Below are 144,179 nucleotides of genomic sequence, written 5' to 3' on the forward strand. Positions count from 1 at the left end.
CAGAATTCAATGTGTTTCTTCTTTGTAAGGATTCGTATTAATTTCTATTTCCAAGATATCTCTTTTCACTTTAAAGAGTTTGGCTACTGCAAAACTAAGTGCTCCATCAGTTACCACGTAGCTGTGATTCTGTATTGCCTGGAAAAAATGATCACATTCATAGAATCCTAGAATCAGAGACTGGTCTGAGTCAGAAGGGACTTATAAAGATCACTGAGTTCCAACTCTCCCTCCATTAGCAGGGACATCTTCCAAAACACCAAGTCATTCATATGCCCACCAAAACTGGGCTTGAATACTTCCATGTATGATGCATCCACAGCTTCCCTGGGCAACCTCTTCCTGTGCCTCACCACCACCACAATAAAGAATTTCTTCCTAATATGTAATCTAAACCTACACTCTTTCAGTTTAAAGCCGTTTCCCCATGTCCTATCACCACATGCCCTTGTAAACTATCTCTCTCCAGTTTCAGACTCTTCTCACCAATCAGGGAAGAAAGACATATTCTTCTTTTCATATTTCCCTTGAAAGCAGCTATTGCAAGTGATGTAATATTTCTACTATTGCTAGTGACGTAACATTTGCTCCAAAATATGTTTTCAAGTTCAAAACCATCATATGAATGCAATGGTTTGGTACGATTATACATCTACCAAGTATCAACCTTATTCACGATTTCCCCATACAGAAACCTTTGTATATGCATATTTATACAAAAACACACACAAACACATACAAACAGACACAAGCATAGTATGCATACTAATTAGAAATATTCAGTATAATTGGTGGGGAAAAAAGAATGAAAACCTCATAGACTAGGGCAGCTTCAATTATCAGTTCACAAAATGTGAAAAGCGCAGCTCTATCACCTAGTTGAGCAGGGTCTTAAAGATCCCAAGGGTCAGGTTTGTTCACTGGGTGTTTTCTAAGGTTTAGATTGTATTTGGCATTTTAGCAATCAGAAATTGATCCCTAACACACTTTCCAGCATGTTTTGGACCAGAAGATTCAAGCTGCTGCAAGTAATAGAGATGTATCGGCAAACCTACCTGGGAAAGTCTGTATAGCTTCTTTCTTCCCTGTACCTGGCCCAGCTAAGGCTATTACTGCCTATTGATTCCTTTCATAAGCAGTACATTTCATCAAAATCATCCCCACTCATGAAATTGGTACAACACATGAGGAACATTTATTGTGCAGTCTATTATTGTCCCAGCTCAGTGAACCATCAAGAATGAAGTGAATCACTGAAGCAAAGCGAGTTGAACTACAAAGTCCTGAAATTAGTAAAAAAATGAAAGTATGTTTAAGCTGAGGGATTTTTATTTAATTTTTAGGAAATAATTTTTCTGCATTTTCCTCACTTTTGCATTATCTTCATATTTCAACTTCTGCAGTGCTCACATATTTAGGACTCTCCCCAAATCCTGTTAGAGAGTGTCTGCCGGTTTTGATGCATCCAGTGTTGCAGAAGAGATTCTCTTGATTACCAAGAAGAGGTGGGATGGGCCAGGGCTTGGCTGTGCTCACTTTAGGGAGTTGGCTACCATGGAAGCGTGAAGGCTGGAGGCTCCAGGAGGAAGAGGGGTCCCTCCATGAGGTTTTCCAGGGGCAGGCACTGGCAGTCTGGGCTGTTCCATTGCCCCAGGCAGGTTCAAGGCGTCTGGGTAGTATGGGCAGCCCCAGTTCTGGAAACTGTGCACCTTCAAGAGGATGGTAACAGACTGAAGCCAGGCTGGGACATGGGCCTGCTGCTGGGGGGTCAGGCCAATGGCAGAGCAAAGCAATGGCTTTGAATGGCAGGGGTGGGAATTCAAGTGGACACCGTGCACAGAAGCTTCAGCTTGAAAGCATCTCTCACAGCTGGAGAGGGAGCCCCTCTGAGGCTCCCTAGCAGAGATATTTGGGAAAGTTAGTGAAGCACTTTCCATTGCTTTCTTTTGCAGTGACCAGCAACACTCGATCTAGCTTGGTGCTGAACCCAAAGAGCTGTACCCTGGGGAGGAGGGAACCCAGAGCCATGACACTGACCCACATTTCTAGCAAAATTAAACCATAATGATTTTACAAGTAGCCTGACCACAGAGCAGCTGAAATAAGAAATTTCACATGATCAAATGAGTTTAGAATGACTGCAGCCTCCAATGGCTGCATTAAAAAAGAAAACCTTCCAAATCAGTAAAAGCTTAAATAATATATTAAGTCCACAGCATCAAATATGTATATATATATATAACTCTATTTAACACTCACCATGAGCTAATTTAGTACGATTTACCATAAAGCTGATAAACAAGGTCAAAAGTAATTTACAAAGGACTTGAGTGTGAACTGCAAGCCATGTATATGGCTGGAAAGGTGAAGCAAACTGCCTGAGGTATTAGATGTGGCTGACAGATCAGAAAAGGATTCCGTGTGAAATGAGATAAACAAATAATCTCCAGCATGGTGAAAGAAGTGTTTAGAGAAGGCAGTAGGTGTGCTTGCTACACTTTGAACAAGGATGAGAAAGGCAGAAGGATTTTTCTAAGCAGACGCCCACTTTCTCACTTTCAGTGCTCAAAACAATGTGTGGATGCCAGGAATTTCTAATGCATTGTAAACAGGGAAAAGGTACTTATGTTACTTGCAAAAAGCTCTGAGGCAGAGTTTAAGTCCAGCATCCCAAAGGCTGTAAGTGTAGAAGAGTAGTACAGAAACAGTGAGTGTCACAAAGAGAAGCATGTTGGGAAAAAAATCTGAATTTAGGATATTTTGTCTAAGACAGGACAGATAGTAACATATATGCAATCTGGGGATGCCATAGATGAACTCAAAAACTGAAGCTGAACACAGGGCAAAAAGGCCATGCAGAACATTGTGAAAAAATCCTCCATCAGTAACATCAGGAAAAAAAAAACAGAAAAATCATCCTCTGTGTGGCAATCTGAATCAAAAGAAATCAGGAAATGCAAGCACTTGCCAATCAGTAAAGTGAGGTTGAACAGTGAAAAAGAACTTCTGACAGATAAATGCTTCAGCCTAATCTACAAGGACTTACTAACCTCACATCAAGCTCTTCCACCCTTCCTCAGTGCCGAGCATCATTCTCCACTACAAAAATAACATGGCTCTTTGTAGGTCAGAATGGCAGAATGGGAATCTGAATGATTTGTGACGCTGAAACAAAGAGCCCTTTATCCTAGTCACTGGTGGAAATACTGTTCAAGTAATCATGGTTTGTTACAAGAAAAATCAGGTGAGATGACACTGAGCAGATTTAAATGCAAGCTTTTCAAAGTTAGATGGCTATTGTTAGTGACTTACCGCAGGAGTCTTCACAGATGATAGAGAAAAGCAGGCATCTCCAGAGGGTGATTCTTTCACCTATTTTAGACGCTGATGTTGGAGTGGATTTATCACTCTGTGATAATGCCAATTCTTCTCCATTGACTCTAGAAAGAAACTGTGTGATGACTGTAGACTAAAATTAATGACTCTTAGATGCTCTAAACTTAGTGAGATGAATCCCTCATTAGATTAGCAAATTAAAAGTATAGGAATTTTGTCTTGCCCCTCTGCACATAAAGTGAGTTAATGGATTAGCCAGACAATCCCTAGGTGAAAACAACAAAATCTTCAGGAAAGGTCTTTGAAAAGAAATGTGCCACTTTTCTTAAAAAGTCCTGAAATTTTTTTTTTTCCACAAGCCCTTTCAAAGCTTTCTTCTTACTTTTTTTTTTTTTTTAGGGGGGGGGGGGGGCGGAGGAAGGACAAGAATCATATTTTCTCCCATGAATTTAAGATACTTTACATGTGACAACAACATTGTTACTAACAATATGGTCATTCAAGAATCATCTTTTGTTTAGCTTGCATAATTTAATGGTGGTACAACGTGTAGATGTTTACATATATTTCTGTATTTGTCTCCAAGTTATCTGTAGTAATGTTTCTAATCGGATTATCAATTTAGGGCAAATCTGACAACAGTTTTCTTTTTTATTTATATAGCTAAATAAATAAATAAATAAATAAAGCTAGAATTCAATTCTGTGCTGCAAGACAGGGTGGCCCTGACACATATATACAGTGTTAATAAAGAACCTTATCAAGAGCATATCTGTATAGCGGGGAAATCTAGCTGGAGCAATGAAAACCAGAGCCTTGGGAGAGCTAATATTTAACTAATCAGTGATCCAATACTAGAACTTATTCCCAGAAGCTTCTTTTAATTACAGGCATAGACCTGAAGTTCCTACTGGTTTTGTGAAAGGAAGCATCTGTAGGAGGAGAGACCTAAATAAGTGTTTTTAGTGACAGAAAACTTCTAATAGGAACTTTAAAAGCAGGAAAGTGACTGGATATAAGCCTTCAAATATTCTGTCTCCCATAGTAATGCTTGGTTTATTTGAAGACTGATCATGTTTTCTGCACACAGCTTAGACTTATTTGGCTTATTAGCCTTTCTCACATTCAGTGAAAGGCTAATAAAAAAATTCTCTGGTAGTAATGTTGTGTAACTTTTTTTGCATCTCACATTTTTGTTCACATTGAGATGTACTTTATCTGAATTGCCCTTAAGATTTCAAAAGGGACAAACTCTTTTGAAGTACCATAATTTTCATCCATGGATGTCAAAATACTTTTCAAGAGGTAAAATCATCAGTTTGGCTAAACTTTTCACACTTAGAGCTTATGGGACTTTTCCAGAGTCAGTAATACTATCAACAATGTCGATGGCCTCTCAGTAAAAGTTAACTGACTGGGAGAAACACACTGGAGTCCAGATGATCTATTCAGTGAGTGTCTCCTCTACATTAGAAATGCCAGGAGCAGCCTGCTATGTATGTGTCTAAGAATACATCTGTGAATGTTATGAATGCTGTATAGTACAGTAATAAATAAATATTATGCATGAATAACATTATTTATCATCTTGGAAGTAATTTCAGATAGACATACATTGAAGCCTTGTTGTGGATCTGAGTCTTTTTTTGTGGATTTTATTCAAAGCCTTAGAGGGTGCTGCATACAGGTTTGTTTTTTCTGTAGCTCAACATGCTAGTTTCTGCTACAGCTTCTTACAAAACAAAGAATCAAATCAGAAATGGCTAGGGAGAGGAACAACAGCTAGAAGGTGAGACAAAGACATAACAGGAGAAGTAATCTCAGTTGGCAGGTCCAGCCAGCGACAACAGAGTGATATTGTGGAAATTTGTTGAGAGATTTTCAGGACACTGCTGTCCACACACAAACCAGGGTACACATTATGCAGTTCATAGCACAGCCTTCTATGTTACTGTTACTCTCAAATGCCTGTGCATGGCAGAAATGGTTGCCCTCATATCATTTGTGGTTCTGTCTAAACAGTAGCCAGCCATTTTTATTCACTTAAAATTGGCTGAAAGGACTGTGATTTTAAAAGTTTTCAAAATGGTAAATAAATCTAACAATCTAGGTAGTGACAGAAGTTATCATCATTTGTCTGACCCGAACTTCCAAGAATGAGAGGTGAGGTGTTTTCACAGAAATATTTTCATTTTTCCTATCTTTGACTGTATAAAAAGAAAAGCAGAATGAGTGAGGAGTAACAGCTGATTTACAGAAGTGAATGTTCTGCATGTGTTATTGTTCAGAATTCCAGAAAGCTGCTTCTGAACAAAACTGGACTTGGATCTACTTCAGTTTGCAGAGGTTTATGTGTTTATTCTGTGTACTTTGCCCCACCTCCTAAAGGCAGTTTGGGGGCCTAAATTCATTGAAAGAAATCGAAGCTAGGTGCACAAATACCTTTGAGAACCCAGCCTTGTCTAATTATATCCTATGAAAACTCTGAGGTTATAACCATCCTAGAGCATTGAACAATGCCAGGCAGCACTCCCAGATACTGAAAGAGTTTTTACTGTTAAATTTTTAAGGTAGTCGCTGGCATGATTTTATCTTGTGCCAAAGGATTCTTGGCTGCGGCTCATTGGTTTGCATGGAAGTGGAATCATTCCCAGTATGTAGTTTGGATACATGCACCTTGTTCTGTTGTGTAAGAGTTCATTAGTGGGGACATGGGGTCTTTCAAGTCAATTGTCCACAGTGCCAGAAAGTAGTCCTGCACATATTTCATAGACACAATCTTAATGGCTCTGGGAGAGGTTCAGCAGAGCTGAAGGTTTAGGGCTGCCTTTGAAATAAAGTGAGAATTTCCTAAGGAATAGAAAATTCACAGAATCACTAAACAGGAAATCAAGAAAGACAGGAAAGCAAAATTGACAGACTGGGAAAAATCATGTGTGTTACAGCGGGGATTACTGTAACACGCATATACCAAACCAGGAGTGCCGTGGAAAAGAAGTATATATGGACAGATTCATGGTAGATGTTTCAGAGATGTTTATTTCTCCAGCCGCATGGCCGGGGCTGTGCTCAAGAACTCCCCCAGTCACGGGACCCGAGGGTCCTTGGCCACACAGGGGAGCACAAACCAACCAATGGGGAACGAGGCTGACCAGGGGCAGGGAAACCTCGTGTCTCCCCCCCAGGGCCCATCTCCCAGGGCTACATGGCAGGGGGGGAGACCCCAACATCTCACCCATTTTATTTTAATAAAAGGAGAATGAAAACAACTGGATAAACATAACAAGAACAGTTTCAAGACAAAACAAGCCACCCTCCTGAGCCTTTAAATGTCCAAACAGATTCTCTGGAACATCTTAGGGCTGACAGAAGGGAGACAAAACTCTCCGGGCATGCTTTGTGGGGAAACTGAGGCAGGAGAGGTTTTAATTTCATCCCTCCCCCTTTTCATCCCCCCCTCAGCATTGGAGAGGAATTGTAGGAAAATGGAATTGTATAGGGAAGCCATGGGCTGAAAAGCGGATTAGGAATAAACTGGGGATAGGATAAACTTAGGAAAGGGTTCATATTGGGTATAGGGTAAAAGGGGAAAGTAGGCTGTGGGTAGGGAAATTGCTGGGATGGATATTGTTTATCCCCTGTATCATCTCGTGTTATAAATCCATAGTTGTTTTTTACATTGTACCATTTCACAGTTCCTGTGACTTTCGTTGCTATAACTCCTCCTATCCCGTGCTTGTGTGTTCGTTGTGGCTGCTGGTCCCGCGTGGCCGCCGCCTCGCCGACCCCGATGTCTCGGTCAGGCCCCCGCGTTGCGGCTGCTCCGCACTCTCCGAGCGGCGCTGCTCCGGCGCGTGTCTGGGCTCTGTGCGGCCCCGCGTTGCCATCGCCGCTGGCCCTGTGCCCTGTGAGCGGTTCCGCTCCGCAAACTCCACGCTGCTTTGAGTGCGGCCCCGTTCCGGCTCGGCGCTGCACCGCACGGCTTCTCGTGTCGCTGTGGAAACCGCCGCTTCTCCCTCCGCAGGGCTCTCCGAGCCGTGTGCTCAGAGTGGGCTTCCACGCCGATGCCCGGTTCCTGGCTGCTCGTGGCCCACGGCACCCGCGGCGCCTGCGGCATCGCTCCCTCACTCGCAGTCGTGCGGCCGGGGACCCCGAGACAGGGATGGGGTCCGCGATAAGGCGCGCGCTCCCGAGGGGGCCGGGCGCATCCAGCGCAGGCACCTCCGCTGGCACAGCTGCAGTCTCGTGCTCCCGGGATGGCGGCCGCGCGGTCTCGGCCACGGGATAAGTATGATCTTCTGCTTTAGGAATAATGGGACCATACAAATGCTCCTCAAGAGCTTCACTGATTATAAGGGATGCACGGAAAGCTTCTCTCGCTAGTCCATGTTCTGTTTGATCCCTTACCTTATCCCCGATCTCATGCCAGAAACACCCCTGACAAGATCCAGGAGGTTCGATATCAAGAAGTAAGTCTCGAGAAATATAGGAGAACCTTTTGAAAAGCCAGATAAAAAAATGTTCTAGATCTCCCGGTTACTTCTAGATACATTTTTTTCGGTAGCTCGGAGAGCCCCATTTCCCATGATTCTTCCATAGTCCAGAGAGAATATCCAAACCAAGATGAGAAGAGAGAGGTCTAGAGTGGTATTCTGTGTATGAATATCGTGGTACACTATAGAAAAATGTTTAGTAATCATTAATATTTTCCACAACAAGAAAAAGCCCAAAAAATATAAAATACAGGTCCATGTTGGTTTGAATTTTTGCTCCTAGTATTTCAATTCTAGCATAGATTCCATTAAACTGTTCTTTACTCTTGAAATACTCTCAAGAATACACACCCTCTGTTATTTTTCTAGGGCTTTTATGGCACATGTTCTTTTGTATTGCTCTGATTATTTGCTGTAGGTTGAACAGAAAATTAGTTTTGGATGTATGTAATTGTTTTTACTGAGATTGTTTAACTGGCTTATCTTTTTGGGTTTTTTTTATAACATTGCAGATAGAATAAATATATAGTATGTTTATTGTCAGATTTACATATGTTCCTTTGTTTTGTTTTAGTTGTTTGGTTGGGGTTTTTTCCCATGATAATTTTTTTTTTTTTGAGTATACTAAAGAAATAGAGGATAAAGTCTTGTGTTGTATAGATTGGAATATTTTCCATTTTACATCCTTGGTACAGGTAGAAATTTCTAAACCAATAAATCTGGGAAATACTGACTTCTACTACAACATTCCCCCAATTTTATTTTCCTTTTTCTCAGAATTTGAGAAATTAAAGGCATGATCCTACTGAAATTAATACCATATATTTCATTTATGTTACACCCTTGTATACGCACAAGGGTGCATATTTTTCTGTAATAATCCATTAATAAGCGTAATTTCACAACAAAATATTTTACATGGACATTGTGTTTTTGTCCTGGGTTGCAATGTATTCTATTACCATCCCCATCAGCCGTTGAAATCAGGTGGGGCAGTGTTTCCTTGCCTCCTCCCCCCAGACTATCTTTCTGTTCATGGCCCTTCATTGTCCTGCCGCCTGACTCAGAGATAACTCCCTCCGGACTATCTTCTGTTAATGAGCCTAATCAACACTTGGCCTCATGACTCATTACCCCATTGTGAGATGCTCCACCCAGAGGGAGGAACCAAGCATCCCATCGTGGATATAATCTGAGGCTGAACACCAGAGACACGGGCTTCCCACTGGATTTCCAGAGGACAGGAGCTACACAGCCACCACTGGACATCCTGAGGAAGAGCAGACTGTTTTACTACAGGATCACTGCTTCAGAGGACTGCAGCCACCATTCTACCAGACTGCTTCCACCACCCTGCCTAACAGGGTGTCAGGTTGTACCTTGACTCTGTCAGTTTGACAGTGTTTTCTTTTACCTTTTTTTTTTCCCCTTTTCTTTAATTTCCATTAAATTGTTATTCTGACTGGGTGCCTCCCACTGGTTTGTTTTCAAACTAGCACAGTTTTAAAAACAGATTTTAATGCTCTTTGAAAAAAAAAAAAGACCATAGAAAGAAAATTAAAAAAACAAGTCTTTCTACTTTTTCATTCAGGAAAGTGCTTGCAAGACTAAGATCTCTGCCAAAGAACTTCTAGGATCCTCTAAAAGCTGTTTTAAGAAAATACATTTACCTGCTATGATTTCAAGAGTTCCAAGTACCATTCCAATATTCAAAATATCTATGTGGTTTTTTTATTAACTTCTTGAGAACATTTTGCCTTACAAGATTGTTTCAATGTGTTTTTTTAACTGAAAAACAGTCTTTTTAAATTCAAATAGTTCTGCTTACTTCTACAATAGTATTTTTTCAGTGCTTCGAGTGACATTTTCCCAAGACCAATACATTTTTTGGAAAGTTTGTTAAATCTGTTTCTTAAAGGTGTTAAAACATGAGAGGTATCATGGTTTTCCTTCTCCTTTAGTACGCTTTTCCTTTCTAAGATATTCACAGTATATATATTTTTCTTATAAAGGATTGCTTTTATTATGATTTAAAAGGAAAGGTCTCTCCCTAGCCATTCACTATGTTTTAAGACCATTTTGACAGAGTGCATAAAACACTACAACAGGTCAAAGATTTCCATGATACAGCCCCTCTTCCTTGCTCAGGTGGTTAATAAAGCCTATTTGCATGGTAAATATACAGCTAAAATTAGGTTGCACTGTGAACTGAATTGATGACACTTCTGCATGCTGATCTGCACCCTGTGATTTCTGTTCTTATTTGACTCCAGTCACTTTATCTTTTATATTTTTACAAAACATATTTATGAGGAAGGAGTTTATCCCTTCGTGGTAACTGGCTTTACACGCTATTTTCTCCATTTGCTGTTGTAGGAATCTATTAGCTGTTCCACCACTTATGTGGTATTGTCTGCTTGAAAATTTTTCCATTCTTTTCTATCTTTTGTCAAGAATATGAAACAATACAGGATACCAATGTTAAAAAAAAAAAAAAAAGAAGATACTTTTATGTCCAATTGCTATTCTCCAGATCCCAGGAAAAGTCATTTAACTTTCTGTGTTTATTGTGGTGATGACCCAGGAGCTTGGTGAGCCTGGCAGACTTGGCAGGCATTCTTGACAGCTTGTCAAGCCTGCGGCTACTGCATGTTGTCTTTTCTCTCAATTATTAATAATTAATTAGAATCCATGGTTTTTTAATGATGGACTGATTTAAATGGACTGGTTTTCGGGGGCTTCTGTTTTTTTAAAACATTCATTTTTTGAAAGCAAGAGAGACAAGTAAGAAGAATGATGTACAAGCCTTCAAACAAGTCAAGCAAAATCACTGGAGGAATAAAGGCTACACTACACATACATTTATTTGTGTATATAAGGATGCATTTGCACACAGTGCATTTAGTCCCTACTGGCCAAACACAAGTGACTAAACAACTTTTTGCAAGCCCAGAAAATCAAACACTGCCTGAAGCACCTCATTTATGGATTTACCATGCACACAAAGCACAAATCCCAAAGCTGTATTTTTTTTTGTCTTAATCAGTTGATATGCTCTGTGGAAATGTAGGAAAATTATGGCCCTAATTTTCAAAGACACTACAAGGAGCCACAGAACAGACAAGGGAGAAGAAAAGGATTCCACAGTTAATTGATGTGAATCCAGTTTTCTCTTGTTATACTTCATTTCCATGTATATTATATATTATATAATATACATTACCTATATTACACATTTTACACTATCTCCCGTATACTGCATATTGTATTTTGTATACTATATATTATCTCTATTTCTACTTTGTATAATTCCCCCCATCTCACCTTTTGTTTTCTTGCAGAGGCCCAAGGTCAGTGAAGGGTCCTGAAGGTGCTGAATGAGAGGAAGAAGTCCACAATTGCCCTCTGAAGTGCAATCTCCAGCCTTAAACTGGACATCCGTGTTCCACACCCAGTGCCTAAGGAACATGTTTCTGAACAAAAGGCAAGTCCAAATATTCCCAACAGGGTTGGAGTCCCTTCCTTTGTTGATATTAGATGCTTTGTTACCAAAACCTGTCTCCCTATACTCAGGACTTAGAAACTGATCCTACGCAGGGGTATCTGCATAAGACACAATGCCAGCTTGGTTTCCAGGAACAGTTCATCCACAGAGAAACAGAGGTTCTTCCGGGGTGCTGTTGTTCTCTTGTATGTAGGTGATAAAATACCAACAAAGAAGTGATTTCACACTACGCATGACAGCTCTATACTCAGCTGCAGCCCTTGTTATACGAAGCTTCCCTGAGTGAAATTCTATTTAGTCTAGTAAATGCAATGTGTTTTTACTATTCTTGGGAAAAATAAAAATCATCAGGATTCTTCCATGCATTTATTAACTTTTAGACACCAGTACTTTTTTTGTAACCATTTAACATTTGTGAAAGTTCTGTTTAACTGATATTAATAAATAGCACTATATATACACATCATCTTCCACGCCTTCAGACTTGACAGTAGTATCAGCAATATCCACCTGGGTGGATAATAAAGGGTGACCCAAAACCTAAAAAAGGCATTTCCACCTACTTACAGTCTGTAACTTGAGAATAACTGTATTAAACATAAGGGAATTATCTAACAGAACAGTTCAACATGGGAGTAGAAGTATCATCTTAGGTTACTTTTGGTTCTTCTCTTATTAGTGCTAGGTGAAAAACATCAGGAGATTATGATGGTGTGAAAGTTGTGCTCTCAGTTCTTTGGAGAGTCATCCTATTAGAAGGAAAATGTATCAACACAAAAGTATTATTTATATTTTCTGATTAACTGAATTAATTTGCTGAATCTGAATTCCATTTGAGGACAAACACTCAGTTGATGGATTGAGATTTCTGGGGCAAATTAATTACTGGTAGGACCAGTCTAACTTGTTTGCCATTTCATGTGGAAAGAAATCTCAAGATCTATCTGAACTCCAGTGTTGTTCCCCTTATAAGAATTAAAGGTTTCAGTTTCCAGTGTCTTCCTACAGTCACTATTTGGTGAAATGATGGTACAACAGCAAAGATCAGAGATACCATTTTCTGACAAAAAGATGGGAATAGGTCTTGACAGTTTGACTGCCTTATTTCTGTCTAAAGCCAGTAGCAACTGTGCCAATGTTGTTCTGGACAGTTGCTTTTATCAAACTGTTTACAAAACTTCCAGTGATGTGGATCAGACACTGACTCTAGATGATCTATTTGACTGCTTCACTATTCTTACTGCTAGAATAGATTTCTGTTTATGAGTGTGCAACCTAAATCTGCCTTTCATATAATTCCTTAAGTTGATGTCACAGTGGTGCAAAGAAATAGATCAAAACCTCTCAGAGAAAATGCTTTCTGTCATCTTTAGCCGATATTACCTAGAACTTCTTGAAAAATTGTGAGATATGATTTTTAAAATTGTAATGCCTGCATTTGTACATATGCTGGAAGCTGTAATACATGGATTATGTAACTGTTGACATGATGACCTTTTACAGGTCCTGTGTATTATACTGTATGCATATATACATTTCAATGCAAAATAATAATAAAATATACACAGTTTTTATAGCCCAGGGTGTATATGGCAGATTAATTAATTGAATAGTAATCCAGAAGGAAATGTATTCTAGTGGAGGCAGCGGAACACTCCCTTTCCAATTGATCATATTTAGTTAAGAGGATTGGCAGTAGTTTGTAATTCACTCAGGTGCTGCTTTGGGCAGGGTCTGTGTTACTTAATCTAATAGCTCTTTTTCAGCTTTGATGTTGATAAAGGCCCCTGAAACTCATCTTCCTTAATTGTATTATAATAGAAAGAGTGCCCTAGGGACAATAACAAGGAACAAACCCCAAAAGACTGAATTCATTTTCTACAATTGGAATGTGTTAGGCTATGTGATAAAAGCTCATCTGTACACCCACTAAGAGAGACATTATCAGGTGGAGACTTAAAAAATACCCTTCCATGTTACTCCCAGGTCTGTCACAGGAGCCATCAGCCTATCAAAAACCCCACAATTCTACATAGGATTCAGGGGTTCAATGGCAGATATGGGAAATCCAAATTAAGACTGAGAGGAACAGATAGTATGTCTGGGCTTTTCCCAGGGCTACCTCAGGAGAGCCTCAAACACAGTGTCCAGAGATGAAATCCATCAAGATGTGGGAACAGAGCACCTTTTGAACTGAGGGGAGTTACTGCTGAGAAGTATGGGACACCTTCTGGGATACAAGGGAAGAGCATTTTGGGATGGCACAGGACTTCTTATGGGAGGTTTAGAGGAGAAAACAAAGGCAGGAAAGGGGTGGATCTAGTTAAACTGAGGAGAAATGAGCACTGGAAAGTAGAGGGGTGAGGGAACGGAAATGGTTTGGTATGTTGTCATATGCAAATATTTTGCAGGTCAGTAAACATGTCTGCAAGGGATCAGTGCAATCTGCCCTATTTTCTCATTTAACTCCATTTCTAAATCATTTCCTGGATGAGGGACTCTCTGATGCACTTGTGTGTATGAGTTCTGAGTGTCAGCAGCTGAAGTAGGACCTCAGGTCACATGGTCACATGGATGCAGTAACTGGAGCAAGTATGGATGAGTGCTAGGATAGTGGGTTGAATCTGGCCACCAGCTGAACTTCCACCCTATCATCTCTCACTCGCCTCTCCCACAAGATGCGGAGAAAATGAAAGGAAGGCGAAAAGACTTGTGAACTGAGATAATGAAAATTTAACAAGGAAAGCAAAAGATGTATGTGGGAACAAAACTAGAGGAATTCATTCACTGATTCCCATATGCAGGCATGTGTCCAGCCAGTTCCTGGAAAGCAGGGCCTCAGAATTCCTAATTCCCCCAGAACTAGGAAGTGAAATGTACTCTCTTCTTCTTTCTTTGTGCTCTTTTATGCTGAACATGGTTTCATATGGTACAGAGTATCTGTCTGGTCAGTTCGGGCCAATAGTCCTAGTATTGTCCCTGTTAACATTTAACATTTTTGGTGTCTCTCCAACCAGTAGAAATCTACTTCTGTTCTTAAATATAGGTCTGGTTGTTCAGAGTTAATATAGGTAAAGTGGGAATAGACTTCTCATAGAGGACACTAGACCTAAATGTCCTCAGACTTATAATTTGTAGAAAAGCAAGAACAGAGAACATCTGATTCCTCATTTGGCTTTTTCACCTCTCCTCTTCTGAATATATGACTCCTGACTTCAGTAGGGGAAGCAAAGAAGAGAGTTCTGCTCCACCATTCTGAAACCTGAGGGGTTCCCATACTCTTGACCTTGCTAAAACAAAATTTCACTTGTTGACATAGTATGTCTGTAATTAATGTACAAATGAGATAAAACAAAAGTCTCATTAAAAAGGTGACAGGGCCTGTCTTTAAAACAAAGCAAAACCAAAAAAAAGAAAACAAAACAAGAAAGACATGAGGCTTTGGTGACAAGAGTGAACCAGCACTTGGAAGATCAGTCAGTGTGTCTGTAGCCACAAACTAGCGGGTGCAATATTAATAAAAGGCAGAAGAAGACCCAGAGCTCCGTGTGCCATGCCATCAATTCTCTGTATTGTCTGGATATTGATCATAAATAAATAATTTTTCCATTCTGCTGTTGATTAAAATGTTAGTAAAAATACAAAGTTACAGGAGCAGAATCTAAAACCATACCATAGCTATGAAAAATCCATAAAAGGGGTCAAAACATTTTTCCTCCTGCTTAGTCCTTCTTAGATTAATACAACCTTCTCGTCACATGGATTTTCAAAAGGATAACATGTCTGAAAGATGGTATTTTAAGTTTCCATCTGCAAGTGACAAATCATTTTTCTTGAGCATTTGTATTATATTGTATATACATTTGTTTTCACTTTCTGCGGTGTAAGAGCAAACATGTACAGCAAAGTTTATATAAATCATATATAAGCTTACTTATATAAAAATTTAAAGGAGGCAAAAATCAGTTTCTTCCTCAGTATTGAGTCTCTGGACCAGATTTAGTGTGCACTTTATTTCCTTTTCCAACTAACAAAAATTAGAAAGGTAAAGAAGATTTTTTTGTTCTACTGAAGCACTTTTTAGTTTTTCTCTCTCAAGATTTATAATATCTTCTCTACAATGTAAGTTCCTACAGCCTTTATTACAATGAGAAAAATGGTAGATTGCTCCTCTTAAAGTCTGTTCAGTGTCTTTACATGAAACTGTAGAACATTATACTGAGACCAGCTGGCTCTTATGTGAGGTGATAACATCCAGCTGAGAGGTGGCAATAAGTAGCTGGTAGGCAGTGGCATCTTAAAATGACAGCCCTTTCTGAAATAACACCAGAATAGTGGCTCACACTGCTGTCTTTCAGCATGATTTATTACCTTTCATTTAGAGATGCACCTTCATGGTTAAAAAAGTTTTGGATGAAAAATAACTTGTGCCTGTGCACTTGGCATGTCGCACTTTCAGTGTAGTTTTTCACAACGTAAAAATTAGCTATTGCAAAAACTATATTTGAAATTTCTGAGTAACTGTTCCTTCATACTGAGAATATTTCTAATTTGTTATGGAAAAAAACTATCCCTAATACAGCAATTAAATACATGAACTTAACTAAAATAAGCAAAGGAAGAAATTTGTAAAGAAATTAATACAAAATCGTTCTTATTTTGAAATAAAATATTGATAAGGAAATTAAATGGGGAAAAAAGGTTCTCTGGATAAGTATTAGTTATGTAGAGAGCCTGTGACCACAGTATCTGAGTGCTCATTTAATAAGAAAACAATAAAAAAGAAAATAATATGAATTCACGCTGTATTTAATATACAAATTGAACTGCATTCATTTTGAGATGGTATGGGGAACTCAGATCTTTTCCCAGTCAAAAAAGAAAGGCATTTTTGTGGTTTTTTGACTGAGGAAAAAGAAAACAAGCAAACAAGATCCCTCTAAATCTTTCTCAAATAGAGTAAAAGGTTGATAGTTTTCTGGAAAAAAACCCACCAATTTGAAGCTTTTTAGGGGCAGGAGGGGTTGTGTTTGTTTTTCTGAAACTTTTCAAAAAAATGATATATCATCAAAACCATGAAAAATTAAAGGATGCTGTAGAATGGAATACTAGAATTTATTTCCTTTAATAAAAATTGTTTTCTCTGTATCCAGTAGTGTTAGAAAAGGGGAAAGAGATGTTGCATTGCAACGCCTTCTTTATCTCACTTTTCTGTTCGTCTCTGTATACATGCTAACATTGCATCTACATCTCACCTCTCTAAGACTTTGAGCACTTGCCTCTGATTTTGGTACTCCTCAGCTGCTTCAGACCAAAAGGCCAAAGCTGTGGCTGGAGTTTGAGGTGATGAACAGTTGCTGTGGTCTAAGCCACAAGTTGCTTTGTCATATGAGGTAGCAGAGTGTGTTTCTGGTGCATGGTTACCCATTTTCTCTTTTGCCAAATGGGGTAGCTGGGATTTGAGATCCACCTAGCAGCAATCAATGAATTGCAAAACAGTGAGTGCAGCTTGCTGGGTGAGAAATAAAAGGAGCTTGGTTGTGAGCAGAGGAAAGAAAGGGAACAGTTACAAGCAGCCTTCAAGGAAATTGAGCTTTAAGAACACGAAAACACTAAATGAACCGCATAATTACCTGGGGAAAGAGGAAGCAAAAATCACAGAATAAATGGATGCAACAAAAAAGGAACATTTTAAATTTGTTTATTTATTTATGTACATGTGGTTTTTTTAGCATCTGTGAAAGGTCTCAGTAGGACATGGAAAGAGATAGGATAAGCTGAGATTCAGCTGAAATATTAACTGGAATTTAGAGAAAACACTAAGAGAAATGTAAGATATCATCGATTGTTCCTATGTTCCTTTATGGCTTTATTAGATTTTTAATTTGTATATTTTACAGTAGGAGATATGACAATTTTTTTAATGTCTTTCAGGGAAAGAGGAGTTTTTCTCCAGTAAGTGCTGACATCTCAGTTTATATATTTGACAATGCTGCACAAAACAAAACAAACCAACCAACCAAAAAAAAAATTAAATCTAATAACGCACCTTTAACAGAAATCTTTAAAATCAAAGTAGACTTGAGACAATCACGACTGACAAATTTACATGAAAGTCACCAAATTTCCATTCATTTACAGCATTTCTCCCCTACTACATCCATTTTAAACTTAAAACACATAACATTTGTTATGAACACATTCTTCTTATTCCATAATCTATTTTTGATAAGAAGAGTTTTTTAAGCTTCATAATACTTCAATCAGAAAATTAATTAATTAGGCTTTTGTAATGTATATCATCCTTAATTCAAAGCTTTATTTCTTGAATAGCACACTGAATTTACTCTAAAAGATATTATTTATATGTCTTGAAAATACTCTACCTTACAGAATAATTTTAATATGAATTTAATAAAAACTTCACCATTGTGTTGGGGGTTTTTGCACTTGAAGCAGCAATGTAAATTATGAAGTAAAAGACCTTAACAACAGTGAAATCAAATTGGTAAACCTGTGGGTCTTTTTCTCCGGAAAAGTTCATACTACGTCTCTATGATTGTCATTCACACAGTCCTTTGAGCAAATCTATAAAGCAGGGGGCAGAAATTCTGCTATGACAAAATATATGTTCTACAAAAATTGCAATTAATTCTATGTCATGGTTGATCAAATGCATTAATTAACATAACCAACCCCCCAATCAAGGGAAAACTCACATCAGCATAGAAGACATAAGGCAAAATTCCTCTTTCTAATTTTTCTGAATCATATTGAGATTATTCAGTACTAAATACAGTGTTTAAAAATCCAAACTGTAAAGAAGCATATTATCTTTGCTAATAAGGAAAATAAGAAATTTAGATTGTGTAAATAGGAAAAAGGAAGCCTTTTTGAGAATGATTTTCAAATTATCTCAGAAATCTGCCCACATTAAGTCATGCTCAGATCTGGCCATTTCTCTATAAACAAGATTTCTACAGGGAATGAAAAAGAGAAAAGAAAGCTTAGAGCATTATTATACTCATGTGACTGCCTGAATGGTATTCACATCTCATGAACAAGCATGAACATTTTCAGTCATAGAATTTGCCTAAGTGTCATTGTAGTTAGTGGTGATTTAATTTGTGTAACAAATTAGTTCTGAAGACTTGATTGTGTCCTCTCAACATAGGCATGCAGTGCTGTTTCAGGGTGACCTGTGACATCCTATCCAGTGTCCAGCTGATGCATTGGGACTTAAGCCTTCTTAAGCCTTCTGTATATTTTATGTCAACTCTGACAGCTATTATGATAGATCAAATCTGTGACAGCCTAGGGTAGTCAAATACCACTAGACAATTCATTTTATCTGGAGGTACCTATTGACTTGATCCAAATATCACTCTAAGATTTCAGGTTTCAAGGGAAATCCTAAAAATTGGGACCATATTGACAGATAATATGGCAACATGCCTCCTATGCATATGTCTCTTACAGATATGCCACCTTTCTGAGCTGGGGGAAGGGAGTCGGCATACACCTTTTAAGTATGTTACTTAAAATTATAGATAAACATTTAAAAAAATGCTGCTTAAAAAAGAAGTCCACGTATTATGTTTTCACTGATTTACCATTCTGAAAACACTTGTAGCAGATTTACAAATTTCATACGGATGTACAAAGCTTGTACTTTATTCTCCTGTGCTTCCTCAGCCAATACTGACATTCACAACAGAATAACAGCCTATTAAAAAAACCAAAGACTAGTAGAAGTCAGCAACTAAATTCTTATTTCTCAGTATTTTTGCAATAAGTAACATGTTCAGCTTACTCCCTAGTACCTATTGGGAAAGCAATCCAATGGTTGAAATACTCTTTTTTCCTCAGCTGGAAAAATTGCAACATATATTTTATAGATCCCTTTGGAAAACAGGATTCTAGCTGATATCTAGAAAAGATACCCCAATAATTAAATTATTAAATGATCCACCATTAAGTGTGCTCAGCTAATGATGACAGCGAGGATGTCATTTTAAGTGCTGCTGAGTGGGAAATACTACAAGACACTTGCCTACAAGTAAGGCCTGGGAGGCAAATCGTACTTGGGCAGATGAGCAATATAAGGAGAAAAATGTGAAAATATCTCTAAAGGGCAAGGCAAACTCACACTCTGCTGTTAGAAATATTCCTTATGCCACGTTTGCAAACAGCTATCAAATTACTAGGAACTGGGAAAACCTTTGAAATAACATAAAAGGGACAGGTGAGTTCCATCTAAAGAAAATAAAATTCAAATATAAAATAAAGTTTATGACCAAGTTTTAAACTTAAGACTGAGGAAAATCCAACAGGTGTACAAAGGTGAGATAATAAAATCTCTGCAGTATTACAAACCCTGACAGAAGTCAACAACATTGAGGAAGGTAATAGCAATATGAGCAATCTCTATGAATAAGACTCTATTGAAACAAAGCACATAAAAAATTTGATAACCAGAACAGCACCAAATATATGAGTGATTCTATGTGAATGACAGAAAAGTAAAGAATTTGGTAGCCAAGATCAAAGTCCCAACTTTAAATAAGAGAATTGTGATACTAGGGATGGAAGAATATGATGGAAGCCAGGTAACCAGAGCAGCACTGTACCTTGGATGTTAGCAGATGATTTACATTAGGAATGGCAGAAGCTGTATGTGTGGAAAAGTGGCACTGTATGTTAAAAGAAAGATTAGATTAAAATACAGAAATACACAGAGCAAAATAAACACTGACAAGGAACATAAAATTTATTTGTAGAAAAATCCTGCACCCAAGTAGTATAACCGTAAGGCTGTACTATCAACATATTGGAACACTTAGATATGAAATACTGGGGAAAAATATTTTTGCCGGTGTAATTAATGATTATTATAGCTATTAAATTTCCTTAATGAAGTCAAATAACATATGCCCTTTTGTTATCAGATTACTTTCTCTACATAGAATTCCAGGAAGCTTTCTGGAAAGATTCTCCAAAAAGTCACTATGGTGTTTCATAGCAACAAAAGGAAGTTGCACAGATGGATTAATTACTACATAAAAAAAAGGGCAAGAGAGGACTAGTTGTATCACCTAGTCTCCTGGATTCAAGTTTAGGAGAATAAACAAATTTCAGAGACATTTTCTCAAAGACTTCTGCTGGTCAATGTATTCAGTTGACGAATAGTTAGGTGATAAAGCTTACAGATAATGTGTGATTACTGAGAGAGTTGCAGAAGGATCTTGCACTTCTAAGTGTCTGCTAAATATAATGGCAGACAAAATTTGATGCTGAGGTGAGAAAAGTACACATGAAGAACACCAGAAATTTCATGTCTACAATTATTTGCAGTTATTTCATATAACTTTCTTAAAAAAAAAAACACAAAAAAACCCAAAACAACAAACCCTCAACCCAAAACATAGCCTGAAGCTGAGCAATGATTAAAAATACAATTAGAATCATTAGGAAAGGAACAAAACAGAAGTCATAATTACCTCACTGCATAAATCTAAGTGGATTCACATTTTGGCTTCCAGTTACAATAAAGACTTTCCTGCCTCAAAAAAAAGGATATAGAAGAACAAAAGTAGTTCAGGGAGAAAACACAAGATGTTCATATTTATGGAAAAGCTTACACGTGAAGAAGGATTGAATAAACTAGGATTCTCCAATAAGGAAAAAAAGAAGACAGATGGTATTATTACATGTATCTGTTAAAAAATTAAAGCCCTGGAGATTAAAGAGGTGTTTTAAAAGTAAGACAAAAAAGTCTTTGAACTTTTAAGTTAAAATAACCCACCCACACAATGAGAAAAAGAAAAGTTTTGATTTATTTTCTTTTTAAGAAAGGGACTTTATATTCACTTTTCATGCCTTCAGGACACCGGTAGACTTTTTAACCTCTTTCCCTGTCTAGAATTTTGTCAGTCTGTACTCCAGATCAGCTCCAATATGGTGCTGCTGTCACCTTAGGTCAGACTGCTGGGAAAAGAGCTGCATGAGAAGCATTAATTGCATTCCCCCATCCTTCATTTCAGAATAGGATTTAAGTTCACAGCCTTGCCCTTGCCTGATCTATATTGCAAGTGTACCTATGCTTGGCTGCGTGTCTTGCTAACACTGACCTGCTAACTTGACTGGCTGCCTTGATTATTGCCCTGCTTTGACCAAGTTTGGGCTTGCTCGTCGGTCTGGGCTTGTTGAAACTGGTTATTGCTGACTTTTCTGAGCAGCCTGTTCAGGATCACTGGGATAAGCCCTTTCATGGGGCCACCATCTCTGCTTGCTTTGCTGTCCCCCTCAGCTCTTCTCCCACACAGAGAAAAATGATGTCATTGGATACCGTGGAGGGCAGAAAAAGACCTATGCCTAGTTCCTCTGCTTATGATAGAGGATTAACTTTTATACTACTTTGTATAAACATTGGAATGCTTTCTGTAGAGGGTTAGGTCAAACCATTCTAATGGCCAGGGTCTACAAACCCTTGCCTAATAGGTAAATACTCTTTATTTATGTTTTCTGTTGGTATATTTGGTTCTGGTAAAAGGTGATTAGTTGATCGATCTATCTATCTATCTACATATATATATATATATATATACACATAAGTACAAATACAATACCAATTGTGGTTATTCTAAAGTGCAGTATTTCTTGATGCTATTTAGTGAAGTTCTAAAACTATAATGCTTTTTGCCATATGGTTTCACCCAGACTCTTCTATGTTCTAATGCAGTTTAATAAAACAGATCCTTTTTCTGACCAGGAAGATAACCATAAACTATTTTTAAATAGGTCTTCAGGAACAAAGAACTAGTAAAAAAAGAGGAGAAAAAACCCAACAGATAAAAGCACTATAAGTGATCATTTTGTTGGGGAAAAATAGTTGGGGTTTTTTGAGCAAAACTGTGAACTTTGGGGACAAAAGCAAAAAAGTTAGCGAAAAACACACATACACTTTGGTAACTGTAATCATAAGTTTGTTAACAGGGAATTCATATACTGTGATATTCAATGTCTTATACAGATTTGAACTCAATTCTATTGGATTTTATCTGAAATCCTTAAATTATACATTATAGGACATTCTGGAGAAAATTTCTGTCTTTCAACAAGTAGAAGTTTACATATGAAAACCTTTTTTTTCTGAAATTATTGCAATGCCAAAATTATTTTTAAATGTTTCAATTTTGTAATTCAATCTTTTCCAAAACAAGCAAACCAGCACTGCTCAAATGAGGTTTTTTGACTAGTTGTAGGGTGTTATAAAAAAAAAATAATATTGACCCTTAAAGTATAAATAAATAAATACAGAAATTTGAGATCAAGCAATAAACATTATAATCATACAGAATAACCACAGAGTTCTGCACTCACCATTAAAAATATTTCCCAACATATGATTTTTAATGACAGCAATAGTTAAAGAGCAAGCTTACATCTCTTCTAAATTTAGTTTTTTGAAAAACACAAATGACAGCAAATCCTATACTATTATTCTGTATCTAGCAGTAGTCCTTGTATTTTAAAAAAAGCCTGTTCCTTAATTTTTAAACAAATATCTGTCCAGAAGTCTGGACTAACATAGTACAATAACAATATCTCTGTGGAAAGCATGGCTTAGTAATCCTTTCCAAAAGATGAAAGTTTCTCATGTAAAGTGTCTCCATGGGAGAAAGTTGTTGAGTTGTTTAAAAAAAGTCTACCTACATGTTTTAACTTAAAATGACTGTTTCACATTACTGTTGATAGACTAACACAGAGGTTAATATTGAGAACTGCCTGCATACATGGCCTTCATTAACACCATATAATTATACTGAGATTTCTTGAGCTTGACTTGTCAGATAAGATCTTATCTAGATGAATGGTTTTTCTTGCTTTGAATGCTTGAATGAATCTGAGAGTCATTTGGCACTTGGCAGCCTACATTATGACATGTTATCAGCCAAATAGTGCAAAGAAAAAGTTAATTATTTCAAAGAAGAAATACACGATAGAAATATTTTAAAGTGTAACAATAGCTGTGTTGGCTCTAAGGAGAGAAAAAAAAAAATTACAAAGCGGAGACAAGTCCAGTGAAGAAGAACATCTTTCTTCAGAAACTTGCAACAAGGTTACCTATCAGTGAACACAGCTGTCAACTATCAATCCCCTGCTGAAACATTATTTGGAAAAATAAAGCAATTCATGAAATGTTTCATTGTCCTCATCCCCATAAATTAATGCAACCACTTTTGCTGTTACTGTCATTGTCTTCTGGGTGTTTCTTGACACACTTTCCTTCAAGGGTAGTCAGATGACAAACTGCATATTGAGATAAAATGCTGGATTTTTTTTTTTTTTCCTATTTCCCTTTAATTTCATCCTCATTATGTGGCTATGTCATTCACTTGGTTACCTGATTTTGGGCAGTCTTAGCGCAGCATAGAAATGCAGTTGTTGTTTCTTAAGAAAACTCGAAAACTTACAGAAGTTTGGCCAGTGTTTATAGAATAATTATATTTAAATTTAGTTCATCAATAGTGGGATAAGTTGCTGCCCTAATGTATAAAGACACATAACAGAAATTTGAAGGATTCATGTGGTGATTTGCTGTAGGCACCTTTTAAAAATACTACCTTGTCCACTCTTTATATTGTCCTGAATATAAACCACATAAAGCATAGTATTTGTTAGGTTTTTTTAGTAAGTGTACTTATCTCAGGGAATCATGGACTCACAGAATAGATGGGGTTGGGAAGGGACCTCCAGAGATCATCTAGTCCAGCCCCCCTACTGAAGCAGGTTCACCCAGAGTAAGTTGCACAGGATTGCAACCAGGTGGGTTTTGAGCATTTCTAGAGAAGACTACTTATTATACATGCAGTCACATCTCTCCACGTTTTTATACCAACGTAACTTACGATTTTTCTCTGCTTGACATTAATACGGATTAAAATATAATGTTAATTAAAAACACAATAATTTCTCCTAAATAGCTCTATCTGGGCACTCTGATTACCTCTAAAACAAGAAAATATCATGATTCATAACTTTTCTTTGTCTGTGAGTACAGACTATTTGGTCTCTGAATCTAAATTTTAAAGAACATGCATACTACAGTGAACAGTCAGATTTCTTACAGGATTGTGATCCACTTTGAACTACTGGGATCCTGTATATGGTTGTGATCCCTAATTTTGCAATCTGTGGGCTAGACAAAATCAGAGTAGACTCTTCTGGGAAAAAAAAAAAAACAACTACACCACGCAAACCACACAAAACTGAAAAAAAAACCAAAACCACAAAAAAAAACCCCAAACAACAAAACCACAACAACTATATGCATTTCCATAACGAATTGATGGGGAGCAATTCTATGCTGCCAGACACTGTTTCTTTAGATACCAGGATCACAGCAAGCTAAAATAAATAGTTCTACCATCTGATATTGGTGCTTGTTTTAAATCTTTAGAAACAGTTAAAGCAGACAATTTTAAAGTATGGACAATCTCAATTTTCCCATTTATTCTATGTACAAAGAATGTAATGAAATATCTTTCTCTATGTCCTCTCTCACTATTCATTGAATGTCATCTTTTTAGGACATGGACTAAGTTATATCCTGTCTTACCGAGGAGTCTAGCTCAAAAAGAGAAAAAAACATCTTTTGAGAATTCATTGCTACAACAATGTAAATTATGCAAATATTTTATGGCATTAAAGCCTCAAATAATAAAAAGATATATTTTCAGTGCTAGCATGTTGTAATATGTGTCCAATAAAGACTTGCCCATATAAAACTCTTATCTCCAAACTTATTACTGCAGTAAAAATAATCACAAATGCAATTTGATAATCTGTCATTGTACAGTTATTTTGAAATTGAAAATAACATAAATGCTTCCTATCATTATTATTTAGCCCCTAGGTTAATTGCTTATGAATGATAGACTAGGCCTCTAGACTTTATCCTCTTGAGAAGATACTAATGCCCTTTTGTCCTTTAATTTAATGCTGTGTTTCTTTTGGTTTTAAAGAAACAAATACTACAACAAAAAAAAATCTATTAATTTGTGTGCCCCTTAAAATTGTGTTAATGCTCACAACCGTGGAAATCCTCAATCCTATGGAAAGTTAGATTAATTATCAAAGAAAAACAGTGAAGATATTCATTGGACCTTCTCTCTCTGTTTCCATAACCACAAAAAGCAATGTCTGCCCACTATAATTGTTTTTCTATCTCTCTTTTCATCTCTTCAGACCTTTCAACCTAGATCAAATAACTAGACTTTAAGTATTTTCCTCATTTTTCAGGCATTTTCCAGAGTGACTTTAAAATATTGTTGAAAAATTTTTCTGTCGTTATAAAGTGTGCTTACACTACAGCAAGTGATCTAGATTATGCACCAAACTGTTGGAGGAGGTGACAGATATTTTTGAATCTTAAACTGAATATTGTAGCAATGCAGTGTGAGACTCCTAACAGAATCACGGACCTATAGCAAAGCCACTGTAAGCAATTACCATTTTCCATTATGTGTGATAAATACTATTTTTATACTCTTATCAATATTGCTTTCAAGTCATTGCTGTCTCTTGTTTTCACTGATTGCTGTGTTAGCAGACTGGTGACGGGCTGTGAATGACTGCAGTCAGCATTGGCAACCAGCAAAGATCTTTGTAGAGGGATAATATCCAGTGTGGGGATAAACTAGAATAAAATGCTGGAAACAGGACCTTGCACCAGCAAATAGATTATTTTCCTACACTATAATCCACTCGGGGCATTTTATCAGATTATTTCTGTATTATACCTAGATTAGCTAAATCTGGATAGCTAGGTTTTTGAAGATTTGGACAACTTCCAGACATTAAATGCAAATTTCCCTAATTTCTCAATATGATAAAAAGTCTATTCAGTTTGGGAATCTACTCTCTAAACACACTTTTTGATGCATGGTTAAGACAGTTTTATGATTCCGTAACACTGAAACAGGTAAATTAATAGGACCTTTAGAGATTTGTTAATCAAACTTTGAATTGTGGATAGTTTATAGTCCTTAGCAATACTTGACATTTGAAGTATATAACACTTTACAAACATTGAATAATTACAGTCTCAGCTTCTTCAGGTGCTAGGAAAATCATTTTAGCATTAATGTGCAGACAAGGTAACTGAGGCAAAGGCAGCTTTGCAGTTTTGGAATATCCTGCTGATTGCAAAGAGGTAATATCACTATCCACACCACATTGATCTGGGAATTTACAAAAAATGCTAAGGAAGCACTGGGCAAGGTGATACTATGCTACTATTTTTCACAGTATGCAGTGTAATGGTGTAATATCTGTTACTGAGAAGTCTGTATATTAGTTGTAAGAATAAATTGCCCAACAATAGTTTCCTCTACCAGTGAAGACGTACAGGCTCAAAGGGAAATCCCATTCATCTGCTTTGGATGGGAAGGTAAAGAGGGATTTTGGAGTATACATTGTAAAACTAGAAAGTCAATATTAAACAAACAGGCGAAAATAAGATCAGTAGGAATTTTATATAAATGGTAAAGAACTAATAGCTCTGGTAGTCTATGTCATTGCTAAGGCAAGTTTTATTGGTTCATTTGTTATTTGTGGTTTTTTAAGAGTCTTTTGAAAAGAGAAAATAATGTGTACATATTATTGGCTAAAGCCAACATTTAGAGAACTATTACAGTAAAGCTCTTTGTACATATTAATAACTCCACTGATATTGACTAGATCACTCATGTAAGCAATGGTAATCTAAGTATGTAAATTTTCAGGGCTAGTGTATGGGTTTAAGACATCCTGAAGTTTATAAGAAAAATATTCTGTTGGTTACATCAGGTTTTTTTTTTGGTTTGGTTTGTTTTTTTTTTTTTTTTTAATTTTTATTTTCTTAGTGTTCCATTATCTTGCTTTAGATGCAAATTATTGTACTGGAAGGAAATTTCCAAGAATTAATTATGGAATTACAAAAAACATGATTTTAATATCATTCATTTTTACAATGAACTTATCCTGAAAAACTCACTCTGATTGAGCCGATAAGATAAAATAATAAAACTGAAGTATTGTGAAGTCATCTAAAGAAACATTATTCACATTATGAAAATTAACTTCAGTTATAATTCAGAATCAAATATAAAATTTGCTTTCTATTGAACTGCATCTATTTTAACAGCTACTGAATAGAACTTCAGATTTTATTTTGTAATTTCTAATACATTTTGAGATTTTTCTATATATGCTAGTTACTTCTTGAACAGCCAGCTGCATTCAAAATGAGAGACAATGATATACTCTCTGAGGTTGCAAAAAGCCCACCTGTTTAGGACGTCCTATCCTTTAGGATAATTCATACTCCACTTTCTTGAAGACCTATTTCACAAGAGGTTTCCCATAACTAAACAGCATTTAATCTCTCAAGATAAAATTAAATTCTTGATAAACTTAATCAGATAAAACCAATAAATTTTCCTGCTAGGACAGACAGAGATGTATGTTTTTTTCCGGTAGAAATTACCTAAAAAACCCCAACCCTCATCACTTTTACATAGTGTTGAAAATTTTGCTTTGATTGTTCTTACATCCATTGGCTTATTTGAGTGAACTATTCATAGTAAACAATTTACAGAGTGAATTTCAGTTTGATTTTTCACTCATTTATTCAGGTTTTGGTTTTTTTCCCTTATTCTGGAAATACTTGGCAAACTACCTTTTATTACATTGCTGCATAGTTTATTTAAAAACAATCTGATAGGTCAATTTCATAGAATCATCATAAATGTTAGAAAAACCTCCAAGAACAGTAATTCCAACCTTTGACCAACCACCATGTCAACAAAAACATAGCACTGAGTACCTCATCCAGTCATTTCTTGAACACTTCCAGGAATGGTGACTCTACCACCCCCATGGGCCTTCCATTTGAATAACTGACCACCCTCTCAGGGGAGAAATTATTCTTGATATCCAACCTGAGATTGCCCTGGTGTAGCTTGAGGATGTTTTCTCTTGTCCTCGTGATGGTTGCCTGTCAGAAGAAGTCAACAGTCACCTGGCTACAACCTCTTTTCGGGTAGCTGTAGAAAGTGAGAAGATCTCCCCTGAGCCACCTCTTCACCAGGCAAAACAACTCCAGCTCCCTCAGCTACTCCTTACAGGACATTTTAGACCTTTCTTTGGACACACTCCAGCACCTCAATGTCTGTCTTGTAGTGAAGTTTCCAGCAGACACACGGCAATTTAAGGTCTCTCATAAGAAAAAGAGCAAGTGATCATGAAATATCAGCCAGCTGCTTATGAAGTACTTCATCCACTTTCTGTGAAAGTATTGTAGTTGGCCTGTTTTCTTTGGATATGCCTTAATTTTTATCTCATAATTAAATATTCATGCCTCACAGTGTGTGATATCAGTATGATACTGATTCTGATTTTGGAGATGAAATTGAAAAATGTTAGAACAAGATGAGAGAACAAAGGAGTTTGCAAAACAACTCTGTGAATAAATAGAGAAAAAGAAAAGTTTTACAACATTGTTCTTGACATTCAAAGAACATCTCTAGATACATTAAAAAATTCTTGACACGCTTCTTGAATATTGTTTTATTTTGCAGCATGCACAGCCTGCAGTTACTGTATATACATGTATATATATGTACATGACAACATAATTCGGGTTGGTAAGTAAATATTAAAGACATACATTGATCAAATGAACATGGAATCTTGAATTATCTCAGCAAAATAAGAGAAGGATAAATAATTAGCTCAGTTGGTTCAAGCAGGGTGCTAATAATGCCAAGGTCATGGGTTCAACCTTATGGGCCATTCACTTAAGAGCTGGACTTGATGATCCTTATGGGTCCCTTCCAACTCAGACTATTCTGTGATTCTGTGAATTAATGCAATTCAGAATTAAATACTGATGCTTGATTCATACTTCTTGAGAAATAGCATGTCTCTAATGCTGACCAGAAATTGCCTAATAATATAGATATCCTTTTGTTTGATAATGAAAAACCAACTGTAACAGACATATTTTCAGTACTGAAAAAGATCGTCTGGGTTGTCTAAAATTTATGTCTGATTAAAAAAGCCCAACTACATAAATTATGTAAATTATATTAAATAGCTAATAAAGTAAAATGACAATAACATATTCTGTGGCATGATCCAAAATGAAATGGGGTCCTTTTATTTTTATTTTGTGCTTGGCCATCTTTACTCAATAGCTCTCATTAGTTTCCCTCTTCTTTGTGCGAAAGGGAAGAGGACAGAAAAACAGTGAAACAGTATATTAGTTAGGGAAAGTCAGGGAAACAGTATATTCTTTCTGGTCATTTAAAGGGTTAAGAAACTTATGGTAAAATGTTACTTATTTGTAACTCTGAAAAAAAAAAAAAGAACATGAAGAAACAGAAAGAATACTTCATCTTATATTTTTGAGGCAGAGTCCAGGGTAATATAAATGACTTGCTGAGCATCTGTTTGGGGTGAACAAAACAGCATAAACATATTGACAGAGGAAAAGCTCAGAAGACGTATTTTGACGGTACAGTACAAACTCCTGAACTGAGTTCAAGGCTGCAATACTTGTTTTTATTTTCATCCTTCCTTTTGCATAGGCAATTTTCAGAGATTTTTGCTATTTTACACAGTTTTATGTTAAGACCATTTCCTTATGGATGAAAATGAACTGAAAGAAAAACATACAAATGCATGAAAATTGTGCTTTGGTGGGTTCAGTTTTACTTATCCTTTTCTTTCCACTCTTTATTCTGTTCAGTCCTCCTTTGTTCACCATATGTAAGAGCAAATATTACAGCCTAACTCTTCTAGGTTACATAGGTGCTACTCATCAAAATTTTCTAAAAACCCTAATATTTGCTTTATTGCTCTATCAAGTGGAAAACAAATTTCTAGATCCCAGAAAATAATTACTAAAAACCAGTTTCTTTATTCAAGCAGTCCATTTATTATTTTCTGCAGAAAATTTCAGATAATAATTTCCTACGATGTAACACCTGTAAAAATATTTTTTTGTCATTTAATACAATGATATTTATCTGATTGTTTTACAGCTGACTGGATGTTGGGATATACTTAAAGAACAGGACCCCACATAGCTCCATAGTGCTCTGGAGATATACTCCATAACTCCCACATCTGCTCATAATTCAAAACCAGAATTACAACCTAAATCCAGAAACTTCTGATTTTATTTAATGAATGAGTGAGAAAACCTGATGTCCTGGTTTCAGGTAGGGTAGAGTAATTTCTTCTCAGTAGCTGTTACAGTGCTATATTTTGGATTCAGAATGAAAACGGTGTTGATAACATGCTGATGTTTTGGCTGTTTGTTGTCACGTTTATCCTAAGTCAAGGACTTTTTTCTTTGTCTCATGCTCTGCCAGCGAGGAGGGACACAAAAGAAACTGGGAGGGAGCACAGCTGGGACAGGTGACCCAAACTGACCAAAGGGATTTCTACACCTAAGAATGTCCTGCCCAGTATATAAACTGGGGGCAGTTACCCAGGAGGGAAGATGGTCTGGGTTCAGGAAGCAGGGTTTGACATCCGTCAATGTCTGCTGAGAAAGTTTATTGTACATCTGTCCTTTTTCCATTATTATTATTATTACTATTAATCATCATCATTACTGTATTTTACTTTCTTTTCAATTATTAACCTGTTCTTGTCTCAACCTGCAACTTTTACTTTGATTTTTCTCCCCATTTCACGGGTGAGAAAAGCGGTTTGTGGGAGCAGCTGAGCGGTGCTTAATTTCCAGCTGAGTTTAAACCACAACACATGGTTCAGCTATCACTATATCTAACTCTAAAATGTCACTCACTTAAAAATGTCCCTGCTTCTTATAAGTTTACAAATGCTTTATGAATGTGTCTAGCTCCTACAAGGCTGAATGACTGGCTTAGGGATGGCCAGTATAATCTTTCATATTTATCAAGTTCTTCAAAACAGGAGGGAGGTATTGAACAATTACCATGGTTACAAGTTCAAATATTACCACCCAAAACAAGAATTCAAGCTAAAAATTTAATTATTCCTGAATTATTAATAATTACATGCAGCTTGCAGGCTAATAATAATAACAACAACAACATCAAAATCTAAGTTCTTATTTTAAATGTCTTGAAATCCCACATGCCCCATGAGGAAGGCAGAAGAATCAAATTCTCAATTAGAAAAGGCTTAAAAATAGATTGAAAGTTGACATTAAGTTGAAAATGTCATGAGTTATCATCCATTCCCCTGCTCTACTTCTTGAAACACAAAAATTAAATCAAGCAATCCCCCCACTCCTCCAACACCACAAAAATAAAAGCCACCTCAAAGCCCAAAATATACTGCTACTAGTCTCTTTAATTATCTTCTAGCAATATAAAAACATCCTGAGTTTCATAAAACAACAAACAGTATAAAAGTTAAAAAGGCATTTTCATATTAACATTTGCAGGAAATAAATTACTCTGATCTTATACTGATATTTACATGAAGCATAATTAATACTTTTAGAGAACTAGTAAAGAGTCTTATGGAAACTTGCTTGGTAACTCTATTAATGTATTTAATTGGGTGCTTCATTGTTAAAATGAAGAAGCATTAATTAGACATGAGCGATCTGAAACTGGACAAAAGATGTGTTTGGATTCCCAGAATAGTTTATGAGACTTCTAGAGTCAGAAAAGTGAAGTAGAGCTTACTAGAGTATGCAGAAAATTAAGAATTACCAGATGGTTTTACACAAAAGCTAGGACACCATTTCTCAGCAGCATAGAGAGATGCAGGCAATGAGACACATAGAATTTAGACTTGGCCAAATAAACTGTATTTTAAAAATTTTATTTGACTAATTATATCAGATACCTGTGTCAATTAAACTCTGATTGTTTGGGTTTTTTTAAATTGCTATTATAACTGTTAAAAGATGGAAATCCTGAGAGGTTTGGATTTTACAGGGCATTGAGACACTGGAATGAAATAGCTATGGAATTTGTAACCCAGAGTTATGGAATCAGTCCACTGTGAAAAAGATGTGAAAGACTGGAACTAAGGTAGTCAACAGATTATGTTAAGAAGACAGCAAGAATTAAGTTCTGCTCTAGAGGAAATTTTTCTCTCCCCTATCATGAGCACTCAGGTAACCTGAGCATTTCATTATTCTAGGACTAGCTGGAGGTTCTTCCTTCTTATATGCAGTAGACAAGTGATTAAAGCACTCAGTGATGATGTGTACATGCAAATTAAGTATTTAATAGGATAAAGAGATGGATGGTAACTATCTTCAGTGGCTGTTCATGAGCACACTTGCACATAGTATGTGACAATTTTCTGTCAAAGCCACAGGTTTTTAAACAAACCTGAACATTTTTCAAAGGTTTAGCACCGATCAATCCATATTAAATCACAAACTATCTGGTGAGCTAGGTGGCCCCTTTAGAAAGAGCAGAAGCAGAGAAAGATCCCAGCTCACAAAGATGAATGAAAGGGATTGGAAGTGGACAGCCTCCTTCACAAATAAGTAGGTGCTTGGTAGAATTCCTTTAAAAGCAGCTCTGAAGTTTCAGACACGGTAAAATGGAAACCGATAGCATTTTTGGACCGTCGACATGTTATTTTTTTAGAATATATTATTAATTTGGTGCTTTAAACAGAATATATGATGAACACCTAGAAATCATAGTTGCTATTTTTTTCAGAATGATTTGTTTTGATGGCATATTCTGCCAAGAGTAACCTTTCCTTCACACCAATAAAACCAGTCAATATTTCCCTTAAATTGTGTGTTTGAGCTCCATGAGAGCTCGCTCAGTAAGCAGTTTAGAATTATCTTTCTGAATAGTCTGCTGTTAGTCTCCATTATGTCAAGTTTGAGGGTATTACAAAAAGAGAGAAAGATAGATAAGAGAAACAGATATATTTCATTCGTTTTGAATCTTCTTATGTTGTTTACATATTCTGATAGTGCAGAATGACTCCTGCAGTATGTGCAGGAATCAGCTGTGGATACATCTAGCAGCAAATGCTCCTGGTCATCAGTTTCCATATCAATCCCACAGCATCGTGAAGACATTAACTGGAAGAAATTTGAGGGGGGATGGTTTGCCAGAAATCTGAAAGCATTAGTGTTTTTATACTTTTGCGTCAGGAATTACCTTTGTGGGCAGCACTTCACTGCTACAGCAATCAGTTCCAAAGGATACAACTACTTTTCTGCTCCAAGTTAACAAAGAAACAGTAAAGCATGAGACAGCTTTGGCTTCATCCAGGGACGTATGAATTAGTATTGATATAGGACATATTTTCTACCCTTGAAGAATAGAGAAACTGAAGAATAGATTCTGATTATTGGCTTCACTTTGATGTTTAGCTCTGCTTTTGGATCTACAGAGATACACACTATACCTGAATATGTGTTAATTACCGTGTCCTGCTCTCAATGTGAGTTTTCTCTGTCCTAATAAATTGAGAAGGATGTATCTGTCCTCTGTGTCCTGAGAATATTTTGCCAAGATTTTTCCTTATGGTTCAGTATTGCAACTTATAAATGCTGAAAAAGAGTTTTTCTCAGTACAACTGTTGAAAGAATTGTAAGAAAATTTTTATATAATATTTTGATAAGTCCCTGACCTCCAACTGGAGGCTAAAATTTACCAGGTAACCTAAATGTATTTCTTTTAAAGTTCTGACTTTGTGTATACACATAATTTTCTAAAAATTAATGTTATTGGAATGCTACCTCTGAATGGTAAATAAATCTGAATATTTTTTTGCAATGTAAATTTTTTCCTGATCTGATTCCATAGACTATCTGAATAGGCTAATCCTACTCCTCTCAAGAAGAAGAATATTTTATTTTGTAGATTTTTGTCCACCCAACCTGGGACCATAAGTTGCTATACTGGGATAATTAGAAGGGGGATTGAATCAATAGGAAAAAGCCAAGGTATGTTTTCAGCTGGAATTGCTATCAGAGAAATAGTGCTGTGAGTCTGTACCTGAAGTTTTTAATGTTAATTATTTTTTTAGAATAATATTCTTAGAAAATAATCTAATGGAGCGCCAGCAGTTCTGTAGTGCTTTTCCAAATATAGTTTTGACTTCTTTTAAAGGGAGAGGGAATGAGAGGTCTAATCTGAATCAAATGGTTAGCCTTCTTCTAGAAAATATCAGTTGACTGGACCATAATAGCTCTTTTCAATCTATATTCAATTATCTGTTAAAACCAGCTTATACATGGCCTGTCTAGCATAGTAATGTGGTGATCACAGACCTAAAATTACTACTCTAAATAGGCCTCTTACAAGACAATATACATGGTTATCTCTTTTCCAAAAATAAATACGTGGTAGAGCCATCCCACAGCAAGATCTACTGATGGTTGCAGGTAACAAATTATAATTCTTATATGAATTATTTTGTTGCTTGTAACCTAACTACAATTACCTGAAATGGCATAAATGACACAGAAAAGTCAGAAATATTTACTCAGATGATAGAGAACTTAAATATTCTTACAACTAAAATTGTAAGAATATTTTGGATTCAGAAATGTTTTCCTGCAGCGGAGATTTAAATGTCAACGTGTGGCAAAATAAGTGAAGATTTTTTTGCCACATGCAAGTGCAGTAGTTGTCCACCACTTGCTTTCAGCATGGTCATAAGCTGGTAAACAAGAGGAAAGGGGTGGTTATATTCAGAGGATTATGCATGTGTATGTGTATCATCTACATCAATAGAATCAATATTGTGAATGTCCCCTGCTGAGAAAATCGTCTGCATTAAAAAGCCGAGAGGTAAAGAAATCAAATATAAACAAAACGGAAGTTTTTGGAAAGAGAAAGCTTATTGCTGGAAGCAAAAATGTTAAAGTACATGATGGTCTCTAGATCATAAGTAATGGAAGTTCTTCTTTTCTAATGAACTATTCAAATCTTTAAGGAGCAATTGAGACCACCAATCATAATGTTGTTTCAGTGTTATTACTGTCAGTGTTATTACATCCCCATGTTGTGGGCATGGTGTTCAAGGATCCTGTTTCTCTTTTATAAAACATAACACTCTTGGGTAACTGGTCTCATTTAAATTCAGGTATGATGAGAAACATTGTATATTGTATAATAGTGCCTTACTTTTTTTCTAGCTTGATTTATTACTTTCACAGGGAAATGAAAAGTAGGCTCTTTTTTTTCCCCCATGCTAACGAGCCATGTAAGCTAAAGTGAGCAGGGGAATGTGGTAGTCTGTGCTATGATTTGTCTGCTCTGTTCTTTCGTGGCTACAGTCCTTGCCTTGCAGCAGACTTTGCTCTTCCTGGGAGACCATATATGAGGCGGCGTGCTTTCGGGCTGCCTACACAGTGGCTACGACTGGGGGTTGTGACTGCTAATAAAATGCTCACTCTAGTCTTACCTCTCAGTTTCTTGGTAGCAAACATAAATGGGTTGAAGTAGTCCTATATAGGAAGTCAGGGGTTTTATTTAATGGAAAAAAGAGGAAATTTCTTGTTTCAACTGAAACAGAATGAATGTGGTATTTTTAAACAGTGTCTATATCAGCAAGCAAATGAAAGATTTTGGTAGGGAAAAAAAACCCACAGTAATTTCTAGCAATTCAAGGCCAAGGAAGAAGAAAATGAAAGTGTGACGTTGAAAATATTAGTTTGGATGTAATTAAAATGACCCTACTACTTTGAGAAGACTGAAAATTATAAACAATGGGAGTTAAGTGATGAAAAAGTGAACATGCTATAAATATTAGGGGGTGTTTATACTTTTAATCATAACACTGCATAGGTCCTTTCTCTCATATTTTTTAACATGAGACATTGATAATCAATGACAAGGTCTTCAGAGAAGTAACCTTAAAAAAGGACGAAGAGCTTCCCTGTCACTGCAAATATTTAGACAGTATCTTTGCACTTGAGGTATTTCAGAGATGGCTCAATGCCAACATGTTTTGAAAAATCTCATTCCATGACTGTTGTAGTAGGAACTTCTTTTTAGCATTTCTGAGGTTGTTTCCCTGTGTTTATTTCCCTAGGTGCCTCTTTCCATTCTCTGTTTTTTCCCCCTCTTCTCCATTCACTTTCTCTCTTGGCTTCTGACCTAAGACTGAAATCAATTGTTTCCTACAGCATATGGCACAGACAGACTGAGATGAAACAGTTTATCCACCCCTGACCAAACTCAAGAGAACCAGGAAGAGAAAGTCACCTGCCAAATTCATCCAGATGGTATCCCAGACCAGAGAAGCAGGCCAGGGCCCAGAGCTGCACCTATTATGCCAACCTGCCTGCTCAAGACCTGCAGATATACCTGACCTGCAGTGACCCCAGCAGAGAGTAAGCAGAAAGTGTATTTTCTGAATCTTCTCATTCTGTTTTTCTATTGTTTCATTTTGTAAACAAAAATAGCTCTCAGAATAACATGGCTATAATCAATGGAGAAATTTTATCTTATTAGTGGAAAAAAAGTTTAATGAAGTAAGAGAAACCAAGGTCCATTCTCTGAAAGAAATGCAGTGTTCCCTACAACCATGGTATATATGCATTTTTTCAATATCTACTCGAGTTTAAATACTTTTATTTATTTTTTAAAATTTAATTTAATTTAATTTAATTCATTTCAATTCAATTTTATTTTATTTTATTTTAGTTTAGTTTTTTTGTTTTGTTTAATTTTCTGAAAAACAGAATTAGATGATGCTTTTACTATATTGGGTCCACTGGGCTCATCAAATAACAGTATACTCAGCAACTACCTCCTTTCCTTTTTTTTTTCTGGTTGGTAGGGATGAGTGGGACGTGAAGATGATGAAAACCAAGTGTCATTTTTTAGTGTACATGTTAAGAAATTATCTGAAAGTTAATGGATCTGGAGAGCTTGAGGGTTCACATTTGACCTGCTTATAGTTATTGGTTCAGGCCTTTCGCAGTCATGTAGCTGTTGAAATTCAACAGTTATTCTCAGTTTCTAGTAGAGTCAGCATCTATTTTTTCACCTACCAATTTAATCATAGGTTTTTGGGAGTCTGGATCCATAAAGAGACTTAAGTATCACAATGCTGACTGTTGCGGAAAACCTAACTTTTAGCCTTCCTGCTGAACAGGGGAATCCACAGCCCCAAGTCAGTTTTAAAGGTTCTCTAAGCAATACATAGAGAGAATTAGGCACATAAAAACTGGCTTTAAAGAATCAGAATTTTCAGTAGGAGACTGTTTAATCCACCTTTTGTGAAACATGAAGGTCAACATATTGTGTATATGTGTCCTTATTCCTTTCAGGCTTTGGCATCTTCCTTTACTCAGATATTTATCTGTGAATTTTATCTTACATTAGTTCATGCACAACTGGTCTTAGCTATATCTGACCTCAGATCTGAGAAAGAGGAAGATTTGGATGAGTAGAAAAGTGAATCTTTTTGGCAGCTAGAAAAATGTAGTGGCCAAGTGTTTACAGACTGTTGCAAGGTATGTAGTCTAAATCAGTTTCTTATTTTCTTCATTCCAAGACTCATCCCTTACTCAAAGGACCAGTTATGAAAGTATTATGTGATAACATTCTATCATGCAGAAGTTTTGCCAATGCATGAAATATTTTATCATGCCACTGTGAAAATAGCAAGGCTCTCATATGTTGACGAAGTCATTATCTTCTGAATCCCGAGTTCTATTACTTGCTCCAGTAAACAGTTGTTAATTTTATGCACTATAGCATGACTTCAAAAGGACATTTCCAAAAGAGGACTGAAGTTCAAATAAACTTAGTTCTTCAAATGAAGTGAAAATCCTGGGATATCCAAGAAAAATAAAAGGAAATGTGAGAGTTATGAACTATGAACTGTATTAACTATGGAAATTTTAAAATTGTTACAGTAAACAGTTTTTTAAACCCTCTTTGCACAGGGATAAGTAAGATTAAGAGGTCGGAGCACTTAAGTACCTTTTACAGAACAGACATAGAAGAAGATAATTGCAGTGGAAGCAGAAGATAGACATAATTGTTACTACAGATGTGTGTCTATTAATGAGAAAGTGTACAAAGAAACAAGGCACAGAGCAGGCACCTCATTCAATCATTAAAAGAAAACAGGCAGCCATTGATGGGTCTTAAGTAAGTATAAACAGTTTGATAAGAGATTAATTAAAGAAACAGAACAGTCAACAATTAAATAATTCTCACATTTGAATGTTTTAGGGGTTCTGAGGAGGGAAAAAAGGGATATTAATAAAAGGACAAACTCTTTAGTTATCAAGCCCTGAATAAGAGACAATGTCTAGCAGCAAACATGAAGGAGCCAGTTTGTGACTCAGAGAGCTAAAATTTGCTTTATTGTATCTTGTTTGTTCCAAAAGAATCTCGGTACCTCTAAATTGTCATTTTAGAGGTTAAGTTGCGTAGGAGTGAGGATGAACAGCAATATTTGTCTGACAGTTTAGTTAGCATTACTGCAATGAGGGAGTCAAGTGTCATCCTTAAAAGGACCACACAAAATATTGATCTAAACCCAGCCATTGTTATGGGCCACAGTGAGGGCACTCATGATGACAGCTTGAGGCACATTAGCCAGCAAAAGTATATCCATAGTAATTCAAGTACAAGGCACTGTTCCTGGGCTGATCCGGTGTACCTGTAACCTTCACTAGGTTGAATGTCTTCCACTTGCCCGGGGCAAAGTACTTACTTTCTGTAATTTTATATGTATACCTTCTGTCTCTACTTATAAACCCAAGCAAAGACACAGCTCATCTCTAAACAAAAAGTTTACTTTTTGTTGAAGAAAGGACTACATCTACTTAACTCTTCTCAAGGATGTCTTTCAATTTTAATAAGCTAGAAGATGGCCAGAATAGGCAATATCTATCAACATTTTAGTATGAGATAACCTAGAGAGGTTTTTCAGTCTTCCAACAAATTTTTCTACATTCTGCTGAAGAAGTCTGGCAGCTACACTGGAGGCCTGACATTCAAACTTACCTGAAATGTAATGAGATGACTCCATTTTTCTCCTATACAAAACCTCCGTATACTTTCCATGTCTGCTGAGACAACCCAGCCCATCCTCAGTCTCATAATTTCTTCTAATTTTTCTTTGGTTTTCCAGATCTCCTAATGTTTTTCCACCATCAGTATACTTCACTTTGAAAATCAGGTGTATGCCATCCAGTTTTGTTATTTGTTTCTTGTGTTCTAGAAGGATAATTAAAACAAGCAAGAAAACAGAAACAAGGATATCAACTTTTTTTTTTTTTTTTTTTTAATTTCTGCTGGAAAGATAAACCAGATTACTTCTCTTCCACATAGCGTACAAGACATGAGAGGAGATGGGACCTTTCCTAATGAAGACACATCTGCTTCACCACTGATTGAATAGCCTAACAAGATTACTGCTGGAGCCTTGTCTTTCCTTAAAAGTTAGTTCACCCAGACAGATAAAAGTATAGACCAGCTTTCCAGCTCTGTAATATAGTGCAGATGTCTCAGTGTTCCCTATGGACAAAACACAGACACGAGTCTGCGTAGTGTTACTGTGATTCAGTGTCATTCATGCAATAATGTTCTAAGAGAACATCTACAGCTACACATAGATGTACACTCCTTTATATCTATGCCTCTCAGGTTCTTGTATATGAAACCAAGCAGGAGTAATTTTTAAACCATAGAGGAATGATTTTAGGCAATTACATAATGTCTATAGCTTTCCAGTAAAAATATTAAAAAAAAAAAATTAAAGCAATTATTTTGTATGTTACAGCTGCCAGTCTTAAAGAACAAAGTATTTCTAAGTTGTCTGAATAATTATTTAATATCTGTTTCTGTTGTCTGGACCACCTGCACAGCCACATGACCTCTTTTAAAAAAGGATTTGTGAGAACTTGAGCTTTGCTCAAAACAAAAATAAACAATTTGCCATTGCTGCTCTAAAGCTGTTAAGAACTTTACAACCTGAAATGCTTTGTAAAGCCAGAGAGTACCCTATCTTCTTTCATTATTCTTCATCCTCTGAGGCTGGTACAGAACAAAGATGAGTCTTGAACATATGACTATTTTTATATCCAGAACCATCTCCAGCAAATAAGTTGTATATCTCACTTGCTAACAAAGGTTAATAAAACATGCCAACAAAAGTTGAATGAAGTTGTCTGAAGACCAAAATTTTTCAATATAGCTCACTTAACTTCCACTATACTTAATGTACAGGACACAAAGTGCTTCAGATTCTTTGTGCAGTGGATGTAAAAATATCCATCTTATGGTCCTTATGGTTTTGTTTGATTGTTATTATTGCAAATAGACACACACCAATTCATAAAGGAACATTTTAATGTAACAAGTAAATTACAATTGAAGAACAATCAGAATCAAGATTTCTTGGTTGAATGTTGAACCTCTGAGTGCTGCTTTGGCCAATAAGCCTTACCTAAGCAATTTTTTGGAGGACTGGGGAGCAAATATGGTCCACCTATCATACCACCTTACTGCTGAATTTTTATATAAGTGATGGCGACTGAAGCTTAGGCCTTGTGTGTCCGACAGAAAGTGCAGAGGTTACTAGGTAGCAGAAAACAGAATGGGTCTTATTCCTGAGAACAGAGTTGTCCTGAATTAAATGTAACTCAGGAGTGCCTCTGTGCTTCAGTTTAGTCAGAAGGGAAGATGGTGCCTGAGTTTCACTGGGATGGTGCACTGAGACTTTTCAGCTTTAAAGCTGTCATGCTGTGAGAGCCTGCAGAGGCCCTACAGATAAAGCTGTGTAAGGCTGACATTTGCTGAATACAGTCCTTAATGATCACACTAGAACTCTCTGAAGCCATTTGTGATCTGAAAGCTGGAAAAAACACCCTTTTAAGGGAAAAGGTAAAAAGCTGTAATGAAGATAAGAGGAATCCAACAATTCACATTCTTCATTTTTTGGAAGAAAGTTGTTGCCTGTGATCCCAAAGAACTGAGTGTTATGTCAGCTTATCTGAATAATTTTACCAACAAAATAACAGAGCTAGTTTTGCCAATTTAAATTCCATCTCACATTCCATTATGTTCTCAATATATAGTCAAACACAAAGATGAAGGCCAGTTATTTTGTGAGTCATCTTTTGTGAATACACTGCTTGGACTGCAGCTGCCTGTATCTTGGAAAAAAAGCAAAGAAAGGAGAGCAGGAGAAATGGAAAAGTAATGCTTACATCTCCATTTCTAAAGCATTTATAAAAGACAGAATTGGGGCAAAGACATGGGTAAAAAGTATTTATTCTCACTGTAGCTAAGGTACAAGAGAATAGTTCTTTGGATATCCAAATGAAATGAAAAAAGAATTTGAGGAAGTAATGGGGGGATGTCAGTGTGTTTTTTTAAAGAGCTGAAAAAAGAATATGGGAGTAGCAGGTCTTAACTAAATGATTCATAGTGAACATTGAACTCTCAATCCAGACTTTATTAGCTGGTGAATCATTTGTGGCAGATTTTTGCAGATACATTGTTTCTTTCAACAATAAAACCTATTATGTCAGGAAAAGCATCCAAATAGTATTACTTGTGATTTTATTTGCTTGTCTTTGGTTTATGTATTTCTTATTGTTTTCTTACCCTATGCCTTTTCAGCATGTTGTGCTGAGACAAATGGGTACATTTCCTTTAAGTATGTTTTTCATCCTCAAAGACTTGTTTTGTTTTGTTTTGTCTGCCTGAGAGCTGCAAAAGAAACAAGTTGTTGTTTGGGCACAGAGCAATAATAAAACCATTGTACTGTTAGATGTAGTAGTATTAAAGGACAGGATGCTATTGCATGTTTGTGATATTTGGAAACAGTCTAGAAAAGGCAATTCTGAATTTTTAGCTCAGAATAACATTGCAAAAATTAAAATTGAAAAAAGGGGATCATCTGACACAAAGATGTATTAAAATTATGCATGCCATATGTCTTAATGACACTAAAAGTAAAACATTTCAAAGAAATTTTAATATGCCAATATATCTTTCAACGTCATGTCACCATCTCAGCAGCAGCATCAGTGAAGTTTAGTTCATATCAGCTCTTTTAGACATCAGCTCTAAAGTTTTATCTTCACTCCTCAGTAAAGGGGTAAACTGTCTTTTCCATCCCACCTCTCCATAAACACCTGCAATTCTCTGGCCTTCCTTCTATATTGTAACTACTGAAAATGCCACTTCACTGCCTGCTGATTTCTATACAGGATATTTGGCAGATTTAAACAGAATATCAACATTTTGGTTCAGATCATCCTAATACTTCTGAAGTGAATTCCCAAGTCTTACCACAAAAGGTGTATTTGTTTGAAACATACTGAGAATATTAGCAAGTGCAGACAAGAGTCCTTTTGGAGGGAAGTAAACTGAGTTCTCCATTCCAGTCAGTTACCAAATGTGCAGCAGTGATTTATAAGGATCTGAGCCAGCTGCTCCACACTATCATGAGTTTCTTCAACACAAATATGTCCTATTAGAAGTATAAGTACTGTCACATGTACTATTGCCCACTACCTCTCAACCCTTTAACTAATGAACCTTATTCATTCATTCACACTTCCTTTCACTCAAATTAATTTCTGTCTTTTTCATGCATTTGTAGTTCAGTGATATCTTACATATTTTGTCTCACTCGATTTTATTATTACCCCTTTATTATTGCTGTCTTGTGCAAAGATTCGACAAGATCCCAGATGGGTTCCTGAGGAGATGACAGAGCTCATTCCTAAGGAAATGACAGCACCAAAATTTATGCATCAGTATAATAACCTTTTGGAAATATCTAACTGCCTGTGGGCAACAAGAGTAGGCAAACAATGCCTCAATTCATCTCAGAAGATGAAGACCCTGTTTATGAAGGCTCAGTAGCACCACCACAATTTGGGTGAAATGCAGAAGACGTTCATTGATTACAAGCTCTTGAACTGAACTTCGTGGTGGAGGGCCCCACCACCACTGCTGTCTGACTGCATGCTCACACCTGAGACCTTCGGATTTCCATCTGGGGAAGTTTAGGAGCCTATCTGGCACTGCTTTGTTCTTCTCATTTCTCACTGCAGACAAAAGCACATCAACCTTTCCTACTTGCTCCCTGCCACAGATTGTATCAGGAACCCCCTGTGTGAGGATTCTAGTTTTCAGCCTGAAAAGAAATTGTGGTGTTCTTCTGTACCTGTCATTGTTACATGTGCAGTGGGAGGGAGGAATGACAGCCCTAGTGTCAGAATTGCAGAGAGATGACACATAGCACTGAATCATAAAGGCTGTTTTGTCTTTAAAAGCTGTTCTGAGGCTCTGAGCTGTGAGGGAGTCTTCTGCCTGGCATTTAGGTGTGTCAAAAAACACCTGCCCAGCCTATGTCCTGTGTGAATCTAATTCAGCCCCGGTACTAAGCAAGCCATAGAACTGCACTCACCAGAGTCCTCTAAAGACCTATGCATACGGTTCCATGTCTTTTTCAAAAGCAGTGGGTTATGAGCTGATGATATGATCAAAGGGCCACAAATGGGATGCTTTTCTGTCATTTGGCCTTTTGATTCTCAGCCTACATACTAGAATGACAAGCAGGAGAGAGGATATTTTGATTCAGGGTACAGAGCAATTAGTGGTAGAGCTAATGTTTGCTGTTTGTAATGCTCCCCTTCCTCCTCCCTTGTTCTTTTTTCATCATTCACAGGATACTTCAGCCCTTGGTGGGCTATTGAGAGCAAGCAGTGCCAGAGAAAACCTGCTCCTGGGACTTGACTGGGTCATGGATTTCTCTTCATGAAATTTTAAGCAGCCACTTCAGGCTCAGGTGGCTAATGGCTTGCAGGAAAGACAGCAGGTGAAGGTTTTCATCTCTTGCTTTAGTAGACAGTCTGCAGGCAAAGGCTCGGCTGTGAGTTGTGAAATTCTTTGTGATCAGGTGAGGAGGGAGAGGAGGGAGGAATGTTTTGCCATATTTGCAGACACACTATGATTTCTAATGATACATTGTTTCATAGAATGATCTATTTTCACTTGGTTTGAAATCAGAGTTACCCTGCTAACTTCTAAGACCTCAAGCACTTTACCTGAGAATGCTCGGAACAAGAGATTTTTATTTCTTTAATTTTTTTTTTTTTTTTTTAGGATTTGTGTGTATGTACTCTTATGGAAGAAACCAAACAAAAATTAAGAGATTACCATTAGTGTGGGAATTGTATTTCTTATAGAAAGCACAATATTCTTGAAGGCACTTGGAGTATCCTGCTCCACCCTCATATCCCCACCCCTGCCCCTAAATTTGTCATATAGTCCTAACTACCTTATATTTAGACAACCAAAGGTACACACCACTCTATTAAGGTTTATCTTTTTCTTGCTCAGATACAACATCTGTGAGTGATGTGAGTAGGCAACATTTCCCAGTGAACCAGCCAGAACCAAATATGGTGAATTATTGTCACGATCTTTTCAGAGAAAGTAGTAAAATCCCCACAAAATTGAGATAGGAATGTGTAATTAACCACATTGACATTATCCACAAATTTATCAGTAGATAATTCAATAGATGGGTACCACATTGTTTAAAAGCCTGTCAGTAAAAGCCTGTAATTTTTTCTTGGTGTAATCTATGTTATCCAAACAAGAAGTTTTGAAGAATGGCATCCAAAGTCTTGACCATTATGTTGCTCAAGATAGTGGATTTGGTGATCATAAAATTGTCAGGCCACTGATCTGTACTAGTTCAGTCTTGCAAGACTTCACAAGAGCAAGGCAGAGAGAGGCACTTCCTTTTTAACACAGGTGTGATTTTTCGAAATGTTAAGCCATGATAATGAAGTAGTAGTAGCTCACAGTGCCATGAACTGAAAGAAGAAAGCCTACAACAGTGACTGCAAAAAGGGTATTACACTCATTGCTGCTATTCATTCCATATTCCCAAGACAACTTCATGCTGGTGTGTAAATTGGACACAGAATAGAAACAGGCAAAAACACAAGCAGGAACTAACTCCATTTCCACTTACGAGATTTTTCTTTGTGCCATGTTGGTGTGGGCTATGATATGCTTCTACCATTTGCCTGACACAGAAAAAGGTCAGTATGACAGCTGATAATGTGGTCAGGGCTGCAGAATTCCTTTACTTTTTATGGCTTTGTATCACATGTAAAACAGAAATATTAAGTAGGAGACAGAACTAAACTATCCTGAAGTAAAACACAAGACCACACAGACTGTGCTGTAAGGACAGAGTTTCAGTTTATTCACTCCTGTTGTAACATTAGGAGGTAATTACCTGCTAATGTAGAACTAGCCAATGAATCCTGAAGGCTGTGTTAAATTTTCACTTTGGAAAATTTAAATCTAAATTTTCTCTCCATAGCCCTGTCTTCAAAGCATCTAATTTCATATGGTTCCTTGGACATGAAGAATGATTCCTGTAACGCTAGAAAGACTTAGCAGTGATAATGCAGACAAAAGCATGTCAGATCAGTTTTATTCATGGAGAGGGCCACTCTCTGAAGAACAGTGAGAGTAACCAGCAGGGGAAAATATAATTAAAGAAATCCTTCCATAGTCCCCTTCAATTTTCTCTTTAGTCAATGGAATGGAAAATACATAATACTTATATTCTTAGCCACACCACCAGACCAATCCCTAATATTGATAAAAATTATTTACCTTTGCCTAACTGTAGCTTTGATTTTGTATCATCATCATAGTGTTCAAACACTGTACAGTTCAATCAGAGCTTTGCAATGAGGAATAGAACTATAGAGAAAAACTCTGTATTTCCTATTATTTCTTGATAGGTAACAAAACCCCAGAACAAGCAAAAAAAAAAAAATGTTAGGAGACAAATTCTCTTATCCAGCAAACTTGCAGGTCTATCACTGAAGCTAAGAATCACAGCTGCACTTAGGACATTAAAGAGATGAGATCCAGTCTATATATAGCCCTTCTCTAATAAAACTGCTGTTAGGAATTTAAGGTGTTCTCTTTCCAATGATTATTCAGAATGTATTTTTGGTGCAGCTGGAAATATTTTATTAACAAATAAGCAAACCTGAGGAATGAGAATGTAGCACAGCTGATAACCTTAAAGGTAAATATAAGAATTTGTTATTACTTCTAGTGCAAATGCAGATGCAGCCCTCAACACTAATGTGTGATCAGTGACTAATGTCAGATCAACATGAAAGACTTCAAAGGCAAGAGAAGTTCTCTGATCATGAATCCTCACAGGGTACCATACGATTACATAAAAGTATTAGAGTTTCTGCATAGAAGATGACTGGTTAAAGGTCATAAAAATAGATTTATTTATTGACAACCATTATGATGATTTCAAAGCAAAGCTATAGAAAATATTTTTCTAATAGTGCTATTTTCTGTCCATCAAGTGACAACTTAATAACAGTTGTTTTATAAACAGAAATGTGTATCCTACCAGTAGGGGTTGGGAAGGCTCACGTCATATTCAAGACATGAAGTAAGTTTGCTCAGACTTTGAAATACTAATGTTAAGAAGAAAGTGGTTAAACAACATGCAGAAAATAGGGTCAAATTCTACCAATTGTTTTGATGTGAATCTGGGGTATTTTCACCTACTCTGTTTAGAATATTATGGAATTAAACATAAAAGGAGAGGAAAAAAGGGGATTATGTCTAATCGCTGGTCCATGTAGTAGTAAGACCAAGTCTGGTACCAGGTTGATATTGGTATAAACCTCAGAATTATTCCAGTGAAAATCAAGAAAAAAAATCTGCAACTGGGTACATCAATACCTCAGGGGTTTAAAGTTCTGATCTCAAGTTTAAATTAATTTTTCACTTGGACAGCACAAATGTACTGGGAATAAAGACACAGTAAAATACTCACTAAATATCCCAAAAGGCAACAGTTCTTGATCTGAATATGTCAGTTCAAATCTATTATATTCATCCCATTAACTCATATTGAGTACACAGAGAAACAGAGTGGAGGAATGAGAAGAGATCAGGCTGTATGGTTTTCTTCATAAACCTGCATGCTGGAGCTAATAAGGAAATAGTAGCAACCATGAGGTAGGCTAGAACAGAAATAACTTCTTTCCTTGGAGGAAGAAGAGAGTAGAAAAAAATTTACTCTGTCACAGTTTTGGTCAGGGCTGAGAGACAGTCTGCACATCCAGAAAATGGAAAGATTTCAACACTCATAATGAGTTTGTTATCATCTATAATTTTCTAGACATTGTTCTGGTCCCTGTGTCCATTTTAATTAATGTCGAAATTCTCATTTGCACTGAGAGTATGGTTATTTTATGTCTATGTGTTCTCTTATACATTTTTTGTTTGTTTCAAGATTCCTTTCACACCAAAATATGATAGTTACTTCAGTTTGTTTCATACAAATATTCTTAAATTAAAAGAAATTTGCTCATCTAGGCAGATTTGTAGGAATTTTCAAAACTTTAGCATATTCCAAATACCCAAATGGATTTTGTGGCTTTGACAACAAAATTCTTTGTGCATAGAGCTATGAATACAGTTATATTTTTTAATGATACATAGCAAATCAACAAATACTTTTACAATATGGGATGATGACATGTTTCTCAATTTGTAATTCATTATACCATGAAAATGAAGCTTTATGGTGTCATTAAAATGTATATAACGTAATAAGAAATCAACATTTATTATAAAAATAATTATTTGAAAACAGCCTGGCAATATGACAAATAAATAAACCTATCATTTTTATATTATTACAGTAACAATAAAATGCAATGTCTGAGAAAAACATAACAACTCAATGAAAAGAATAAAGCCCTATAATCATGTCCTTAATTATAGAATTGTAACAGCTCCAATTTTCCTAAACTCATTTTAAAATCTACTTTTGGTTTTTAATTCACACAAAGTGATTTGATACTTGAAGTGTATATCGTATATGTTGGTATTTGCTTGCCATTCAGTGTTGCATTTAAATACTATTCTATAAAAAAGAACTGAGGATAAATTCAAGCTGATAATTTGGTGTGTGTCAGGTTTTGTGAATATTATCTATCTAAACATTTTGAACGGAGTACTGAGAAAATAATACACAATTCTGTGATGCTTCCTCGTACATGGAAACAACCTGTTCCTCTGTAAGTTCTACGAGCTCAGAGGGGCTTTTCATGAAATGTGTATTTGAGATTGGGAAAAAAACGCCAAAAAACCAGAGCTATTGAGTACCCTAAGTGCAGATTAAAAGGTGCAGTTCCAAAGAACTGAACAAATATGTGTGCTTGTATAAGCATTTAGAGAAATTCTGAAAAATTGGAACACCTTTTTTTTTTTTGTCTTCTTTTTTTTCTTCCTACCCCAAATATACCCTATCAGGGACTTATATGTCGTATGACTAATTATATAGTGTAGATAAGACTTTCAAATTAAACTGAAATTTTCATTAATCATCAATATAAAATAGATATCATTTTTTCCTCTTTAAAATCTTGAAGATTAACAGAGGGATCACTTTCCAGAACTACGTAACAAAATTTGGGTGTCTTACACAGATATCTGTATGAAAGGTAATTATCTAATTCTTTAAACAGGACAGACAGTGATGTCTGCAGGGCAATTTATCTAACCAGTTGCCTATTTGGGAGGAGATATAAAACTTCTTACACTTCATTAATTGTGTGGACTGGATCTTCCAGTGGGGATTAAGTTTCTTATAAACAGGAATTTTGGGTTTCATCTCATCTTACTTCAACCCTTTACATTTTTTTTTGTATAAATAGGTTCCTTTTATACAGAAACTAAAATTTTTAAATAAGAGTATCAGTAAAACAAAACATTATTTTTGTCTTTCCCTGCCCTCCCCCACCAAATCCAGATTGGCCAGATATTGCTAGTGAGATCCCTGAACTGGGATGCTGTCACTGAGCATCACGAGCAGAATCATTTCATGCGGCTCTCACGTAATACTGTTCTCAGGTGACTGCTTTGCATACAATAAAAGAGTAGGCAGTTATTGTATCCTATTATTATGAGCCATTAATCAGACATTTCTGACAGTTAAAAGTATTAGTCTTCATATCTCAGCAAATAGTTGGAATCTAAGCCTCTTGTTGGAATTCTGTCTCACTATGTGAATCAGAGGATTTTGGGCTGCATGTTGGGGTGAGTAAAGACAAATATTGCATAGAAGAATAAGATGGAGAAACCTACGTAATGTACCTAGGATACAATAATTAATGTTTTATTATACTGAGATAAGCATGAATAAATGATAAGCTTTTCTTAACACAGTGAGCTGAGAAAAGGGTCAGGAGTCTGAGGAAAAATATCAGGACTCTAAAGAAGAGTAGGAGAATTGATGAATAATCAAAGTAGTCTCTGAGAAGAGATATGTGGTGAGTAATCTTGCATTTCAATTTTTCTGCCGTGCTAGGATATTAGGTCTGTCTTTCAGGCCCAGAAAAATTTTCCCCAATGGTAGTGGAAAAGATAATGTAAAATATATATAAATATTAGAGCAATAATAAAAAACCGTACAGTTTTATGAACATTTCAAGGTCAGAGAATGAACAAAGGAAGAGGCTAATTTTTTTTACTGCCTCTTTCTTCTCTCTAATGCATAGACAACAATGTGCAGAGTACTCTAAGCACACTACTTCAAACTCTGCTTTACAGATGGCGGGGCAGTGAATGGTATCAAAATAGATCACTGCATCATGAAATGGTACCCCAGTGAAATGATGAGAAGTTGTGCATTAATTACAGTTCTGGTGGGGTGGGTAACTCAACCAATTAAGATACGAGCTCAGTTTTAATGCATGTTTTATATTCAGAAAGAAAAAGGTACCAAAAAACCCCCTCAAAAAGCATGCCTCTCAGCTAAATAAGATGAAGCTTTGAGGGAAGGCAAAGTCTGTGTAGTGACACAAAGGAAGGATAAAGCTTTTCCATAGTACTATTTATTTGTATGTCTAAAAGACAATGTGTGGCTGATAAAACATTCAGGAGGAATCATACTATAAAGCAATGAAACAGTACATCTTTGTCTTCTGGGACATCAGCCATAGACAGCGATGTGCACTGTGCATCCACTCAAGCAAGTTTGTTTTCCTTTCTGATTGAGTTTGCGTGCTGAACGCTGATAGCCCAAGCAGGTAATTAGTGTCAAGCAAGGAGTTTGAAATGACTTTTTTTTCTACAATGAGTATGAAATTTGATCTATATTGCTGGTTTATCTGCAATATTATAAAGAATTTAGACCTTATGCCTTTTTAATCATCTTTTAATAATCTATATTTTTTTTAAAAATCAGTTCCTTATGTTCTCTGGAACAGCTTTATGTTAGCTTAGAGTAAAAAGATAACTCAGAATATTTCAAAACACCACATGAGATGATTACTTTTTTTTTTACCAACAGTGATTATGTCAAAGAAATTACTGAACTCTAAATAATTGTACACTTGTTTTGTGCCTATTTTCACAGTATGTGTTTCCAAAGCTTTAGTTAAATCCTGCTAGCACATGGCACTAACAAGAGGAAAGATTTGGGTTAGCACCTCAGGCTCACTAGCAGAATCTAAAAGCTAAACTTTAGGGACAAGGGGATCATACCATGAGCATGACTTAATTGAAAGAAGATAAGTAACATTGCAACAAAACTTTTGTCCAAAAATGAAGAGCTCAACAAAAATTCAACAGTCCCAGGGACCCTAGAATGTTACTTTTCAGCTAATTTAGACTTTCATTGGTGTAATGCAAAGCATTAAATTTTTCCACGGTTTCTTACCAAAACAGTAAATCTTGCCACTCTGACTTGCCAAGCTGAGGACCAGCCAAAATTAAAATGGTCCTTTCCATGGCAAAGGGAGGGGGAAAAGAAAAAGGTGGAATATGTAGGAAAAATAGAGAAGAATAAGGGACAGCAAAGAGTGCTAAAAGCTGTCATACTCTTCTCACTATTGCCATGGTGGGATAAAGACAACAAATGATGCTCTAAACCACATAGCATCTGCCACCTTCTGTTTCCCTACCACATCTTTGGTAGCAGCAACTGGCTTGACCTTCTAGGGCTCTGGCATGGGCAAAGGAGGTAAATTACTTGTTTGTCCATCTCCAGTGATGTGGTCACCTAACCAGCTGGCAACTGCAGTGGTGCCTAAGGGTTTCATTGTCAAGGTGTGTATCATAAAAGGAGTGAAAATGTCCTTCCCATCACTTGACAAACAGGAGGGGCATAAAAATACGTGAAACAAAACCCCATTGCTGTCATATATTACAGTTTCACGTAGTTGTTGGGATCTTCTTCCTGTAGTGAAACTGAGATAGTAGAAATTACATGCCAGATGAAAGATCTGATTTCATATCTCAGTATTTCTGACTGAACCCTGTGCCACATGATACCCATTAGCTTTGGCTAACTTTTAATGTAAACGACCACAGAAAAGAGTTCTGTGTAGAAAAAGACAAAGACTGTTTTGAACACAGCACAGAGATCTCTTGCTTTTACTAAGTAAGCATGTAAGTAATTTCTTATGAAGTTTGGATTTCCAGAAGTAAAAAAAAATCAGCCCTCTTTCTCGTCTTTCTCTTGCCTTCCTCTTACTTTATAATACTCTCTGGAAGTGTTGTGGCTTAACCACAGACGGTAGCTAAGCCCCACACAGCTGCTTGCACACTCTCTCCCAGTGGGATAGGGGAGAGAATTGGAAGGGTAAAAGTGAGAAAACACATGGGTTGACATAAAGACAGTTAAAAGGTAAAGCAAAAGCTGCACATGCAAGCAAAGCAAGATGAGGAATTCATTCACCACTTCCCACAGGCAGCCAAGTTCCGGAAAGCAGGCTCTGCCACGTGTAACAGTGACTTGGGAAAACAAACACCATCACACTGAATGTTCTCACCTTCCTTCTTCTCCCAGCTTTATATGCTCAGCATGACACCATATGATCTGGGATATCCCTTTGGTCAGTTGGGGTCAGCTGTCCTGGCTGTGCCCTCACCCAACATCTTATGCACTCCCCTACTCCTTTCTGATGGGGTGGTGTCAGCGGCAGAAAATGTCTTGATGTTGTGTCAGCACTGCTCAGCAATAACAAAAAACATCTCCATATTATCAACTCTGTTTCCAGCACAAATTCAAAACACAGCCCCATACCAGATACTGTGAAGAAATTTAACTCTACTCTGGACAAACCCAGCATAGTCAGTTATATAAAACTTCAGGACTAATACAAAAAGACAAATAGAATAGAAATACATTATGAAAGGAATTAATTACTTTCATCCATAGCTTCACTAGAGAATTTCCTTAAAAATCTAAGAGATCCACTGGGTTATTAGAACATCTAAGGTAACAACCTGGAGAAAACTTTTGTTTTCCCTTTTTTATTGTTTTCTGTTTTTCCAAAGTTCTTTGTCCTCTTTTTGCCTTTATACCTGTTTAGTGGTCAGAATACCTTAATTCAATGTCAATATTATATTGCTATGTGGTTTTTTGTATACTACAAACTCTTCATTCATATTTCTATTTCTAAAATGTTTTGAGATATTAAATTAGACATTTTGAGATTTTAGAGGGGATTTGATTATTTGTTTATATCTCTATTTTAAAGAAATTCTCTTATCTTTAAGAACACCTCAATCAGTGATGAAAGATTGTCTTTGACTCTCAGTGAGCTGTTTAAAGCCTACTCAGTTCTGGTGATAATGTGGCTTGAATTCCTGAAGTGCTGACTTACTCAGCTTCTCTTATTCCATGAGGTGCTACCAAAGAAACATGGGGAGTTGATACATCCATGGATGAGGAATTTAATGTTTAGAGGTAAGTAAATATTGTTGAATTTTCTGTAGCAGTTACATATTTTTGTGGATTTTTTCTATTATTTTTATTTTTGATTTCCATTCAGAGTTTTAGATATTAAAATTAAACATTAATCAATTAAGTTCCAAAGTATGAATTAATAAAATATTGTTTTCATAAAATCCAGATAATGCATTTATCCTTCCCTCCCTAATTATGTTGATTCCCTGGTATGAAACCTAGTATTTTCAGATGGATATGACAGGAAAAGCAAGAAGCTGATCTGTTGGGAGGACATAATTTGAAAACTGTATCTACAAAATACACAGGAGAAAAGTGAGTAGACAATGATGAACAAATTGTTTGAGTCAAAGCTAGCAATACTTCAGGACTAGGCTGGCAAAAACCCATAAACAGGGATATGAATGAAGATGAACAGGATTCTTTGGCAAATGACTGTAAATATTTAGCTGGTAGCTGTCATTTTATCATTCTGGAGCACTGTGACGTTATGGTGTGTTACACAATACAACGACCTTGAGGTTTGACATAATGAATTGTTCACTTCCTGGAGAAAGAGGAACAGATTTTGGGTTGCTCCAATTGTACCTCTGTTTGCTCTGTACGTAGGGATTGTACTGCTACCCATAAAATGTGCTGTTTAAGCCTCTTCGTGCATCTGGCTAGTCCTGCTTCTGAGCTTTAATAACAACCTTATAATTCAAGCATCAGGAGTGCATATGCAGTTCAAAGCAGGCTTATCTTCAGACATAAGACTATAAGATCTGCTCTTCCAGCCACTGCTTTTGTGGGGTAATTCTATTAAAGAGTATGGAAATACAGAATATTTTTACGGAATTTGACTTTAAGATGCTAACTTCCCAAACTGTCATTCAAAAAATAAATAAATTTGAAGGAGATAAATTATATTGATGCATGTATTTTCTAAAACTCCTCTTAAGAGATTGTGAAAAAGCAATATGATTTTAATCTGTGGCCTTCATACAAACCAGGAATTCAACATCGGATTAGAAGGAAAAAAAAAGATATTAAACATAAAGTGCTTGATCTAAACCCATAGAAGACAACAGGCATTTTCATCTGGCTTTGACTCAAGTTCATGTTTTCTAGTGAACGATACTTAGCTGATGGATTTTATATTACTGGTAATAGAGCAAACTTATCTGTGACCTGTAGAAATGCAGTAAAACCTTTTAAACTGTTAGTGTAGCCTCTCCTAGTCTTCACGATGTTCTCTGCTGTAGCAAGATCATGGAGCAAGCCAACGTCTGCAAATGCATCTAAGCCTATAAGTGTAAATATTTTTGTGCATCTCTGTTACTATTGTTCATAATGCATAAAACAAAACAGCCTAAATAGTGAATTAATTTTGATTTTTCTGTTTAGTTTCTTAACCTAAGGATAATTTTTACTTCTTCGCTGTGTGCTTCCCATCACAAAAAGATTCATATTGCAGTATCCTGGATCTGCTCTTTTACTAGAGTGCTGATCAGTATTGATACCAAATCTATGGTCTGTAAGAGAATCACAGAATCACAGAATGTGAAAGGTTAGAAGGTACCACAGGGAGTCATCTGGTCCAACCTCTCTGTTCAAGCAGGGTCATCCTAGAGCACATGGCACAGGATTGCATCCAGATGGTTCTTGAATCTCTGCAGTGAGGGAGACTCCACAACCTCTCTGGAAAATCTGTTCCAGTGTGTGGTCACCTGCACAATAAAGAAGTTCTTCCTCATATTCATGTGGGAATTTCTGCACCACTTTCTGCCCATTGTCCTATTGCTTGGCAGAACCACCAAGATCCTGGCTCCATCCTCTGGACACCCTCCTTTCCGATGTTTATAGACATTGATGAGGTCCCCTTGTCTCTTTCTAGCCTGAACAGGCCCACATCCCTTAGCCTATGCTCTCAAGAGAGATATTCCAGTCGCTTAAATGTGTAAATACTCTTGGGAACAGCCACATGCTAAAGGAAAAAGGAAAAATTCTACAATTTATTTTTCATAGTGTAAGGACAGAAAGCTATTGGGAGTCTTCAGCTTTTCCATTATATTAAAACTAATTCTTACTCTTTGATGACCGGTAAGGTCTCTTCCAAACCAGGCCAAATTTTGGCTATCATCAAAATTTGCCCAAAAAAGGGAGTTTCCCCACACCATACATTTTAAATTATTCAAGCAATTTTTTTTTTTTTAAACATTAAATGTAACTTGAATAATCTTGCCTTTTTTTGTCACATATTATCAGGGGGAAAATCAAACCAAATTAAAAATCTACTTGTTTTAAAAAACGAGTAACTGTAGTCTACTTTTGTCACTTACATTTATATTTCTACACCCAGATCAAGGAACAACACACCACAGTGCTTATTGCATTAGCTACTGTAATATAACATGGGCTAACTGGTCTGCATAACTTTGGAGTAAGCACGATATCTGTTCTGATTTTTAACATTTCTCTGCCACTGATTTAGTCACTGACTAAACAGACAACATCTTGTCTTGATCTCCTTTTCCTTACAGCAATAAAAACTGCAATGCTTTACAGCTTGTGGAGATCCCACATTCTGTACAGGCGAAGGTATAGCATCCTTCCCATCCCTGTGCTCATGTCTGTCTCGTGTGTGACAGTGTTTGGCTTTGTGCTTTCATGTGCACTGTCTGCGCTTGGCACTGGAGGGAAGAAAAGCTCACAAAGATTTGTACTGAGAGCTACAAAATTCTGGTGGGAATGGATCCTAGCACCCCTAAGGCAAGAGCTGCCCTTGCTTTTGAATAAGAATTATAAATGTCTTCCAGTGGAGTTAAAGTCTGCATTTGGAAACAGGTAAGGTGTTGTGCATTCTCCTCTCTTGTTTGTATCAGTGAAAACTTTCCTATCAGTCTCTAAAGCACAAAAATCTGGATGATCAGTTCTATTTACAAAGGCATACTAATTAAAGCTTGTGTTTAAACAGTATCAAGTCTTCAAGGATTTTTCTTTCCTGTTAGTATTTATTTCATGATCTATGTGTTTTTTTCTCCCTGAGGCAATAATGATCAGTGATTTTTTGGTAGGAATTCTGGAATTATTTATTTGTCATCTTTAAAAATCTGGTGTCATACTTGGCTTTTTTCTAGCGTTTCCTCTCCCCACCTCCAGCCAAATGCCCATGACTTCTCAGAATACTTGTTAATGGTGGCTCAGTAAGCTAATTAGCTGATTTCCTTGGGGAACTCTGAAGAAGGCCAAAAGATTCAAATGATGGTTACCTAGAAACAAGAAAAGTGTATTAAATTAAATTTTGTAGATCTGTATGAGCTTTCTGATGACAGAATTTGTGTGCTTTTAGAGAAAAAAATTCCAGTCTTAGGTTTTAATTATGATCATCTTTTTGCGTATCTCCGTACTTCTTACAGTCATCATTTTGACAAGCATAAACATACATTTTCTTGATGAAAATAATTTTCCTTTCATGATTACACTTGCTGACTCCTCATTACTTAAACTGCTAGAAAAAGATCTCAAGGGAGTGGCTTAGTCTATTCCCTTAAGGTCAAGAGCTTCACAAGTGGATGTAAGTAATTGAGTTATAGGGCAAAGATGAGTAAAGCTTTTAGGAAGTTAGGAATAAAAATCCTCTTGATAAAGAAATGGATCTAATTTACTGTTAGTGTTATTTTAGTACATAAATTGTCTAATTATATTGTATCTCACAGGCAAATTTCATATTAATTGCTAAAAATGAGGGACCAATTCTGACCCAGTTCCCATAATCCTTTTTTCACAGAGTGGAGGAATTAGGGGTTCGATAAAACTGATTCTGCCCCAAAAATGAATTTTGAATTCTGTATGTGCTTGATTGGTGATGTTTTGTCACGTAAGTATAGATAAGTAGTTGGGATGGCAGAGCACTATAGTTTTTTAGGGAGGAACTTTCAGCATCTTGGGTTGCAATTCTTCTGAACAGGTATAGAAATCTGTTTACATGTACAACTCAGTCACAGGAAAATCAGTGTAGGAAAATTGGCACTTTTAGGTCACCACTTATTCCACCATAAAATACTTGTGTAAAACAGACTAGATGAATCTTGCCCTAGAGCTTCTTCTGGCTATAAAGGAAGCTCTTAACAACCTAGCCAGTCATGGTGATATTTGTGTGAGACCTTCACAGTGAGGGTTTAATTTAGTTATATTGAACTATATTGAGCACGGGTATGTAATGCTGTACAGGTTCACCAAGAGAATCCTGCATGGGAAAGAGTATGAGTCCACACTGTGTATGTTCTCTAGACAATCATTTGGATGTCAGATGGTACACCTATGGTATCTCTAATGAGACTATGTATGGGTGACTATATTGATCTGATAACGTTATGTGACTACAAACACTCTCTCCGTACACTGTTATTCACTGAGTATCATTACTTTGCTTCCTAGCACAATTGCACCATATCTTTTACTGTCTTTTAGTCCTCTGATTCAAACTTCTTGGAAACCCTTACAATTCTGTCCCATCTGTAATCCTGCTGCTTGACATGGGTGGAAAGTTTGTGCTTTTACTCCCAGATCACAATGCAGTCATTGAATAGCGTTGCACTGCTACATCAAGGATAACCTGAAAGGAGAGCATTAGAAGAAAAGAATTTTTATGGAAATTAACCAAAATAATTGCACTGTTAAAAAAGTCAGCTTCCTGGGTATTAATCGCTAAGCTTACTCACAGAATCACAGAATACTCTGAGTTGAAGAGACCCACAAGAATCATCCAATCTAACTCCTAAGGGAATGGCCCATATATGGATTGAATCCACAACCTTGGTGTTGGCAGGACCATCCTCTATCCAGCTGAGTTAAAATGCAATCTTTGTCACTGGCTACTGTGCCAGTCACTGCAGAACTAAAGAGCCTGCCCAGGACTGATCTGGGAGCTAGCCCTTTGACACTAATGCCTGGGTCATTGCTTTTGACTCTCTCCAATTCAAGAGTGGAAGATGACTGATACTTTGTTATTACTGCAAATTATAGTGTTAATGAGCCACCATCTTGAAAAAGGTTTCCACAGACACGGATGACAAAAGTATCCACAATGAAAACCAATATTTATTACAGAAAACATAGGTTTTACTTGTTACTTATACTATTTCCACCAAAGATTTAAAATAAATGAGATCTTAGTGAATATTTGCCAAGATAGGGACTTCTACCACTGGAGACAGTCTAAGTGTATTTATCCAGTTAGAGGTCCTCATGCTAGCCATACAAGTTGTAGGCTAGCCATACAAGTTGTACCTGAGTTACTGTTTCAATTTTTGACCCTTATGAATATTTTTGTGTACCCACTGCAAATGTATTGCTCTCAATTATATATAAATTTCTAAAAAGTTATCATTAAAAAAATATTGCACTTTAGAAAAAACAATCAGAGTTATTTGCTAAAGAACAGAAAGGAAATATTTATGAAAACTTGCAATTTTAGTCAGAGAAGTCAGTGGGACTACAAAAAAAATTGAGTCGGTTTCATAAATAGTCAATATTTCCGCATAAGTGGGATCATTTCGGAATATTAACAAATATTTCAACTCCAGAGGTGCTAAGAAGAGACAAGAATATGGAGGAGTGGCAGACAAAGGTGTGATAAGCCATATCTCACTACAAGAGAAGTTAGAAACAATAAAGTGTTAAAAAAATTCAGAGCCTATTGATTTAGGCCAAAGAATGATTCCATAGTTTTTTACCATGACACGGAAAGAAAACAAAGAAAAGGAATGTAGGTGTTAAGGAGATTGAGAAATTTATTTTTAATGAGTTCTGTCTGATCCTTTCCCTTCCATCATAAATCTAGACAAGAAGTAGTAAATAGCTTTAGTTTGCTGGCCACGCAGCTTGACTTGAATATATAAAATTCATTGTACATTATTCAGAAACTCAGAAAAGCAAGGCCAGAATGGATCATTGGAGATCATCTTGTCTGACCTGTGCTATAACCCCACAGAATTTTACCCAGATGAGACCTATAATTTATGCTTGAATAATACATACAATAACATTTCTCCTACATCTTTTCTTCCCAAATCTTCTGAGAAACAGCTAGCTTCATTAAAGAATTTTCTGAACTCCTGAGATAACTGGAAGACCCAAACTGCCAAGACCTGAAGACAGAATGGTACCTCACCCTCGGTCCTGAATAACTTTGGCTAAGTGAAGGTGAAAATTATTTTGATATCATTATTCATGTGTGCAGCATTCAGAGGGTTATCTCTTTGCTTAGTAAAATGTGATCTGACCTTGTAGTGAGCCAGTGCAGCAGATCATAATGATGAGACAGTAATTTCAAGCAGAATTTAGGCAGAGTTTAACCAGAGGTTTTATTTGTAGAGACCTGTATGTTACCAGGAGTGTCTGCTGTTTAACCCATGTGTGTACCGTGGCTGTCTTTAACAGTATCACCTCTATTTCATAGAATAATACAATAGTTCTGGTCAGAAGGGACTTTTAAAGGTCCAACCACCCTTAAATGAGCAGAGATATCTTCAACTAGATGAGGTTGCTCAGAGCCCCATCCAACCTGACCCTGTGTGTTCCCAGGCATATGGAATCCACCACTTCTCCATGCATCCTGTTCTGGTCTTCCATCATCCCCATTATGAAAACTTTTTTCTTATATCTAATCTAAACTGACCCTCTTTTAGGTTAAAATCATTACCCCTTGTCATATCACAGCAGGCCCCGCTATAAAGTTTCTGTCCATCTTTCTCATAAGCCCTTTTTTAAGTACTGGAAGGCGCTAAAAGATTTCCCTGGAGCCTTCTCCAGGCTGAACAGCCCCAGCTTGCTCAACCTGTCAATACAGGAGAGGTGCTCCCACCCTCTGATCATTTTTGTGGAGTTCTTCTGGACCTGGGAGCCACTTCTAAGTGCTCATTTCTATGGAGATGGGTAAGAGTGTATCATTCTTACTGAATCTGAGTGTGTCACCTAGAAAGGTTGGTATCAAACAGGTAAAAGACTGATAACTGTTCACTTGCAAGAATATTCTAGAAATGTGAAGAATAGTGAGAATTTGAACTTCAGACCATGCCATGGTCAGCAAGCAGAGGCTTGTCATATGCAACAGGAGCATCAGAAGATATATATGTTATTTTCCTACCAGTTCTGGGTTTTACATCATAAATCATTAACTACCCTTGCATGTCTCTACTTTTCTTACTGAGATTCCCAAATGAATTTGTACCATTGTGGTGTATATAAAAAGAAACAGGAAACATACACTGTTCCTTAAAGTTCATTCAAAATGTTATTAGAAACTTCACATAACCATTATGCTGCGGATCTTCCCACTTCATCTTTCTCTGTCCTTACTTTACTAGTCATGGAATTATTGCTTGTTGTGCATATAATTTTTGTTTGTCTATGAAGAACTTTTTATCTTTCCACAGTTCCTGTCAAAAAACTGTCTTTTTTTCAAGCCTTTATTGATGGTCATTTCTTCTCAAACTGGCAATATGAATTTCAAGAACACTGGAAATTTTTGATAAATTAAAAGCAGCAATATTTTTACACCATTACATATAAATCTGAAAACATGTAAATTAAGAGAAAATGAAGTTTGGTTTTGCACCAAAATTTAATTTTTTTTCTACATTTACTCATTTGACTATGGTTAACAGATTGGAACTGAAAAGGAATTTTCTTATCCATGTACAAATTAAAATTGTCTATTCTTTTTTTCCCCTCAGATTACAAAAGGAGTACTCTATACGGGAATTGAGCAAGCAAACAAAGAAATGATCCACAAGTATTTTACATGAAATGACCATAATGATAGCTAATTCATATTATAAAACATGCCATTTTTCCAGACTGGGTAAAAACTGAAAAATGAAATCTCCTTTCTGTCTTACGAAGTTCATTGAATTAAACCTTTTCCTTAAAGGAAACCACATTATGTAACAGTTTTCTAATGTAAAAAATTTAACAGGCAAGTATTGGTGAAGAGTGTGCTTGATAAATCTTGCTATACAACGGAACAACCCTACTGTCTTCTGTAACATTACCTTTTGAGAAATGTCAGTTATGCATGAGAGTATCCTACAAATTTTGAGATGAAACTAAGCCAGAATCCTGTTCACATTATTCATACATGACTTGTGGTTCACTGAACTGTAACAATGCAAGCCATTTCACAAAGTCTTTTAATGCTAAACTGGCAGGGCCACTTTTGCAAGGCTTTTCTATGCCAGCTCAATCCTTGATCTCTTTTGTGTAGAAATGCCAAGAATATCAACTTTTGTTTATGAGTTCTAATAGACATTATTTTTCATTTGAGAGCAAGTCTGAAAAGAGCATGTACCCTCCAATTCTTTGTCTCTTTTAGCTCTTAGCATGATACTGAAATATCAGAAGTAATTAAAGAAAATTATATCGTAAATCCCAAGATAAAAGTGTGACTAATGATTAATTCTCTGGTATTTTGTCAAAACCCTTCTCATAATTCCAAAGCTCTAGTCAATATTCACATAACTAATTCTCCCTAAGTAAATTTTTCTTTCCACTAGGAAAATGTTTGTGTGCTGCTTAATAAATAATTTCTTAAAGTTCCAAGTATATAGTTTGTGTAGTTGTTTTTCTTTACTATTTTGATCAAAACTTTGATTTTCAAAAGAGTGTGTATTTTGAGAGTCACACTAAGGGATTTAATTTTTACATATATATGTATTTCATTCTGGCATCAAGAAGATGAAGAAGACTTATTTTCCATAAAGGTATAAAAATCTAATGGTACCTTTTATCTGATTTACACTTCAGTTAAAAGACTGAAGGCTTTTTCCAAAGAAAGAACTTTCAGAATTATGCTTCTTACACCATAAGTGCACAAAGAAAACAGATACAGTAAATTCAATTTTCAAGTCTCCTTTTCTGATATATACTTACTACACATTAGTTATTAAACTATTACCTTGCTGTCTTTCTTTCAAATCCCCAGCTATTCTTACATCTCATTCTGTTGCCCATGTTATCTGTTGCTCTGTACATCTTTGAATTCAAACTACAAAACTAAGCCAATAAATTCAACTAATTTATTGAACTACAATGCTTTCATCTAAGCAGGGCTTTTAATGGTCCATGTAGGAACAAATTTCACTGGTTATTCTAATGGAAATTTTTTGTCTGTTGAATTTTTTCCCCTCTGTTAGTTTTAACTGACTGTATTTGATGCTCAAGTTTTGACGCAGTCTGCTTTTTATATTTTTAATATTGATTAGAATTTTCAATCTGAATGAGTTTTCAAAGACACAAATTAATCAGCCTTTCAACAACAATTATCAAAAACTATATTAAACATTTCATTTTTCACACTGCAATATGAAATCAGGAGAATTTCAGTTTATTCCTTTGGCTACATTAATTTATTTATTTTGGCTCTATTTTGTTATCTTAGATATGCATTTATTTATTTTCTAGACATAGAAATAAAAATGTGAAACAATTTACAGTACTCAGAGACTACTGTGAAAAAGAAAATGTTTACCTTTTTTCTTTTTTTTTTTTTTTTTTTACTATAAAGGTCATTGAAAAGTGGAACAGGTTGGGCAGAGCATTGTGGAGTTTCCATCTGTGGAGATTTTCAAAATAGTCTGACTGGACACATTCCTGAGCAACGTCCTTGTGCAGGGAAGTTTGGCCTAAATGATCTCAAGGATCCCTTACAGCTTCAGCTATTCTATATGTCTCTGTTATTTTGCACGCCATTTAAGATGTTAAAATATACTCTTATTGTTCTACTGAGATTGAGACAGAGATGAGACCACAAAAAGAGCAATCTATTTCCAACTTGTTTAGACTTCAATCAAAATTTTATAATAACGAATCATATTTTAAGGGATGAGGGAGTTTTAAGTTGTCAAGAGGAACAAATGTGAAATGAATTGTATTATGGCAATATGATGTTTCAAATGAGTTCACATGAGAAACCTGCAGACTACCTGTTGCTTGAAAAAGAGTGTGAATGTCTACATTTAAGAGGAAAAAGTCAGTGTAGAATTCTCATTCAGCCTTAGAGACCTACCATACAGATATACTTGACTGAATTTCTCTCCATAAGTTCCTTTCCTAATTAGAAAAGGAGGGGAATAGACCTTTCTACAGGCAAAAAATTGGATTCTGTTTCAGACATTGGCATTAAATTAAGATATGCTGTGTCTTTGAAACTCACGGTTTTGGTTTTGATTATAAATGAAATCTAGGGTGAAAGCTCAGATTTAAATAACAGACATCTCTCTTCCAAGGCCCAGAGACCTTAGAGAAGGTCAACCTTTCAGAAAGTTGTTATTAATCTGGGCATATAGCTAATTGTTCCTTTACCACATTTACTCATTTGGAATTTTCCTGTAATGCTGGTCTGAGTTTGCTTTTGATGTATACCACAGAAATTACTCTGGTGAGCTATGACACAGCTCACTTTAACTCAGGAATGGCAAATAGAAATAAACTAAACAACATAAACCCCAGAAATACCTAAATTTTGATTAACTTTTAGAGACACGGGGATACAAAAAAGAGCTGGAACATGTCCTATGTGTTGCATGTAGATACAGTCTAGAAGGAATTAGCCCTACTTGAAAGTCAATCTATATCTGGAGGCCAGGAATGATCCTGGTATTTAATGCCTTAGGTGGTACAGAGGTCACCAGATTAGTACATAAATTTTAGGAATAGATGGGTACCTAGAGAGAAATTATATCTGACTATGTTTAGACACCTATCAGAACAACAGATCTGTACAGCTCAGCAACAAATGATCTCTATTTATGGACTTTATAGATACCTTCTGGAAAAAAAGTGATTCAGACAAAGATTTAGGTGCATGTTGTGAAGGTACACATCTATATACTTACATAGCCCTGCTACACACCTTGCAGTGTCTACTAATAGAAGTTTCCATCTCTTACAACACTTTTAGTATCTAGGCCAAAAATAAATGATCTTTTAAATTTTAATTAATGGGAATTTCTAAACTATATGTTCTTCTTCAAACCTCACATCCATTTACTGTGACTGGTTGCCATTTATCCCATTTGTCACAGTTCTACAAAATATGTAAATATTTAATTATACAGCCAGATGTCTGTAGGTACTTATAGAATTTCCAGGACATTTAATTTCTATTGAATTCATTGAGAATCAGGTATTTTGAAAAGGATGTCAAACATCTCCCTAAACCTTGGTAGGAATAATAGTTCATGATCAACAGTGTTGATCTGTAGCTAGACAACATCCTGCTGCAAAACGTTATCAAATTCTTCAAAAATGTCCACAGAAATAAGACCTGACTATGAACTGCATCCCACTCTAGAGAGAAACATCTTCAAAGGAACTCCTTGTTTCTAAATCCAGTTCCAGTCCTGAAACCAATATTAAGTATATGCATAGAGAGCAACCTGGGAATACCCTAGAACAGAATTACGACTGTCACAAAATTTCAAGACTTCAAGATCTATGTAAATGTCAAATATAAAAGAATTTTGCTTCTTCACTTTTCTTCCTTAAAAAAGAAATAAAAATCAGACTGGAAAATTATCCCAAGAGCTAAGAAATTTGGGGACAATTTCACAGGACCAGTCTTGCAGCATTTACACAAGCAACAGTTTCTCTTCCTTCACTGGTCTTCGTTCAGTTACTCATCACTGTTGTGCATGCTAAAGAGCAGGAGCAGAGGAATTTTCCAGCTGCTGAAGCATTTTGTGAAGTTTTCCCTTCTCATGCTTTAGCTGAGAAACAGTGGAAGATGGTTCTGTAAACAAACTATCTCACACCTGCTTGGACTTGTTTTGGTTCACTGCAAAAAATACTGTGGAAATGGGTGTTATGCTGTTCAGCCAATCCCTCTGGGAGGCAGATGGTCAAGCATCCAATGGTTTTATGCCACCCTTGCAAACAAAGCTATATAAGCTGAATTATATAATTAAATATAGCCATTTCTGGCCTTTGAACCCCATCCTGGACTTGTGTCATTTCTCGCCATCCCTAGGGACAGCAGCAACACACTGTCTTTCGCAAGCATGCTCTTCTAATGGTGTTTCATTTTTAATTATTATTAGTAGTAGTTTCAGCAGTATTAGTGTCAGGAATGCAGGTTTCATCATGAAGTTAATTGAAACAAAACTCTAACTCCAAATAACTCAAAGCTTTGTTGAAGCCTACATTCAAACTCACAGTTACATTACATAGACTGTGCTTTTTATCTGAAAAAAGTGACATAATTTACCTACACCTTTTGCCTTTTCCATTAAGAATAATGAGTATATACATATTTACCATGATAAGACAGAACAAATACTTATTTTTTTCCCCCTGTAGTACCTGTTAAACCCATAGAGAAACTGTGGAACTTCAGGAATTTCAGGAATTATCCTGGGGCTCTTTATCACCTCTTATTTCCATTGAATGATCTAAAAATTGATTATACTATCTAGAGTATGTGTATGCTTATCCTCATTTCTAATGAATATTTCAAGTAGTAAACAACTTATAAATATCAATATTGAACACTTATGTTTAAAGTTAACACAGAATAACACTCTTTTACAGAGAAACTTTCTCAAATTTATTCTCAATTTCTAACTCAGGTTTTCTTGAAAGAAGTCTGCAGTTTTATTTTTTTTCCACACCTTCTTCTTGAGATTTTAAGTCTGTAACATCATACGGGAGAAAAGAAGATGGGATTTTATTGACACCAAAATGTCTCTCCCAATGCAAAAGGCATAATCTGTTCCCCTGTAAAAGGAAAATATATGGTAATGATGCCATGCTTATAACAACCTCTTGTTTTATAATTCATTTCCTCAAGAATGGGCACAGAAATATTTGAGAGATTAGTTACAAAATATATTCTGTTCCTTATGAAATCTGTTCAGTTTTATAGGTATAAAAGAGACATCAGACATAAATAATGCCAGGATTGAACAGTTTTGCAAATGCTGCATATAAGATACAATAGCAATATTCTATTTGTCCTCAAATGCAACTTCTTTGTTGAAGCTCTAGACTCCAACTCAATATAAGACTATCTGATAAGAAACATGGATAGAGGCAAGGGAAATTAGGCTTTTGGTGGTTCCAAAACAGCATTTTCTTTTTTTTTTTTTTGTAACCTCCAAAGAGTGTAAATCATTTTAACTGCTAACCCATCACCAGAAAGAAAACCAGAAACATGCCACTTGTCTTTAGACTCTCCTAAATTAGGAATCAAACTTTAGAGTAGAAAGTTACACTCCCTGTATAGTCAAGAGGGAGGCAGAATCTTTCAGCTAATGATTAACACTACAAAAAAATCTCAGTCATAATTTAAGGCGCTAGACTAGTTTAATGCTCTGAAAGTAGGAATGCCATTTATACTGGTAGTCTGGTAGTAAAAAAGCTGTTCCTCAAAGAGGTTCTTTTTAGTAGCTAAGGATGAAATCCAAAGAGCTAATGAGGCTTCTATATAACTCAGCTGAGATCTGAAATACAAACTGAGCAATCTAGTGAGCAGTCAGCTAGCCGCTCAGAAGTCTGCAATCTGTTGTCACCACAGAATCTACTTAGAACATTACATTTATAAACTTGTCAAAATCCTGAGATACCTGAATATGTAAGCACTATCTTGTGCATGTGAACTTGCATAAGTAGAATTGTATGTACCTTATTCAACCCTGATTAAGATTTCCTGAATTAGGAAAAAAAAAATATTTTGCAGCTCAGTGATGGGTGGACTCTTATGAGGGCACATTTCCACTCCACCATTTCTTATTGGATAACTGAGGTCATTTCCTGCTAGAAAGTCAGCTCACAGGGTCTCTTTACAAAAGAGATCTGAGGCTGTGTTTTCCCTACATAATATCATAGGAGCCAAATCTTTTCCATTCTCCTCCAATAGCAGCATTCCAGTCACATGACAGTGCAATAATGTAAAGAGATGCCATTGCATTATTCGAGATGATACAAGTCTGCGTACTCTACTTGGCATTGATTATTAACTTGAATATTTCACTGCAGTCTTGATAAGCAGATAGTGACTCAGGTTCTAGAATTTATCTGGGCAACAGCGGATTAGAACTGCTTGTCTGTATTGCACTGCATGATGGAGAAAGGCACTGACGTGCAATTTTTGAAGGTGGTTTAATTCTCAAAGCTCTGGAACTTAATTTAGCTTTCTTTTTTAGAATCTGGCTTGTATTATTTAGCAGGCTGAACAGTTAGCAACCTTCTATCTTTTAGTACACAGACCATGAAAAGAAATAATGTGTTATTACTGGGACAAGCCACAGAAGACAGACAGTATGAAATTAGAAATAATTCCTTAGAAATTAAAGGATATAAGAATAAAATCAGACAGACTAGTACTGTTTTGGATAGTATGCTGTATGCTATCTAATATTCAGTACTTAGAGACATCGTGTGGTTGAGATGGACACACAAAGTAGTCTGAATAGTATGTCTTTTTTCTCCTCCTTTTATGTTTTGGTGACTAAGCAGACAACACATAATATCTGTAGATTATAAAAGTCCTACAATTTAAATAGTAAACATTCTTTTGCATGTTAATAAAATATCACCCAGTATTAAATTGGTATTTAATTAGCAGAAAAAATATATGTCAAGTTATAATTTAAAACAAACCAACTAAAACTATTTTTTAAATCATGTGATGTGTTGCCAACTTTACGTGCAGATTGAAAAAAGTTTTCACAGATTTCATTTGCTGCTCACTAGTCAGATATATATTTTTCTGTTGTTTTAACAGTATATTTAATGAAAAAGAAAAGCAAAACATCTCCAAGTAAATAATTGAAGTACTGTGTGTGAAGCAAGAGTGTTGCTGATCGTATATTACTGTGCCAAATTCTGTTTAAATACATTGAGGAAGAAAATGCTACTACTTATGAAATGCTACTACTTATTTGCTACCTATTACTACTGAGGTAAAGTTCCTCCAGATGTTTAGGTTTTTTTTAAGCGCATCATTATTTGCTTTGTGATAAGGTAGGGGTTTTTTAAATTTTGTTTTGAAAGATGAGTATGAGAAGATAACACCTCTTTCCTTAAAATTTATTCTTTTACTTGAGCAAGCTCTCAAGTTATATCCTGTAGTTGTTGTGTTTCTTATTTTGGAAAAGGAACATCTTTAAGGGATGAATTGTCTGAATTATTTGTTTGAAACATTGTCAAAAGACTTTTTAGTAGAGATTTAAATATATTTATATGCATATATATATATATATATATATATATATATATATATACCAACCAGAACCAGTAAGGTTATTGAAGTACCTTGAGCAGGATAATCTGCGGACCTCTGCTGACAATATAGACTTCTTCTCTGACAGTATGTGAATCTTACTGTTGGTCTGTAGGTCTTTCTTAGTTTGGAAATGATCCTGTGCCTATTTAAAATCTGTGTTCAAATAAAAGGTTTAAGTATTTTCATCCATTTGATTAGGGGAATTTAGGACACTGTGGAAATTGTTCTCCTGAATAATTGTTACCTGACATCATACAAAAACTCTGGTCTCAGGTATTTTTTTTTCCAACCTTGGTTACACTCAAAATGCCTACATGCGCTTCAGGAGCTAAACTTCTGAATGCAGTGCGCCATTTTTACTTTGTTTTGTTATCTAGGAAACAAGTTACCCAATGTCTTAATTGCTTAAAATAAACAGTTCTTTGCTTAAAATAACCCCAAGAACCCAATAGATCCAGCTCTATAGAACAGTCTTGGAAGTTCCAGCATTTTCCCTATGATCACCTGACATATTTTGCTGTAGATAAATCCTCCCTCACATCTTGGGAAAATAGAAAAAGAGGAAATGTTCAGATACAAGTGTAACAAAGCACCTGGATATTACTTGCTTTTATTCTACTTCTTTACTAAGAAAGAAGTTAAAGTGACAGCCATTTCAAAGGGGCAGATCACAGGCAAGCACAGATTTGATTTTGAATGGATGTCACTCCCATCTGAAAGTCTGGGACTAATACCATGTATTGGGAACTTAAATACCATGCTGTTTATAAGAAGCAAGGATCAAAGCACATAACCCATCCTAATGGAATTTAGCTGCCATTAAAAAGGATGCTTTCAACGGTCAGTAGCTTCTGTTCCTTTAACAATTTGCACAGTTCCTTAAAAATCTACAAGCCAGCAACCATGGAAATTTATAGCTTTTTCTCCCACAATAAGCCAATCTTTTTTTCATCTGTTTGTTCCATGGAAATGTAAATGAAAATAACCTTCTTAGTTATTATCTTCATCTCATTCTTTTTAATAAAGAGTGTTAGGTGTGTCTTGAAGATTTGTTTTGAATGCCACCAACAACTATCTCACCATACAACAGATCTGAAATGATTAAGCAAAGCTGTGAACACACATCAATATTTATTTCCTTTGTTTCAACTTATTTTATTTTTCATGAAAATAATATATTTTTCATATTTTTTCTAAATTGATTAGTAAATATTTATTCTATATTGTTTTCTGAAGTCAAGAGATCAAAAATGATAATCTATTAAATATTTCCTTTAAAAATAGTTTTTAAAATAATTCTCAAATTCTCCTATGAGTTAAAATGTAGCAATTTGTCTTCTTTTCAATTCTCTTCTTCATCACAACAACTCAAATTGAGGTACATTCCTGACTGAAATCACCTAGCATCTCTTATTCATAATGACAGAACTTCATTGAAATCCACAAAAGAAACACTTGGGCTTTCAGGAGCATATAAAACTGAATTGATTTCCTGATTATCTCTTGTAGTTATAAATCTCTTTTTACCTACAGTCAAGAAGGATCTCAAAAACCAAGAGAATCTCACAGAGAATTCTTTGAAAAACTTGAGTTAGTCTTGCTCTTTGATATACCATGACTCATCTTCAGGTAAGTAACAGGCTTTCCAGTGCTGTGGACTCTTTGATTCTATTATTTAAATGTGGGATGATTTTCTGGTGGTATATATTCAATAAAACACTTCCTGTCAAACCTCAACTGCTAAAGCAGGACAGTGGGGAGAGGAAGCTGCCCTTTTGTGAGAAAAAAACTGTGCGTACATGAAGCTCTGTCTAGGAACAGGTGTTGAGCAGGCTGAGAGATAATGGGTTGGGATTAGAGACCAGATCAATGTGGGCATTATCATTGTAGATGTCTTCCAACTAATGAAGTTGCATTATATTTGCAGGATATGCTCCTCATGGTAGACCGTAATCATCCTAATATCCACTGGGAGGGAAGCATCACAGAGCAGAATCCACCAAGATAGTTTCATGGAGTGCATTGATAACAACTTCCTGGCAGAGGCAATTGAAGAAGCAAAAAGGGGAGATTCTTTGCTGGAATTCCAGATAAGGAAGGAATAAGTCCAGCTCTTAAGTGAATGGCCCTTCCAGGGATAGAGCCCACAACCTTGGCATTATTAGCACCATGGTCTAACCAACTTCTTCCCCTATATTCTGTACTCGTGAAACATAATGGAAGTCCTGGGTCTAGTTCTGTGCTCTGAAGTGTCTCACTGTGGGGTATGCCCAGCCCCTGCCCTGGAGGGATCTCTGCTGAGATAAGAGATTTCGCAATCGCCCAGCAGGACTCCCTGGAAAGGCAACCACTTTGGTCACAGCGAGAAAAGACAGACCCACAATCCTTTAGGAGACCCTATGCAGATCCTTCATAACCCATTGGTCCTCACCCATCCCCTGTATCCCTATAAAAGCAAGCCCTCTGCCCCTGTGCAGAGGGAGTTCTCGTCCCTGGCTCTTCCCTTTGCCGGAGGGGACCCACAATAAAGCTTCCTTCGTGCGGAACCAGCCACACGAGCCTCTCGTCTCTCTCTCTGGTCTGGCTTGGCCTGGAGGCTGCCCTGCAGAGCTGAGCTGGAATCACGAGCTGATAATCACTAAAGAGCTGACAGCCTCTGCAAGGGCCCTCCTGCCAGCAGCTGAGGGAAGACACGGGGCCTCAGGAAGGCGATTCCTTTTGGGACCATCTCCCTGGACCGGTCACCTCTTCCTTGGTCAGAGCCACTGACCCCACCACCAGTTGTAATATCTCACCACTCTCATCATAAATAATTTATTTTCACCAAGAAGAAGCAAATTCTTTTTTAGAAAAAGTAGCGCCTAATACAGAACAAAAATATCCAAACTTGTCTGTATAGTCAATATTTTTTATTTTATTCCGGTTTGACCCTCAGTCCATTACTAAGAGCTTCATGAGCAACATAACTAGGAGCAACCATATTGACTTCTGGTTTTGCTTTTGGTTATTGAATTTCATCTTTCCAGAACTTTATGAAACATTACATCTGTAGTTGTAGTATTCTAAGAATAACTATTTGGTTTTAACAGCAAAATTGCTGAGTGAGTGAGTTATATAAAAATCCACTTATTTCCACTCACTAAACTATTTTTAAAAATTCAGTACAAGGTAAGTACTTCATTATAGTAAATTTAGATTTAATAACAATTTCAAATGTAATATTTTTTATAAGAGAGACCTCAACAAATATACAACATGAAATAAACACTTTGTAGAAATAATCAAAGCAAAATGTAAAATGATCTTCATACCCATTGACAAGTAAATCTCTCATCTGTAAACCTCATAAAATCTTTTTGTTTCAATATTGTTAGCAATTTCCTCATATGACTATCAGCATAACAGCACAGTAAGCAATCTTGGGAGCCCTTTTGCAAATATTTATGAGTGATCATGTTAGTTTTGTCCGTGGATAAATTCACTTGACTTTCTGTTTACCTTTTCACAAAGATGCCTCCTGGCTGGAAGAAACGTAATGTCACCTTAATTATGTTCTTGCTTTGGTAGCATAAATTATTTATGCTTTAACATATTTATATTTAGCCTTTTCTAGCTTTCATTTCTGACCTCCAGTGTGTGAGCTCTGAGGAAGCACAGTGGTTAAGGCATATGACCTAGCAATGTTTACTGGTTTTTTACCTTGTCATATCTCTTTGCAACATAGATCATTGAGACTGAGCAGCTTTGCTAGCCAGCCCATGAAGTTGTAAAGGTGAGACTGTTCTTAGTTGCTTAAAGTGGATTAAGATTTTATGCATATCAAGAAGGTCATTCCAGCTGCTACACCTACTTCATGATAAGTGTACAGCTCTGGGGATTGCAAACGGGCACAATGTAGATTGTCAAAGCTAGATCATTAAATCAAAAATTGTCATCATGGGACTGAGTGTCTTAGGAGTACTAACAGTTATAGTGCACCTTTTCCCATTAGCTGTAGGAACTAGGAACAGCCAGTACTTGAAGGAATTACAAGACTGGATTTCAAACTGATGACCCAGTATCTGAAAAAAAAAAACATTTCTTCTTCTGTGCCCTTTTCCTAGAGTCAGTATTAACAGCATCAGCTTCTCAACTAACTGTAGTTCTTGAGTTAGGAATCAGAAAGTTACAGAACTCAAATGCTTCTGGAGCCATGGAAAAGATCACTGCCAGCAGCAAATCCAGCAGATCCAAAATGCAGTTGAGCAATTTGTTTAGAGTACCTGTAAAATAATTTTGACCAATCTGATACAGCATACAAAACAAACTATTCAGTTGAAAGATTGCCTTGTATACAAATATTATATATAATTGCTTCTGCAAATGGATTTGGGAGGTGGGAATAACTCTAAAAAAAGTCCAAACCCCCAAACTACATTCATATTCCCATTTGATATCTCTGCAATGCATATTGTGTTTAATAATAGTAAATGTACAAACAGTGGTTTGTACTAACCCAGTCATATTCTGATTCTCAACATGAGTTGGGAAATCAGTGATTTCAACATTTTTCAGGACAATGGTTGAAATTAGTGAACTAGGCTCAGGCTCCTCATTATTCATGATAATTTCAGGCCTATCTTACTCAGAGTTCCTAAACAATACTTACAGAAGTTTAGGAGAGCTACACGCACTAGCCAGTAAGACTGTTTTGATTATCACATCTAATCAGGACTTACCTGGAAACAGTTTCAGCTTCTAACATTCTTGACATTCCAAACTAAAATAATTATGAAATATGAATGAATTTTACTGTAGAATCCATTTCTAATCTTTTAAGAGAGACATTGTTTGGATAAACCTATAAAATTATTCTGTCTTCCATTTGTCGAAGGAGAAATGAAGAGCAAATGAGAAGAGACGGAAAGGTGAAAAAAAGGTATGCATATATAGCATTTTCCCCAAGATGATGCCTGAGTGGGACATAATGAAATGACATTTAGCTTGAACCTTTTGAAGAATCAAGCAATCTTCTTAGCTTGAACATAGATGTAGAGCTGGTTTTCTCTCTTTTGCCACTGTAGATTTCCCTTCACCACAAAAAATGCCCAAACAAATGAAAAAATAAGACTACCTATAACATCACTCTCTCAAGCCATAACAAAGAGTTCTGGACTTAAGGTGGAGGAGAGCAATGTCTAAAGTTATTCTATTACAGGAATAAGATTCATAGCTATGGGCCATTTCTGAGATGATGCCTCCCACGCTTCTGAGTCACGCTGTTGCAGTTGACATTTGCATTATTTCTCAAAGAATACTTCTATGACAGGAATAAGCAGAGCTATTTCTGTTGATTAGAACAAATTTGAGTAACTAAGGGACAAAAATGAGATTCTGCAAATCTTGGAGATTACACTTACGGGACTCATTAAAAAAAATTCTAATTTTTTTTTTGGCGGATGCATGCTAAGTTTCACATATACAGAATGTTAAAGGCAAGCTATTTTCTCATTACAGAGTTAATAACACATCAGATATATCTGAAAAGTGAGAAGCAAAATTATTTCCCTGATCAGGTGAGTATCATTCCGATTACTCACTGATGGTTGAAAATTCAGAAGATGAAGACCTCTAGGAGCAAGAACAAAAATATATTCTAACTAGAAATGAGAATCTGTAATAATAGCCTTGGATAATTCCATTCTGGTGCGATTTCTTCAGACTTTCAGTTCTTGAGGATAGTTCATGAGTATACTACTCATGGCTGAATTATTCATATTTAGTCACAAATTGTAGAGGCTCTGGAGGTGATAAACTGTTCTGTATGAGGTTCTGCTCCTGTCAGGATGTATGCAACATATGGAAACTAAACTGGGTGATGTTTTGGCTCTCTGACAGGTCCTGACTGATATACTGTTGTAGAAACTTGATATATTCACTCAATCAGGCCTCTCACAATAAAATGGTGATCTAATTTTTTAAGTACAGCCAACAGTACTGCTTACATTTTATATGTGGTGTCATACACAACAGTAATCTAGAGCATGTCCTTTTACCATTTCTTGATTCAGTGCAACTGTTTTATTGTGATTTGCTCTTCTACTGACCATACTCTAATAATCACACTTGATGAAAATATTAAACATTCAAACTCTGCATCTACATCTTAGGTCTTTGAGGAGAAATTTAATAGCAATTTCCCACTTCAGCATGACAATAGTTTGGAAGTGACTGACCTTGACCCTTGGTTCTTCTATGTGTAACCTAACAGCAAAAGACTTAGCAGGACAGTTATGAGTATGCATAACATTAAATATAATCTAAAGATATTTCAAAGGGAGACATACAGGTATAATTCATCCTATCAGTTCTGTTCTGGATGAGACAAGATATACATGTACATGAATGTCTTCTCCTAAGTCACCTGCCTTACAGGACAGAATCAATATGTTGGTTATACAGTGTTTATGCAGTGCAGATGCACACAGAAGCCTGTAGGCTATAACCATGTGATGCTACTGGGTGTACTCCACATCTATACCCAGGTTAGCTCTCAGTAAGAGGTTTTCCTGGAATCAGTTGTACCTATTTAAGATGGTCAGCAATGTAGTGCTGGCTAACAGTGACTACAACAGCCAACTCCTGAGAGAAGGTCATATTTCCCTGCCAAGATAAATTGTGAATTTTGTCTACTTACCTGAGGAAAGTGCTAAAGACATTTGCATTATAATATATTGTAATAAAATATGTTGCTGCAAAAACAGATGGAATAAATGGTCTTAGAAAGTACACTGCTGAGGTGTCTTCCCCTGAGCAACTGTGAGAGCAGAGCTATACAAATAAGGGCTAGGAAGCAGGAACACAGCCAGAAATGTGTGCACCACTGACTCCTTTACAGGATGAAAAATCTAATAATCTGATGACTCTTCAAAAAGCCCCTGAGTCTACTGCCCATCTGTTTTACTTGTGTGCACTTAATGATGAGGGAATTGTCCCATTCGTTCTTACAACTGCTTCTGGGGTTATATTCAGACTCTTTTGAAAACCATCATGTTACTCAGTAAGGGCAGAATCTTAACAGCATGTACAGTCTGCTGCAAGGAAAGACCACTGGTGGTCAGAGCCTGACCACTCATTGCCCCAAAGACCACTGATAGCTACACGACTTTTAAGGTCTGTGTGTCCAGGTTGAAAATAGCAGCCAGCTGCCACTGTGCACCAAATCTGACAGAATGGCCTTATCACACATGCACAGGGAACTCTGCATTGAACAGACTTGGGCTCATTGTGCACAGAGGCATAAAGCTACCTTACTTTCTTCCCAGGGGAAGTCAGAACTTCAGGCATAGTTATTTGCTAACTTTAGTGGTGTAACTGTGTAGCTCGGTGATAGTATATTGTCTTTGCTAGTAATAGACCGTAAGCTCTGTACTGAGTTTGCCTGGCTTCAGGGCTGAGGCTTGTCAGGTCTGCTCTGCCTGAAGTTGTCTTGATCTGCCTGCAGCTTTGTTTGACTTGGTTTATCTGTAACAACAATTTCTCTTACAGACCAGGTATTTATGTCTAATTTATTTTACTTTTGTTGTTGTTGTAAGGTAAAAACAATTTTATATATAGAGGAGTTATTAGTTCTTCTATGTAGAATGAGAGGCTTATGACTCTAAAATAATGATGTAGAGCAGAGGAATAGAGGTCTGGTACAATAATATTCTTGAGAGGTGGGAACTGGGGATGTATCAGAGAGAAGTACAGCAATGGGACTTTAAGGGATAGGGCACAGGGCGGCACTGGAGACTCCACAACGGTGAACAATTTAGTGATGGACATTTAAAGAAATACAGACCTGGAGTGAAACTGATCTTGTCAACAGAAAGAAAATAAATACATATTTTTATGACGTATATAAAGGGCAACATATATAGTAATTTATAGTAATTTTGATACAACATGAAACTGTAAGTTCTTGAAGAAAGAGAAAAAGCATAAAAGTGTGTCAATAAACAGATAGAAAGGACCACAAGTGGGTCCTAGACAGAGGAAGAAGCCATTAACATGAGCATCACTTTCCTCACAGCAAAGGACTCCAGCTACAGATGACTCACCAGAGCATCCCCACAACTTCTGCTATTATAGAACCACCAAGTAACAGGAAGAGGGAGAACCTGACACCAGGAAAAGGAGTAGACTGTAAGGAATGTGTACACAACCATTTTAACTGCATTGCAATTAATTTTTTCCTTGTAATAATCAGATCTAGCCTAATAATGACTTTTGAGTAGCACTGTTAAGATTTCGGTGACATAAACGGCATTATTTGTAATGGGTTTCTTTTTTTTGTCCATTCACAAGATTTTGAACATAACAAGAAGACATAAGAAAACAGTCTGTTCAGATTGACTGCTATCTACCTCAGAGTGCCCAAATTATTCAATAAATTCTAGTGAATTAAGTAATAATAATGTTATTAACCTTTAACAGAGGTGATATTACTCTTTGAATAATAGAAAGATAGATAAAGCTGTGTTAGTAATTACCACAGTATATTTCCCATGAAATAAAATTTAATAAAACATGGGCCCTGATTCTACCCATAGTGTTTTGTAATAATTAAATTGCCACCACACTTACTGCTTTTAATGATATTTTATGAACTTTAATATGTATGTAGAAATTGAATATTTTCTTCTCTCAAGGATTAAAAGCAAAAGAAGTTGTTTTTCTGTTTTAAGTCTTACAGTGTACTTAATGAAGGTTGGAATCAAAGAGATTTGCTAAAAATACATTGCCTAAATAAAAAAACCCCACACTATGTACTATACATAGAATCTTGTGTGCTTTAAAATTTCTTTTCTACATAATGAAGTACATGTACAGAATGTGGAAACCTTGTGCTGAAACAAGTATTACATGTGCCCATAAATTAATGTGTCCCCTTAGGAAAATGAAATTTCACAATGTAATTACCCCATTTCTTCACTGAAGACATAAAGGAATTTATAGAACTAATTACCCTGATAATGGAGAGGGATTTTTCTTCTCCTCTTTCATTGCAATCCCACCTAGAAGCATGATATAGGAAGATGTAATTCATTGAACTCCTCAGTGGCTCTGCTATTATATATTTATTAGAAGAAACTGAGGCATTTTAATAGTTTCTCTTGAATTTATTCATAAATATTCCCATATAGCAATAAATACAACATTCCAATATAGTACTGGAGATGTTGAAATAAAGTTTTCCTGCTTCAAGTTTTCTTCTGCTAATTTTCCAGGTAAAAGTGCTATTAAATGAAAAAAACTACTTTGGTTAAATTACTGCTTTTTCAAGTCTTCTCTTCCACAACTGTTTGTAACAGTGTATGAAGTGCTACATTAATCCTATTCTTTAGCTTAGGAAAGCTTTCGCTGAAAATTTTTATGGTTATCCTAAGAAATATCCTTAAAGGTAGTAGCTATATGCAAATAGTTAAATATTGATTTTTTTCATAGTAATAATTAGAGAACATCTTTCCTTTCATGATCTCAAACCTCTTTGCAAATTGGAACTATTAATGGTTTAGAGGCAGTATTTGCTCTTTAAGACAGTACATATGGGATGGCTAACTAGACAAGAAAGACAACCTTATACCTAAGGAATGCTATTCCCTTATACCTAAGGAATGCTATAATAAATCTTGTCAACTAAAATAAACCAATGAACAAATGAACAAAATTTTAAAAAATAATAAAAGATTAAAGAAAGTAATTAAATAAAAGTCTAGAAGTGCTATCTGTCCTCTGAAAGGTTCCCAAGCCGATATTTGGAGTGGGGAGGGTATCTCATTTGTGAGTATGTGGGTGTGTATGTGAGATTTTTAGTTTTGTTTTTTAAAAACACAGTTTATAAAACACAACAAGAATAGAAAAGTTAATAAAGAACCCCATATAGAATCAAAGAATCATTTTGGTTGGAAAATATCTTTAAGATCATTGAGTCCAACCATAAAACTATCAAGTGTACCACTAAACCCTGTCCTTAAGCACAACACCTGCACATGTTTTAAATATCTCCAGACCTGGTGACTCAGACACTTTCCTGGACAGCCTGTGTCAATGCTTGATAGCTTTTCCAGGGAAGAAATGTTTTCTAATATCCAATCTATATCTCCCCTAGCACAACTTTTGTTCACAAACAACAGGTCCAGTGAAATACCTTCCATAGTTGTCGGCCTCACCAGCTGTCTCAGGAAGTGACCTTCCACACATTGCGAGAACCTCCCAGACTCTTTCCTCTCCACTGTACTGTTTTTACAGCAGAAATCTGGTAAGTTGAAGCCCACCACGGGGAAAAGGGCTGGCTTTTGTGAGACTTCTTACAAAATATTATTTTATATTTTATAACTATAAAAAGTATGTCGTCTTTTGCCTTTTCGTCTGGGTTGGTTAACTCCTACCAGGTTATCTGCCTTGTTGGCCTTTCCCCAATTCTTACCCATAAAGACTCAACCTTATCATTACCACCATCATTCAAAACACTCCATAACATGCACAATTACCCCACCACCTCTCCTTCCTTGCCTATCCCTTCTGAAAATTTTCTAGCCATCCATTGTGGCACTCCAGTTGCGGAAGTCAATCCGTTTCCATGATTGCAACTATATTTCTGCACCATTTAAAAATTTTATTTATTTCTAAAAATGGCAAATCTAAAGCAACCAGAAGAGTTAGACTTCAAAGACATTTAACATCCCCTACTCTTGCTGAATTGTAAGGACTAGTTATTATATCAAAGTGCAGACAGTCATAAAAGAAATGTCAGGGAGGACTGGTTTGCCTGAACATCAGTGCTTTAAAATTCAATGGTTAGAGCTGTACTAGTCATCTTGGGCCTGTGTTATCGTCAATGAAAAGAAGCAGGCATCTCCAGAGAGAGATTAATCTCACCCTATGAAAGGCAAGCAAATTAGATCAAAGCAGTCACCCTCTGGAAGTGCATATTTATCTTCAACAACCATAAATGAAGCCTGAGGTGAACTGCTCAGACTTAGATGTCTAACACATAAATGTTAGGTGAAATGAGCCTCTAAAATTTACCACTGAAAGCTCTATACAATATTAACTCCATATCTTTCTCAACTTTTCTTATTTAGCATACAGCACAAGTCCCACAAAAGAATGTATGAACTTGAGACCTCTAGAACAACAGCTGAAAAAGTTTTGCAGCCAGAGATGAAGTCACACATTCTACTGGGCATTGACAGTGTTCTGAGGCATGAATTCCCACAGCAGGGAGCTTGAGTGAAAACGTCCAAATAATCCTGAGAAGCAGATTGCAGTTCCCAAAGGAAGAAGTAAAGACTTAAAAATAAGATGTTGCTACCAATCTCCCCAGAAGAAAAAAACCTTTTTTTGACCTAGAATCTGGTGTTAAAATGAATGTTTGACTAATAGTGTCTAGTCCTGAGATCAGAAGACCAGGTGCTGAAATTTTCAGAATTTACAAGGGAAGCAAAGAAACAAGAAGCAAGAAACAAGAAAGGAAAACTGACCAAAAGTAAGCCTTTCTTCTCATTTCTTACAAATGCATCCAGAAACAGTGAAAATATGGTACAGAAAGAAAGATGATCATCAAGATCACTTTAACTGCCTGGCACAGAAAGAGCTAAAATTTTAAAATTTACATTTATGAAAGTCACAGAGGAATGTTATTTTAAAGTTAACACCAAGTCTCATCATTGAACACATGATTAAAAGTGTTTGCTGATATCCTATTGACAGTGTTGGTAAAGGCAGCTTTTGCAAAAAGATGATCTACATCTCTCAAGCAACGGTCAAGCAACTGAAAAAAATATACAAAATTAGGCAAACAAACATACAAACAAAACAACAACAACAAAAAAGAAACTAAGAAGAAAACATCCCAAACTACTAAATATTTATAAAAATTTCTGGGAATATTTCTGACCTATAATAGAATAAGTTGAAACAGAAATGGAAAATAGATTGAAGCAAGTAAAAAGAAAAAGAAGAAACTTTAGGAACATATTCCTTCATTTTTGATAATGGAAACACTCATTATGCTTTTATATAATAAATGATGTGTTTATATAAATACTGAATCTCTGACATCAATCCAAAACAATTAAAGTCTATATCAATCACAAATTATATTTTAATTTGTTCAGATGTTTGACATCTTTCAAATTTCCTTGAGTATGACTTCTCTTGAAAACCACATTTAGATGGAAGAAGAAAACTTTGGAACATCTAAAAGCTGTTGAGTTCCAGAGATGGTGTTTTCATGTAAAACAAGCAAAAATCTTTGAGTTTATTTGGTCAGGGAGAAAAATGTCTGCTTTGTGCTGTTTTTCTTTCTGTAGAGCTAATAGTTTAGGAGAGAGAGGTAAAAAAAAGTATAAAAAATTAAATGGGAAACAAGAGTCTGTTTCTAAACTCCAAAAGGAAACAAGAGTTGAGACTATGATTTTCCATAGTAAAAACATTTACAAAGGAAATGATGTGGCCTCAAAATAAGAAAAAGTAGTTCTTAAAAATCTATAGAGGAAGAAAATATCAATAAGATCAGAGACAAGTACAAAATCCTGTTTATGGACAGGAACTAATTTTAGTGGTTTTAGATTACTCATTCAGAATATTCAAAGGAAAAGAAAAAAATGGGTGGTGGTGATATTTTTAAATTACAGAGTAAAGGAAATCTTGCTTTATTTAAGGGTAAATTATCATAGACGTAAGAAATTGCAAACCCAGATTTAGCTGGCTTTGTAACTCTGAAAGTTTAAAATTTTCAGATAGTATTTTATAGCAGTGACTTTGAAGCAAATCAAATCCTAATCCCCTAAAATTCCCAAAAGGAAAAGAAATAAAAATATTTGTTGCATAAACTGTTGACTTTCAGTAGTTTGTCCAGCTTTGTTATTTAATAGATGTGGCCTTTACAACTGCTCTAATATTATACCTAAATTTACTTCTATTTTCTAAATTTTGTGCCCCTTGGCCTTCATTTATATGATCCATAATATTTAGAACATTTGGTGGAAGGGTGTAATACTATCCTATCTATATTCTATCTCACACCAAATCTAATTAAAAAGAAAATCTTGTTCTCATTTGCCTCTCTTAATTCCTTCACCCTCCCACCATCTCCATTACTGACTTTGTGACTGAACACTCTAATTTAACTTGTATTCATCATCTGCTTTTTTCACCAGTATAGGCACAATTTATTTCATATATTGTTTTTATCTTGCATTATTTGATTCTCCTTTGTCTATTTGGGAATAATATATTTTCTCAAAATTAGTTGTGTCATAATGGTTGCAGAAAAACCTGCTGTATACGCTGACTTAAGCCATAAGTGCTAAAGAATTCTTGTCTTTCTGAGAAGAAAAATAACTTTCCAAATTTTTATGGAAAGAGCATTGATGTATACTTCCACTCACTATTTGACATAATGATCATTTGTGTATTATTGTGTGATTACAACGAATCATGATCAGTTGTGTGAAAAACTCACAGTAAACAGTAGTCATAGTAAATACAGATTAGAGATGTAGTCTAACTGATAGATTTTGTTCAGAAAATTCTCCTTTAGCCTTGCTTGGGTACTACAGTGGAAGTTTCAATGTATCAGCAGACAGATGAATATATAGACTGAAAAAAATTCGATATTAATTTTTATAGTGTGGGATAGAAAGTCACATCCAGGGAGCAGGAGTCAAACATGCTGATACGTGAACTAAAAGGAAAAGAAAACTAGTGGAAGGAGAATGAAAACCTTAAAGTGTTAAAGAATATCTGCCTGTGGCAGACTTGAGGAAGCAAATAAATGACAGGCAATTGGGACTGAAACAGAAACTTTAAGGGAGAAAAGATGGGGCACAGTAGGCAAAAAAAAAAAAAAGACAGAAGAGCACATGTAAGCTGAAAATAAGTAAAGAGCAAGATAAAGAGCAATGCACAGAAAAATGTGAAAAATTGCAGGCATGCAGAGACCAGAGCAATATACGGGAGATCATGGAATGTAACAAAGATGAACTGGTACCCCGATAGCTCTGGCAGGAAAAGGCAGAGGCAGCAGGAACTATAAGATATTTACATTATATTGTCTTCATAGGGCAGATTATATTAAAAAATATAATTTCAATAGGGAATTGCATTGCTTTCAAGATGCTGCTACCAAAAAGCCCTAGAAAGAACATTATAAAAATTCATTGAAGTAAAGTTCCAGAGCTAATGGATCAACAGTTTTCAATACAAAAAAATATCCTGCAGAAAAATGTAAATCTAGGTCTACCAACTAAGAATTATTAATGTGTATTTTACTTCCTTTAAGAGAGATTATTTTTAAACGGTCCTAATCAGTTGTTAAAGATATTATTATTATTATTATTGTTATTGTTATTGCTATTATTATTACTTTACCTTAGTTATAAGTTCATAGCTTTTTGACTTATTTCCCACCCCCAATCTCTATGAACTGTTAATGGAAATAACACCTGTTTAAATCATGCAATATTTTTCACAACAACTTGTTCTCTTGCCATTACATAAATGACAAGCAGTGATGATGCAGTTGTATAAAACAGATACAATGAAAAAAATTGAATACTTTCATGATTATCCAGGCATATTTTATCTCCTTTGGTTTACTCTGGAGAGCAGCCAACAATCTTCTAACTTGTGGTAGTATGTAGGTACAAAAATGCTATTAGTGAGGATCTTCTTGTTATTTTTCTAAGTCCGTGAGAGACTTTTCTCTCTCACAGAAGAGGTAGCAGGGAATGTAAACAACCAAGCCACCTGCAACCTTGGAAAGTCTTGTTTATGGTATAGTAGAAAATATTTTGATAATGGGTGTTTTAGGATTTTGGCCAATCACCCCCAAGGGGTGGCTGGTCCTTTGTCCAATTAGACTATGAAGAAAAAAGTCTATAAAAGAGTTTGTAAAATAATTAAATCAATCAATCTTGCTGCACAATTCCTGCCTGCTGGATCTTCTTCTCCTCCTCCCTATGGCTGCGGGACACAGTGATATACCGTAGGAACCAGGCCTGCGGTAATATTTGGTGACCCCGACGTGATTTGCACTCTCTGACGTGTCCTGCTGCTGCGAGCCAAGCCGAATTCCTGTAGAGGTGCGCTGTTCCTTTTACCCCCCGGGACCGGGAGGTCCGACAGAACTGAGAAATGGCGAACAGCGGTTCACAGAACGACGCTGTCGTACTGGTCTGGAAAGGTGTGTTTAGCATATTGCAAACCTCCATTCCTGAAAACTCAGTTCGGGAATTATTAGACTGGGCTACTTTAAAAGGGATTTCCATGGACAGAGATACTGCCCTGGACTTTGCCTTATGGCAGGAACTCGGCTCTGCTGTCCGACACGAGCTCCCGACTGGGGAGCCGGCAGCGTTAGGATTATACAAAACCTGGCGTTCATTATTTTTTCTGCTGACAGCCCTTGACTGTGATAGCAGGGCTGGATCGCCTGTCTCGGTGATAAGTGACGGAGGAATGTCCGAGGGGGGCCCCGCTGACTGGGCTTCTGGGGCAAGTGATGGTGGATTCGGAATAACCCCCCCGGCTCCACAGGCAGAGCCTGCGCCGGCTCACCCTGCACAGTCTCAGGACTCCGCAGCCCCCAGGGACCCCGCGCCGCCAGAGGCGGGGGGGTCAGGGCAGAGGCAGGGCGCACAGCCTGCCTTGCCGTTCGGCTGGACGGCAGCCACGGCTTATCCAGGGCCGCAGATCAGCGGCTTAGCCAACTGGACGCCCAGAGAGCGTCCTAGTTCGGCTCCGTATGCACCTGGATCTAACTTAGCGGGCGTAGCGCCGGGCGTGCCCCCCCCCGGAACTGCCTGGCTATGGCCCGCTGCCCTCCCTGGCGCTGGACTGTTCTGCGCAGTCACAGAACCGAGCCATGGACCCTTTTATGCAGCATTTGCCCTTTCTGGCAGAGCTGCGAAACCTGTCCCGAAGGATGGAGGACTTGCTCAGCCTGTTAGAGCGGCGAATGCCCGAGCCCGCACCGCAAGCGGCGCCAGCGCCGGCCGTGCCGTCCGCGCCGCCCGCACCCCCCCGCCAGAAGCGGGAGACGCAGCTCCGAGCCGAGAAACGGCGCAGCCGGCGGCGAAACCGGGAACAGTGCTGCCGCGGGAAAACCCGGAAGCAGCAGTGGCTGCTGAGCGGCGGGCAGAGGCGGCGGCACCGGGAGCGCCCGCAGAGAACGGACCGGCAGCGGTGCCGGGCGCGTCCGCAGAGCGCCGGCCAGAGACGGCGGCGCTGAGCGCGCCCGGGGAGCGCGAAACAGTGGCGGAAGCGGCGGCCGCGCAGAAAGCGGCTGCTGTGCGGGAGACGAGCGCGGCGCCGACCGCGGCGCCGGGCGCAGTCGTAGCTCCAGAGTCGGCTGCAGCTTCAGTACCGGCTCGGTCGGAACTGGCCGAGACGGCCTCCCGTAAAGAGACTGCTGTACAAACTGCCGCGCAGCCAGCTGCAGTCTGTCCTGTCTGTTCTGGCCCTGGCAAACTTAGCCAAAGTGCCTCCCCTCCCCGTACATTTCTGTTCCCTCCCAGCACCCCAAAGTTGCCTTTGCCTGATGATTCCTCGTCAGGCAGTGAGGCAGATGAGGTTCTGGCCCCAGGTCGTCAGGCGGCTGTAGCCGCGTGGCGAAGAAAAAGGCTGCGCCGGTCTCGCCCCTGGACCTTTCCGGACTGCACGGTAACAGTGCGTCCGATGCATCGTAATCGCTTCCTAGAGTCTCTTAAGGTGCAAGCATTGGGGGAGGGTGACTGGAGGTTATTAGAAATCCTTGGACTGCCAAATAGATCTGGGGATTCTGGGGGTAACCGGGGAGCTGTTACACTCCATCCGCAGGCTGTGCCCGACGTTCAGGGTGGTACTGGTTCCCCAAAAGAGATCCGAGCTTTCCCAGTGTATAAGGCTCTCCCAGATTCAGGAGAGCATGATAGGCATGAGGTAATTGCTTGGAAAGTTGCCCAGGACCTCCAATCCAAGGTGGCACAATATGGGCTAGGTTCTGCTGAGGTTATGCAAATAATAAGGGTGATAAATACAGATTTGCTTTCTCCATTTGATATCAGACACTTAGGTCAAATTCTATTTCAACCTGTACAATTTACAGTTTTTGAGACAACCTGGAGAAAGCTGGCCAAGAAGACTGCATTAGCAAATTTGCAGCTCCCTGCTGCTGATCTTAGACAGACAGCAGGAGTGGATGCTTTGATGGGGACTGGTCCCTTCTCTGATCCCAGTCTACAGGGTAACTTGCCCTCTAGCATCCTGCAGCAAGCACAACAGGTCGGCATGGCTGCCCTGTTGAAAACCATAGAGTTGTCAGCACCCAGAAAGCGATATACTGAAATAGTTCAAGGAAAATCAGAGTCATTCCTTTCTTTTGTAGAGAAAGTTGCTGCTTCTCTCGAGAAGCAGGTTGAAGATGACGGGTTAAGACAGTTGTTGTTAAGGCAGTTAGTGAGAGATAACGCAAACGAGGAGTGCAGAAAAATCATAGATGCCTTACCAGGGGATCCTGAGGTAACAGACATGGTCGAAGCCTGCGCTAAGGTGGGATCTGGGAACCAGAGAAGGTCTGCTTTGGCTGCGTTCCTGCAGCCTGTTCGCGCATCTTCTGGTCGTGAACCAAAGCAACCAAAACAGGTGAAGAAACGGAAGCGGCCTAAGCCTAGCCAAAAAGAGAACACACCGATCCCCCAGTGCAAAAGGTGTGGCAGGCCAGGGCATTGCACGGGCTACTGTAGATCCCGGACTCATGCCAATGGTCAGCCTTTGTCGGGAAACTTCCGCCGGGGTGCAAGGAGGGGGAATTGCTCTCCGATGCAGTCGCTCCCCCAGAGAGTGGCACAGGTACAGGCACAGGCCTACCCAGCCACCCTAGAGACGGCACCCAGGGATCAGACGGCACCCAGGGATCAGACGGGTTTGACGTCCACACCGCAGCCGCAGTCGTCTTAGACTCTAGCGGTATTTATAAGGTTCCCTTGGATGCATATGGACCCTTATCCCAGGGATCCAGTGCGATGCTGGTGGGAAAACCTGATGTTGCCCATCAAGGAATCTTAGTGCACTCAGGAGTTATTGATGCTGACTTTAAAGGTCAGATTTGCGCTATGGTCTCCACGCAAAAACCCCCTGTAACTATTCCTGAAAAGACCTGCCTTGCTAAATTGGTGCCTTTTAAGTCTTGTGTCCCCAGGATAGAGCAACAAACTCACGAAGATAACGGCAGTGGATCTACGGGACTTCCGCAGGCCTTCTGGACTGCAGACATCTCTGACCAAAGGCCACAGATGACATGTACCCTGATCCTGCCGAACGCCCGTCTGCCCCGGATTCAGCTTCGAGGTTTGATTGATACGGGTGCTGATGTAACTATCATCTCCTTCTCTGCATGGCCTCCCTCATGGCCTTTAGCCCCGGTGGGATCGGCCATCGCAGGATTAGGAGGATCCACACAGAGCTATCTAAGCGAACGGCCTGTGATGGTGAAGGACTCAGAGGGGCACACAGCTACAATCAGGCCTTATGTTGCTACCACTTCCCTTAACCTTTGGGGGCGGGATGTGTTGGCAGCTTGGGGTGTACAGATTGGGACAAATTTTTAGCAGGGGTCACTGTGTGTAAGGGCGCACAGCATCCTACACTGCCTTTGCGGTGGTTGACTGACACACCAGTCTTTGAGCCGCAGTGGCCCCTACCAAAAGAGAAGTTAGACGCCCTTCATCAGCTGGTTCAGGAACAGTTGCAACAGGGGCACCTTGAACCTTCTACTAGCCCCTGGAACACTCCTGTTTTCGTAATTAAGAAGAAATCAGGGAAATGGAGGTTATTGCAGGACCTCCGGAAAGTTAATGCAGTAATGGAAGGTATGGGGGCATTGCAACCTGGCATGCCCTCTCCCACCATGATTCCTACGGGGTGGGACATCCTGATCATTGATTTAAAGGATTGTTTTTTCACAATTCCTTTGCATCCTGATGACAAACCAAAATTTGCCTTTACTGTGCCTGCCATTAACAATGCTGAACCTGCTAAGAGATACCAATGGAAGGTCCTCCCTCAAGGGATGAGGAACAGCCCAATTATCTGTCAGTGGTATGTTGCCCAAGCGTTAGCCGGAGTTCGCAAGCAGTTTCCTGATGCACGCTGCTACCACTACATGGATGATATCCTGGTGGCAGCGTCCACTCGGGACGAGCTGCTGAGAATACAGCCTCAGCTGCTCACTGCTCTGCATGCCTATGGATTAGAGGTAGCTCCGGAGAAAGTTCAACAGCATCCTCCTTGGAAATATTTAGGAGTGAAAATTTTGGACCAAATTATCCAATGCCAAGAGGTGCAATTCCCGGATTCGATTAAAACCTTGAATGATGCTCAAAAGCTGTTGGGTGTCATCAATTGGTTACGACCTTATTTAGGTCTAACTGCAGAGCAGCTTTCCCCTCTTTTTAATTTATTAAAAGGGGACCCTGGTCTGAATTCACCTCGGGAGTTGACTCCGGAAGCGCGGCAAGCGCTGCAGGAGGTCCAACGGGCTGTTTCCGCTCGTCAGGTTTATCGAGTGGATCCCTCCATTGCTATCACTGTTTACATTACTATTCCAGACCTCCATCCTACAGGTATCATTGGCCAGTGGAATGCACAATGGCCTGATCCTTTGCATATCCTAGAATGGGTCTTTTTGCCTCACCAGCCAAAAAGGACGGTGACCACAGTGTTTGAATTGGTCGCTTCTCTGATAATCAAATGCCGTCAACGGTGTTTGCAACTGATGGCTGCGGATCCTGCAGTAATTGTCATTCCGATCTCAAAGGAATACTTTGAGTGGAGCCTCATCCATAGTGCTCCTTTGCAAAGCGCGCTGCAAAACTTTTCAGGGCAGATCACCTACCATTCGCCCAGCCATAAATTACTGCAGCTGGCAAAATCGACCGTACTTTCCTTGCAGCCGAGAAATAGCCGAGTGCCGGTGCAAGGACCCACCGTCTTTACGGATGGTTCAGGGAAAAACTGGGAAAGCCATTGTTACCTGGAAGGAGGGATCGGAATGGCAGGTGCTGAAGGAACACGAGTCAGGCTCTGCTCAGTTAGTTGAATTAAGGGCTGTTACCATGGCTTTTCAGCGATTCTCACAGGAACCTTTGAATTTGGTTACTGACTCTGCTTATGTAGCAGATATAACCCAACGCTTAGATTGTTCACTTCTGAAGGAGGTGAACAATGCGGCTCTGTTTTCACTGTTGCAAACCTTGTGGTCTGCGATTCAGGCTCGAGTGCATCCGTATTACATTCTGCACATTCGAAGCCACACCAATTTACCAGGTTTTCTAACAGAAGGCAATGCCAGGGCTGACATGCTGGCCAACCCTGCGTGGGTAGGGCCTCAGCCTGACAAAATTGCACAAGCCAAGGCATCGCACGGTTTCTTCCATCAAAGTGCACATACCCTGCAGAAGCAGTTCCATTTAACGCCAACCGAGGCGCGCGACATTGTCAGCGCTTGTGCTGACTGTCACGGACTCGCTGCGCCTTTGCCAGCGGGGGTAAACCCCAGAGGGCTAAAAGCCTTGCAGATTTGGCAAACGGATGTAACTCACATCCCAGAATTTGGTCGGCTGAAATATGTGCACGTGTCTATTGACACTTTCTCCTCGGCTATGTGGGCTACTGCTCACACTGGAAAGAAGGGCCGTGATGTCATTGCCCATTGGAAATTGGCTTTCTCAGTCCTGGGCGTGCCAGCTTCTGTGAAAACCGATAATGGTCCTGCCTACGCCTCGGAGAAGACGCGGCAGTTTTTACACCTATGGGGTGTAGACCATACCTTTGGTATCCCACATTCTCCTACTGGCCAAGCCATTGTTGAACACGCTCATGGTACCTTGAAGCGTGTTTTGGACAAACAGAAAAGGGGAATGCATGGAGAAACCCCACAGAGCCGACTAGCAAAAGCTTTGTATACAATTAATCACCTTACAGTACCACAAAATTCAAATAATCCTGTTATTCTGAATCATTTTCTCTCATTGCAGTCTGCAGGCAACAGACAGCTGCCCCGGGCAAAAGTCTGGGTACGGAATTTACTCACTAACCAATGGGAAGGCCCACATGAGCTTATCGTTTGGGGTCGTGGGTATGCTTGCGTTTCCACAGATACTGGAGTACAGTGGCTACCTTCAAAATGCGTTCGCCCTGACCTGCGGCACCAGAGGCAGAACAGGCAACCTCCAAACGATGACCAGAACGCCAACCATCCAAATGGCGACCAGAATGTAGATCATCAGCCCAATGACTCTTCTGATGATGACCAGGATGTCGACCATCAGGCAGATGGTCCTTCCACAAGCAGAGACTGAATTTTGAATTTCTTGTTATGGAGTCAGATAGTTAAAGCCTTAAGGACATTTTTAGAATTAATAACTGATGTAGATTTCTATTTAGGATTAATAGTAGGGTTGTTATCTTATAAAACAAAAAGGGGGAATTGTAGGTACAAAAATGCTGTTAGTGAGGATCTTCTTGTTATTTTTCTAAGTCCGTGAGAGACTTTTCTCTCTCACAGAAGAGGTAGCAGGGAATGTAAACAACCAAGCCACCTGCAACCTTGGAAAGTCTTGTTTATGGTATAGTAGAAAATATTTTGATAATGGATGTTTTAGGATTTTGGCCAATCACCCCCAAGGGGTGGCTGGTCCTTTGTCCAATTAGACTATGAAGAAAAAAGTCTATAAAAGAGTTTGTAAAATAATTAAATCAATCAATCTTGCTGCACAATTCCTGCCTGCTGGATCTTCTTCTCCTCCTCCCTATGGCTGCGGGACACAGTGATATACCGTAGGAACCAGGCCTGCGGTAATAGTAGTATAAGAAGCAGAGAGGTGTATCTTGGATAGTACTCTTCAGAGATAAGCTGCCTTGAGGTAACTGAAATACTGGGGAACTTGCGGAAACTGTAAGACTATATGGTAGGAAGGGAGATTAAAGGAAATTTACTCATGCTCCTTGTACTCAGAAAAACAGTGATTCAGCAAAACACCTTCTGAAGGTACAGTTTTCCATTTGACTTCCATATTCTCAGAATCACAGAATGGATAAGGTTGGGAAGACCTACGGTGGCTGACCTGGTCCAACCTCCCTGCTCAAGTAGGGTCATCCTGGAGCACATGGCACAGGATTGTGTGCAGGCAGTTTAATCAAAACTGTGGGTTGAAAAAGAAACTTTTTGCATTGTGGCAATATTTCACAGGACTATGAGTATGGTAAGTCGTTGATTAAGCTAAGCCTTTTGTGTGTTTTAAGGAACAGAACTATTGGCCTGCACTTTATGTAGCTCCTAAAACTACTAGAATTAAAGTTTTTTTTCTTAAAACTTCTGGATTAGCTGAAATATCTTATTCTTTTCTTTTCCATTCTATTCAGTGAATGATCATTTGCCAGCCAATAATGCATCCCTTTACAGGGAGGTTTAACAGCTGCCTGCCTTGCTGAAGTTCTGTGAGAATTAAGCATCTAATGCTGTTAGTAAGTGCTTTGCAGATGAAAATTGCAAAGTAAGTGCTAAATATAATTACTGTTATTAGATACACATTCCAATCCAAATGTTTCTTTGATTTTGTAGCTGACATAGATTCCATTTGGTATAATATGCAAAAATGGCCTTTATAAGAGTGGTCAGGTAATGAAAGTTCCTGTGATGTTTCTTGCTGAGCAGCCCATAACAATTTGTAAGCTAAGAATCAAATGCATTTTTAAACAAACAAGTAGTCTTTCTGCTTTTAATAAAAATGCTTTCTAAGTAAAGTAATATTTTCCATCAGTCAAAATGACATGAAAAGGCTAGGAGATTTGATAAGAATCCCAACAGGAACCAGATCCTGACTGGTAGGTTTGTAAAGATACAGGTCTTTTCCTTTGCACAACCACATAGGCACCAGAAATGCAAGCAGAAAAAGGTTTAGGTGTGTGTCTAAATGCACCATCAGGTAGTGAATTTCAATGGTTGGTGCACTACTCTGATTCACATAATTTACCAATCTGTTTTTTTATCTTTACGAATATGTAACTTCATATTTGGAGAATCCTTAAGCAACAATGTGTCTTCCTGTGTGCACTCCTTCTAAATTCACGAGTGCTTAAAGGACACCTGGAAATGAAACGATGAGAGCTAGAGATGAGAAAAAGCTATCCAGGCATTGATGAGAGCTCCACTCCACACTTGACTTAAGCATTATTTATGACACTACCAGGATACAGGTTTCTTTGGCTTACTTTTTCAGTAGACATCCATGTTTATTTCCCAGAATCATGGAATTGTTAGGGTTGAAAAGCATCTCTGAAGATCATCCAGCCCCCCAAGGCAGGGCCACCTAGAGTGGTTTACACAGGAACAGGTCCAGGTGGGTTTTGAATGTCTCCAGAGAGGGAGAGCCCATGACCTCCCTGGTCAGCCTGTTCCACTACTAAAATATTTACAGTGCTAAAGGTCATAACTGCAGTATAAGCAATCCCTGTCTCTATTACCCTTGTTTTACCAACAGTAAGCAAAGTTTCTGTTTGCTAACAAAATTACGTGGTCATTTTTTTTTTTACAGACTAGCTGCATTTGCATCACATTAACATAAATATGTAGGTTTAGCTGGCAAAAAAAAAAAAGGAGGGATAGTGCACATGAAGTGGTTTTATTTACTGTTTGGGAAACAAGATGTGGCTATTTGCTTGTATAGAAGTAACAGGTATTGTAAGGTTTCTGCCACACTACTGGGAAGGATGGTGTTTGTGGTGCTGCAGATTGTAGTAGTCTAAAAATAAAGCATTCTAATACTGAGTACTGAGACAATTAGGACCTGTTGTGGAAATAATTATGCGTGAAAATCTTGTTGTTATGCATCCTGGGGGCATGAAATACACCCTATCAAATAGGGAGAACCACAAAAATCCATGAGATATCACTTTGAGTCTTTCATGGCTGATGCCAGTCAGACTGCGCTTCTTTAGTTCTATTCATAAGACCCTATGGGAAATCTAAAAAAAGTGGAGTATCCAGACAAGAAATTTATCGTTATCTTTTTATTCAAGCAACAGTCTAGCAATATCCAAGGCAAGATACAACAAGAAAAATAAAAGCCACTCTTCCACTAGCCACTAAAATTTTCTAAAATGTAATGGAACTGATCTAAAATGTTTACCAGAATTAACATTCCTGTTAACAATGCATTAATAGTGTTACAATTACTCCTCCAAACAGTAAGGCTACTGTTAAAGATATTTAATTCTTAAATTGTAGTAGGAATCATTGATTTCTATAATTTCTTCTAATAATAAAGAATGGCTCCAAAGCATAAAAAGATTAGGTGAAAGGCTTTGAAAGGACAAAAATGAGATGAATTAGACTGATCTTCTGAGATATCACTGTCTTCTATGGACACAGGGTATCCAGAGGGCACATGGAAAGACTTTCACTCTTCCTGCTGCCATGCAGATTCACACAAACATGCACAGTGGATGCATCAGCATGATTTGCTCAGAAGAAATCTATTTAGCAGAAAAATGATTCCTCGTGGGAGTTACAGCTGTCCCTCAGCATTCACTGATGACATCAAGGTCACAGTCTAATATGAAACTAAGCACTTTTTTTGACTCTTCATTCTAATGATTCAGTGGGCAATCAATATCATCTCTTATTTCCTGGTCAGGCAACAAACATTTTTAAGGAGGTTTAGGTTTACACACAATTTAAAATCAGAAGCAGAAAAATAATCTGTCTTTTGTTAGTTTTTATTATGAACACATTTCTGTTACTTTTACAGTCACCATTTTTTCCTCTTTACTTTCTTCCTTTTTTCACCCAAGGATGTGTCTTGTAGCCGTCCCTGGATTTTGCATAAAAATACCAACTTCAACATGAGCCTAAATAAAGTTATGCAAATTTCCACAGAGACCAAAGGAGAATTTTGATAGACAATGCTACAAGGTCTGAGCCACAAACTGAAATTCACATACACATTCAATTGTGTCTGTTTCCTTCTTTTATCATGCAAGATATAATTACATTTTTATTAATGGTTACTTATTCATATTGTCATGATGATTTCAAACATAAATGTTCTTTTGTGTGGAAGAATACAGCCTAGATGTTTATTAGATTCCAATTTAATGTCACAAGCTACAACTCTATTCATCTTCTTGTATTCAATTATATGTATTCTTATGTTCCCTCCAGGGATCATCTTATTAAAACTATTAATTGTAATATCAACCTTCAGTAGAATTGAAGCAAAAGTATAATGGAAAATAGAAACAAATCTCCAAATTGAGAACCATCTTGGAGTTTTTTGCCATGTTTATATATAAAAAATGTAAATAGATACATATTAAGGAAATACATATTAAAAAAAGGTGTAGCATTTTTTGTATGCAAATTTGATAGCAGTTTTCATTTGGCTACTGCTTCAGTAAGTCTAACAAAGTAGATAAATACCTTTTCTTTATTGAGAAAAAACACAATGCCTTAATAAAATAAGTGCTCTGAACAACACTCATTCAAAGTCATTTCAGTCTCAGAAATGTGATTGGATTGCTACGATTCAAAGTGCAACAGACTACAGCAACTGGCAATGTTGATCTCAGCTAACAACTAAAGTAGTTGTACTTTACAGTTTGCCAAGTTACTGTTATTTCACATGTGAAGTCCCAGTCAGGTTCTAATTCTGATCTGGCTATCACACGGGAAAATATAAATCTTCATGGCCATGATCATAGTAAGTATTGTAAATAAGCATTTTGACATACTCACATGTTAAATTCACATCTGTGTAAATATTCACATTTTATTTAGAAGTCTTCAGATGTGTCTTTAAAAAAACCCCATGTAACTGGATATCTCTGTATAGTGCTTTCTTTAGCATGCTTGCCATTTGTACAATACAGTATATTACTATGGCTTCAAATGGGACATCATGGTCTCTTAGACATGTGTATCTAAAACCAAACCAAACCAGAAACAAAAGAAAAGTTAAACATCTGGTTTTGATCATAGACTTCAATGGTCTAAAGGCCACCTAAAATTTATAGATATATTTAACTATTATTGCTAAAACCCTAGAAAAATAGAACTTGAGAAATTAAATTTAACAAAAATACCCCAAACATCCTGTTTTATCTTCTCTGACATCTCAAAGACTTCTAGCAAACTAATTTTTATTTATCACAGTAAATACATGTGAAATTATTCTATGATTAAAATTTTATACCAGTTACTCAAACAGGTGCCTACATACTCAGGGCTGTCTAAATACTCACGTATGAATCTTTGAATAAATATTCATCTTCTGCAATTTCTACCTGACTTGAAATTAAATTATGAAAAAGTTTATAATAGAGCAACTTAAATACTGAAAAATATATTCTAAAACTTCATTGTTTATAAACAATTTATGGGTCTATTTATTTCATTCCTACCTTGTTTTTTGCCCTTTGCCATTTGGGAAAATAGGTCTCCAGAGTTTATTTTTGTTTCGCCTTCACATAACACAAACCAAGACTGTTCTGACTGGGTTATTATAGTCTAATTGGTCTGCAAATTGCTGGTGGGCCACACTGTTAAGGGAAGTGGTTTGCAGTTCATCCATAATCCACAGTATGTTGTGATTTCAGTAGAGATTCCCATTAAATGTTCAGTGATGGGAATGTGTGATTTGATAGTGAATTGCCATAAATGTTTTTTTGTGTTTACTTGGCAACAGGCAGTGTTTGAGATTCTACTGTGTGTGTACAAACTTGTACTCAGCCAGGACTTCGTACTGTTGAAAGAGCAGATGAAGGTATATGAAAGTAGACCTCAGCAGTGATGACAAATCAATGTCAGGCATACTCAGATCAGACTTCCCCTATTAATAGGAACAGCTCTCAATAAGCTTCCTCCTGTCCTGTGCTAAATTTACCCTTGAAATGCTCAGTTCTGCATAAACACCACAGCTCTAAATAAAAGACACCACTAGGAAGTCTCATATTAATGATATTTCAGACGTTAGCTCTGTATTTCACTGAACATATCCTTTTGCTTTTGGCTAATTGGTATCATTATCACAAATGTCACAGTTGCTTAATTTAATTAGTTCTTACTCATACATAATAATAATTTTCTCTTTCAGAAAGCCAAATGAAGAAATGCAAGTGAAAACAGTGTTTTGGTTTGGTTTGCCTTTTCTGTTCTGTAAGACTTCTACATAGCTGATTTTAAGGAAATACTTCTCAGAAAAACTATTTCTTTACAAGTAATATCTTTACTTTCCTACGATATTCACAGTTTTTGATCTAAAACCCATCTGTACTAATCAGACATCAATTCACTTCAGTGCTGAATCGTACATTTATATTTGAATGTCTGAATCTTTTCATGACTATTAATCAAATGAATTGATTTTCTGGCTTGCTGTCTTAGGATATTTATGATTTTACTGCATATCCTTATATAATGTAGAAATCTTTGCTTGAAAGTATTTACCATGGAATGAAAACTAGATCATAGTAGTCACATCCTCAATTTTAACTAGATATGGAAGCTGCAAAAAGCTTTCCCTATACTCTGCATTTTTTGTTTTCAATTAAATAGTAAGTGCAGTTTTAATTCTATGATAGCAACTCCTTATAGCAAATAGAGAGCTAAGTACCATTTTACCTATTACAATAACTTCTTAAAGTAAAAAAAAACAAACCAAACCCAAAAAAATCACAAACAAACAAACAAACAAACAAACACGCCTTTAAGTGGCTCCAGAGCCCTCTGATAAGAATAGAGCTGAAGACAGTGACTTGCTTTCTAAGTCCTAAAGATGTGACAAGCAAACCAAAATATACTGAGGAAAACAGAATTTCTTAAGGTCACATAGGTAATAAATGACCAAGACAAATAAAGAATTGAGGGACTTTTCTTACAGTTATCAGCACTTGCAGCTATTTTGTACTGCCCCAAACCTAAACCTTTTTTTCTCTGCCAGGGATTATAGCATACTTCCCATCAGTCTCTCTTGTGTCTTCCACTGATGTCTGAGCATTTTCTAAATCACGGCTACATGTGTCAACTACCACACTTTATACACAGGCCTAGAGTTATGTTGGAAAAAATAACTAAAAAACACTACATGTTTTCCTGGGAAAAAAAATTCGGTGGGAACCCTACAAAGGTTTGCACTGGTGAATTATTTTCCATACTGTGTGCAGTGGAATTCAATAGACCCCAATGAGAAGTCATGAAATGAAATAATTGTAGCACTTATATCACTCTCTATAGCAAGATTATTGATTCAAACAATATTCAACATTTATATTATGGTAAATAAAATGTGGTACTGCAGTATTCATGATGCTACAGATTAAACATGGGAAGAGATCAACTTTAATGAGAAGGAAGTTAAACAAATGTTTCTAGTTATTTGAACACAATTGGCTGTGGAGAAGGAGATATAGTAGCCTTTCTGAATGCACAACTCTCATCTGATAGCTTACAGGTATTTCGAAGATTCATACATATTGGCAAAATTTAATTGACTATATAAATTAAATTGAATCTTCAGTTTTGGTAATTTTCATAGCAAGAAAAGAGATCCAAGAAAAATCAAGCAAGCTTCTTATGATGTGAGACTAGAGAATTTTTATTTACCCTGCAGTCTTTTTAAAAAACAGTACATTTATAATGTGATATTCAAAGTAATAGAATAATTTCTCTCTCCCTCACTCTTCCACCTCTCCCCACCCCTTATATATTTTTGTGAAAAGAGAGATTTGTGCATCTGCCCAGCTGGTCAACTACAGTGAAGGAAAAGCTTCAGAACTTCAGTAGGTTTATGTTTGGATACAAAGTGGATGTTCTTATATTAAGAAAAAAAAACACAAAATGCATAGATAGGCTATTTTGGTACATGATTTGAACACTCTGGATAAAAGCTTAGTCAAGAAAGGTAGATGTGTTTATACTTTTTTTTTTTTTTGTAATTTTGTGGTTTTTTCCCTAATTTTGTTGGTTTTTTTCCTTTATGCTCTGTTTTATAACAGAAGAGCTTTAATACTGTATATTAATTATTTAGCGTATGACTCCCATAAAGTCATGTACAGTTTTCACTACAGAATTTGTAACTAACAGGGAAACTTAGAATCACAGAATCCTAGAATGGTTTGAGTTGGAAGAGACTCTAAAGATCACTTAGTTCCAACTTCCCCTGCCACAGGCAGGGACGCCTTCCACTAGACCAGGCTGCTCATCTACCCTGGCCTTGAACACTGCCAGGGATGGGGCAACCACAACTTCCCTAGGCAACCTGTTCCAATGACTCACCACCCTCATAGTAAAGAATTTCTTCCAAATATCTAATCAAATCTACTCTCTCAGTTAAAACCATTCCCCCCTGTCCTGTCACTACATGCTGCTGTAAAAAGTCTCTCCATCTTTCTTGTAGGTTCCCTTCAGGTACTGGAAGGCAACAATCAGATCACAGAGAAGTCTTCTCCAGGCTGAACAACCCAAGCTCTCCCAGCCTTTCCTCATAGGAGAGGTGCCCCATCCTTCTACTCATCTTGGTGGCTTACTCTGGACTTGCCACACAGGTCCATGTCCTTCCTATGTTGAGATCCCCAGAGCTGGAGGCAGCATTGCAGGTGGGGTCTCACCAGAGCAGAGCAGAGGAGCAGAATCCCCTCCCTTGCCCTGCTGTCCACGCTGCTTTTGCTGCAGCCCAGGACACATTTGGCTCTCTGGGCTGGGAGTGCACATGGCTGGGTCCAGCCCCTCACTCAGCAGCATCCCCAAGCTGTTCTCAGCAGGGCTGCTCTTGATCCGTTCATCTGCCCAGCCTGTGTTGATACTGGGGGTTGCCCCAACCCAGGTGCAGCACTTTGCACTTGGCCTTGTGAAATATCACAAGATTCCCATGGGCCCACTATTCAAGCTTGTCCTGATCCCTCTGGATGGCATCCTGTCCTTCACATGTGCCAATCATGAAACTTAGAGACTGGAGCACTTTAAACAAATTTTACAATATGTTGGTAAGAAGTTAATTTTAAAAACTAAATGTGTAATGATAGTAAAATTTGATCTTCACCTTCTCTTGAAACAGAAAATATATCAAAAACTTTTCATTTTGTCCTTCTGTGAGGATTTATACAAAAGGAAATTGCTTTTCAAATGACATTATCATTATCATAAACATTATTATTTTATTTAATTATTTATTTGTGTTCTGCAAATTGCATGTTTCTGTGGGTTTTTTGGTTTCTTGCAGGGGAGACGTTTGTATTTCTACTTCATAAAGAGATCTTTCTGGAGAAAGTTTTAGAAAAAAAATAAAATTCTAAGTTCCCTAGAGAGACAAAGGTAAACCAAAAGCCAAGTCCATAAAACAAATATGCAGAGAACTCAGCTGCAAAGGCAAGTGAAAATCTCAGCACCAATTCTGCTATAATAATTCATTTATTATAGGCTTTGCAAAGGAAAAGGGTGTTAAATTGGTAGAAAAAGATAGAGGTTACAACATAATCTGGATCCTTCAGCTTCATAAATGAGTTTTAGCATAAAAAAATAAAGATATACTTGATTCTCAAAAATTCAATGTTTTATATGTACAAAGGTTAAAGACACCATTTTCTTTTAAGCAGCAGAGACAATTTTGTTTTGAAATGCATGAGTAGTAACATACCTTGGTAATGACATTCGCACTAAGTAGTCTGACACAACAGAAAAAGTTACCTAGAAAAATGCCAAACATTAGTCACTCTTTCAGAGAAACTTTGTAGCAAATTTCCTTTTGGACTTTGTGTGTTATATACTCATGTGCAAATGGCAAATTTTAGTCCAAAAGAAAATAAAGGACTTTTTTTTAATTTGGAATCCAAAAGAAAAGACCATATATTTTCTTTCTCTCCTAAAATTGTTTATTCATATTCTCTCTACCAAATCCAGCTTAGCAAAAATTATAAAATATTAGAGAAGGCTTATTTCTTCTAATTATGCAAGTGCCATGGTGCACCATTTGCATCACTTGCCCTCACTGAACAGTCAGAAAGAGCAGTATTTATTGGAATCTTTTCCATTTCTCCTGTTTAGAAGGAAACCATTCAAAGCGGGTGGTCATTTTTTCTCTGGGTGATAATGACAGTTTCTGATACAACCTCAACTGCAACCGGTGAGACTCCTCGAAGTGCTCTCCTGCTCTTTTCTCATGACCCACCTGGCCCACTGGAGACTGTGACTGACTGATTCCAGGTGACCTGATCTGATCTGTGTTTCTCTGAATGGCCAAGCAGCTTTCCACCTCTAACAACAATTTCTGCATAGCACATTTACTGTGAAAACAGCCAGCTTACCACATGCTCTGACTTTTGACTCTGCCCCAGACAAGTCAAACAGTCAGTATTTTTAAGGAGGATGGAAGGATCAATGTCCTTCTGTAGCTAAGATTGTTTGTTGTGGTTGTTTTGTTTGTTTTTTTAAAGTATATTAAATTTTGAGCTTTAAGAGGACCTGACAGATGAACATATGGGAACAATGAGCCTTTATGCAACAAGAAGCTGGTGAACTGAAAACCACATTATGGTTAAAACAATAGAAAATTAATTGTCATTACTGCTTCATCATAGATCTACAAGAGCCTTAATTCCTAATAATTCTTCATAATCTCTTATGAAGTCATTATGTATTAAAAATCAAGGTTGACAATAAATTTCTCAAAGACCACAGTCACATTAAACATACATATATATATATTTAGTTTTTTAGAAAATATTAAAAATTCCGATTTTTGTATTTTGGGAAGAATTCACTTTAATGGACATCTTTTGTTTCACAAAATAATGAAAAAAACCCCTCAAATATTCTTTATTGTCCTTTGTGGAACTGAACAAAAGAAAAAAAACTTTCAAAGACCATAGATAACTTGTGAAGTTCCTTGCTGTTAGTGCTATGTAAGAGACAATATATATTGAAGGAATATAAAAAAAAGTGCCATGTATGTATAGCAGCCTGAAATTCAAGAAGAAAAGAAAATCACTGAAGCATTTCCATATGAGAAAAAAAAAAAAAAAAGCATGGAAGATCAGTTCAGAGCAGCTGAAATATTCAGCTTCAAATAACACATAATCTTGCACCACCAGACTCAGTTATACTGGTTAAGGCTGTACCAATACGATGCCCTTTGAGCTTACTACAGAATCACAAGCTGCAAAAAAACCTAAATGGCATGCAATGACAGGTTTCCAACACTGTGGAAGGTCTTTTAGGGTCAAAATTGCAGGGACTACTTTCAAGAGGAATCCATGCTTATGATTTTTTTCCTGTTGTTGCCATGAATCCATCAAGAAAGTTAGATAACAAGCTGTTCTTGTTAGTTATGTAGCACTCCTCAAAAATTGAGTCAAGTAAGATTCTCTTGGGTTTTTTATTAATTAGGATGACAATGAAACAAGTAAAGCAATAAGGGATATCATTAAGGAGAACAGATTGAGTCTAAAATTTGTTCCATTATGGAATTTTAATAACAAATTTCCATTTTGAGGCAATGAAATAATTTAACCAGAGTACTACAATGACTCACATTTGTTTGAATTGCTCTAACATCTAGATCTGAGGTGTTCAAGAGACCCATGAAAATGAGAATTTTTAAAGTTTTATATGCCTAGCTTCTCCTAGCTCTTGAAATATGATATTTATAGGCTGCAGCTCACAGTACAATAGTGCTAGCTCTTATGTAGGGTTATCTTGAAAATTACTGTCCACAAAAACTTGTGTTGTCTGAAGTGGCAGGTAATATATTAAAATTAAATGAAGTGATAGGTAGTTAGGAGAAAAATCATGTAAAAGCATAAAATTTCTACAGAGGGGTGTGTGTGGGTTCAATCCAAAAATTTATGGAGATATTTATATGTGAAAAATCATACACTCAAGTGCATTAACAGAATACTGGTGTACTATATTCTTACTGATTTTATCAAGTTTAAAAGCAGAGGCTCCCTTGTTTCAAAGATTGCACATCTGTCATAACCAATTGAAACTTGTGACATTAATCTGTATTATACTTTCTGAAGTAAGATATTAGATTTCCTTCCTGCTGTCCATTATTTATTGGTCTAAAATGTTTGTGAATTTAATGGACCTAGATTTTGTCCTATAATGTCTGCCATGCTGCAGAATCATGTTTGCTCATTTCCTCTTGCTGGCTGAATAATTATTAGCAAAATGGAATAATCTTCAGGTAGTCAATAAGCAAGTCCCAAGCAGAAATCCGTACAGCTTGTAGTATAGGTTATTACAGTTGGATGTCTAAAACTGATGAGATAGCAGAGCTTGGATTCTTCCTGAGAGCACCAAAAGACTTCCTTTTCCTGTCTGCTACAAGGTCTTTGTTGTCTGAAAAACATAAACTCTATATGCAGGGAAAAGTATCTAAATAGCCTGGAAAATTTAGGTACTTAGAAGGATGATATTTCAAGCAAATCCTCTAATCAGTTTTTCCTATAGGTTAGATATTCCACAGTGGGAATTTATAGATATGGAACAATGGGAATATCTCTCCCCTAACTGGAAATGCAATCTGATACCAAACTTCTGCTGGTGCTCTCCAGAGACCACTTCCAACCTCAACAACTCCGTCATTGCACAGTTCTATGATTTAACCAAACAAATGCTAAAGAAGAGAAAATGTGGGACAAGTTGCAAATTGGTGTAGTTGAAGTTGTTCCTGCTCGTTGCCTTACAGTGGGATTAGATGACCTTTAAAAGTTGCTTCCAAGTCAAATGATTGTCTGTGAACCTTTCTTTTGAGATACAAGGTTTGACACCATAAATAAGGAAAGTGTATATTTTATAAGATAATTGATAACCCTACACAAGTTAAGAATCTTAGATCTGGCTGGTGTTCAAGGGATTTGAAGTTCTGCTTTTCTAAAATCCAGTTGGCTGCTAGGCATTTCTTGACAACAGTTCTTCATCCGTAGAAAGGTATTTCTCACTGACAGCGTTAGTAATCTCTTTCCTAAGGCTCTGATCTGCATATGAGTTAAAACCTAAAATCAAATACATCCAAAACAAGTCACACTTTCTCAAGATAAGCCAGTAACTGATCCTGAGCAGAACTTTATGTTTAAGAATTACTTTCATCATAAAGAGTAAAATCAGAAGTTGCTTCAGCCACACTTTTACAATAGTTTTGAGAGGGCCTTTTCTTTCTTTTCCTTTATTCACCTTCTGAAAAAAATTAAAAGGACTACAGGATCTGACCTGATATATTTTAACATAATTGACTAGTTATGATGTCAAAGTATATTTCTTTATATTCGCCTTATATTATTATTTTCTATGCTGAAAGAATACAGCTTGAAACTATTTAAAATTATTTGACAGGTGTTGAATCAGAGTTAGAAAACAGTGATATCCTTCAGTTTGTTCTACTTTATATAATTTTATATAATTTTTAAATTGTACTTAAACAGATATTAAGGACATTTCTTGACAATTCCTTATGTTGTATTTGTTTTGCTTGTCTGAATTTTCTTTTCTTTTCTTTTCTTTTTTCTTTTCTTTTCTTTTCTTCTTTTTTTTTTTTTTGTTTTCATATTTAGTTATATTTTAAATGGGACTTCAGAAATCATTTAATTTTATTTATCTTGCCTCAAGCAGATCTATTTCTAGAATTGCCAAGACTACTTAGAGTAGCAAACCTCTGCGTAAAACTTCAACTCTTCTGGGAATATTTTCAATAACATCCTGATGCTTGCTTCTGGCAATCTGCATTTCATTGTTTGAGAGCAAATACTATCTGTTTACAAATGAGACATATAGAGATTTAACTTCGTTTCCCCAAAATAGAGATTCCTATTTAAAAAGCAGAAGGACAGACAGGAAATCCTGGTACAGTGTATTTTAGGCATTCTGCTCCATCTTCTATTTTTAAATTACGCAAACTTTAGGCTTAAAAAGGTGATAGATGGGTCACTTACCATAAAATTGTGTAGTCAGCCTGATATCAATTTATCACAAGTGAGAACTGATTTGCTGAGAGAAAAGCAAACAATTTACTTAGAGCAGGCAAAACAGCCTTATGAAAGAAGAAATGGAACAAAAATGTTAATTTTTACAGGTTCTTATTCAGTTTGATCCCTGTGATTGTAGTAACTGTGTAAATACTAAGAACAAGCATTACTTTTAACTTCCTAACTGAAGCGCTTATAAAATTTGCTAGGACTAAAACTAAATGCCAAAAGTGAATTGAAGTATTTGTGTTTGCGTAGTTTTGCAATCGTATGGAAAACTTCTACTTTGCAGAAAATATTCCTGTTTTTTCAGGCTTTCCTTTAACTGTTTCCAAAGAGTTCAGTTTGATATGTTTTCACATAGACTAGCCGTTATGTGTGGGAAATTTCAATGCAATCCTAGGACTCTAAAATGCTTAATCAAAGCAGGAATTCAAATATAATTGTAGATGTTAAGAGCATTCAAGTGTTGTGGGGGGGCAAGGGGAAGGTTGCAACGTTCAAAGGATAGCTGTTTTCAGTTGCTTGGTTGATGTAGGAAGAAATAGGAAGGGAGCGGTAGAGAAAAGAGCAGGGATTTGCTTGTAGCATTTCATTGGGATATGAACAAGTCAGCATCGTACTGCACAAAGTGTAGTGCTAATTTCAATAGCATCAGTCCTTCATAAAAGTAAGGGAGAAAATTAGAGGTTAAACAGGGTTGAATCACAACTTGATTCTCATTCTGTTCTTACAGGGTTACAGTAGAGCCATGACCAAGCAGTAGTGAGGGGCCATGAAGTGATTTCTAATTGAATTAACAATTATTCTATAAGATTAATGTATCTTACATATGTATCAATGCCATTGATACATATGCCTTCAAGTCAAATATTTTATCAACCTGATCTAAGTTCCTATCTCAAATACCTCAAAGCATCCCGAATGGCTCGAGCCACCTATCCTTCAGAAAAGAAATCCTGTGCTCCCCATGACTTTGCTAAGCTGGGACTTGAATTGCTTAAGGAATTGTAAAACATCTAGTGCCATTTAAGGTACTTAAGGATGTCTGGGTTAATTGCAGAACCTTAGTAGGTATGACACAATCTTCTGAAGAAGCATGAGATCTCGAACTAGAGCTCAGGTAGAATAACAGAATAATTTGGTACCAGAATCCTATATTGATGGGCAACAGAAACCTTTTCATAATATTAATTATTTTACTGGAGTATGTTCTGACCTGTGTCCTTCTATGTTTTGGAGATGGTTTTACAGGTTTTAGAAATTTTAATTAGGAAATTCTACACCTAAACCCATCCAAAATTTTTGCACCAATTATCTGACCTTTATATGAGTAATAATGATAATATGCTGCTATCTGGGGAGATACAATGTTCTCCCTCTTGAAGAAGAAGGGCATAAAAAGTCAAAACAGATATATTTCTCACTGGTGAGAAAATAGATGAGACCATGTGTGTATAGATTTTCTTTGTATAAGTAAGGATCACTGTCCTGGGGTGACTGTATGATACTGCATTCCCTGTTGTCTGCCCTATGCCAGACATGAGTTCTATGCCTTTAAAGCTAGGTCTGGGAGAGGGAGGGAGAGCCAGTGGAATTCCTTTGGCAGCTGCGTTCAAAACACAGATAACTTGCTCAACACAGGATTCACACAACAGGATTATTTATATGAAACATTTCTCGCACAATTCAAACATTCACAAAAAAATTTTACTAATGCATGTAGATCTTATATGAATTTTATATGTATATATCATACAATAAATAAATTAATCAATCAATTAAAAAAACCCAAGAAAATTCTATGTATATACTTAGGAACTCCTAGTAAATTTATTTCAGAATTGTTTTTGATAAAGGTCTCATTCAAAACACACTTCCAAAAATTTGCAGTTTTCAAAAGATTTAGAAAATGTATTCTTTCATTCTTGACAACATCAAATCCTTTTTTCATTATTTATTTTAATACCATTTGTTAAATGTAGCACATTACTTTGTGGTACATTCAGTACAGTTAGCCAAATATAATTAAGAGTCTATCTTGTTTACATTAGGTCAAAACTAGCATGTTGAGACTGTTAATGGGTAATTCACTCACACAAAATACTGCTATACACCAAACAGGAAAATAAAATGGAGTAATTATCATTTGCTTATTTGTAGGTTGGTTTCAAAAATTAAATTCCAATAACTGTTTTAGTGTAACTCAGATAATACATAGATCAACTGTACTCAAGTGAGTTAGAATGTTTACTGCTGTAAATAATGTTGAAAGAAAACTCCAGCTAAATGTGATTACCACAGCCCCAGTCATTCCAAGTGTGCTTTCAACCTGGGATAATACAGCACAGGTTTCATATTGCTTCAAAATGATCACTCTTTTGCCTTTAGCCCTTCCACCTTCTTTTTTTCTTCTCTTTCTCATGGGCACAGACAATAATAGAATCACAGATTCACAGAATGGCTTGGGTTCAAAGGCACCTTAAGATTATCTAGTTCCAGCCCCCCTGCCATGGGCAGAGACACCTTCCACTAGATCAGTTTGCTCAGGGCCCCATCCAACCTGGCCTTAAACCTTTCCAGGGATGGGGCATCCACAGCTTCTCTGGGCCATCTGCTCCAGTGCCTCACCACCCTCACAGCAAAGAATGTCTTCTTTGCCTCTAATCTAAATCTCTCCTCTCTTAGTTTTAAAACTCTCCCTCCTTGTTCTATCATTATCTGCCTGTGTAAAATTCCCATTCCTGCTCTCTTATAAGCTCCCTTTAAGTATTGAAAGGCTGCAAAGACGACTCCGACCTGCTTCTACTCCAGGCTGAACAAGCCCAACTCTCTCAGCCTGTCTTCACAGTAGAGGTTCTCTGGCTATTAGATCACTTTAATGGTCCGCCTCTGGACCCTCTCAAACAGATCCATGCCTTTCTTTAGCCTGCAGTACTTCAGACCCCAGGCAGGGTTTCACAGGGGCAGGGTAGAAGGGCTGGCCACTCCTCTTCAGATGCAGCCTAGGATGTGGTTTGCCTTCTGAGCTGTAGTGCACACTGTTGACCCATGAAGAGCTTTCCATCCATTAGAACCCCCCAGTCCTTCCCTGCCAGGCTGCTCTTGGTCTGTCCATCCCCCAGTCTGAACTGAGATTGCCCCAACAGAGGTGCAGCACCTGCACTTGCACTTGCTGAACCCCATGAAAATCTTGTGGGCTCACTTCTCAAGTTTGTCCAGGTCCCACTGGTTGGCATCCCATCCTTCTGTGGTGTGAACTGCACTGCTCAGCTTGGAGTCACGTGCAAAGCCGCTGTGGGTGCACTTGATCTCAGCTGTCTCTGATATTGATGAAGGTATTGAAGAGCACCTGTCCCAAGACAGAACCCTGAAAGTCATTACTTGTCACTGACCTCCACCTGGACATAGAGCTTTTAACCACAACTGCCTGGCCACAGACAGCTAATTCCTTATGCAAATAAGTAACATGAGCCTAACTTTTCTAAGTGTTCATCCCAAACCCATTTACTTTCAGTAAATGTTTCTGGTGGCACTGAAGAAGGAACTATATTATGTTCTGCTGTAAAAGTTTTTAAGATAATTTTGAAGAGGAATATTTCAGAGTTATAATTGAACATCGCACAATACTTTAGTAGTACTACAGTTAATAAATGCAGAGCCCTAAGAGCACTGCATTATCAGAATAAGCCCCTCAACAGATGTTCCACTGGAATAGCCCAGGGGAGAGACGGTCAGAGACTGGATTACAAATCCTTTAGTTGTAAGTATAGATTTAGATGGTATGATATCCTCTTCGTGTATCTCTGATATATGAGATGTATTATAGAGCACAGGCAATTCAAAGATTGTGTTTTCTTTAGGTTTGTAACAGATCTTTATAGGCATATAAAATATATGTTATTGAAGAGCTAAGCCAATCTAGCTCCTTTAAAATATTAAACTTTTCTTTGTGTCTTAATAGTGTGAAAATTTACCATCTTTTCATGAACAGGAAAATGTACACTCAGAAACTTATCTGCAATTAAACTGAGGAATTTTGCCTTCTGGTCTAAATGACTGCTGGGTGAGGTAAATTTCAACTTTTTCCAGACAGCATCCTATCAGAACTTTTTACATTAACCCATCAACCTCTGCTAATTGCTTTTTATTTGCTTTATGGATGTCTAGTGCTGTGCAAGGTGTGAAATTTTACCTGGTGTAATAATTCCATGTAGGAATGGGGCACTACAGTGCTAAAGCATGCTGGATTTAGTATAACCACTGACCAAAGAGCTTCAAGGTCAGTATTACAATAAGGACATGCTTATATTATACCTAACTTGTGAAAATAGGGACGTATGTATAAGTTCATGTTTACAAAACACAGTGATACTTAAGAAATTGTTAAAGGCTTTCAGAAATCTTGTTCTAACCTCCTTCAATGTAAAGATTTAGAGATAAAGCAGTGGCTTAGGATGAAAATCAGCATTTTAAAGTGGTGAAGTTTTCTTAATCAACAATATGAATAACGCTCAGAGGAAAGCCAAGTTTCATAGTCATTCTCTAGAAATAAACTATTCAGCAGTTGACCTTAATTATGCCTATAAGTCAGTACAGCTGCAGAATTAATAGCTAGGTGAGATCAATTTTAAGTCTTAGTCTTTTGTTCTACTAAAATCTTAATGTTTTCTATCTAAAGGACCAGGAATAATTATTAATAAGTACCTTTGTGTTTAGAATTTAGACCTTATGTTAATGAAATCAATCTAATATTTTTCTATACTTGAATAACATTTTCTAGTTTCTGTTACCCTATAAATGATACATAATGTGAAAACTACTGAGAGTAGTAACAAAATGTTTATATAAATTTCTAATTAAAAATTAGTCTATACTTACATATTCATATACTTGAGCATAATTTTCTGGTTTATCTACCTGTAATAGTTTTCTTAGTTAAAACTTATAAATGTTCTTTGAGCTTTCAAATATGTCTGTGTACAATAACAGAAAGATTTACATAATTCTGTGATCAGCAAATACATTACATAAGAATTTTTCTTTAACTTATTTTAGATTTTAAATAATGTTTGTTTTAAAACAAACAGCCCCATAAGACAAGTGATTTTAAACAGGTGTGTATACAAACAAATATAAAGAGAAAAATATATATAAATGATTTTTTTCTGTCTACTAAGACTATCAAAACTACTTTCAGAAAACCAAGGTGTAAGAAAGAAATAAAATTACCCTGGATAATTAAAAACTGTCTTCCTTGATGATTAAATCATTAATTATTTCATGTAGCCAGAGAAAAAATTTATTCAATTTTCTCCTAAAAATTTGTCATTATTTGTTTATTGTTTTCTTCTAATTTCTAGGTGTCCAGTTATCCTGTTCTTCAAGCAGATCTAATGCATGAAGCCAGAGATTAGAATCTACACTAAATAGCTGTATAAAGATAAATGATAAAGTATGTCTGAGTAAAGTGCTGGGTTGTAGTGGCTGAACAGATAAGTGCAGTATCCCACAGTCATAAATGGAATTATAGTCAAGATCCATTATAAACCAGATTTAAAAGAGGAGTCAGCAATAGAAACCTAAAGAGGCACTTGCAGTTTGTTCATACACTGGTGTGTTTAGGAGGTGGGAAAACACATCCTTAGAGTAAGAGAGAATAGGTGTTCTGGCTTAGTGTGTGACTCTAAAGTGTACACAAGTCATGTGCCAACAAGGGTCGGACATCATCACTCTGTAATACAGGATGGAATAAATGAATTACATGGCAAATATGCAAGGTTATAGTCAAATTATATTGATCAGATTTTTAAAACTACTTCAGGAGAAACTGTGTCCCTCCCTCATTTCATGATGTTGTCAGAACCTATGTTCTGATTCCATTTTCAGTCCTCTACCCTGATTGCTCCTTACAGACCTCTTCTCTTGATAGAGCAGCAATTTTTCTTATACAAGCGGCAGTTTGAATTCTTCACACTGCTAACATTTATTTCTCTCCTTGTCACATCACCCATGCTTTATTACTCTTACTATTATTTTTTTGTTTTTCAAAAAGTTCTTCATTATGGTTGGTTAATAGTGGCTTAGATTGACTACTATTCAGATATTAGCTTTTACTTTCAGTTTCTTGCCTGAAAGGTATTCAGCCAGATAATTTGGAAGCCTGAAACTGCTGAAACTGCCATTTCCTTTTTTTTTTTTTTTTTTTTTTTTTGAGGTACAAATATAATATATAGGGAGGTACACCTTTTTCCCCAAGGTAAAAATAGTTTAGAAGAAATCAGTAAGCTGAAACTAAAACCGCAGTGTTCCATCAGGGGTAAGCAGATAAATGTATACTTCAGAGATTGATACTGCTTGAATTTGAATGCTTGATTCATTCTGTTGGAGGGCATAGGATGTATGATCCTTTTGGGACATCTTTTCTATAGCAAACAGTGCCTGAAAAGCAGTTTCAAAAGGCAAAGGTCTATAACAAACAAAAATTCACCCTTTGATTACTTACTGTATTCTACTTGGGTTAAAAATTGTGTTCAACTACTTAAGACCTCAACAGCTACACTTATAAAATTATATGTGAACCTTATGCAAGTACAAATGATAGTACTACTGATATTTAATAAATATGTGGTTATTTGTATAGAGACCTTACATTGAAAAAACATCAGATAATTCTAAACATATCTACAGGTTTAAACTATTTTAAGCATCATAAAAGATTTCCAAGTTCTACTTCGCGGTAGCCTGTTAACCCATTGCTTTTGCGATGCCATGCTTCCCCTCCTGCTCTCCCCTGCCCTTAGCCTTGGCCACTCCATCGGCTTCTCCCTATCGGTTCCTGTACCCCAACCCCGCCTAGGGACTGCCCCTGAGCCCCTGACAAAACCAACCCGCACCCCAGACCACGAGGTCTCTCTGCTTCTGGAGATCGCGGGGACAAGATGTGATTAAAGCTGTCTCAACCCTCATGAGATACCCTTCTCACTTCCTTCATCATCACTGGTTGCAATGCTGATAGCTGACCAGAGCAAGATCACGGGGCCGTCTGAAATGGACTGCAGGATGTGACTGGGTCACACTGCCCTAGGAAACCCCCACTGAACTCTCAGAGAGCTACAGCCTGCTATGCAAAATCAAGCAGTTAAAACACTACTTTACGTCATTTAGACTTCTGAATTATTGTTCTCCTTAGTTGCTGTGTATGTCTTAAATTAATTTTCTTAAATTAATTCCTTAAATTAATTTTAAGCATTCCATTCTGCAATTCTACTCTGAACTCAGAGATTTCCAGTATTATATTTTACTTTCTAATGTAAAAGACATTAGAAAGAAAATGTGAAAGACACTTGTGACATTAATTGTGTATCATTCCTTTTTACTGACAACAATTCACTTGAAGGTCCTCTTTCACCTTATTTCATTAAGACCCTGTGTTTATTTAGGGAACTAGAGTCAAGTAAGTGCTATTGATGAAGCCTCAACTTTAAAGGAAACAGGAGGTTCAGCTTTTGTGACATGCAAAGGGGTTACATATTGCCTGTAGCACCATTTGGAATTACTAATTTGGTATAGTGTATATGTAATTATTGCTGTTTGATACAGGTTTGCTTTTATCACATTACAGTAAACTAATTTCCATCCATATGCTCGGCTCACACATAGAGTGACTCATCTGACATCAGGAATGTGGGCTGCATTCATGCATTTGATAATGTGAGTATTTTTCTTCAGAATTGTACAACATTATGAGCTGACAATGCAGAAACAGCAATAATTACCTTAAGTGGAACAAGAGAAAATGTTAAAACCTGAAGACAAAATTCTTCAAGTCAAGTATTATTTGTGTATTAATAGAAAGATGTAAAAGTCTGATTTCCCTCTCTGTACACAAAGATACTGGAATACTTTCAAAATAAATGCCTTAATAAGAATGATAGAATTTTTTTACAAGTACAAAATTAAATGAATTGAAGAATTCAATTCTTCTGTTCTCTGTAAATTTATCCTGAAAAGGATGTGGAAACATTTGGGACATTTGTTAAGAGGAAAGCAAGTCCATCTGCTATGGGAAACCTGTCATTGTGCAGATCAATGGGAGAATAGCTTTAAGCAACATTCAAAAGAATTTCTACATCGAACTGAGTAATGACTCACAAAGGAAAATCTTGTGGGGTTTAAACGAGGGGGAATGTGTGCAAAGTTATGGCTAGGAGAGAAAAGAGTGAGAGTTGGGGAACAAATCAAGTTTCATTACACTGAGAAGAAGGATTCTGGTTTAGATTTTTCTCTTTCACATTAATATAGCTAAATTATTCCCTTAAGACAGTTTCCATGCTTCAGTGAATGTTTTTTGTTTGTATCAAACCAAAATTAAAAAGCATTATCTCTTGAAGCTATTATTTAAACATTGCAAACTGTACAACAAAAACATTGCTGATTTTCCATATGTGCACCTAGTTGTGCAAAATGTTATAAATAGATTTTAAATAGCTAACTACAGAGATATTTTAATCTCTGTTGTCTATATCTCTTACCTGGTTTTACCCAGAGAAAGGGCTCTAATGCAAGGATAGCAGTATCCTGTTCAGTGTTCTTTTGACCAGTCTGTCAAAATTCCAAACATCCATCCAAGTAGCATCACAATAAATGAAATGAACCATGACGCATCAATAAGTGTTGTCAAAATAAAGAAACACATTTAATATTTCAGAATACCTCTGTCCTTTATTATGAGATAGGGATTTCATGGCATGAAAAATGTCTTCCAAAGAGACATCATTTCAGTTCAGGACCCCGATTTCTGTGTTTTAGTGGCAGAATCCATCAGGAAGAAGGAAAAGTGTCACTGGCTTCGTTGCCTTGGCAACTTATGTTGCCAAACAACAGGCTGTGTACCTTCTAGCAGGTTTAAACTTTCAGGCTGCTGAGAGACTGACTGCAATGACAGCAGAACAAATACCTTTTGCTAAATGCTTTCCTGATAGCAAAACAAGATATTTTGCGTATTTTTTCACTACCTTTGATACTCTTTCCCATTTGCTTTGTGTTTTGCTTGTTGATGTCTTTAGCTGTAATTAATCTGAATTCTAAATCCTCCTCTACGTCTCTTATTTTGGATATATAATATTTTCTCAAATTCCCTCATGATGGTGCTTGTTTCCACACATGGTCCTTTTTACAATGGCAAATGTTGGTGGGATAGCTGAAGAGAACCAATTACTAATTTTATGGGTTTTTTTTCACTTTGCACTTTCTCTTCTTGTGGGTGCTACAATTTTAAAATATTTGTCATAGTAATAAGATAACTGGGTGGGATTAGACACCTGTAGCTACCCGGCAAATTGAAGGACTAATGCAGCTCTTCCTGTAATTGGCATGTCGATAAAGGCTACCTCTGGTGGGATTGGAACTTTAGACAAGCCTGTCTGGAGCAGATGGTGCAGAGCTTCTCTCTGATGTAAGACACACTATTATCTACAGACACCCAGGTGGGAGTCTTCTGATCCAATGTAGATGCCTGAATTTAAACTAGTTGCCCTAGGTTCTTTTTATTGCCAGTGAAGAGAAATAGACAATGTTAGGAAGACATTTATTTCAACCTAATGTAGACTAATAAACTAGGAAAGATGAACTTTGCCGTATATGTTCATATTTCTCTCTGTTGTGTATAAAAGAAGCTTAGTGTCTAACTCAGAGAGAGAGGTCTACTCAATGCCTAAAATTGGATGAGCGGAATCCACTTTTTTAAAGGTTTATGGAGACCCCAGTTATCATTTCCCTGGCCATTAACTGAGCCTCATTTTCTGACTCTTCTGGCCACACCTTTCTGTTCTTAATTACATTAGTAGATTCATTAGTCACTCTCAACCATGGGTTAAATTAATCACAAGTCATTTAACTTGCTTTAAACTAGCAGGCATCTGGGTTTGGCCCAAATTGCTCTATGGGAAGGCACTTCTATGCTATTCTTTAAATTCCTTTTAGTGTTGTGTTTAACTTGTGTTTGGGCATCAGCTCAAGATGCAAAAGCATAAAGTAATTTGTTTCCAATGCAGCTGTCTGCATGTGAGCTGAGTGCATATGTTCTGATTATAATTGATGGAGTTATGGGACATAATGCAGTTGCCAACCTGTGGGCATCCACTGACATTCCACACCCCATAGGATAAAGGAAATTTCAGGGCAAGGTTATCAGATACAGCACAGAAGCAATGGATGACCTGTGTCCTGTCGATCCAGATGGAGGCCATGTGATATAGTTACGATACAATCTAAAAAAATTTTAGGAATTATGACCAGGACACCAGCTGAATTTTTCCTGTAGTAAGATGTTCAGTTGACCAGTTGTATCACAACATCATACAATAATTCCCTGACAACCTGTCAGAAGGATAAGGCAATACAATTCAGTCCAAGCTATAAAGCCAGTAATAGGCTCAAGGTTTATTACATATTATACATTCAAGACTTAAAGTTTTTATTAGCTTTTGTTATGAACAATCCATTCCACATGGGTATAGGGACAGTGTTTGGAAAGGAAGTGAAGGAGTGGTTTACAATAAATTATAAAAGAAGAGTGCTAATTGCTTATCTAGGAGTCTGATTTCCCAATCTGCATCTGTTCTGGAAACAACTGGCTGTTGCTGAAAACAGTGAGGTTACACACAGAGTATGGTAAGAATTCACCCTAAAGCATGGTCATCTCCTCATTTTTTTATTGGTTTTTTTTTATAGATGGTTTGATTTGTGTGTGGCAGCAAGTCCCAAATAAATGAATGTACATTTACAGAAACTCATTCTGTTGTTTTCTATTAATTGGGTAACTATAGGAACTCAATCCTTCAGGGATGTATTGCAGTTGCTGTAATGCACTTCAATACTTTCTGTAAGAACCTGGTGGGAAACAAGCTGACCGAGTTAATTCTGTGTGTTTTCAATGTACCCTCAATTTATTTGCATTTTCTTATTTTTCTTTCTGTTTTCTGGGGCATCTGGGTCATTTCTTTCCCCTCTGGCAACTTTGGAACCTCAGTCAATGTAAATTGGCAGAGATCTTTTGATTTCATTGGCAATGTATTAATGTACTTCAGTTTAGAGCAGCTCCAGAGTTGTAGGAGGTGACTGTATAGAACAGACACCTTCAGTAGATATTCAGGACAACAAACTTCTATGCCAAAGGTATAGATGCAGCTTTCTCCTCTGGGAGAAGAACTCACCAAATATGCACACTGTATCACACATATATTTAAATAATGTGCCTCAGAAGTTTTGTGCCTGGTCCCCCTGCATTCAGGGTACTGACACTCATGAAATCCTTTTCCTTTATCAGTCAGTGATCATCAAACTTTTTAGAGTGGCAATTGTGTCTTTTTTTCTTTATCTCTTTCACTCTAAAGTAATTTAGCTTATTTTTATTTATTTTTATATCCCAGTTTTACTTCTTTAATCTCATTCTTCTGTCTATTTCTCCTTACAAATCAAACAAGTGCTTATAAACATCTGCAATGATTCGACAGGAAGTGAATCCAAAATGAAAGATAAATTATGGCTTGGGATTTCTCTACAGAACAGCAAGCAGGGAGAATTCTGGTTTATGAAAATGAAATAATTTTCTCTGCTAGCTCAAACTGTCCCATTCACTGCCATAGTTACCAACACACATGTTTTGGACAGGGCAAGTATTTCATAGGATTTTTTAAGATCCCATACAAAAAGCTATAGCCTTCTCCTAAGCATTAAAAGTCTTTAAGATTAAAGCCCTTTTATCTTTCATGAAAAGAAATTAAAGGAAAGTGGTTAAGACTATAGATGAAGAAATTAAATGGAAGCATTCTCAATTTATGTTATTTGTATGCTACTTGAGAAAAAATGCAACATCTCCAATTACTCTTAAACTTTCAGTAGAACATTGGTCCAAATATACTGAGGTAAGGATATATTCTTTGACTAATGTATGGAAGTGAATTTCAAGGACATTAGTAGAATTTATTCAAATTCTTCATTAAAAAAATACGCAATGAAAATAATAATAATTTACTGTGAAAAACCGTTTTCATGAAAATTTAACCGATCCGTTGGCACTTGTTGGTGTTGTTAAATTTTCACTGTGAAAAGGGCCTAAATTCTTCTGTCTGCTTTCTCTAAAGGAGAAAAAAAAAAAGAAAAAAAAGATGTCCCAAATTGGATTTTCCATTTTATTTAACAAGGTTCTTATAAAATATTTTTAAAATATCACATATTACACCTGTTTAAATATTAATAAAATTTGCCAGTGGTGTATGGTGCTTGTTCACCATTTGATATTTGGGTATTGTATGCTTTGTGCCAGGTAGAATCTTATGCCAAAGAGGGAAGATTGCTTTGCTGCTTCCTCCGGAACACCTCTACCTGCTCACCAAAGGGATGGTTTGGAAATGCAGTACAGGGCAAATAGAGAAAAATCCACTCAACACAAGATCCTGCCCCATGACTTCAGACTCACTGACTCCTCAGCTGTGTTTATCTGAACTGAGCTGAGGCTGGATGCACTGAATGCAGCTGCCTGTTGCTGCCTGAGACGAAGGTGCTTGCCGAAAGGACTGGAAACTATTCTGGTTGCAAAAAAGCAGATAATATTAGACAAGTCTGTGACACCAGTGCATGAGAGGACAAAGAGGAAGAGGAAAGCTTTCAGCAGCACTGAAGAGACACTGGTTTTGAAAGACCCCTGAAAACATAAGATATAAGCAGCAGGAGGCATTTCCTGAGACATGGATCAAACCCATGCCAAAGCCTGACCGATGACAGAGAAATTATTTTTTTTTCTCTAGAAATCACTGGACTGCAAGCCATGCAAAGGAAAGAATTTCTTACAAGGACATAGAAGACAGTAATTTTCGAGACCTCTTGCTTAGTTTCACCTAAGAGGCTAGAATTTTCTCCATTCTTATAGTCTACTTGTTCTTGTGATGAAAAAATAGCCCGAAGTGACTAGATTTTTCTGGATATTTGTTTTTTTGGAGGACGACAGGCAGCTGCACTTCAAAGCTTGGATCAAAACTGTTTTTAGAGAGTGGAAGGCTCTGGAAAATTGTATAATTATTTTTGAGAAAGCGAAAGGAAGAAAGATCAATTTCTTCCTCCCAGTCCTCCGGCAAAGTTGGAAATTCTAAATAATCTGATTGTTTTTACATTAACATAAAACATGTTTTTGCTGTTTGTTTAACCAGTTTAACCTGAGCTTCAGCAAGTCATGTTTCCAACTGAGGTTGGAATACAGGAGAAATTTTTAGGTTGTAATCATAAAGACAATGACATTTACAGAACACAGGGCTATTAACAAGCCTCATTGTTTAGGTACATTTTCTGTCTGCCACAAAAATTGGGAGGTTTTGGTTTTCAATAAAAAGACAAATTAGGAGGATTGTGTATTTTTCAATACTATACTAAGAAAATGTAATGGGTCAATGTAATATAGAAAACATTTTAAAGTACCTAGTGTAGAAAAAGACTAGTGAGTTTTGACATATTTCAGTTATTAGTTGTAACTCACTGAGGATAGCCTTAAAAAATGCATGAAGACAGGTGAAAGAGAATGACACAGACATTCTTAAATAACTTTATTAAGACGTGATGATTCAATGGCAGAGCTTGTTAAAATATTTTCAGTTAGCACTGTACTAAGTTAAACAGTCTGTGTCTGTGAGCAATGAAGTATGATTTTGTTTCATAATAATAAACAAAAAATTCACTGACCATTTTGAATCCACCTTTTAATTTTAATCTCAGCAAGAGGAAGAGAAAGAAAAACAATGTGCATGAATACAGTAAATTAGAACAACAGCTAGAAATTAGGGCTGGAAAACATAAGGAAAGAATTCAGAACCTTATAAGATACTGAATGACATAAGAATAAGAAATGAGGAAAAAGCAATGGTAAATTTTGCAGAATCTCTGATAAGGGTGAAGAAAATCATGAAAATAAATATAAGTTCTACCAACATACTAGAAAACAACATGTTATAAAGCAGTTTCCCCCCCCCCGTATCTCAAAGTATATTTTTTAAGACAATGTCTCGGATGACCAATTTCTCTTCTGACTTCTAAATACAGTGCTAGTTATGACCTTTCACAACACTTGCAAAAGATTAATACTGAGAAGGAGAAAAACTTTCTGAAAATTACAGATGAACACAGGACACCATGACACTTGAAGAGTCAAGACAGTTTCAGTCAGTTTGACTCTTACTGTGCAAGATTCTTACAATCTAATGTGATTCCGTCATTAGCTGTTGCAAAGTTACCACTCTTTGCATCAGGTAAAGAGTTTACATCAGGTAAAGGCTGCCCCTCTTTGGATCATTTTATTTGGGAATATTTAACTATTCCAAAGAGGGGTCTGAAAACAGGATGTGTGCAGGCAAAGACATAAAGCAATAATTTATTGGCTAATACATGAAAAATGCTGCTAGAGATTTTGAATTCCTGGGATAAACATTAGTGTGCTCAACACCCCCACGAAGGCACTGAAAAGTCTTTGCTGCCCATACAGTCCTTAGTGAAGAGAAGCATCAGACTCAGCTGCTCCCTAAAATGTTGCTAAGTTTTGCTGAATCACTGGACCCTTGGTTCCTTGCTTTAAGGTATTATCCCTCACTGAACTGCCACCCCATGGAGACCACTGACATGCAACAGACTGACGTTAATGACACCAAGTAACTCCTTGGACTGTTCTTTATTCTCTTTTCTTTCTTTCTTTCTTTCTTTCTTTCTTTCTTTCTTTCTTTCTTTCTTTCTCTTTCTTTCTTTCTTTCTTTCTTTCTTTCTTTCTTTCTTTCTTTCTTTCTTTCTTTCTTTCTTTCTTTCTTTCTTTCTTTCTTTCTTTCTTTCTTTCTTTCTTTCTTTCTTTCCTTTCTTTCTTTCCTTTCTTTCCTTTCTTTCTTTCCTTCCTTCCTTCCTTCCTTCCTTTCTTTCCTTTCCTTTCTTTCCTTTCCTTCCTTCCTTCCTTCCTTCCTTCCTTCCTTCCTTCCTTCCTTCCTTCCTTCCTTCCTTCCTTCCTTCCTTCCTTCCTTCCTTCCTTCCTTCCTTCCTTCCTTCCTTCCTTCCTTCCTTCCTTCCTTCCTTCCTTCCTTCCTTCCTTCCTTCCTTCCTTCCTTCCTTCCTTCCTTCCTTCCTTCCTTCCTTCCTTCCTTCCTTCCTTCCTTCCTTCCTTCCTTCCTTCCTTCCTTCCTTCCTTCCTCCCTTCCTCCCTTCCTCCCTTCCTCCCTTCCTCCCTTCCTCCCTTCCTCCCTTCCTCCCTTCCTCCCTTCCTCCCTTCCTCCCTTCCTTCCTTCCTCCCTTCCTTCCTTCCTTCCTTCCTTCCTTCCTTCCTTCCTTCCTTCCTTCCTTCCTTCCTTCCTTCTTTCCTTCTTTCCTTCTTTCCTTCTTTCCTTCTTTCCTTCTTTCCTTCTTGTTGGCAGTTTTCTTCCTGAATCTTTAAGATAGTCACACACCCCGTGTCTGTAATTGTACCTCTGCCTGTAATTTTCCCTCTTATCCTACTTAGCTCCACTCTCTGGACCTTCTCATCACTTAAGTATTTCCTCAAAAGTCTGGACCAAATTTGTGCTGCTGAGATACATCAGAGCTGGGCCAGGGTAGTATAGACAACCAGGCCCAGAAGAGGCAGGGGAGGTTGCAGCAGAGGTTACAGTAAGAACAGATTTTATGAGAGCTGAAATTCCATGGCTGGTCTGGACACATGAGTAGAATTGATTGCACAGTGACTTGGCTTCAGCCCACTTTGCAGCAGTGTCTAAGTTAGGTGCCTAATTACTGGAAGCTTCCCTCCTGTCAGGAGAGACAGAGAAGCTTCTCCAAGCAGAGAATTAGACCTTAATGGCTTAAATAAATATCTGTAGATGCCATCCTCTCATTCCCTAACCCTTTCTCCCTAGAGGAAGCTTTGTCTAACAATCCCAACTAGGTAATTTAGTAAGGAAAAATTCTGTACTTCCTAGGATGAACTTGGGTCTTTACTGACAATAATTTGTTATTGAAAAAAACAAGCATTTACCCTATATTTACTGATAAATGATTAATGCTCAAACTCTTACTCACAATTTTTACTCCTAAGTAGTTCTGCTAAAATCATGCATACCATTTACATAAGTACAAAGTGTTACATACATGTATACAAACCACTTTTTAAAAGGCCGTTAACTCACTCTGCTTGCACTGGACTCAGGATCCAATGCTGTTGCTGACAATTTGTGAAGCACATAGCTGCCTCAAGGCCTCTCAGATGTATAGACATGGAAAGGAGAGGGGTAAAGGGCTGGAGACAGCCTGTGACACAAACCTAAGAATTAAAACTCCTGTCCCAGAGCAGAATTAGGGACCTTGGAAAGTTGAATTTACAGTCTTATTACTGCTGTTGAGATGGGAAGGGTGCTGGCAACTGTGCTGAGAGAAGCCTTAACATGGTCTTGATAAGTAATCACAAACCACACAATGAAGCACCATTTATGGCAGCAAGGGCTTTTGCAGCTTTTGGCCATCAGCCTGAGAGGTCTTCTCTGAATACTGCTGAACTGCTTGTTTCCTGCCAGCAGCTCCTCAAGGTTTAGAAGTACCTTTAGAAGAGATCAGGTCCTCTGCACCAAGAAAAGGAGAAACCTTCTAGCCAAATGCCTGCCACACAAACCCTGTGTGTAAGGGGTTGAGTCCTCCTCAGTGTGCCAAGAATGGTCATAGCAGGCAGAAAGAGGTTGGCTTTGTGCTACATGCACAGTCCATGGCGTGGTCTGATTGTTGCATTTCCTCAAAATTTGCTCAAGGAAGTAAAGAGCACTTTAAATGCAGGAATCCTCTCCTGTTTTGTGCATGTCCTGAAGGAGGATATATCATGCTTACCCTCCACTACATCTTCCCAGGTCTCTTTGTGTCCAGCCTCTCTGCACAGTCCTTTCACATGCCTGAACAGGCTGCATAAGATCCAGCCAGGCCAGGAAATCTCCATGAAAATGCCTTTGCAAGCTCATACTTAACTTGCTCCATGTAATCAGGGTCATGTCCTGTCCTCATCCAGGGTACAAATACCTTTTATTACCTGAAAAAAGGGTAAGAACCCAGTGGGTGAGTTTATGTTGAGATCTGATTCCCTGAACCACTGGACACACATCAGCTAGAAACTATATAACAAAGTGATGAGCATGAGTGTATTCATACCATGGTTTTTTCCTGTTAAGTTCTCCAACCGCTTCCCCCTGCAACATGAGGGCAAGTCAGGCACAAGGGTCCTTCAAGTGTGCCAGGATCCTGTGCCAGGCGGTAGCTACACTTTTCCCTCACCTTTTTATTTACACTCCCATGTTCTGAGTGCTCATTGAGTTGCAGGATTTTCTCACCCTGTTCCCTGACACTTTCCAAGCTGGGTCACCCCACTGAGGAGGGGTCACTTGGTTGGAGACGTCTGTGTGATGTGGGGAGTCATAACCACCATGGGGCCTTTTGCCCTTCCTGGATGGTGTCAAATCCCAGGACAGAACACTAATGGGAATTTTTATACATTTGATCCTGTGACACACATACTGTTCCTCATTTTCTACTATTTTGTCTCATAGTCACATAATTAGTCTTTGTTTTCTTTTTTTCCTTTATCCCTTTCCCTCCTCAGGGAGACCTCATGTTTAGTTAAAATGTAGTTCTGAAAACATCATTAGGAACCACCCTGGTTCATCAGGGCTCTGGCACCAAAAAAAGGCATATCCGAGCCTCTTTTGCTACAGCCAGGTACATTCTGGGGCACATAACTGCCTTATTTACCCATGGCTTCCCCCATCAAGCCAATTTTCAATTAGTTTCCTGAAGTCCTACTTGGTTATGTTTATGAGCATAATTTACTACTGAACAGGCACAGACTCCGTAAATCTTAGTCATGCAAAAAGTCTGAATGACTGCAATCACAAGTAAAAATTATGCAGGTGAGTAAGGGTTGCAGGATCAGACCATTAATTAATAAATGTCAGTAAAGTGCTTGCAATGACAGATGTTGTGGGAGTACAGCACGTTCTAATTAAAACATCAGATTTATTTCCACAAGTTAGTCATGGACTTTGTAAAAGATCAGTGTTTCCAGAACTTAGGAAACTTGAGAAAAATTTCTTTTCCACATGAATTGTATTTATACTGAAAAATTGTATTCCATACATTAGGCAAAATAAAGCAAAATATTGAAAAATGTTAACTGGTGGCTTAGGGCTGCCTGGAGGAGACCTTGAAGTCTACCCTTTTATATTGGAATCTCCTGTGCACTATGTTGAAAGACACTTATTTTTGACTCACAGAAGATTTGAAATAGTGAGTAGTGCTATAAAAGTTCTCAAAAAATTTTTTTAAATACTTCCATTTAATGCATTGTTTTATGAAGTCCTATTTTGGGGTAAGAGGTATTTTAAAGACGAGTTAATCACATCTGATTCCACTTAGCTCTATAAGCACAAAGAGGGAAAAAGAAATGCCAGGCACTACTGTTTTTTCTTCTGGTTCTCAGTACTAGTTATAGAAATGTGATTTATGTGTATGCTGGTGTAAAAGCAGAAAGTAAAAGGACCATGGTTAAGCATTCCCCCTGGATAAAAAATAAAATATGTTATTTTGCCACAGAATTACAACATTTGCAAAATATTAGGCTTGGTGAAACATTCAGATTCCCAGAAGAGTATTTCAAGTGCTTTTGCAGCAAATGTTTTCCTCTCCTCTTCCAGCGTTAGGCAGAAAGATTGTCAGATTAATAGACTAGAAGGAGGAGGAGTATTGGATACACTTTTCTGATTCTAATATATAAATTCAACACTTTTTTTTATTATTGTCACTAGAAAAGCAGAGTATTTAAACTCTAATATTTTAGAAACTCCTTTTGTCTCTAAACCAACCCATTATAACATCCATTTTTCTAAAACAGTTCTCCAATTTGTATTTTTATCTCACCATTTCCCCCTTTTTCCAGTTTTAAATAAATTATTATGTATCTGGAGCTCACACTAGGTAACACCAGGACACACCTATTCCAGAATCAGTGACACCACTATCATGAGGTCTATTTTAAGAATTAAGTGCTACTTAAGGATACAAGTAGAAGAGCACTATTTTTTTTTTTTTTTTACTATTTATTTATACTTTTTTAAGGAGAAAAATAATATGTGCATGCCAGGTAGGGTTTTAGAAGCTCTCAGAGCTTTATTCTAAACTTCTTGTTATAAAAGGATAGTTCCCATGGTAACAATTACATCATTTGGCACACATACTACCTGAGGAAAACAGAACCATTTAATAAAGAAACACACATTCACCATTGTGTGATGTGAATTGATTTACTTGTTGCCTAATTATGTTTCCTAAAAACAGGAGACTGTGCCAGTTTTCAATGTCAGCATGACCACCTGCCTGTCAAAATTATCCTTTCTGCTCCCAGTTCTTTGCAGCTCCAAACCCCTCTCTGCTATTCATTTCTAGAAGTCTCGACACTGTTCAATTATGATTGGAAAAGAACCTACTCTACCTATGCCATTTCTTTCTGCATGCTCATGCTCTTTCTTCTTCTGATGTTGAACGGTATTGGAGATTTTTTTAATGAAAATAAAATAAAATAAATTTAAATTAAATTAAATTAAATGCACTTTGACACCTAGAGATTAATGGTTTTGCTGGGGGTATTTGCTTTAAAATGTTTTTCAGACATTTAGCTAACTTCTTGCAAGACAATTTGGATTATACTCTTACAGAAGTTGTGAAAGGACAACTACCTTTTGTGCTCACATCCTCTACGTACGACCCATTTACAAATACTACACATGCAGTCAAATGAATTACACAGTAAAGATCTGTAAGCAAGAGTTGATGCTATCCAGTACCCAACTTTTCCTACTGGTCAGTATTTTTTCTCCTCCCACCTTTATTTTCCCCATTCTGTGTATTTTCATTTAATTTTTGCCTCTCAGACTGTAATCTCTCCTGAGTACCTGTCTCAGTTCTTTGGGATGTTAAAAACCTAATTCTTTCTTCCTTTCCTAACAATTAATTATTATCACCTATTATCTATATGTAAGCTTGAAATAATTCTCTTGACTCCTTAATTTTTGTTAGTTGCTGCATGAGTCTCTGCTTTTTGATAAAACAAGAAAATCCTTCTGTCCTTCTGATTTTTAATTTCTCTAGTGGCTATTTGAATTCTGGCTTTCTTTTACTAGATAAAATTGGGAGTATACTAGGACATGCCTGTGCTTGTCAATCTGGAAAAAATGTAGGGTGGATATTTAAGTGCATTAACCTTCATGAGTCAGGCAAAAAAAAGGAAAAAAAAAGGTATTTTTTCTTTTTTTAAACTTATGAGGCCATACATTTTCTAAACTTTTAAACCAGTGTTGAAACACTAAAATGCACGCAGAATTTGCCCACAAACAACGTAACCCTGAAAAATGCTGCCACAATTCCACTACTGTCTCCTTAGGATAAGTGCTGTTTAAATTCATTTAATTCCTGGGAAATGATTTTCTGATCTATCAAGGCAAATAGGTACTGTGGGATGCAAAATTAATCAAGAAAAAGGAAATGAGGTATTTTTTAGGTTGCTTTTTATCAAAGAAGCCTCTCATTATTACAGCAGACTAAAGTGAAGTCAAGTGGCCAAAGATAAGTGGAAGAACAGAACTTAGAAGTCAGAAAAGCCAGACAGCGCTTCTTTAAGAGAGAGAAGAGCATCATCTTTTGTGGATGACTGAGTTTCACTAACATAAATGGTAAGGTGTTCTACAGAAAGTTCTTTTCTCTTTGTGCTGTATATAGGAATTGCAAAAGAAGCAGCCAAAAAATGCCTTAGAATTTAGGCTGTAAGTTCATAGCTTTTCAGGGGCTATTGTTCACCTGAGCTCTTCAGGTGCATTCAAATTATTTATTCTCAGTGCTAGATACATAGAGAATTATGGTGACTCACTTTTGCAGAACTGCCACTGTTTTGTTCAAGCCTGTATATGACTATGGACTCATAAATATATGACCAGATTCATCTTCCTGATTTGTCCAACATTTTTACATCCTCCTTCAGTGTTAGAATAGATAATGCCTTAGTTTCAAGGGCTTTTGTTTTCCTTGACATTTTTGCATCGCTAAAAACACTTGGATATCTTTTTCAATTTCGTAAAAAGGTTTAGAGGAAAGAATTCTCTCATAATACTCCTAGTTTTGCTGTGTAGTGCCTTGTATTCCCAAGTTCTTACTTATGACCTTTCATTCTGGAGACAGATTACACCTAAACATACAACACCTCAGTCTTCAGAGAAGGGTTTTAGATCAGAAAAAGATGAAATAGAAGTGCAGTCAAGTTAGCACTTTCATTACTTTCAAAGATTTGCAAGTCTCTAGTGCTTTAACAAAAAAAATGTGATGAAATTCCTGTCCATGCACTTATGTGACCTTGGTAGAACTCCTACAAGGAGTAACAGAATTCATATTTTATTTAGAAACATTATATAATTAATATGTTATTAATCCCAATATGTATGCTGACACTTGAAAGCTTGACTCTGTTGCATATTTTGATGTTTAATTTTTCCTCAGGCTCTAGGCCCACGAGCCTAAGTACTCTTGTATCTTCTGTGAGAAATTAAAGAGGGAATATGTGTTGGTGAGATCCTCTCAGTCTGGCTAACCTGAGACCCATAAAAGTGGATCCCTGCAATGACTGAGTGACTGACAAGCTGATAGGATGCTGATTCCGTGACTACTCTATCACTCTAATTCACCATAAATCTGCCCTGCAGCCAAAAGAAGCAATCTGATTCCCATATCTGCACAGAGTAAAATCATTTTTCCAACCAGATGGCCAAAGAAACAGATTATGTCACTGATCTGGCACAAATGCTTGTTTTCTTGATTTATATGTCACATAGATCAATTTGCATTGCTGCATGAATACTAGTGCTAACAAATGGGAATGTGTAGCTGGGGACAAGAAGTGTGATCATCCTTTTGGACAGCAAAAGTGAATTTATTGCATTTAAAAATAGCTGTATATATGTGAACTAACTCAGACAACTAGATCATAACAACTTCTATACATCCCTCCTAAAATTTTCACCTGTGCTTTTCATCCTGAGATGGATGGACTGCCAAGAGGGAAAATCTTCTCTCCTGCAGTTAGCCTGCCCTAACGCCTGGGAGAGCAGCAGTTTCAATTACCATCCTGCAGGCTGTATAGCTCTCTTTAACAGGATGACTGGCTATATTCATGCAAATATAAGTGAGGCCAACTAAGAGAGTTCTCAATAACTCTACTCTCCTTAAGCTTCTGTCACCCAAGACGCTGCTCTGCATACAATGTTATTCAAATAGTTAGTAAACTGAACTCATACTTCAGTTTAAAACAGCTAGAGAAAATCTAAAGTGAAATTCAATGTGCAAAACATTCAATCAAAAACTAAATTGCAATCTCAATTGTGGAGCAATTCCAAGAAAAGGCAAGTCTGATAACAAGAATGCAGAGTGATGCAGGCTCAACAATTTACTTTTCTTCTTAACGGATAAATGAAAATTATGTTCTCAGTGCCAGGCACGTCCTACTACAAGGATAATTACGGCATTGATTCTGATCTAAATTAGAAACACTAGGAAAAGAGAGGAATAGGAGATTTGCCTTTGACTTCAGTGTAGCAGTAATTCACCCTTAAATTTTGTTTTGTTGTCGTTGTTATTTTTTATTATTACTATTATTATTAATAATATTATTGTACAGAAACCTTTCTTCCACAGTCTTACAATACAAGAAACAAAATCTGAACATTCCAGCATTAATGTACGGAAGAAGTATGTAATCCTCCATCGCTACTTTCCTGATGTGGGACTTGAGCATTTTCCATACCTCTGGTCTGGACACACTCTGGCCTCATTTTGCCAGCATGGTGGAATGAGACGTAGATGAACAACAGGCATTCATTGCACACTAATGAAAAGTCTGCATGCAGAGGCAAAGGTGGAGCTGGAGTGTGCTCCATTAGATCTACACAGAGCACGTGCCTGTGTGAGCCAAACCCCAGACATATATCAAGAGCCTTAAAATCTCAGTCTGTGCATGACTGAATAGCTATCTCCACTGAAAACCTGTTAAGGTTGCATCTTAATCCCTGTTCCTGAAATGTGACTTGCTGATGCCAAACCAGAAGTCTGTAGAGAATCCCATTCTATAGGTTTGCAGATAAGCAGAGTTCATACAGGCTTGGTGGATACCAGTGGAAGAGATTCATTCACATCTAATTATGCCTATTTTGGTTTAAGTTCTTTCTTGTTATCATAACCTAATCATATTAACTGGTTTTTGAAGATTTTTTCAGCATCAAGAGACTGATTAGTGTGTTTTTCTGATATGACTTCTCAGACAGGTGAATTCAATTGAACAGTATGAATGTCTCATTTTACTCACCATAAAAGCAAGATAAATCTTCCACATAATGTAGTACTGACAGTAAAGGACAGACAATAAAAGAAAAAACAGACAAATATTTATTTGCATTATTTCATGGGCTTGCTTTGACCATGATTGCTGTTCTTTGTTATTTTTTCTCCATGTTCGTTTGAACAACCAGATTTTATTGGAACAAATGCTCAGAGAAAATGAAGTTAAAAGTCATGAGTGTTTGCAGAGGCCAAAAATTTAATTCAGACAAAAATTATCATTATGGAAATGCTTTCTCACTTTGTGAGAGATCACAGTAAATCATACAGGAGAACTCAATAAAACAAGGCAATATATAGGATTGATTTGAAATCACAAGTTTGAAAGAGTAAATACATTTAAAAGAATGCGCATTCAAAGACATGAATAGTCTGATAGCATAAAAAAATCAGAGCTTGACATTCATTATATTGCATGGAATTTACAGAAGATAATTAGTACTAGTTTAAAAAAAATTCTATTTTAACCTAAATTTAAAAGGAAAGCTGTATTTTAAACTGTTTTTTTCTGTACACCTCAAAGCATTTTATTTCCACTCATTTCACCGCAAGATGTGAAAACTCTAAGCTCAGTTCTCAGCTCTATGTTTTCTGTCGCTAGCTGATATACTCTAGACAAGAAGAGTATATTTTGATTTTGGAATGAAAAAAATTAATAGTCAATATTACTCAGTAAGTTTGGTATTTTTGTCAGGGGAAAAACAAAAACAAACAAGTAAAACCCAACAAAACAAAAACCCCAAACCAAATAGTCAGAATTAACTGTAACGAGAAGAATGTTCTTTGAAACTGCTATCTCGCTTTCTCAGTATTTTTATAAGCAGACCAATCTTCTCTCTTGTCAAGTTTTTCCATTGAGTAGGAGAGCTGATGAGTATTGATTCTGTTCACAAATATAGGTTTGTGGTGCTGAAAAATTAAGCTTTGTCATTTAGTACAATCCAATTCTGTGATGCATTTTTTATAATTTTTTTTCAGAGTAAATTATTTTCTCTGAAGTAATCTAGACAATATCTAAACCTTTCATCTTAGCAAGAAAGGAATAATAATAGTATCAGTAAAAGAAAACTAGAGTATTTTTATAGTTTTATGTTTCCTGTAAGACATTTTTTTTTACAGCTCAAGGCCTCGTATACTTTAAACTCCCCAAATAATTCTTATGTGACTTTTGTTTCATTTTATTTTTGTCAGCTCATGTCCTCTACAGAAAAACTCTCACAGAACCATACACACAGAATTCATATGCATGAAAATGATGGGAACAAATTGGAAATGATTATGCCTGATGTCTGAAAGTGACTAATTCCCCTCTAAGAGTAGCTGAAAACAGTCTCCTGAACTGACCAGGTGACTGACTCATATATAAAGATAAGCTAGCTAACTAAATATCTGCATAAAACAAGCATCTGTAATTCAGGCTTTGTCTTTGCTGTTGCTACTTCTTTTTAATTAGCAAGAAACATATTTATTTAGCCATGTTTTTGTTGTCAGGTAACATATCCTATTTTAGGCCAGAGAAAATTTTAAAGATCGTACAACTTATAGATACCATGTGCATTAAGTAACTTAACATTGTAAGCAGGAGGAAATTAGATAATTTTTGAACTTTCTGACTTGATTAGAGTGGAAGTGAAATGTGTGAGTTTTAATTCTTTGCTTTCTATCCACTCAGATGTTCAGTTTTGAGATGTATTTTTTTTTTTTTTAATGGTAGTATTTATTGAAGTGACATAGGATTTGCTAGATGTTCCAATGATTTGATGTGTTTATTGTTCTCATCTCTTGCTGAGTACCTGCAGGCAGCATGTAATTGGAACACACATTTTGATCTTTAGGACTTTTTCTATATCTCAAGATTGGATTATCTGTTTATTTGCTATTGATGTATTTAGCTTTTAAGGACTTTATTTTTTTCTTCTGTTTTGGTGATTTGCTGTTAACTCATGAAGACTCTATAGTTACAACAGCTAGTCTCCTGCAACTCAGACCTGGAGCATCTGAAATAGGGCACAATCACACAGTAGAAATCCACATCTTTAAAAAGAGCAGCAATTATCTGTGCATGACTACCTCCTAACCTGCTAAATGGCTAGTTCAGATCTCCTGCTGTCAGTAAACAACCAGGGGCTGATTAACAGTCTTGTTATCATTCCAAATCCCTTTGATGTATGCTGTGCTACTTTTGACCTCTTTTTTCAGTTCTATGTGTGTTTCTGGAGTAGGTTACCAATTTCAGTAGTGGAAAGAGTAATTCAGCATGTCTGACCTAAAATGGAATATCCCAACTGAATATGAAAGACTCAGTGTCTTACCTGATGTTATTTTAGAAACCATTTTCCAGCCCCCAAAATATACTTTCACTGTGTCTTGTGAATCCCTAAACCTACTTTTTTCCTTTAAGCCATGTAAGTATTTATAACAGAACACAGACTGGCCCTGTTGTAAGTAGAAAACAAGTACAAAATATCCATAAACCTGGAAAAGGAATAATAAGGTTTTCATGTTGCTTAAACAGTACCTTACCTTTACTTTTAAGACAGTTACATTGCAAAGCTTATATTAATCCAGTTCTATCCATTTCCTACTATACTAGTTTGAAAACAAACCAGTGGGAGGCACCAAGTCAGAATAACAATTTCATAGGGAGATTAAAAAAAAAAATAAATAAAGGCAGAAAACTGGTTCAAACTGATTGAGTCAGGATAAAATCCGACACCCTGTTAGTCAGGGTGATGGCACCAGTCTGATAAAATGGTGGCTGCAGTCCTCCTGAAGTGATGGATGTGGTTCTGTTGAAGCAGTGATCCTGTAGAAAGGGCCTGCTCTCCCTCAAAAGGTCCAGTGGTTGTTGTGTAGCTGCCATCTTCTGGGAATCCAGTGGAAAGGGTGTCAGTGATGTTCAGAATCTCAGATTATATCCAGGATGGAATTCTTGGCTCCTCCCTCTGGGTGGAGCATCTTACAATGGGATGATGAGTCAGGAGGCCAGGTGTTGATGGGGTCATTAACAGAAGATAGTCCAGAGGGAGGAGGCAAGGAAACACTGCCCCACCTGGTTTCAACAGCTCATGAGGATGGTAATAGAATACACTGCAACCCGGGACATCTACCTAGATGATTGTTATGGGATGTGTATCTTGTCTCTTATGAAGTAAATGAAAGTCATCAATTAAATTTGCGTTATTCACCAAAGACTGTGTAGGCTGTATAGTTTCTGGTAAATAATAGTATGGGCTAAACTAGGACCGATGACCTACACGGAAATTTTTTCACCCTTTTCTCCAGTTTTCTGCACCTGTTGGTCTGATAATAGCTTTCAGTTTAGTGAGAACAAGAAAAAAATAAAGTTACTGTTGACAACTATTGAAACAAGAAGTTAGCAGCAGAGGTTGATAGCAATTGTTACAAGAATATCCAGGGCAACTTGAATGAGGAAAGCAAAAGTTCATTTTCTGAACTTCTTCAAAGGTTTACGGACACCTCAAGGACAGCTTATAAATAATAAACTCTATTGATTTTATGTGAAATAGAAGTATTCTGTCACCTCTTCACCTGAAAAGCATTGCACCCTTATAAGGAACACATCTTTACTGCCACTCTTTATTCAGAGTCCTGCTCAGTTTCATCTGATGCTTTGAAGTGATCCTAAGGACGTAAGAAATGCTGGGTAAGGCTGGCCCAGCTTCATTCAGCCCAGGAGATGTTATCTAGAAGACGCATGAAACTCTAGCCATTTTTTCAAGTCCATTCTCTTTGCGCTCCCCCAGCATGCAAATATGAGAGATGTTGGAAAGAACATCCTTACCAGTTCTTTCGTTAATCACTTTAAAATCTGCATTCGTGGGAAGCATAGTGGCAGCTGTAGAGAGGACTGTACATCTGCAATAAGGAAAACATGAAGAAAGAGGATACCTTCTGGTACTTCTGTTACACTGGAAGGGAAAAGGCAAAATTTCCTGAATAGAAAGCAAAAGAATGACTCTCAGAACTCCAGCCCCCAGCCACAGGCTGCAGCTCTATCCCCACAGCAGTGCAGGTCAGTGCCACCATTATAACGTGAGGCCTGCCTCTAGCTCTCTGTGCTATTCAAGGAAATTTTAATCATGTTAAAATGGGGTTCTTATCTACCAAACAATGAAGGCAGACTAAAGAATACTAAAATAAATAAAGCAAATTACATGCAATTCAAGAACCAGAATGAAACAACTTGGTGATTGTCCTTTTTCTGGCATGGTAATAACATCCGTAACTGGAACAAAGTCATCTGTGCAAAAGACAAAGTTCTTCACAGTGTGGTAAAAATTCTTGTATGAACTGAGAATCTCCATGGGTTTGAATGAAGGGCACATTTTTTTAACTTGTTTTCTTTAACATAAACACAGAGCAGTATTAGGAGGGTGTCATAGGTTAGCAAGCATAGTCCCGGAAGGGACGTCCTTGCTAAGGGGTGCTTACAGTTTCCTCTGGGAACTGATAGAACCTATCAGCTGGCCAGTTTGAATATGGACAATTCTCTAAGCCACTTAAAGTTGTGATCACCTCTGTGATCCACATTTAAGAATAGGCAAACTCCCCCTCCAAGCTCTCTCTCGTTTCCAGTGCTGGCACAGGTGGCTGCGGGGCCCGTGTGGGGGCCAACAGGCCCGGCCAGGCCCTGCTTGGGCCAGGCCAGGCCGGGCCACGGCCATCCTGGAGCCGATGGACCTGTTCCAGCCGTGGAACCCCCCCCACTGCCTTGCCGTGGGCAGCCGGAGCGGCTCGGCTCTCCCCCCTCTCCACTGCGATAAGAAACATTCAATATTCCAGCTGCAAAGCTGCAAGGCCGAGGTGAGATTAACCCTTTTTATTGCTGTGAAGAGCTGAAAACCTGAGGGAAGAGAGAGAGGAGATGCTTAAAGCTGAAATTCTGTTGTGAAGCTATGATATATCAGAGTATCCTGTTGTAATTTCATGAAGATATGGGGGGTGTTCAACTCGTAAGCAAAAGCACCTGCGCTGAGATAGGCAGATGCTGACGCAGCTGTAATTTCATGAGAAGTTTGGACAGGGAGAGATGAACCAGATGAGGACTTTTGCTCCAAACGGGAAAGGAGAAAACCTCAGTCCGTAGAGATGAACCAGATGAGGACTTTTGCTCCAAATGGGAAAGGAGAAAACCTCAGTTCCTAGAGATGCTCCCAGAGATAGTCCTAAAGATGAAGATGAGGAAGACCCTTTGCTCCCAGGGAAGGAGAAGAGCCTCTGTTTTTGTTTCTGAACGGCTCAACCTTAAAATTGTACCCCAAAAAACTTCAAGAGTGGACCCTCGAAAGCAGTTGCGGGAAAAGCTGCAAGTCGGGGGAAAGGACTCACATGCAGGCAGAGAGACTCCTCTTCCTAAATGGACTGAACAATATTTGGAAGTGGGCGGCTGGCTCGTTGTGATAATGTTTTCATAGCATGAGCAAGAAGAGACTTCTCTTTCTAAATGGACTGAACAAGGTTGTTATGGAAGTGGTAAACAGACTGAACATCTTAAGGGTTGTCTTTTTACATTGTCAGTGGGAGAAGGGAGGAAGGTGGGGGGAGGAGGAGAGTTCTGAAGGTATGGTATAATTTTTTTTTCTTCTTTTAGGTCTGTTAATAAACTTCTTTATATTCTTTCAAGTTTGGTGCCTGTTTTGCATTTCTCCTAATTCTTATCTCACAGCAGATAAACAGTAATGAGTATTTTGGACCAAACCACTACAGAGGGAAAAATTAAATAAAAGGAAAACTAAGGCAGAGAAGGAGGAGGTGGAGCAGACCCAAAGGAGACATAAATATACTTTTCAAAATAAAATGCTACATTGCATACTATTCATGGAGAGGCAATGAAAGTGTAGCTTGATAGTCAACAGGATAATTCCTTATAGATGATATCCTGGGTACACAGCCATACAATTTAGCAGTTAAGTTCTGCTTAGATCAAACACAACTTTTGAAAAACTCTTTTGCATGTCTTTCATTGAAGAATTTTCTTTATTCATTTCTCACACTGTGAGTTTCTGAATAATCCAGAGCTTTCTTCATCATCTCAGTAAGAAATCTGAGTTATAAACTTCACATTACAGATTAGTAGAATTTGTTCCTAAATTTCAGTCTTGCTTCAAGTGAAGCAAGATTGCAGCCAGCAGAGATTCTATGGATAATCTTTCTAATGTGGTCTTTCTAACTGTTATTCAGTCTTCATTTTACATTGCCACTTTGCTCTTGACTTGGAGGGGGAAATTACTTTCCAGTAGAGTAAAATTTCTATTGTTCTGTCTGTAGAAAAAAAAAAGTAACCATTCTTCATAGGCTGTAATAATATGTTTTGGGGTCCAAAGCACGAAATGGTGAACATTAAATGAGTCAATGAGACATCCTGAGAGTTTCTCAGACAAGGAAGCATATAAATGGCTATTAGAACATACTGGTGAAATAACAGTTCTAGTAGCTGAATGTATCCTCTGCTGTAGATAAGACAACAAAGGAAGTCTTTGTAGCTAAATTGTCATAACAAAACCCCAGAATCCTTCTTAGTCATTTCGGATAACTTTTAGCATGATCCTTGTTTAATCTGAATATTTGAAAATTAAACTTTGAAACTGATTTTGGGTGAACACTAATTTTTCACACATTATAGGAGTTTGTTTAGAACTACATAAAGTTAGAAATAACTTGGAACTCTGAGTTGACAGAAAACAGAAATGCCATAAGCTGTTCTGTGTTAGTTGCAACTGAGGTATATTGATGGGGCGGTTTACTGTAAAAAGTAGGTCATCAATACACCGGCGTAGTTAGAAAATTAAGGTTCAGGGACAGATATTGACAGACTGAGAAGGAACAGTAGAGGCTAGAAAGAAAAATAAATGTTTGCAGAAAAATGATTAGAGTTGAATCCTAAGGAAGACACTACAGGTTTTTAAAAGAGACTAAGAATGAGCCTTGTTCCCAAATGAAAACAAAAACCTAAGTGTAGATGTTGCTATGAAAGCAGATTAGGATTTCCTAGATGAACAATTAATAAATTCTGCAAGTATTACTTTATTTACATAAATGTGAACTGCAAACAGAGTCTTACACGACAGTTTACTTTTTCTGCCATAAACCCAAACCAAACCAAAGCAGACTCATAATACAACAGCCTTCTTCTCTTGGCAGATATGTGCATTAGGTTTTCCAAAGCCTCTATGGTTCTTCTGCATGCAGGAGAAAAAGGCTGACAAATTCTGATAAATCTATTCTCAGCACCTAAGACATGTAAAACTTATGTTTATGGAAAAATAAAAGGTTAAAAAAAGGAAGGAAAAATAAAATATCATTTTCCCTCATCTAGAAATGAGAGGAACAACAAGAAATCAGGAAGGAAGAAACCTAAGTGAAAGAAGAAATTTAGAACATGAGAGTAAGAGATAGCAGAATGTGAATGACACACATCAGCATTTCTGGAGTTAATAACTCAGGACACTCTTTTGTGGTCTGTGTGTCTGTGTTATGTATTCTCTCCTCTGATGCTTCATGTATGCAGCTGAGCTAAAAAATGTCATGACTATACGATTGTTTTGATATACATGCAGAAAGAGAATTCTCCATTCCTTCCATTGCAACTTACGACTTTTACTTTTTGGCCAGAAACAGCCTGAGTGTCAGTTTATTACTGTCCTAAATGGTATTACTGTCCTAAATGGTAATAAACATGTTACTGAGCTTGCACTTCGTTTCTATGAACACCTGGGAGTGGACAACATTTCTAGACAGTTATGAGGCCACATCTTGAGGCTTTTGTTATTTTTCAATAAACTGTGTTAACTTAATTGACTACTGAGGATGAGATAATTCCACAATAATTACAGTTAACCTGAGAGTATGGCACAAACTGCCTTGTCTTGCTGTTGATTCTAATTCTAAAAACAGAACTTCATTGTCTTGATTTTCAAAAGTGCCTTCTATGTTTCAGTTATCTGTGCATGTTTAGCTGGGGACAAGGCATTAGGCTTATCTTTCATTTTCTGAATATCCTTTTAATTCTGAGCATCAAATCCTTTAAAGTTTCTCTTGTTGGATACTCAGAATTACCAGGTGCTTTTGCAAACTGTGGCCCCACTCTCAGTAGATACTCACTAAGCTTAAGTTACCATCGCTCTTTCTAGTTTTGTGTTCAGAAATTAAAATTGGTATGACCCAGTTCTTACCAATGTGGCACTTGAGATTTACACATCTCTACAGAACTGTCTTTGTGTAAAAGAACAACATATCCAAGATGGGTATTTCTGTCCGGGAACTCTTGTGACTGGCAACAATTTGGGGAGGGTTATAAGGTTTCACTGTTTCTCATTGTATTTTATACATTTCTATTGGGTTTTATTATTTTATTATGTATTACTACTATTTTAAAAGACAAAGAGCGATTACAAGGTAAAATGCTGCTTGACTCATCCTCTGGAGTAATGTCATTAGGGACTGAAATGCCAGCTTTAACACAGAAATCTTCGCTGCCTCCTGACACTGAGCCACACTACACCTGCCAGTCTGCCAATCGTCAGTTTTCTTGCTTCTTTTTTTAAAACTGAGCAGAAGCATCTAATTAAGTTTAAAATAGAATGGCCCTGGGAAGAACTCTTCTGAAAGCTGCAGTAGAGATAGCAGCTCATCTTCACTGGGGGCTAAGACTCTCAATACCACATTCTTTCATGAAATCACAAGAGTTTTATGTAAGCAAAAGTGAGACTTTTGCAAAGTCAGCCACCACAAAGCAGCCGTGTAACTAAAGAAAATAATTTGGTATACATACAGAGGAGAAATTAACTTTGGGGAAGAATGAGTGCCAGGTAAAATGCAAATGGATGGATGAACAGTATTTGTGCTGGCATGGAGTTCCTAGGCCTGGTTTGGCAACAACATAGTTAAAGGGAGAAGAAAAATGGTTTAATAGGTTTCAGCACCATGTTCTGAAAGTTTCATCTTTACTTAGTGGCAAAATCTCCACTGTAGTTATCACAGTCAGTGTAAAAGTCTAGGCCCTTTTTCCAAAGACACCTTCCGCATGAGAAAATGTAGGTCCCACAGGCAGAAGTTGAGATGAGGAATTTTTGGTTGAGTTTGTGCATGAGCTATGAAAATCAGTTTCAGCTGCATCCAAAAGGCCTGATCCTGAATGCCTGCAGTACCATTTGAATTCATTAACTTCAGTCAGCAGCTCACTGAGGATGAGATTGTGATTTTGAGGTACAGGCCAAAACCAATGAACAGTATGTCTGAAAGCTATAGTTGAAGAAAGCCCAAGTAATGCAAATCCCTTTTATTCAGCTCCTTGTACCTAGTGAAGAGAAAGAGCAATTTGTTGTGTTATGTATTGTTTTCTTCATGCTTTCTCAGCTGTTTTAGCTAGCTATTTTCTTCTAATTGTCTAGTATTTGATTTTCATAAAACAAAGACGTTATAGCACATTGAATACTTTTTAACCACCCTACAAAAAGAGAATCCTTGATGCCAAAATACCTGTCTATTCAAATGTTGATTTTGTTGAAACGACTAGGGTTATGCTTCCTGGATTTTTTTTTTATTTACTTTATTATTATTTTTCCCATAGCCAGAGATATTGAACAAATCAACAGGCGCTTAGAAAAATCCTTGAGAGTTAAAAACAATTAACTTCTTTTTGCAATAGGCCTAGAAAAGAAACACTTTTTTTCCCTGAAATTTAACCTGGTATAGAGAAAAAGTACTAAGAAGAGGAAGCATAATCAAATATCAATTATCCAGTTCCTCCCTTTGAGCATTTGTATTGATAAGATATATGTGGTGTTTGATATTTCCTCATAAAGATAGCATCTCTAAGTGTATGGAAATACTTTCTAGTGGTTACAAAGTCTCTTGGGTATAGAGAAACTTCATTGGCAAAGTTGTAATCTCTTGCTTTGGTTCCTCAGGTACCTTTATTAAAAGCTAAAGTGTCCTCCTTTTCTACTCCATAACTATATCAATGATCAAGCAGAATTCAGAGAATGTAGAGGAAAGATAAGTACCTACTTTGGAGTGAATGTCAAGAAATTATCTTATTAAAACATAGTTTTGCAGGTATCTTATTAAATCATAGTTTTGCAGGATGGTACCAACAATAAACAGCAAGGGAGGAAAAATGGTGTTTGTAATACTTAGAAATAGACTATCAAGATAAAATCTGCTTTAACAACAACAGGCCTACTTATTTGCTTTGCAGAGCTATACTCATAAAAGACAGAAAAGGCACAATTTTAAATTATGTTCCCAAGATAGGCATATTCAAGAAAATTTACAGGAAGGTGATCCCCTGGCACCTGATAGCCTGCAATCATCTGTAAAATCTCTATTAAAATGACAGTCATCTTGGCTGTGTAATATAAATATCAGCTTCGCAGAAAATGGTAATCTCTTTCTGAAGTGTTTTCCTGACAAAAATTAAAAATTTTAAGGATGGAATATTGTAATGCTAAAGGGAAAAGCCCCCAGTGCAATAACTACTATGTTCTTAACACCTAATTTAGAGACTGGGGTACAGGATAGATGCAGCTGTCCAACATAATTTCAGACTGTGTGGCTTTGACATTCATACTTCAAGTTTAAAACTAGTAAATTATTACCTATTTAGAGAAAATAATTTCCTATATATCTTTCCCAAATACTTTCTCCTTAGAATGCTTTCTCCCTACTGGATGGAGATTTGTGATTAGTTCTTTCTCCTGTGTTGGCAATTGTCAGTGATGACAGCAATATTTCTAGGGACAATATCTCCTTCTTTCACCGTTTTCCTTCTTCTTCATAAGGGAGGACTGGGAAATGAGAGGAAGAGAGAATAATATATATAACATAACAACAGGGTGTTCTGTTATCCTTACATCTACTCATGACTTACAGCAATATCATAGACTTCTCTTTTTATGATAGAATTTCTTTTTTTTTAATAATTCCGCTCCCCAGAGAGAAGTATTATAAGTGGGGTTTTTTCCATATTTGTGCCTAAACATAAAAGTAAATTCTAGGGGTATGTTTAGCAAATGTACTACCAGAACACTATTAATAACGAATGTTGGGTGTTTAGAGAGAAAAAAGGCATGGTAACTACTCCCAGAGGCTGCCATTAAGACGTTCCTTAACAAAACATCACACCTGGAGAGCTTTCAAATTAATTCCTAAAAGTAGAAATCTTTCCTTAGCAATTTCTCTTGTAGAAAATACAGAGATTATATAACACCAAAAGGTAAACTTTTAAAAATTTTCTTTGTTATTATTCTCTGTTCCATTCCCCTTTAATTTCTACAACTTTTCTGGAAATTACTTTCTGTGTGGAAGATGCCCCTCACATCAGTGTGCTATCAGTGTTTACACCCCTGGAGCACTGCACTTCATGATGATCCAGCTCAGATCAGCCAGGTGCTGCCCTAGATAGCAGTCTTTCCCTGTGGGCACACCCTGGTTTGTAATGCAGGCATGCAACCTACTTTAAAAATTCCCACCCACATACACAGACACACTCATGGAGTTAGCCTTTTCCTTGCTGAAAGCAAGACTTTTAGGAAATACCCTCAATGGAGTATTCACATTTCTACTTGATAAGCAAATCAGTAACAGGGGAGCCTGTAATTTGGTTTAGTGTGACCTCGCTCTCAGATATGCAGCCAATAATGTTTTTGTTATGTTTATGTTTGGGTTTTGAGGGTTTTTTTTTACTACACAGTAACCATTATGTGATTCTATTTATTAAGCAAACCTCTGCCTCATTGAAATATTCCACTTTATAAACTTTCCAAAAGGCAACACAGTTTAACCAATGTAGAAATGTGCAGGCCTTTATGGACCATTTCTAAAGAAATTGTATGATATGGTGGGATAACCCTGGCTGTATGCCAGCTGCCACCAGAGACATTCCATCAGTCCCCTCCTCAGACTGACAGGTGAGAAAAAAAATCCAAGTGGCTCATAGGATAAGAACAGGGAGAGATGACTCACCAATTACCATGGTGGGTAAAACAAACTCAACTTGGGGAAATCAGTTTAAGTTATTATGAATCAAATCAGAGTCAGATAATGAGAAATAAAAACAAATTTTGAAAAAACCCAAACTTCCCTCCAATCCTCCCTTTCTCCCAGGCTCAACTTGACTTCCAATCTTCTCTTCTTCCCCAGTGGTGTTGGGGCACAGAGAATGGGGGTGGTGATCAGTTCATCACATGTTGTCTCTGCTGCTTCTTCCTCCTCAGGGAGAGGTCTCACACTCTTCCCCTGATCCAGCATGGGGTCTCTACCACATGGGACAGTCCTCTACAACTTCTCCACTATGAGTCCTTCCCACAGGCTGCAGTTCTTCATGCGGATCATCCACAGGGTCACAAATCCTGCCAGCAAACCTGCTCCAATGTGGATTCCTTGTTTCACAGGGCCACAGGTCCTGCCAGGAGACTGCTTCAGCACAGGCTTCCCACAAGGTTACAGCCTCCATTAGGCACAGCCACCTGTTCCAGTATGAGGTTCTACATGGGCTGCAGGTGTATCTCTGCTCTACCATGGACCTCCATGGGCTGCAGGGAGACAACAAAGGACTGCAGGGGAATCTGCTCCAATGCCTGCAGCACCTCCTTCCCTTCCTTCACCGACACTGGTGCCTGCAGAGTGGTTTCTCTCACACATTCCCATCCCTCTTTTCAGCTGCAGTTGTGCAGTCTTTTCCCCCTTAAATATGTTATATCCCAGAGGGTCTCTTGTTGGGATCCCTTCCCCCCTGCCGTGTAGCCCTGGGAGAGGGGCCCTGAGGGCACAGACACGGGGTTTCCCTGCCCCTGCTCAGCCTCGTTCCCATTGGTTGGTTTGTGTTCCCTGCGCGGGCAGAAGGACCCTTGGTCCCGTGACTGGAACAGTTCGTCGGCAGAGCCCCGGCCATGCGGCTGGAGAAATAAACATCTCTCTGAAACATCTATCAAGAATCTGTCCACATATATATTTCTTTTCCACGGGCATTCTTGTCTGATACATGTGTTACAGTATCCACACTGTAACAAATGGTGGTTAATGCAAGCAGAACGATCCCCAATCCCTAAGGACAGTGACTGATTTGTGAGTAAACTCTGGATTTCTCTTCTTGTTTTTGTTTTGCTGTTCCATCTCTAAACTATGGAGGAACTGTGGAAAGACTCTTGGCTCTCAGAGCCACATATGGACATTTATCTTAAACTTGAAAGTATACTTGAACAACGATTTGTAAATTTTAGCTTAATTCAAGCCCAAAAGGAACTGAAATACTTCCTGGCATGGTTGTTTAAGACCTTTTTCTACGTTTCTTGGGATTTGATTCTTACCAAAGATTTTTGGAAGACCGTTTGGACACAGTTAATTTCTGAGTCAAAATATATGCCGATGGAAGAATATTTTAGTGAATATTATTTAATTACCGAGACTGTTGAACAATGTCAGCTGTGTCCTTGTGAAGTTAAAACTGCTTCAGGGACCGTGCGACCCAGGCCACGTGCACCGAGCGCTCTGCGAGCAGCAGCGAGGCAGTTCCCGCGTGCGGGCGGAGCGGCGCGAGCTGCAGTGTCGGCGGCGGAGCGAGGCACGGCGGGAGCCCGCCCGGCCCCACGCAGCGCGTGGTGGAGCGAGCCCCGTGGGAGGAGCGGCGCACGGCCGGCGGCGGAGCGGAGCCCCGCTTAGCCGAAACGCGGGCTGGGGCACGGTATCGCCGCTGTAACAGTCTCTGGTGGGCTCAACCTAAGCCAGCAGTGGATCTGTCTTGGCACTGTCTGGCATGGTCTCTATCAGACACAGGGGAAGCTTCTGGCAGGTTCTCACAGAAGCCACCCCTGCAGCCCCCCCCCCCCCCCCCCCCCCATTACCAAAACCTTGCCATGCAAACCCAATACATATGACTAGGAAAGTATTTAAAGATCACATATAGAGCAGACCACAGAACTCTCTTACTGGAGCTTGATTTAGAAAAATGAGCATAAGAAAAAAAAAGCCAAACAAAAACACGAAACACAACATCCATTTTAAAGGCTAAAGGGGACTTGGAGCCTAGATTGAAAAGAGTATGTAGTCAACCATAATGTAATAGTAATGTGATTCTGGTTCTACATGTTAATAAAAGTGGTTTAAAACTTCTTACAGGAATCTGTGGGAATTCTTAGGTTTCAGGATAAAATTCAAACTTAAGTTCTGCTGCCAGTAAGGAAAAGGCCTGCAAAAAGGCAGTAGCTTAAGCAGGACATAGGTAGTATAGGGGACTTCAATCCTTTTGACCTCCCTACAAAGCAGTAAATTTCCCTCATCATTAATGCTATATAATCCAAATCTCTGTAACAATGCCAATTTTATTGTTTTGATCATTTTCTTGGCAGCAGTGTTAGAACTGATCAGCTACCAATTACTCTGACTGAGCCTCCAAACACGAATATGTTTATGAAATATAAATTATGTTCAAAGACATGTCACTCCTGCCTTCCCAGAACTATACAAAGTTCATTAAACTGTACATAATATGGTGTTAATGCAGTTTTCTTTGATGTCAATAGAGAAAAACACTGGCCATGTGCTCATTGCGCTGGTAGGGATTTTGATGAACTGGGAGCACAGACTGACTGCTGTAGTGCTAAAATGTCTTCCCATGCATTCCAGGTCAAGTCAGTAAGAAAAATAGCATGCAGTCATGTAAGTTCTGAGTCAAAAAATGTGCATATTGGGTGTAGTTAGGTTTAACTACTAAGTTTTATCCTGGAGAAAAATGAGAGGCAGTGGGAGTCCAGTAGGAAACACATGACAGTCTGATGTATTCATTACTGCCTTTATGGATTGTGGAGAAAAAAATAAACCTAAATATTTCAGTATAAACTTAATCTAATCAGTTTTGGATGTTTTCTTTTGAATGCTATAATGTTTGCCACAGATAAGCACGTTTCTTTCCACTGGAGCCTAGCTTACAAGCAACTTTCTGCAGATCTGTATACCCAGTATCACAGACCTTTTCCAGTGAGATTTCCAGTCCTCCTGTTGGCAAAGGTAGACAAACCTTCATTCAGCTGACTTGTATTGCAGATTCTGACTGGTAACTCTCAGCCTGTGAGAAGACAACCTGTGGAGCAGGGTGCTCTGAGTCGTGCTGGCAGAGCCAGGAACTGAACAACTACCTGTGCTGGTGTCGGCACATCCATCATTACAGAATTTGAGGTTCATGTATATTGTTGATTTAAATCAAAATGTAAGGTCATAGTCAGTTGGTGTCTGTGATCATCAACATTGCTTGAAGATTAGAACAAGCCACATGGATCTCTTAGTTAGAAAATAGAGGGGACATGCTTGAACAGAAATTATTAAGAAATGCTTGAACAGAAATTGTTAAGAAACCAGTTCCCATTTATAATAGATAGGTTATATAGAAGTATTTTTTTCTCAGTCGTGTCTATGATAATTTTTTTTTTCAAATACTCATCTATAAAGCAGAGAAATTAATACATCCTTTCCCTCATTTTCTTCCAAACTCTTACAGCAGAAAAATGTCTATTGCAATATGAATTTCTGGACTTATTCTTGTGTATGTGGTTCCAGATCTTGTTTATGAGAATAAAGTGATTTAGGACTTACAATAATTATATTTCATGGTAATTCATTTCATTGATTCAAGACAAGTGCCATGGTTTTCCAAGGGCAAACATACCTGACCAACCTAGTGGCCTTCCACAGCGCATACATAAGTGTACAAGGAAAGAGCTACACATCATCTATCTGTAGGGCCTTGACAGGATTTTCTGCAACATTTAAACTAGAGAGAGAGGAATTTTATGGATAGACAGTTTGGTGGATGAGGAATTGGTTGAAGAGTTGCACCCAGAATGTAGTGGTTAATGGCTCAATGTCCCAATGGAGGTCAATGACGAGTTATGTTCCTTGGAGTCTGTACTGGGACAAGTATTGTTTGATTTCTTCATCAAGGACAGTGTCAGTGGGATTATGTGCACTCTCAGCAAGTTTCCTGATGACACCAAGCTGTGGTGTGCAGAGGACACAGCTGAAGGACAGGTTGCCATCCAGAGGGGCCTAGATAAACTCAAGAAGTGGCCCATGGGCATCTCATGAGGTTTAACAAGGCCAAGTGCAAAGTGCTGCACCTGGGTTGGGGCAACCCCCAGTATCAACACAGGCTGGGCAGATGAATGGATCAAGAGCAGCCCTGCTGAGAACAGCTTGGGGGTGCTGCTGAGTGAGGGGCTGGACCCAGCCATGTGCACTCCCAGCCCAGAGAGCCAAATGTGTCCTGGGCTGCAGCAAAAGCAGCATGGACAGCAGGGAGAGGGAGGGGATTCTGCTCCTCTGCTCCCCTCTGGTGAGACCCCACCTGGAGTGCTGCATCCAGCTTTGGGACCCTCAGAACAGGAAGGAAATCAACCTATTGAGCAAGTCCAGAGGAGGCCACCAAGATGAGTAGAGGGATGGGGCAACTCTCCTATGAAGACAGGCTGAGACAATTGCATTTGTTCAACCCAGAGAAGAGAAGGCTCTGGGGAGATCTTATTGAGGCCTTTCAGTATGTCCAGAGGGCTTATAAGAAAGATGGGGAACAGACATTTTAGCAGGGCCTGTTTCAGCAGGACAAGGAGTAATTGTTTTAAACTAGAAGAGGGTAAATTAAGCCTGGATATAAGGAAGAAATTTTCTACACTGATGGTGATAAAGCACTGAAATAGGTTGTACAGACCGGTGGTGGATGCCCTATCCCTGGAAATATTCAAGGTCAGTTTGACAGGGTTCTGAGCAACCTGATATCCCTGCTTATTGCAGGGGGTTGGAATAGATGTTTTCTTAAGGTCCCTTCCAATCCCAAATATTTTATGATTATTCAGAAAAAAACTCCACATACTATTTATAGCTCGCATTTGATGATTAATAGGGCTGTCAGATGGTTCCTCCATTACACGAAGAAGGCACACTTGGAGACTCTAGCAGCCTCAGGTCCTTGGGATCAATCCTCTCCCTTTTAAATGCTGAGGTTTTTCTCCCACCCTTACCTTTTATTTTACGTAAGTTGCCATCAAAACTGTTTCAGACTAAGTTAGGTGAAATCTCTAAGCTTTTCAACACAGACCCCAGATGCTGAAGCCTGTTGCAGCTGTGTTCCATTACCACCTTTGCATTCCACTTGTCTAGAAGGCTGCTAGAAGCATTTAATTATATTTTTTAACACTTTTTAACATTTCATGATATTTCAATATTTTTCTCCTTTACATGAACACCCTGTTCTTAGAATTTGGAAAGGATTTCTGAAACTTTA

At 37.4% G+C, this 144,179-nt stretch overlaps 3 long non-coding RNA genes across 8 annotated transcripts; all 3 read left to right on the forward strand.

The window, feature by feature from the left end:
- The first annotated feature begins 28,956 nt into the window (after window positions 1-28,956).
- On the forward strand, window positions 28,957-56,986 carry LOC116439827. Of its 5 annotated transcripts, XR_004238297.1 has the most exons (8): window positions 28,957-29,024; window positions 30,426-30,605; window positions 36,503-36,709; window positions 44,029-44,259; window positions 49,605-49,708; window positions 52,944-53,133; window positions 55,656-55,959; window positions 56,903-56,986. It is a non-coding gene; the product is annotated as an uncharacterized LOC116439827 (long non-coding RNA). The 5 variants fall into 5 exon arrangements; XR_004238295.1 differs by having other exon boundaries at window positions 49,605-53,133; XR_004238298.1 differs by lacking the exon at window positions 49,605-49,708.
- Window positions 56,987-56,994: 8 nt separating this feature from the next.
- On the forward strand, window positions 56,995-70,716 carry LOC116439826. Of its 2 annotated transcripts, none has more exons than XR_004238293.1 (5): window positions 56,995-59,319; window positions 62,681-65,909; window positions 67,898-68,075; window positions 69,908-70,027; window positions 70,326-70,716. It is a non-coding gene; the product is annotated as an uncharacterized LOC116439826 (long non-coding RNA). The 2 variants fall into 2 exon arrangements; XR_004238294.1 differs by having other exon boundaries at window positions 69,932-70,027.
- Window positions 70,717-71,099: 383 nt separating this feature from the next.
- LOC116439828 lies at window positions 71,100-81,259 on the forward strand. Its single transcript, XR_004238300.1, has 6 exons — window positions 71,100-72,170; window positions 73,272-73,316; window positions 73,895-73,953; window positions 76,452-76,564; window positions 78,531-78,680; window positions 79,507-81,259. It is a non-coding gene; the product is annotated as an uncharacterized LOC116439828 (long non-coding RNA).
- Window positions 81,260-144,179: the final 62,920 nt, after the last annotated feature.

Source organism: Corvus moneduloides, chromosome 2 (genome assembly GCF_009650955.1).
Source record: "Corvus moneduloides isolate bCorMon1 chromosome 2, bCorMon1.pri, whole genome shotgun sequence".
In the NCBI taxonomy this organism is placed as follows: domain Eukaryota; kingdom Metazoa; phylum Chordata; class Aves; order Passeriformes; family Corvidae; genus Corvus; species Corvus moneduloides.